At 36.9% G+C, this 144,179-nt stretch overlaps 1 protein-coding gene across 3 annotated transcripts; it reads right to left on the minus strand.

Annotated features, from left to right (window-relative positions):
* Positions 1-34,972: 34,972 nt before the first annotated feature.
* Positions 34,973-90,872, minus strand: LOC110453963 (fibroblast growth factor 18-like). Of its 3 annotated transcripts, none has more exons than XM_021503222.1 (5): positions 90,141-90,872; positions 55,668-55,725; positions 45,602-45,782; positions 42,904-43,010; positions 34,973-38,226 (listed from the first exon to the last, which is right to left on the minus strand). In XM_021503222.1, the coding sequence occupies exons 1-5, from the start codon at positions 90,164-90,166 to the stop codon at positions 37,822-37,824; spliced, it is 777 nt and encodes a 258-aa protein (XP_021358897.1). In that variant the 5' UTR covers positions 90,167-90,872; the 3' UTR covers positions 34,973-37,821. The 3 variants fall into 3 exon arrangements, with proteins under 3 accessions (XP_021358897.1, XP_021358898.1, XP_021358896.1); XM_021503223.1 differs by lacking the exon at positions 90,141-90,872 and adding an exon at positions 74,277-75,667; XM_021503221.1 differs by lacking the exon at positions 90,141-90,872 and adding an exon at positions 74,288-75,664.
* Positions 90,873-144,179: the final 53,307 nt, after the last annotated feature.

The following is a 144,179-nucleotide window of genomic DNA, read 5'->3' on the forward strand; positions in this document are numbered from 1 at the left end:
GTTTTTAGAGTAAGTAAGAATAGTTTGGTGACGTTTGTATTTAGAGTAAATACGAATAGTTTGGTGACGTTTGTATTAAGAACATAAATGATATATATATATTTGGTATCGTTATTTAAGATGATAAAGACTAATTTGTTGAGGTTTTCATTTTGAATATTAAAGATTCGCTTGTAACGTTTGTATTTGGAATATAAAAACATCGTTTGGTGACATTATCATTTGATATATCAAAACATCGTTTGATGACGTTTGTATTCAGAATATTAAAGCTTCGTTTAGTTAAGTTTGTATTCAGAATATAAGCTTTGTTTGGGGACGTTTGTATGCAGTATATAAAAGCACCGTTTTGTGAAGTATGGAAATATAAAGCTTCGTTTGGTAATGTTTGTATTTAGAATATAAAAGCACCGTTTTGTGAAGTTTGTTAATGGAAATATAACTTTGGAATATGAAAGCATCGTTTGGTGACGTTTGTATTTGGGAATATTAAAGCACCGTTTGTTGAAGTTTGTGTTCCGGATACTAAAGCATCGTTTTGTGAAGTTTGTATTTGGAATATAAAAGCATCGTTTTGTGACGTTTGTATTTGGAATATAAAAGCGTCGTTTTGTGACATTTGTGTTCGGGGTATAAAGCATCGTTTTGTGGCCTTTGTGTTCGGGACATAAAAGCATCGTTTTGTGAAGTTTGTGTTCGGGATGTTAAGCTTCGTTTGGTGTCGTTTGTATTTGAAATGTAAAAGCATCGTTTGGTAAAGTTTGTGTTCAGACAATAAGCTTCGTTTAGTGAAGTTTGTATTCAGACAATAAGCTTTGTTTGGTGAAGTTTGTGTTCAGACAATAAGCTTCGTTTGGTGTCGTTTGTATTCAGTATATAAAAGCATCGTTTTGTGATGTTTGAATTTGGAACATAAAAGCATCGTTTTGTGAAGTTTGTATTTGGAAATATAAAAGCATCGTTTTGTAAAGTTTGTATTTGGAATATAAAAGCATCGTTTGTGATTTTTGTGTTTGGAATATTAAAACTTCGTTTTGGTGATGTTTATATTTGGAATAAAATAGCATCGTTTTGTGAAGTTTGTATTTGGAAATATAAAAGCATCGTTTGGTGATGTTTGTGTTAGGAATATAATACTTCATTTGGTGAAGTTTGTCTTTGGAATATCAAAGCTTCGTTTGGTGACGTTTGTATTTTGAATATCAAAGTGTCGTTTTTTGACGTTTGTATGAGGAATATAAAAGCTTCGTTTGGTAATATTTGTATTTGGAAAGCTTCGTTTGGTGGCGTTTAAATTAAGAATATATAAGATATATTTGGTACCGTTATTTAGGATGTTAAAGAATAATTTGGTGACGTTTTCTTTTTGGACATTTTAGCATCGTTTTGTGACATTTTTTTGAAATAGGCTTTGAGTTTTGATATTTTGGCATTTTTTGCAGACGTTTTGTTCGGATATTGAAGCATCGTTCTTTTATGTTTGCAGTTAATGATATCGAAATCGGATTTTGTCAGTCACACGTTGATGTGCTATATTTAAACATGCCTGGAGAAATCTTTGATGGGGTTAGTTTTATAAATATTTTTATAAAATAATAATGCTTTCCCTATAATCGAATATTTCATTTAAAAATATATATTCATGCGAACTAATATTACAGTATTTCTCAATTTGTATGTCTAAAATCATATAAAACATATAATACCTAATTATAATTTACTTCAAACGCTTTATGTAAATGTACAAATGTATATAGATTAGCATCTTTTAGCGTGTTAGTGTGACTGAGGTAATTGTTGCCCCCCTCATGGTCTATTTGCGTCATAACGGTCATATGTACACTTAGGTAACTACTCTGTTGTGCAATCAAAACCTTTGTTTACAATCTAACTTCAAACGAAGAATAAAAAAATATTTATACATCACTTACATGTAAGAGTTTACCGGAGTGAAGTTTTTATTTTCGAAAGGAGACAGAACAACGCTTGTGACTGCTAAAACCTATGTAAGCTAAATCAGCACACGTTATACTCGAATGTGAACAGCATATACATGTATATTACTTATGAAATTCCTTGGCCAATAATAGCCGGAGAACAAACACACACGTCACGTGGGTCCCCCGGAGCTCCTGGGAGGGGGTTATGTCCACATAATACCGTCTACCCGTGTTATTTTTACACCCTGCTCCAGAAAACCTGGAGTGTTTGCGTTTCCCGCAGAAAAGACTCGACTCGGTCAATTAAAGTCCTAGGTACATGTCTTATAGAGATGTATAATGTTCACGCTTGCTTTCTGAGGTGTTTATTTGACATACTTTCTACTTTAGTAATTACATAACACACACTTAATCAGTGTTCTAACGTGCCTCAATCAGTGGTGCACCAATTTAGCTATGGGTCAACGTCATCGCCGATCTTCTCATGTTGATAGTTTTGATGTGCCTGCAGTTTGACCATTAGAATAGTCAAATTTCCTTATGGTATACTTAAGCCGGCTTTTATGTTCCATAATGTCTTAAAATCGTACAACAGTAGTGATCTTCGATGTCCTTCCTGTGTAAGTCGGTGTTGACATTATGTACGCAAAAACAGCAGGTGTACAAGGAAAGACAGAGAAAGCAACGAACCCGAGGAAAATATCAGAATGAAAGCATAAAGGACTAAGTATTTCAGTGTGAGTAGCATAACACATCTTGTACATTCAGTGGGAACTATATCTTTCCTCGCTTCCTTACTTGTCCTTTCGGCGCTGTCTCCCACGACACCTGTCTGCAAACATCCTCAAACTTCCAGGGGTTACTCTCACTTACCTACTCTGCACCCCTGTAATATGTCATGACATAATCGAAGACTCTGTGCCTTTCACCGTGGCGTTGATACAAGAAGACTAGTTTGATATGTACATTAAAAATAATCGCGCGGTAGTGTAATTGTTAAATTGACCGAATTTGAAAACGAGTTTGGCTCCTCTGTAATATTCAAACGGCAGGTATCAGCAGAACGATAGGTCAATTTCTTTCTCCCCTGAAACCAATTGAATAGCTTACTAAGTGCCTTCGATTTTGTCGTGTTATATTCCAGGGGTAACTGAGCTCAACCTAAAACACAAAATAATCATTGCCAAACCTTTATATATGAAAGTTTTCATTTAGAGTAACAATACCCAGCTATATCCTCTTTATGAGGAGGTTCATTTATGAGAGCATAACTGCAACCGCTATTTTTATTTGCTTCACTTAGTTGGCTACTCGCGCGGAATATTGTTCTTCAAAATTATTATTTGACCTGACCTTGCCGATTACAACGGAGAAGGTGTGAATTAACACAACAGCATATGTGTGGCAGACCTTCCAGTGTTACTTCCACACGTGCCGCCATCACACACCATTCAGTTTGTCTGCGACACATGTGGCAGTTATACCAGTAGGTTTGCCACAACTATGCAGTTCATTGCTCAAATATACACCTTGTAGACAACATCAAAACGAACGAGAATATCACGACATCAACGTCTAGGGCATTGTAGGTCTCCTTCAACTTTGACCCAGAAACGTGTCTGCTTCACATAAGCAGAGTACGCATTTTAGTACTTGGTAACCTTTTAATAAAAAGTATATTTAAAATGAAACACGTGACCAGTATGTAAGTTAGTCGATATATGAACGAGAAAAAGTACCCTTGCATTTCAACTAAATATGCGGCTTTTTAAATTTCTTTATTGTTTGTTTTTTTGAAAACACAGGTTACATTTGTTACAAATGCACTAAAACCGCCGTCGCCGACAGCCACCGAGCTCGTGAAAACTCAAATCGTCTATTTACCTCAACTCTTTCTTGTCAAAATAATTAGCATAAAATGGATTTTTTTTCTCCAAATTTATGACTTTAAGTGCATGCGTTTAGAGGTCCCATTGTGATCGAGCATGCGCACATGGAGGGGTGAAGAGATTTTATTTCGTCTTGAAATTCTGTTTTGCAACTTTTTTTGACGTCTGTGTATGCGTTTTGCATGAATTTAAAGATTCAAATGTAACACATCAAAGTTAACAGCATTCTTTTCTTTTCCATGACATGTGTTCTTATGTAGCTTCAGGGAGCGGCAAAATGGCGACATGCATAGCTAACTAATAGCTTTTGCCCGGTAGTGTTAATTCTCTTTATTTAAGTTGTCAAGTCGCAAGGGAAACTGTAAGACGACGTTGTATACGTTAGAGGTATCAGGCTACATTGTGAATAAACACATATTTTGTAGCATACAAATTTGAATATATATAGTATTAAAATATCTCCCCGGTCATAAACATAGAAAAAAATCCAAGGAGGAAAGACAAGCGACCTAAACGGGTACAATTAACCACGAATCCGGACTGAGCGATATCTATTCAATCAAATGAAATATTATGCCACATAAAAGAGACATTAAGATTTATCTTTAATAGTAAATTGTAAGTAATGATGTAGCAGGGCTCAGCCAGAGCGTTAGATACCCTTTGTACTTAAGCTTGTTCCGACAAGGTCGTATACCTAGGCCCCGCATCGTCAACCCACACAGCTTAACCTATCTGTGCTGGCTAACATTCTTAAACTCCAACGCGGTTTTAATGATCTTGAAATGGTCGACACAAATTTACAGGAGTGTATTCGAAATGCACTGCAATTATCACATCCTACTATGCATTAAGTCTGGGAAACAATTTTGTTTAAAAATCTCTACAAATTTTTCCCCAGCTAACAAATCATTTTGTTGTATTTTTCAGCTCCATGAATGAATTGAGGGGGCCGGTTTATAATTACGACATTGTGAGGCGGGATTAATATTGAGAGCGTGCGTTCACGTACAATTTGTTGTCATTTCCAGATCTAACCCCATATTATGTTTGTTATATATAGGTAATTTCTACTTATACCGTGTAAGTAAGATACAATGTGTGTAATGGTATATGGGCCATTCTGAAGAAAGAGATCACTGTTTGTCGCTTCAACGACAGCATGTTTATATCTTAGGTTCTGCTAATGTCTTCTATATGTCCACTACAAATTACTGGGTATGACCGGAAGAATTAAGCACAAGATAATTAACAAGGTTATTCAAATATAAATATTTAAAACAAATGTGAATATTTTGTGAACCGCTGTAGATATACTCAGGTGAAGTCGGACCTGCTCGGGTGAAATCGGGATTACTTGTCTTGTATAATCGAGTGTGTTCATGCGTACTCGGGTAAAGTCGGGCCTGTCCGGATGTAGTCGGGATTACAAGTTTTGTATGCTCGAGTGTGTTCATGCTTACTCGGGTGTAGTTAGGCTTGCTTGGATGTAGTAGAAAGTGTATGTTTTATTTACTCGAGTCTAGTCGTATGTACTTGGGTGTAGTAGGACATGTCCGGGTTTTTTTCGGGAATACATACCTAGTTTGTACACTCGAGTGTGTTCGTACGTATTCGGATGTTGTTGAGCATTCCCGGTAGTAATCGGGAGTATATGCTTTGAGTACTCGAGTGTAGTCGTACATGTACGTACGTACTCGGGCGTGCCCGGGTTTTGTCGGGAGTACATATTTTGTATACTCGAATGAGTTCGTATGTACTCTGGTGTAGTCGAGCATTCCCAAAAGAAGTCAGGGGTACATGTTTTAAAAATCAGCAAAGGCCTTTAGATTAAATTCTCTTCGGTTTCGTCAGGGAAGGCCATGTAGGTTGATTGATTACTACAATGAATGTAACTTGTTTTTCAGTCTTGACACAATCATACAAATCTTTTGTTTGGCATCTGTTATGATGTCTTATTTCTCCACCTTGAAACAATTCCCAGCAAAAGCTTTGTCTGGTCGTTGTTTCCGGATTTTCTTCACATTGAAATAATACATGGTGTTTGGATCATAATTTGACCGGGCGGAATGCTGTGCTGGGTGCCTTCGGTATGGTATTTCAGTGAGATAGCACTATAAAGTCGGCATCAGATCCGCGCTATCACAAGGAGGCAAGCACACCAACATACCCTGTCTCCTGCATACACACACACAAGCACGCATACACTACACATATGGAGGCACGCCCTTAAATGACCTCAGTTGTTAACAGGACGTCAAACAAAATTAAACCAAACCAAACCAAATTGACCTCAAAACAATCCATGGAAATATTTGTTTTGTGGAATAATCCAAGCAATTCTTTATCCAGAAGGTCTGCGCTTGTTATGGTGTTTAGCTTCTCGGCCATGACATTATCCGTACACAACTTTTGTCTGCTGTTGTTATGGTATCCAGTTGTCAGCCTTGACATTATCCGTACAAATCTTTTGTCTGCTGTCGTTATAGTGTTTTGTATTTTGGCCTTGACATTATCCGTACACATATTTTGTCTGCTGTTGTTATGGTATCCAGTTGACAGCCTTGACCTAATCCGTACAAATCTTTTGTCTGCTGTTGTTATGGTATCAAGTTGTCGGCCTTGCCATAATCCGTACACATCTTTTGTCTGCGGTTGTTATGGTATCAAGTTGTCGGCCTTGACATAATCCGTACACATCTTTTGTCTGCGGTTGTTATGGTATCCAGTTGTCGGCCTTGACCTAATCCGTACAAATCTTTTGTCTGCTGTTGTTATGGTATCAAGTTGTCGGCCTTGCCATAATCCGTACACATCTTTTGTCTGCGGTTGTTATGGTATCCAGTTGTCGGCCTTGACCTAATCCGTACAAATCTTTTGTCTGCAGTTGTTATGGTATCCAGTTGTCGGCCTTGACATTATCCGTACAAATCATTTGTCTGCGATTGTTTATGGTATCCAGTTGTCGGCCTTGACATAATCCGTTCAAATCATTTGTCTGCTGTTGTTATGGTATCAAGTTGTCGGCCTTGACCTATCCGTACAAATCTTTTGTCTGCGGTTGTTTTGTTAATTAGATTTTCGGCCTAGCCAAAATCCATGCAAACAGTTGTCTGTTGGATATTACGATAGATTCTGGTTACAATATGGGTTTTCGACCTTGACACAATCCCTTCAATCTCCTTTTCATTGGTTCGCGATCAAATGCCTCACTAGTGGCTCTGAAATAGTTCCTTAGTCCTGACAACCGTTAGTAAAAATATGTTTTTTCATTAATAGTGAACAATTTCACGAGGCGATCTTCCTTAAAGAATTTTTTGAGCGTAACAAAATAAGAATGACACGTGGAATGTGTTGTCTTTCCATATAGTAATTCAGCCACTGATATTCGAATAAATACTCATTGTTCTCTGAAAAAAACACATTGTAACTTGCCGACTAAAATGTCAGAAGGATATAAAACATTGCTACATGAAATGATTTTGGTCGTAAAATGGAAACAAGATCCAAATGACAAGTGTTTCTGACACAGCAACTTCTAGCGTAATGGACACATGCTGGGAGCGCCGCAGTAATTTGATAATTTACGTAATATGTTTTACATATAAAGTCTTGTATTCCGTGTAAAGTGTTATAAAACATTACGGTGATGAGAATACTGAGCACGTGCGGACGTAGACGACATGAGACGGCGATATGGACACTGATCGCGAAAAAACGCACTTGAGGACACTGGGCTTGAATGACGTTCAGATAAAATCACATGGCGATGATGATACTGCTCGCGAATAAACGCACATGCAGACGCTTGTCTGGAATGATGACCCGATAAAATCACACGGCGATGATGACACTGATCGCAAGTAAACGCACGTGCGGACGCTTGTCTGGAATGATGACCCGATAAAATCACACGGCGATGATGACACTGATCGCAAGTAGACGCACGTGCGGACGCTACGCTGGAATGACGTTAAGATAAAATCACACGGAGATGATGTCACTGATTGCAAGTAAACGCACGTGCGGACGCTACGCTGGAATGATGACCAGATAAAATCACACGGCGATGATGACACTGATCGCAAGTAGACGCACGTGCGGACGCTACGCTGGAATGACGTTAAGATAAAATCACACGGCGATGATGACACCGATCACAAGTAAACGCACGTGCGGACGCTACGCTGGAATGACGTTAAGATAAAATCACACGGCGATGATGACACCGATCGCAAGTAAACGCACGTGCGGACGCTACGCTGGAATGATGACCAGATAAAAGCACACGACGATGATGACACTGATCGCAAGTAAACGCACATGCGGACGCTTCGCGAGAGTGATTGCCAAAAGATCCCCATTTCAGAGTACTGAGCCTTTATTACACTGTACATATAAATATAAATATATATATATCTAAATAATATAGTTTGTTGGGAACATTATAAATGCAAGAATGTGCAAATATAACATTATGATTACATGAATATGCAAATTTCATTTTACGATTCAACTGATAAGGAAGTAAAATGAATTTAATTTCAATCAAAATTGAATTCGACTGACACCTGCTGCTAGAATAAACTTATTTAATTATTTGATGGGCTTTGAGATTAACCGAGCTAATAATTTAATTTATAGTATTCTAGACAGTGTTGTAAATATTAGCAAGATACAAATCTTATTATACGGACAACACTCGCTGTCTTTGATGGTTAAAAGTTAAAATAAATATCATTACCAAATACGATTGCAAGATATTCACTATCAGAGACGTGTTATATAAGTCTACGTCAGAAATCTTTGTTGTGTGTTGACACTGTTGTCTTTATTTTGTTGTGTGTTGACACTGTTGTCTTTATTTTGTTCTGTGTTGACACTATTGTTTGTGTTTTGTTCTGTGTTGACACTAGTACTGTTGTCTTTATTTTGTCGTTGTATGTTGATAATGCTGTGTATATTTTGTCGTTGTGTGTTGAAACTGTGGTGTATATTTTGTCGTTGTGTGTTGAAACTGGTGTATATTTTGTCGTTGTATTTTGACACTGTTTTGTATATTTTGTCGTTATGTGTTGACAATATTTTGTATGTTTTGTCATAATCTTCCCCTACCTTTAGGGTGTGACAGAGAAATCTCCTACCCGAGTGTTTGTTGTTGTCTAACCCGAGGCTCTGCCGAGGGTTAGACAACCAACAAAGCTCACTACGAGGGTAAAATATTTCTCTGTTATACCATCAAGGTAGGGGATGATTCTTTTTATCACATCCTATTGTTTCAATCACCACTCCACCGACAATATTCTGCCATGTTTTTAAACAAAAACACATATGGGGTATGAATTTCGTCATTCACTTTTGTATACTGATTGTCGTTTTATATTGGAACTGTTGTGTATTATTTGTTAGCGTGTGTTGACACTGTTGTGTATATTTTGTCGTTGTGTGTTGACAATGTTGTGTATTATCTGTCGTTGTGTGTTGACAATGTTCTGTATGATTTGTCGTTGGATGTTGACACTGTTGTGTATTATTTGTCTTGGTGTGTTGACAATGTTGTGTATTATTTGTCGTGGTGTGTTGACACTGCTGTATTATTTGTCGTTGTGTGTTGACAATGACGTGTATTATTTGTCGTTGTGTGTTGACAATATTGTGCATTATTTGTCGTTGTGTGTTGACACCGTATTGTATATTTTGTCGTTGTGTGTTGACAATGTTGTATAAATTTATATATTTTGTCGTTGTGTGTTGACACTGTTGTGTATATTTTGTCTTGGTGTGATGACACCGTATTGTATATTTTGTCGTTGTGTGTTGACACTGTTGTGTATATTTAAATTTTGTCGTTTTGTGTTGACACTGTTGTGTATATTTTGTCGTGGTGTGTTGACACTGTTGTGCATTACTTGTCGTGGTGTGTTGACACTGTTGTGTATATTTTGTCTTGGTGTGATGACGCCGTATTGTATATTTTGTCGTTGTGTGTTGACAATGTTGTATAAATTTATATATTTTGTCGTTGTGTGTTGACACTGTTGTGTATTATTTGTCTTGGTGTGTTGACAATGTTGTGTATTATTTGTTGTGTGTATTGACAATGTTGTGTATTACTTGTCGTGGGTGTTTACAATGTTGTGTAATATTTGTCATGTGTATTGACAATGTTTTGTATTACTTGTCGTGTGTGTTGACAATGTTGTGTATTATTTGTCGTTGTGTGTTGACACCGTATTGTATATTTTGTCGTTCTGTGTTGACGCTGTTGTTTATTATTTGTCGTTGTGTGTTGACTATGTTGTGTATTATTTGTCGTTGTGTGTTGACACCGTATTATATATTTTATCGTTGTGTGCTGACACTGTTGTGTATATTTATATTTTGTCGTTGTGTGCTGACACTGTTGTGTAGATTTATATTTTGTCGTTGTGTGTTGACGCTGTTGTGCATTATTTGTCGTTGTGTGTTGACTGTGTTGTGTATTATTTGTCGTTGTGTGTTAACACCGTATTATATATTTTATCGTTGTGTGCTTACACTGTTGTGTATATTTATATTTTGTCGTTCTGTGTTGACACTGTTGTGTATATTTTGTCGTTGTGTGCTGACACTGTTGTGTATTATTTATTAGCGTGTGTTGACACTGTTATGTATATTTTATCGTTGTGTGCTGACACTGTTGTGTATATTTATATGTTGTCGTTGTGTGTTGACGCTGTTGTTGATTATTTGTCGTTGTGTGTTGACAACGTGTGCATTATTTGTCGTTGTGTGTTGACACCGTATTGTATATTTTGTCGTTGTGAGTTGACACTGTTGTGTAAATTTATATTTTGTCGTTGTGTGTTGACACTGTTGTGTATATTTTGTCTTGGTGTGATGACACCGTATTGTATATTTTGTCGTTGTGTGTTGACACTGTTGTGTATATTTAAATTTTGTCGTTTTGTGTTGACACTGTTGTGTATATTTTGTCGTGGTGTGTTGACACTGTTGTGTATATTCATATTTTGTCGTTTTGTGTTGACACTGTTGTGTATATTTTGTCGTGGTGTGTTGACACTGTTGTGTATTATTTGTCTTGGTGTGTTCACAATGTTCTGTATTATTTGTCGTTGGATGTTGACACTGTTGTGTATTATTTGTCTTGGTGTGTTGACAATGTTGTGTATTTTTTGTCGTGGTGTGTTGACACTGCTGCATTATTTGTCGTTGTGTGTTGACAATGATGTGTTTTATTTGTCGTTGTGTGTTGACAATGTTGTGCATTATTTGTCGTTGTGTGTTGACACTGTAATGTATATTTTGTCGTTGTGTGTTGACACTGTTGTGTATATTTTGTCTTGGTGTGTTGACAATGTTGTGTATTATTTGTCGTGGTGTGTTGATAATGTTTTGTATTATTTGTCGTGGTGTATTGACAATGTTTTGTATTATTTGTTAGCGTGTGTTGACACTGTTGTGTATATTTTGTCGTGGTGTGTTGACACTGTTGTGCATTACTTGTCGTGGTGTGTTGACAATTTTGTCTATATTTTGTCTTTGTGTGTTGACAATATTCTGTATTATTTATCGTGTGTATTGACACTGTTGTGTATTATTTGTCGTGATATGTTGCCAGTGTTGTGTATTATTTGTCATGTGTGTTGACACTGTTGTGTATTATTTGTAGTGTGAATTGACAATGTTGTTTATATTTTACCGTTGTGTGTCTACAATGTTGTCTATATTTTGTCTTTTTGTGTTGACAATGTTGTGTATTATTTGTCGTTGTGTGTTGACACTTTTGTGTTTAATTTGTCGTTGTGTGTTGACACTTTTGTGTATTATTTCTCGTTGTGTGTTGACAGTGTTGTGTTTAATTTGTCGTTGTGTGTTGACACTGTTGTGTTTAATTTGTCGTTGTGTGTTGACACTGTTGTGTTTAATTTGTCGTTGTGTGTTGACACTGTTGTGTTTAATTTGTCGTTGTGTGTTGACACTTTTGTGTTTAATTTGTCGTTGTGTGTTGACACTGTTGTGTATATTTATATTTTGTCGTTGTGTGTTGACGCTGTTGTTTATTATTTGTAGTTGTGTGTTGACAATGTTGTGCATTATTTGTCGTTGTGTGTTGACACCGTATTGTATATTTTGTCGTTGTGAGTTGACACTGTTGTGTAAATTTATATTTTGTCGTTGTGTGTTGACACTGTTGTGTATATTTATATTTTGTCGTTGTGTGTTGACGCTGTTGTTTATTATTTGTCGTTGTGTGTTGACTATGTTGTGTATTATTTGTCGTTGTGTGTTGACAGTGTTGTGTTTAATTTGTCGTTGTGTGTTGACACTGTTGTGTTTAATTTGTCGTTGTGTGTTGACACTGTTGTGTTTAATTTGTCGTTGTGTGTTGACACTTTTGTGTTTAATTTGTCGTTGTTTGTTGACATAGTTGTGTATTATTTGTCGTTGTGTGTTGACACCGTGTGTATTATTTGTCATGGTGTGTTGACACTGTAGTGTATTATTTGTCATGGTATGTTGACATTGTTGTGTATTATTTGTCGTTGTGTGTTGACATTGTTGTGTATTATTTGTCATGGTTTTTATTATTATTATTGTAGTAAATACATTTTTCCCCGATTTTACATTTTTTATCTGACGGTAAATAATTATTTGATATATTGTGTTATAAACTGCAGTTCAACCTGAACAGTCCCAATCTTAAATGTGCTTGCTATTAGTGAGAGTAGGCATATATTACATGGATGTTATTACAGATTACATTAAAAATCACATTTCAGGATTTTCTTTCACTGTTTGAAAGTGATTACACATGCATATTTCACGTTATAATCTTACATGCTTGAACGTATTCTAATTGTAGATGAAATAATGTGCTCGTATCAACAGTATTTTAATTTAAAATAAAGATTTGAAAAGTAGAAAAAAAAGTAAAGCGTGGTACCTCATACCTTCCACGATACACCTCCAATACATGTTAATACATAAAACTACATTTGACCTCTGTATTCCTTCTATTACGTCTACATACAGATAAGAATTTATCATAAATTTTGCAGTTTAATCTCAGATACTTATATATGTGAATTGAAATAAATCTCGATTTATACACCGAGCGAAAAGCCGACATTGCACTTCTGTAGTTGTTCGCTGCTCCTTGATCGAGTTCGCCGATAACTCCGTGTTCTAGTCGGTAACAAAAATCTATAAACTAATAACTTAGCCTTTTTAAGTATCGGGTGAATCTACAACCCTTTTTCAAAGACGTCGTGTGGATATAAAAATGTTAAATGTAGAATAAAACTTTTTTAGTGCTACGTAATGTAAAATCTTTTAGATATAAAGTTTGTTCAGTGAATTATATCACCTGTGTTGTAAAGGCAATGAACTGTGTTTGCTGGCCTTTAGGGACCATGTATGATAACGAACTGTCAACTTGAGCAGACAGCTCCCACATTTCAAATAAAATACATAAATATGAATATCAACATATTCCTCTGTTTTCATATTTGTTTTATTTATTTGATCTAAAACTAGGTCATCGAATTGATGGAAAATGAATTCAATATTCTTTTAACAATCATTTAATGAATGTTTTACCTGTGTTGTCAGTAAGCTTGTTTTGAGCGATGAGTCTGGCCCAGACATATAAATTATAAACGATGATAACGAGAACTTCAGTTCTGTTTCTTAACACTGAGAACAACCTCTCTAATAATTTTCCAAGTGAAACAGCCTTTAAGTTAAATCTGCGGCAATTCTATTTACATTTTTCAGCGCGTAATGCATAATGGTATCTTAATACATCTATTATAGAAAAATAAATAAAAATGATTTATTTTGATGACAGTGACTTGTACGAGTAGATGGACCGATCATTTTGCTGATATATATATGTTACAAAATCGAGCTTACTTCACCAGGTGTTGTCATTTACGTGTATTTATCAGTGACGATATTGGAAGATTCGGGATCCGTTTAAATTCCCATTTAAGTATAAGGATATATATATACAGTATAAACTGTGAAATCACACAATTTCGTGGGGGTTTCATTTTCGCTGGTTTCGTTACTACTCTTCATCCACGTATTCATAGGTCCATGAAGTAATTATAGGTTGACACAGAGCTGTACCTCGTGTGAATGGGGATTTGTAATTCACAAATCCCTGTACCCAAAAAAACAACAAATTATTATGTGGTGAAATCACGAAATTTGGACCCCATGAAAATATCTAATTTCACAGTTGTCGAAGGGATTATTAAATTAAGATATCCGTTTATTTAATAATATTTATTTTGAGATATTTTGATATAAATGTAACTGTTTCGTGTTTTCAGGTTGATATATCCTGATGCAGTAGCAGTTGGCTCTGAGAAACGTTACAACATTGTATTGTGTACACTGTTGCAATGACTTCCTTGTCCCCGATTTATTGAACTTGTCGCTTTACAAACACGACAAATGAGTCCTGATGACGAAATAGAGTGGTTTAAAGATAGCAGATGAGGTGGGTTTTCAAGTGAACCGATGGTTTAAAGCAGGATACTGTGTAATCAGATTTTCGTGGGGCAAAAAGTTCGTGGTTTCCCGACAAAACTACATTTCGTTTGTACATAAATTCGTGGATGACGAGTACCAACATTGTTTTAGATCCATCTTGTAAATACTTCCTGGACCTATGAATTCACAGATGAAGATTACCAACGAAATCAAAGAGATTTCACGGTATGTAGGTTCATGAGAGACAGAGGGAGGAAAGGACACAGATAAACAAAGACAGAGGGAGGAGAGGACACAGATAAACAAAGACAGAGGGAGGAAAGGACACAGATAAACAAAGACAGGGGGAGTAAGGGAAACAGATAAACAAAGACAGAGGGAGGAGAGGACACAGATAAACAAAGACAGAGGGAGGAAAGGACACAGATACACAAAGACAGAGGGAGTAAGGGAAACAGATAAACAAAGACAGAGGGAGGAAAGGACACAGATACACAAAGACAGAGGGAGTAAGCGAAACAGATAAACAAAGACAGAGGGAGGAAAGGACACAGATGAACAAAGACAGAGGGAGTAAGGGAAACAGATAAACAAAGACAGAGGGAGGAAAGGACACAGATAAACAAAGACAGGGGGAGTAAGGGAAACAGATAAACAAAGACAGAGGGAGGAAAGGACACAGATGAACAAAGACAGAGGGAGTAAGGGAAACAGATAAACAAAGACAGAGGGAGGAGAGGACACAGATAAACAAAGACAGAGGGAGGAAAGGACACAGATAAACAAAGACAGAAGGAGGAAAGGACACAGATAAACAAAGACAGAGGGAGTAAGGGAAACAGATAAACAAAGACAGAGGGAGGAGAGGACACAGATAAACAAAGACAGAGGGAGGAAAGGACACAGATAAACAAAGACAGGGGGAGTAAGGGAAACAGATAAACAAAGACAGAGGGAGGAAAGGACACAGATGAACAAAGACAGAGGGAGTAAGGGAAACAGATAAACAAAGACAGAGGGAGGAAAGGACACAGATGAACAAAGACAGAGGGAGTAAGGGAAACAGATAAACAAAGACAGAGGGAGGAAAGGACACAGATAAACAAAGACAGAAGGAGGAAAGGACACAGATAAACAAAACCAGACGGAGTAAGGGTATAACAGTAAAAGGAAGACAAACGTAGTAAAGGAACTCAAAAAGAAAAGAAATAAAAAGGAAACACAAAAAACGGTTCGGTAGAAAATTAGACTAAGTGTGAAGGAACAAAGTCATTGAAGGAAAGATTTAAATAAATATATACGGCTAACAAAGACATACAGTGTTATATTGGTATGGAGCTAGTTTGGCATGCTATCCTCACAGAGTGATAGATGTAAAATGGGATGGGACAGACAAATCAACGGGGCACATACAGGAATGGAATCATGACAGTATTCAGCCTTTGGCGATGTGCTGTTTTTTGTTTAACGAGACTAGTTTTCTTAATGTAATAATGGGCAAAGTTGTATGCCAGGTTATTTTACGCAGCAACAGTAATGTAAGAAAAACTAACCAAATTCAAAGGAAAAGCATGTAAATTAGTTTATTTTTACCAGCTAACAAAGAAATCGTCGAAAAAAGAGGATGCATGTGCACCAGTATAGACCTCTTGACTTGGAAGCCAGACAATAGTTTGAGTGACAGGTTGATTCTTTTAGGAGGTGTTCATAAACAACAATGAACCGCTGCTGGCGGCGTGGAGGAGAATGGCAGTGAGCAGGCGTGGGTGGGACACTCGCGGGGTACCAGCGATGTGAAGGAGGGAAAACAATTAACGCGGCCGCGCTCATCATTAACCAACACTCTTTTGGGAAACTCTTCTTTATGTAAAATATACGAATTTCACGTTAGCTGTATATATTGCCATACTCATTAGTTTTTCACAGTTATTTAATTGTGTCAAATATTACCTAAAACAAAAGCATAAACATTGCTTTTAAAATCCATCGTTGCTATTTCAAATTCAAAACAAAGGAATCTTCACATTTAAAACACACTTTTAAGAAGCATACTTAACGGAGATCATTTCATATCTTACTTAGAAGGACTCGATTTTGTTTTAGTTCTTGCAATTTAATTTATGGCTGATACCTTTTCACCTCCAGCTTGAAAAAAATGATAGTGTTGTTTGATTTATTATTCGTTTACGAGCAAAATGTCACACAGGGCAGCAGAGTATAAACAAACACATATGTGGAGTGTGTGCTCTACACAACAGACGCTTACAATGCCATAGTACATGTATACCTAGCTTTGCCTCCATGTTTTTCTTTGGTCCATTTGTCTTCCCTTTCGTTTTTATGTTAACTAAGTTCCTATTGTGGTCTTTTCTGGGTAATTGCGAGTTTTGGGAGCTTGTTTTTGTTTATTAATGATATTTTTTTGTTTAGTTTTATTTAACATATTCTGGACAGCACAAAAATGTACGACAAAAGGTCAAATTAAACTAGACACAAGCAAAAAAACACATAACCTCTGAAATTATTTTTGCAACCGTGGCGCTATTCTGAAATATTTTCTTTGATAGCGTAATTACTTCCAATTCAAATGTTCAATTTATCATTTGAACTAATCAGAAAAATGTAGCATCAACATACAAAACAGACCGGAAGACTTGATATAGCTATGAAAAGATTAAGAGGAAGCATTGCCTTCACCACATGATTTTTCCGTCAAATGTAGAAAAGTACTGTAAAAGTGGAAATTTTGGTGGTGTGGAAATTTTCGCGTTTTTCGTGTTGTGTGTATCAGCGAAAATATAGTCGCACGCGAATATTTTTTAATAAATCGATTACAAAGAGTAAAGAAAAATAGGATACATATAGTTCAGAACTATTACCAATACGAAAATAATAACACCGCGATTAGTTATAGGGTCAAAGCATGAACATTTCAGCACACACGAAAATTTCCAGTTTTAAAGTATGGCGTTATATATACAATTATATCACGGAAGATATACCGCCATCAGCGATCTTAAATCGCTATAAAGTATTTTATAGATGGTCTCCTCTCGTTTATATTACATGCAGTATAAAGACTGTGCAGAGGTTCCTTCCGTTCCTCGTTGTTTCTATGTGGTCTAGCGCTACGACCCGATCACACTTTATACGCAACGTGGGGTACATAATGTTATCTATATACCATCAGCGATATGGCGTATACATAGTGCATGTAGCATGCATGAGAGACAGGTCATTCCATGTGCCATTATACATATACATTTTCATAGATATTCAATACACACCGGCACTTTCGAAAAAAAGTAAAATTCATAATAACATTTCGCGATATTCATCTATTTGAATTTTACCTTCATATAAGTGATATGACCTTTTAAAGAAAGTTTAAATTCTTAAAATATATTTCTCGGCTGACTGATATGTGTATAGGCTATTCGCGATGATCGATTGTATGGAGTTGTTGTATAAGATAAAATTCCTCTCGGCTTCCTGTGACTACGTGGTTTAAATAAGTTATAAAATCTCCGCGGGGATCTCTCAACGAGATAAGTGTTTTGTCAGCCACACGTCATAGCGATGACAGTTACCGTAGTTGTAGTCATGATTCCATGCCATCGATCAAACATGGTATTTCAAAGATTATTCCTTAAACAACTTATTTTACACGCATTGTTTTTTTTCTCGCCGCCACAAACTAGCGGAAGCGACACTAAGGTGTTGCTTTTCCGGCGGCGACGGCGTCAACATTCAGTTTTTCGTTTAAGTTACCTTCACTAAAAGTATAAGTGCTAGACCAACAAAACTTGGACCATAGATGCATCTTTGGTAGTACATCTGAACCCATGCATTAAATGCTGGATGCGGCCTACCTTTCATGGTCCATTGACTTTTTCAGCATCTACATCAGCATTCAAGCACTAGACCAACCAAACTTGACATGTGCATTGATGGTCAAAGCGGGGCACAGGCGACACATATCAATCCGAATGGCTTGTTTCTTCAATGTGTGTCGGAAATAATTTAACGTAGTTTAACGTCCGTCGTGTTTGCCCGCTATACTTGGGGAGAATTTATCATGACAGCGAGAATTAGAAAACCGAACAGCAACTATAGTAAAAGTCATTTCTGAAATAACATGCCGGAGTTTCACTTAAGCCATTTCCGTAATGATGGAGAATCTTTTCAGGACAGCGAGAATAAGTAAACGGTGCATCATCTTTATAAAAATAAGCATTTTAAGGGTCAAATTAGTACTCGGTAAATATGGATGGATTTAACGGCAATAGGCGAATACCGCAAAGCTAATAATTTTCGCGCGATGAAATTGTTGCGTTGTGACTTTTTAAACTTATAACAATATGGATTTTTTTCGCGTTGGCAATGATTGTGAAAAATATATATTTTATGTATCTCCAATCGGTTTAATCTATAGATACATGTGATTCACGCGTGGATATTTTCGTTCTTATTTATTAAACGCGAAAAAAGGACGAGAATTTCTTCACCACGATAATTGTTACATTTACATAGTACTTGATAGGCGAACGTTTCACGGTTCACAGAGCTTTACAACAGTTTATAGGGAACTTGCGAAACATATTTGACCAAATTGCAAATTTCTTAGTTTAATATAAAAAAAAATAACAAAACAATGTTATATATTTATGAATATCTGCACCTAGATGGATAAGCTGACGACATAACTAAGTGGTCAACTTACAAAAATGTCTCATATGTGAGGAAATGAGATCTCTAAAAAAATACTTACCACAAGCGTAGAAGAAAACCATTATATTAGGTGGAGATAGTCTAGAATTACACGTGTTCTTTTCTTCCATACACATACAAAATAACTGGCATTTCAATAATCGTGTTAAAAAACAGGAAATCAAATAAACGTGCAAAAACAATGAATACCATTTGTCATCATTAAACAGATGAGGGGTAGATCGTATGGACTTTAATTATCTTTTAGATGTTATAGTTTTGCAGTCAACTGTCAAGACGTATATTACATGTAATAGACACTATGTGTAGCTTTCACAGATATATTTCCACGATAACCTCTCCATACAATAATGTATATTAGGGAATTACACAGCCGTCTATAGCGACACTGCATGTAAAGTTCGTAATGTTTGCGGGGGATTTGATTTCACTACATTCGTCGTCTCCATAGATAGCGCAAAATTAAATCTCCTACGAACATACAGAAATAAAAGAAAAGTTTTTTTCTTTTTCCCTTTTTCTGTCGAATAATGAAGATACAACACCAATTCTATACGTACTTAACGTGATTTTGATAAAACACTTGTTAAATAAATCCCATCACCGACTACCCTCGTAGGCGCAATATTTTAACATAGCAATGTTGCATGAAATTTATTCCCCGCAAAATTGTTCTGATCGGGAATATCCAAGAAATTTTAGCCCCGCTAAATCTAACAGCTATACAGTATACTTTTTATGACTGCCTTTCGTTGGACGCTATCAATACATCATTAAGAATATTAAGGGTATGTTATTATAGTACGTTTTCTGCTTGTTTCTTCTTTGATCCATTCCAATGATTGGTTTCTTCAGATGCATTATAAGTTTTTTGAAATAATACCTTTTCTGTTTCATTTTAACAGCACTGTCAAACAGTCTTTGCAGGAAACAATTTTATCAGACAGGCTGAAAGTCCAAAAAAGATCATTATCAATACATGATGAAGAGCAACCAATAGGATCAAAAGTAACAAAAAATGTTACATGTATGAATACAAACTATTAAACGACATACCGTATATCAGTATATATTAGCGTAACTCAAATTAAGAAAATTTTAAATATTCGCTTTTAAAAATATACACATTTCCGTTCTAATGCTACATTGTATCACGTTAAGTGCGTAGTATTTTCTGGAATGTGATTAAAAGTTCGTTTTCTATTTTTCGCAATTTAATAATTTAGCAAAGAAAGCGAAAATAAGATACTCGCGAAAAATACCTGATATATGGTACTATATAAGTAAAACGAAACCCGTTTTGATACAACAGAGGGCTGGCGTACACTTTAGGTTAAATGTGGTGTGTTCTGACGGACATGTTATATAAATAGACACACAACACTCCATGAGGTTCGTTGAATTTCCATTTTAGTAGGTATACTCTGTACGCCATGTCTGAGATCAGATGACACAATCCTGGTGTAGTCTCAAATAACATGTTTTCAAAACAGTAGGAACGAGACCCATTTCGAAATATGATGTGAAAGTTCTTATCTCCATAGCATGGCTTCGATGATCAAGACTATCTCGTTTAATAAATTATATGTTTCAGTTAGAACTGTTAAATCACCAACTATCTCGTTTCTCGTCCCTGTAGGGGTGATAAAACTTTACATACTAAAGGCGAAGAACTATATTAAAACAAAAAATCACTCAAATAACAAAACACTTGAATAATGTTAGACTAAATACGTCGTATCCTGACTTTCTAGTTTCACTACTTTTACAGCGTCATTCCTATTGTTTCTATGCCTCATCTATTCCGTTTGATATTCTTTCGTTATTTGTCTTCTTTGGTTTGTACACATACCGTAACGTCTCTTGGCGTTATATCATAACATTTCCCGTTTCATAAAAAAAACCTTCCATAGTTGAGAAAGTAAAAACAAAAAAATTCTTTACACATATGGACAAATCTAGAATTCAAGACTACATTGTATATGAAGGTAAAATGAAATACTGTTAAATCAGATTTTTTCGTGGGTTTCAAATTTCGTGGTTTCACAAAAAATACACATTTGTTGTGGGAACATGAGTTCCTGTATACCAAGTACCCCTTCATACGTCGATAAGCATTATGCCAAACCTGTAATTACTTTGTGGACCTTTGAATTCGTGGATGAAGATTGCCCGCGGGATCAACGAAATTAATATCCCCATATCCCCACGAAAATAAGTGATTTCACAGTACATAATGATGCCCTACCAAAATCATGGTGGTGAGAGGGGGAACATGTCCAGCGTTACATGCGACATGGTTAAAATCGTGCTAAGTCTAGGATAGAATGCCGTTCAGTAATGACCACAAGACATTTTTCGTCCAAATCTCTTACCACATGACATTCTTGAAATTTTCTCCGATCCTAAGAAATTCTCATAGAAATCTCTTATGAAAGGAAATTCCAGTGTATAATTCCGATCTCAACACATTCTGTTATATATCTACGATCACAAGACATGTTTTTTTTTTACAAATATATGATCTTAAGACATAATTTTACATATCTTTGATCATAAGACATTCCTATTTTTACATCCGAATTGACACATTATGCACAAAACCTTCTATTATAGATCTTTGATTATAAGACATTCCTGTATATACCTCCGACCCCGAAACATTCTTGTATAAAAAAAATCATATCTGATCGCAAGAAATTCTACATATCACAGTTCAAGATATTTCATTGCACATACATTTGATTACAATATGTTCTTGTACAGAGCTGTACATACCACTAAATGCAAAATACTCCCGTGACACCCCTGTACACAAATACTCCTAATTGCATTGTGGTCATGGTACGAGGCTATCACTTAATAGGTCAGATGTGTAAGTTCCCCTTGAGGAAAGGGTACGTATCCCGGCTGTCATTGTGATACGGCATCCGCTCGCCACACCCCTTTTAATGAACACACATATATCTGCAGCATTCCAGTCCCTCTTTTGTTTACCATCACTGCCACACACACATACGTAATTAGTCCATTGATGTTTCTGTGGGGGAAAATGTAAAAGAGATTGTGTATGATAATTGATAAATATACGTCGAATGAGTGTTTATTGAAAGGGCAAGTACCAGGCCGATCTATCGAGACAAAGGCTGTATGTAACGTAACAGGACAAATAGAATCTTTCACCCCCTTGGGGGTGAGACAGGGTCATTTCAACCCGAGGGGTAAGATTCTTAAGTTGTCAAACACGAGGCTTGCCGAATGTTTGATAGCTTAAGAATCTTACCCGAGGGTTGAGATCACCCTGTCTCACTCCCAAGGGGGTGAATGATTATTTTTCTCTTACCCTCTTTACCCTCTTATGTATTTTATATAGACGTTACATCAATGCAAGAAAATGTTGATGTGATGCGGCTGAATTGGCGACGTGACGTCATTGTATTGTTGCCGTGACGTCATGGTATTGTTGCTATGACGTCATACAATTGTTGAGAACGTGCAAAGAACACGTGTTGCTTGTCTCAACCCTAGGGTGAGATAAGAAAATCTCACACCGGTAAAATGGTGGATATCCCTGTCCAGGGTAAGAGAAATGTGTTTCTCTCCTACAGAAAATATGATTCGCTCGATCATTTCCTAACACACCACTGTTGAATGATATAACAAAAACACTGACTTATTTGAGGGTTTGTACAAAAGCAAAAACATATTGTTTAAATAAATTTTATTAAACTCACATCGAAATACGGCAAGTAGAAGTGTAAGTTGTGAATTTGCCAAAAAGTGTTTATCTGCTGTATCTTACCGTAGAAACGTCTGAAGAAACACATTTATCCCTGTATATTTAGGAGGGAAATTCCTCAATGTCCTCCATTTATTAGACACTAAATGGACCGACATTGATCTACTACAGTACCAAGTTGCAGATAAGTTGTTGTTCGCACAGTTAAACATTTTGTGCGAAACATCATGTAACAAAATTAATATACACATTTGTAGTTAAGCGCTAGAGAAGTCAGCTCCTGCGTATTCCTCAACATATGTATTGCTTAATGTTATGTTAATTGTATTAATTGTATATCTATGTACTGTGAAGTGCTTAAGAGTGGCTTATGTTAGCTAGATAGGACGCTATATCAAATGTTGTATATTAAATTATATTTGTTCAAACATACTACGAAAAGATTGGCTGTCACCGGTGTGATGCATATATCAAAACGTAAATGTTTGCAAAAAGCAAACGATTATCTGAATATCTTAACTCATCCTCAATTAAATGTTATTCTGTTAAAGTAACTGTTATTTCTAAGACAAAACATTATTATCTGTGTAGGTAAGAGAATTGTTTTGGTATTGTCAGCTCTGATACAAGGGGATACAATACATTGCGTTGCTGATTCAAGACACCGGGATTGATAAACAAATATACTGAACGACCCATGGATACCAACGTCTTTGCAGGGTGCCACGAACGGCGTTAATCTTTATATATAAAATGCATCTTCCGTTACCAACTACATGTACATGTACCGTAGGAGGCAACTATGTGGGACCCCTGCAGAATTGGGGATTTGCTTTTGTGTCCTCTATTTGGGGACATAAAAGCGACTAAAATAAATCTGCTGCATCAATTGCAATGGTTAGGATCTTTATCTTTATATTTCTCTTTAACTCTAAATGCCTCTATTTTCTAGCGCCTTGCTTGGCAATACCTCACTATTGGCTTTAATGTTGAGTATAGGCCCAGGTGAGGAAGGCAATAGGCTCTGTCCCCTTGCCGGGGCATACCAAAGTCCTTAAAAATGGTAGTTCTTATCGCTTGCCTAACGTTCAGCATTTGGGGGTTATGGCAACAACTGGTTCACCCGTTGTTAGTATAATGTGACCGGGCGGAATGCTGTGCTGGGTGCCTTTGGCATGGTATTTCAGTGAGGTAGCACTATAAAGTCGGCAACAGATCATATAATAAGGAGACAAGTACACCAACATACCCTGTCTCCGGCATTCACAAACACACACACACACACACACACACACACACACACATGGAGGCACTCCCTTACATTACCTTAGCTGTTAATAGGACGTTAAACAATATAAAACCAAACCAAACCAAACCGAACCGTTAACCTTTTAAGAACAGTTTAACATTGTATGGGTATTTCGTGTAATTCGTTTGCCTTAAAATGTAAGGGGATGGTTTTTATTTGTTATATCCTCATCTGCCCGCCAACACAATAATTTCACACGTGACGTCATGATAGAAGATTATATAGATGGAAGATAGTTGTCACCTTGGTACAAATGAAAAAACATTTTGTCCAAAGTACATTGAAGTGCAATGCATTGAGTACAATATATCATTTTCGTTCTGTCGATTTCCTCTAACTAGGTCACTGAAGAAATCCTTTTACTACATTGCAATAAACAAACACAAAGTACCTAATCTGTTATAATGTGATAAAAGTTAAAACTTTGAAACTAATATGTCACGACAGCTTGTTTAGTGGCAGTTATTGAAATGGTAATTTACTTAAAAAAACCTTCCACTTGATGCTAACAAGCGGAATGTGTGTTCACTACCTTTCAATACAATTAAAATAGTCTTGTCTAGAAATGGAAAACCCAAAATGTAATATTAGTAATAAAAAACAACAACATATAAACAGGTAGTTGACAGGAGAAGAGCGATCCTATAATGTTATATTATAAAGATATATTGTTGTCATGTTATTTTTTTTGAATGTATACCAATTGGCCACCATCTATTGGTAGATAGCTTATAGGAATGTTTAAAGCCTGTGTAAGCAATAGACTGAATAGACCTACCATACTAAGGGCAACCAAGAGCATATTAATCATTTTGCACTTCAATTAACCTGTAATGCGGGCACACAATGCCACCTATCGGAGACGCTGCACAGTTTCCGCTGAATTAAGTCTCCAACAAAAACACATTGTATGATCAGTTTGTCACCTACATTGATATGCTGTTAAGATGTACGTTTCTAACTTTATATTTTAGAACTAAAGCATTTTGATGGATGAATGACCAGGAAATTCCTGTAATGTATGTATGTAAAATCCTGTGAGCTGAACCTCTTCGCGTTTTTACCCAACTTGTCACAACTGTTATATTTTATGTTAGTTTAACACGTCAGTCAAAGTAAGCGTAGTGCCGTACACGGGACACCCACCACACAGACACACACCGCGCAGGTATGTCCACGTAGTCAGTACTCCCTCCTTGAGTCCAGATCTCTATTATTCTCCCCAATACAACACCTGACAGACAATACATATATATATAAACAACAAAAGACTTAGCTATTTAGATTTATGTTGCCCGGTGGTCACTTTTACAAGCTGAAAAAAACTTAACTGTCATATCATGGCCTGTGTGTTTTGTCCCGAATTTCCACATAAATCACAAATTGTACCTGAATTATATCTCTTCCCTCACTACAGTACACACGAATCTGCCGAGACCAATCCATCAACAGTATAATCGTGTAATCTTTCCCAATAAGCATATTTCTTCCAAGGTCAGACAAACGAATCCTAATTGTAAGGCATTTAATCACCTTTCTTTATCGATGGAAACATTTGGTAGGCCTACCATTAGCCTGCCCGTTACTCCACCTGCGAACGCCGACCCATTGTCGGGTGGTTATTGAGGGTGGACCACCTTTGAAATGTATTGATAGGGCCATTGAAACTATGACAATTTACTCTCAGTTCAAAGGACGCAGACGTGTACTACAGGGAAATCAGAACATTTGTAACCTATGATTAAAATCATAAATTAAAACAAACAAATTGAGCAACCCATGATGAAAGGAATTTGATCAAATTAAAGATTTGAATGATATTTAAATTAAATGTAGTATAAGAAACGACCCGATTGTGAAACCTTTTGAAAAGTAAGCTTGCTCTAAATATTTTAAATCTGTCTATCAAAGACCTCTCATATGTAATTGGTAAAGGGTTTTCTATGAGATGTTTAATTGTAGCTTCCAGACTAGTTTTGCACTTGAATTAGGAACCTTTGTCAGTCAAATAATAATAATAAACTAGTTTTTTCCCCTTTTAATCTACCCGTCCTTAATTGTAGAGGTACATTTAATTCTGTACATGGAATTAATAATCATGTAATGGCTGTTTTATCCCTTCTGATTTTAGGGGGAAAGAATAAGCTGTCTGAATCTACATTATGTTACTGCATTGACTTGTATGGGGCCCCTTAATAATTTTGGACGGGAAGGGTGTCCTCTTTAAGAAACCGAAATCCATCTGCAGCAATTAATTGCTATACTATTATAGCTTTATTTGACGTGTTGTATCTCTCGTCCTTATATAACAGCAATCTTCAAAATGAGCAAACATTTCACACATTTCTCTACGTCTTCCTGCAGTATTAGATTTCATCGTTTGTAGTTTTTTTTATTTTAAATAAAAAAACAAGAGAACACCAGCAAAACAATAACTGGAGATCAAAATCGATAAAACTTATGCAAAATATGAACAAATGAAAGATTTACATAAAGATTCTTAAAAACTACAACGAAAAAAGACCAGGTCTTCCGGAAGAGTAAGCGTTATTAAGACAACGTGACCAGTGAGCACATTCATGGATGTACTTCGTCATCTTGATCCATCCTGTCAGATCGTAGATAAAGAAGCACACACTTCTATCTAAAACATAACACTGTCACCGTGTGGTGTCGGTTAACAACTGAAACTCCTTGTTAGACGTCATTATAAACGTTTAACACTTCTATGACGTCTCATATAATGAGTCATGTCATGTGGGTGTTGTATGCCAATATTCTTTCCTCTGAAAGTCCGTCATTGTATTTCACCCAGAGATTGTTTATTCAATTTTTTTTCTTCAAATTTTGTGGTTATCCTATTGCTTAAAATTTTACTCACTCTAAGGAATTTATTTTATTAATTAAACGGACACTCAATGACGTCATGTATACTATAATATAATGTAGAGCTGTCTGCTACATGTGTATATATTTGGCGACCTACATGTATTTGTACTTAATTTGAAATACTGTAATATTTACAAAGTAATAGGACTTACTCCGTGATAATAAAAAATGAGGTAATAAAGGAATGTATAGATCAATAATGCTTTCATTCATGTGTATTACCAGTGTCTTTAAGAGAAAATATATAAGGAAACATGTCATTCCATTTTGAGGATTACTGCAAGAAGATAACTATCATGTTTACCTTCTATTGGATATGTTAATTTCGTTCTGATAAGGTTTACATATTGCCATAATTATGAAGAAACAACATTCTGTGGTATTATGTATTTAGGCCAACAACCCCTGCCACGCATTCCTTTATTTATTGGTGTACCAACATAATAGGTAGGTAATCGGCTTATTTTTTATGTCCATGATTTTACCTTATATCGTTCTATACACACGTGTACATGATGATGCATTTTATTTTGTAGTTTATTGAAATAAAAGAATATAAACGAAAACAGTTTACGGCATGAAATGTGATAGTTTTTGACACTGTTAGTTTTACAGAATTTGTTCCATTAAAATCATTCTATATGTTTGTATGTAACACAAAGAATTGTCATTTTTTAAGATACTTATTGAGTATAGACATCATATGAATAATTGCTGACTTATTCGCAAGCTTTGGCTGTTAAAATTCAAATTTACAAAGATCTATAACTTACTGCCTTTCTATGTACCAAGTAATGTTATACTCGGACCAATACAAAAACACTAAGTCGGGTAGATTTCAATATTTTGGAATAATAAAGCAAAAACTATCAAAAGAAATCTAAAAATAATCAAGAAAATAATCAAAATAATCAAAAGAAATATATTAAACACAGAACTGAAACCAGTTCTTCAGAAAGCATTAGCGTTTTTGATCACCACATGTGGTACCCGTCATATCGTCTCCAATTGTAAATTCTGATTAGTGTCTCCATAAAAGCAATAGAATCCATGAAGTTTTATTGAAGAAATCGATATTATTTTAAAATAAAGCAGATGGAAAAGAGTTGTTATCATCACGTGAAGCTGACAAGGCTTTTGAGTTACTGACCGTATTAATTAGCTCGTAAACATCCACGTGACGTATCAACATGATTAGCATGATTTGGGGAATCTTCCTGTTGTTTACCTTCCTAACGTGTTGCAAAATACGACATGATATATTTTTGTATTCTCATTCATTTATTCACAAAGGTCTGTTTTCCACCTTGTTAACAATCCCGCCAGTAGTTCTGACTCGTTACTATGAACTCATTAACAGTTTACAGATTACATTTTGTACATATAAAAATAGAGAATCCTAGAGATTCCCAATAAACACCTTTGTCAGTTATTTGCTTTGATATGGAAGTTACAATGCCGTTCAATTAGTATATCTATATTTAGAAGAAGAAACAATCGCTTTCAGTCATTTAATTGAACCAATACATGTATATTAATAATGAATATATTGTGTATGATCCTTAGAGGCCGGATTATATATACGCATATATTCATGTCTGCCATATGTATAGTAAGCAGAATTTTATAAGTGCAAAACAATACCATAGCACTACCATAAAAGAACAATTGTAGTCAATAAAAACGGAGGAAAAAAAGAACAAATTCAGGAAAAAGAAAACAGTAATAAACCAATCTTTTGTTTTCTTTTTTCCACTGAGTGACTAACGGAGTCTATGATATATAGAGGAATAAGGGTATGAAAATTTAGCCTCGGTTTGATCAAAATGCTACACTTCCAGGACGACATTCCCTTTCCTCTCATTGTATAAATCGAAATGGTTGCGGTATATACTGTTAAATCACTGATTTTCGTGGGGTTTTTAATTTCGTTGATTGTTCGGTAATCCTCATCCACGAATTCATAGGTTCACGAAATAACTACAAGTTTGATATAAAGCTTTTCTCCGTTTGAGTGGGTACTCGTAATCCACGAATTCATGAGCCCACGAAATTATGTTTTGTCAGAGAAAACACGAAGTTTTGGCCGCACGAAAATATCTGATTTCACAGTAAATATTTTCACCACACAAATGACATTTAGGAAACAAATAACTGGAAATGGAATTCGACGTCTGTCATGTATAGACACACGTTAAGTGCCAATTGCTAACGAGTCATTGCAATGCTGGAGACGTGACCATTTAAAGAGTCTGTACCAATTTAGAATTGTCTGGTCAATCATTGCCAAGCAACGTTGTTTGTCATACCCATTTCTATAACTGGATCTTCACACGACAACGGAAGTCATTTAATAAATTGACTAATTCCAAAATGAACATTATCTTGCACTTCATTGCCCGGACGATACGCTGTTGCATTTGTATTTTGACTCGACTACAGCCCTGAAGGGAATATACTGTATGTCTTTAAATGAGGTTTAATATAAGAAGTCTTGTAGTCTGTGCCTTTCTGTGGAATCAGTTATCGAAAGGCTACCTAGTATATGGGCTTCTTTCTATTACATTTGAAAGTAAATCCAGTAATTGCTAACGACAATAGACTAATGGTTCAAGCAAATATAACGGAAATTGCATGTTTCCGCTGCAAACAAAAAACTTCAAAGTTGGTCCATCAACGCATTTGTCTCATTCCGAGCACAAAATGAGTTATTCTGGGAGAATTTGGCAGGTAATTTCTCGATTTTCGTTTTGTTAAGGGCTGTGTTCCAAAACAAGAAAGGTATTATAACGATCGGCAACAGAACTACGTAGAGTAATTAATGCCATTTTTTGTGTTAGGAGCTGAAAGAACAGTTTGCTATGAGCCATGAGGTCGACAAAGACGTTATTGAGTTAAAAATAGTATTTTTATTGCTCTTCATAGACAAAAGATATATATATTTTAATGACAGAGTGATGCTTGGCTAGAACATATCATTCCAAAGTAAAACGGAAACTGAAGGGGAGGGAAGGTCGGTTCTTATTGTACGTAATGCCAAAACACCCGTTACTACGGGGGCAGGTATGACAAGGGCAGGGGGAGCACTAATAAGCCTGAGAATAGCCTAGATTCCATTCATTTACCAAAACACGTTAACTTCGTCATTAGGGCACTTTGGTGTTATGCACATGCATGAATGCGAGATCCTACAAACATCTCTTTACGCATGCGTAGAAAAACAACAGTCAAAAGGATGAATAGGACGAGCGATAAAAGGCTTTTATATATCAATTATAAATGCACACAACTTCAAATGTATTTAATTAGTTACAAGTATAAAGACCGGACAACTACAGCTCGGAATACACTGGTAGATCCCAATTAAGGTACTACTGCAGCGTACATGTTGTGGGGAACGCTGGGAGTATCATTGCTCCGTAATTGTTTGTTTACATGTTCATTCATGTAAGTTACATGTATCAATCAAAACTACAATCATGCCAAGCTTATAATAAATCAGTCATGTTTCAAAGGATAACTACAGAATCAAAAGGATTTGGATATGTATAGTATACACGTAATGGAGTAAATAGTCAATTACAGATCTCCTCGACATTAAAACAACGTAAAGTCTTTGAACAAGACCTGTAAACCTGTAGCTACTGATACATTTATCTGTGATTTATGTTCGTCAAGACATATTTACACGGACACATTCATATTTACTCTGTAATTTTCAATTACACAATACATCTCCAGCAAACAGGCAGACATACACACATAGGGAGATATTAGCCAGGTGGCGTAGGACTAGTAGTAAGCGTCTAACAAGGCAGATCCTGCGAATCCCTCAAAATTGTATTTATTAATGTAGGTGCTAATTGTATTGATTGTATAAACTGTTTATCCATGAACTGTGAAGTGATTTAGAGTGGCTGACTATAGCTAGATAGGGCGTTATTTCAATTGTAGTACGTTATTGATTCATAATAGGTTCGATCTGATAGAAGAAAATAGATAAATAGACAATAGATAAATATAGCAACGCTTAAGCATACAACTGTATAATTGATTTTAACCGATTTCTGTAAAGTACAAACTATCTTTATTCTAATAACATGGTTTTATAGTATTTTTGCATTATTTATATCCTGTGATAATTAAACATTTCTTTTTAAATTGTTGTAAAACTTCGCTATACTGCCATCATTTATCCAGAAAGATTTTGACGGTAAAGGTGGCGAAAACCTAAGGAAATGTGGAAACGAGGCAAAAGAGAAAAAAGGACCGTAAAATTATTGACGGTAAGCGAGGTGGCAAATGAATCGAGGCCATTTTATCGTGTTTTACTGTAATTAGAACCATATACATGTAGTAATGCTTATTGTATTTGAATGTGGAATAAGGTGGATGAGGAAACGAAAACGAAACAACATACAACAAGGTATAACAGAAACCGTCATTCGAATTAATAATCAATGAAACTGCAAGGAGTACAGGGCATTACCGTGCTGGATTTAATTTTGGAATATGAAATTTTCAGCAAAATATCCATAACCTCACCCAATGATGGTAGGGAAAGAACATTTATTTCTTGCAATTAAATATACATTTAAATATAACAAGATATTATTGGTGATGTTAAGAACATTTTGTAGCTGATTGTCGGTGCAAGTCAATAATACAATTATTGCAATGAGTATCTGTTTTTTTTTAAAATAAATCTTTAGCTGTACAGTTAAGTTTTATATATATGTTTTTGATATGTTGCTGCTTAGAAAATGATGCTTTTTATAGTAAATAAACGTATATTAACATCACTTAAACAGACGAGAATCTGAAGTGTGTAATTGTACATGTTTGTTAGTATACATACCTAATTAAGTGTGTAATGTTACATGTTTATTTGTATACATACCTAATTAAGTGTCTCCGTTGACCTTCACTTGATTAAGGTATTTACTGATATCTGAATATGGATTAAGATACATCTCCATAGCGTGCACATGTTGTGAGGCAACTTTGTCATCTAAAATCGTATAAAATATTTACATTGCTATATCACAGTCAGAACGAACTAGGACATGCGACCATTTACCTGCCTATCGGTGAATGCGGGTTGTTTGTCCTAGCGGCTGAAGTCTAAAGGCTGTGAAATTGACATAGATTCTACTGTGTGCTAGGTTTTATTATGATAAATGCTAGGTTTGAAATATACATGTGGTACATCTTAAAGTGATTCACTGACTCTCTCACCAAAATATTACGACACTAGTCTACAGTTTTATGCTCTTATTTACATTATATAATCTCCAGCTTTGTCACAGCGTGTTTGTAGGTGTAGTGTTGAAGCAACGCATTGTCATTTATTTTAACATTATGCTGTACGCTTTAAAATAGAAACGTCGCAATATGCTATATTGGACAGTAAGAGTTTACTCATACATGTACCTTAACTGCGATATTTCATAATAAGTTATTACCATTTTATAGCGGTATTTGTTGAGGTAGAAGGCATATTGGGCTATTATGTTTGACACGTAGGTTATCCTCCTTTGATTTTTGTGTGAGTTTTGGTGGTGGAGGAAAACCGGAGTTCCCGGAGGAAACACACCGACCTACGGAAAGTACCTAGCGATTTCACCACGTAGGTCTCGAACCCGCAACCCAGCGGTGGAGGGCTAGCGGTAGCAGAATGTCAGATGCCTTAACTACTTATATTAGCCACTGTGGCCCCAGTCATCATTTTCTCATGTATTTCGTGTCTACCTTAGGTGAACAGGCTGCTACTTGATTTCCCGTAACATTTTCCCTGTATCTATCGCTTTTCTCTTGGTGACTCCTTAACTCCTGTTGTAAGCATTGTTCCGATGATGTTATGGTATATTTTTTTTTTTATCTTTTTACTTAATAAAATTTAATACCTCAGCACACTGAAATACCTAACGTATTTCATCAGATACACTAGGTTTGATGGGATGAAAATGTCTGTCTATCATTGTGTGTGACATTGTTACGGCGACGTGCATTGCACACACACAGTTTAGTATAATAGCTAGATAATTTGAACGTCTTGTCCGTTAGATTAGGCTTACCCTTAGCTTCCCTTATTTTTTGTTGCTTTGTCCTCTTCATATCTCCATGGGTTTTTTTGGGTTGTCTTCTTGTCCAAGTAGTTGTGGCTTTGTCTTATGTATATTATGTTTTGGTGTCAACTTTTAAACCATTAGCTCGATTAGCGAGAATTGTGTGTAGGGTATCTCTATGAAATACCGCCCGGAAACAGCAGTATAACGGTATTCCTCATTCAAATACTATTGTAAGTTGACGATAAAACTTTGAACTACTAAAAGAAATACACCTTAATATATTCTTTTCGTTTTTTATTTATTTGTTTAAATAATTCCTTTCTTGATGTTTTTCCCTAGTCTCGTCGATTTTGAGTTTAAATAACACGCTGGTATTCTCTTATAATACATGAATGACGTCAAGATCACGTGATGATAGGAAAAAATGTTCAGTGGTGTATGGTTACCTGAAATCGGCTGATTTTCTTTTGTTTATATAAAACCAATATCACCCATCGCTGTTATTATCAATTTATCTCAAAAAGTGTAAACAAAATAGGGATTGTGTTTTGTTTATATACAGTATATAAAATTGTCATCCCTTGCTGTTTTTTGTCGTCGAACAGCAGTACGGTTTCTCAAATCTTCATCGAACCATAAGATGAATGATTCTGTCTTCAAGCCTCTCCAAAATTCGAATATCTCAAAAGTGTAGAGGGTATAATCAGTGACATTATTAGTACAGCTTTCTTTATGCTATGTTAGTTTAAACCATTTGGATTTCCAACTGTTTTGCCCTTAGTATCATCGAGGAGTCCTAGAAGGACGAAACAGCTGCGTAATGCTGTGTTACTTAATTCTTTACATGTGTAGTCACCTGTGTGTGTTAAGTTTATATTACGGGGTTGCTCATGGATGTTATATGTATAAAATATACATGTGCGTTAACATTTTGACTCCAGCAAATATACTCTTTTTGTATAATCAATCATTTTCTTTCTTCCCTTAAAACGTTAGGTAGCAGGATATACAGTTGTGTGTATTGGCCATGCATTTTTAATCTAGCATAATACTATTGTGCACTTAATTCACAGAAAACACCGAAAACAGCATGGAATAATTAAAAGAATGCATTTAAGCGATATTGATAAAATTAATGTCAGACTTCAAAACAGTAATTAACGGGAAAATTGAGTCGTTATTTTGGCATTAGCTGATAAAATTTAGATTTCACACTTCTGTCCATGTTTCAAATTTCAAGGAGCAAAAGTGAACGTCATTTCCTAGTTCCTTTTTGTTCTCATGTATTCTAATGGTTCGCTGATAGTTAGTTAGAATGATACCATCTGATTCACTTAAATACTTCACGTAACATATCAGTCAGATTACGTATGTCAAACGCTCAAATGAGCTAGATCAAATAAACCTTATTGAGAGCAGTAATATTTTAATTGTCAGTTCAACAAAAGTTGTCGTCAATCAGTGCCGAACTGTTACAGCATGTGATTAACACTGCCGAACTGTAACAGCATGTTATTAGCACTGCCGAACTGTTACAGCATGTAATTAATACTGCCGAACTGTAACAGGATGTTATTAACACTGCCGAACTGTTACAGCATTTTATTAACACTACCGAACTGTTACAGCATGTAATTAATACTGCCGAACTGTAACAGCATGTTATTAACACAGCCGAACTGTTACAGGAGGTGATTAACACTGCCGAACTGTTACACCATAGTATTAACACTGCCGAACTGTTTCACAATGTGATTAACTGCCAATCTGTGACAGCATGTGAATAACACTGCCAAACTGTTACAACATGTGATTAACACTGCCGAACTGTTACAACATGTGATTAACATTTACATGTATAACAACATAAAATCAACACAGAAAACAGACAAAGTGTGTGATATTGTTTCTATTGGCTTTAATGCGTTCCTCTTGTGTACCGAACTGATGTCAATACACAATACTCGACGGGACATGGTAACGTTATGTACATAAACAGATATTTTCGTATGTACACGATTTCTTTAATAAATATGTCTTTGGCGTATGTAACAGTTACGATACAATTGATATTTACATTAAACAAAAGGTTTGTTGGGCCTGTAAAAGGGATGCCCTTTACAGTAGGATATCTAACTAGGAAATCCCTTACAACGAAAAGCATATATATATAGATTACTATAGACATTCGAATTTCACCTCAGTGAATCAATAATGGACCAACAGATATTTACTATACATTCAGCTTAAACAGTAAGTAACGTACAACACTCATACTTCATATAATAAAAAAAAATTGTTTACAACTTGACCCGAAAGGTCTGATTTCAATTTGAAGTGAAACATCGGTATTTCATAGCTATTTCATCCAAAATGCATCAAATATTTTGTTTTAACTTCCAACAAAGACCCCCTCTTTAATGATTAAAATATTATGACAGAAACAGACTTTAATTGCATTCGTCATTGATGACCGTCATTAATGACGTAACTACCACTATTATACAATGTTAAATATAGATACTGGCCGGAGTGTGTTTCTCTCGCTCAGACAAAAGTAATCGATAAAAATAACTAACCGATAACTTAAAAAAAGGAAGAAGAAAGAGATTTTTCCTCATTTGATCCAATAAAATCAACACTTAATTCCAAATTAAAATTACAATGATCGATTATTCTAATATTGGTTTGATTATGTATAATTTAAATTACAAAAATACAATAAATAAGTACATTTTTAAGTATTTTACAACTTAAACAATTCATTGCATTAACTAGGAAACAATCAATATTGTTTGAACTTTTCAGAGAAGTAGTTTTTTCTATATATGTATATATACCGTCTCCACTACTATTGTTTGTTGACAGTGGCAGTGAAGCGGCCATTAGGTAACGGTAGACTTGGTATAGTTAGAACATGACGATGGCTGCATGGGGGTATCCCTGAACAATCAAGTAATTAAATATAGACAGGTTCTAATGCTTATAAAGGATGTTATTGAATTAGGGCTACTTTCATTTAAGCCTAAATACAGACTAGACGATAAATTACTCGATAAGATGACCAATTATTCACACATGCATACACCATCCAATCATATCTCTCGTAGTCGTCCATGCAAAATGACTTTGACATATTAGTAAACTTCATATTATTTCCTGATAATTTGTTGCCTTTTTATGTGATATTCATACTATGAGCTTTCGTAAAAGATAGAAATCCATCAAGACAGCAGATTTTTTTTTTATCAAAAATCATGAATTGTTATGCAGATACGAAGAAAAAGTGTCTTGGTATAAACTGCTCGTGTTTCATTGGTATATCAAAGTTAGGTTCAAACATTTCATTTACTGTTAAGATTTATACCAATATGTAAACAACACTTTGTTTTTATAGAGTTTGGCGTTTCGTAAGTCACCATTGAAAGGACAAGCGTACAGTGTTCGGAAGTTGATAAGAGCACAACTTCTTAATAATTCAGTTAATTCTAGTTCGTTATGTTTTTACGAGGTATCCTATTATATGAACTGATCGGATAAGTAATGAAGTAGCTTTGGTTACAATGTATACTGGCATTTTGCATGGTTTTTTTTCTGTTTACTAGTAACTAGTAATAAACATTAACCTTAACTGTCAATGTTGACAAAACTGCAGTTCGAGGATGGAAACAGAAACCCCTATACTGGAAAAATGAAACAGATGTACGATTGCATACGGAAATGCATTTAAATACCCGTTTTACCGACCTTTTTATCAATATTGAAGATAACTAAAAAAGCCAGTGTTCTGCCGTCGGTGATCACACGACCCTCGGGCAGATGACACTGTTGACGCCTGTTCACCCTTCAATGTGCTAGTACAAGAGACACATACCAGTTTGGTAAATGTTGCTAGTCTGAAATAGGATCAAAACGTTCAATGGTTATTCAGACATTTAGCCCAACTTTAATCCATGTTTTTTTTTCTTCCATGGTGGTTATTTTCTCAATGACGTCATCATCACCGGCACCCGAGGTAGCATTGACTTGAGCGTCTCAAGGATTTGCATTTTCAAAAATGAAGTTTTCTATTGTCACCGATACGTGGGTCTATCCAGTACTGACAATGACCGGACGATATATATAGATATATATATATATGTATAGCATTTATGTGAATGGGAGATGAATACGTTTTACTGGCATGAATGAAAATGGTATAAAATATCCAATACGAATTGCCATTCACAATATACAGTGTAGATCCAGTCCTATCTGGCGTGTGGCCGGTACAGCCCCACCATATCACATGGGTGTTTATCCACCCCAACACGTCTGTTTTTTTCGAAAGACAATACTTTTGTCGCACTGAACTGCTCACTGCTCATTTTACGGACCTCTTTCGGTCTATTGATGGCGCACTTTTGTTGAGATTTTTATTTCCCGATCACATGATCAATAGCATAGCCTGATGTCATGGTTTGGAACACATTCTTCCACACAATGGGACCACGTAACCAGTCGTAGGAGTCCAAACGATGCAAAACTCTGCACTTTGTTTGCGTATTATCGCAACGAAACGATAAAATGTTATGCGATATTGCCGAAAGGTTCCTTTTTCTGTACTGGCCATGCCGCTTGGGCTTCGAATTGCTAGGAATAAAGCATACAAAAACAGCGCATGGGCATGCGGAATGTTTTCAGCTTTGGTCTAGCCTGCAGTAAATTACTGGTAATTGATTAAATCCTAGGGAGAAATAAATAAATTTCATCTTTTCACTTTATTTCGATTTTTTCGTCGTCCATTCTTTTTCGTACCATGACCATGCCGATGTTTATGCGATTTTTGAATTCTAGGCTTGTGCCGCCTTGTCCATCTTATATACGGCCCTTCTGGGTCGTAATTAATTAAAGCGTCATCGGTCCAATCGATCGGAGGCCTAGGCTGTTGGGGCCGGGCATCTAGTGGCGTTACAAGGAATTGAAAACACTTCTTCATTTTGGGGGTTTTGTAGAGGTATCCAGGTAGGGGTTTGCCGAAACCCTTTCGTGATTTTCTTCTCCTCTTCCTAAATCCGATGTACCAATTGCTGTTCAAATTCAGTCTGAATTCGTCATGTTTATTGTTGTCGTTTACGACCCAGTTGAAGGTACAGTATTCCGAATGCCTTTCCTAAAAATAAAAGAAAGAAATGAAGTAAAAATGCGTGTTCGGACATTTTTAATGATTTCAAATACGGGAAGAACCATATCTATGCTGAACTGAAAGTGAGTTTCCATTCCATTTATAGAATTTATGCTTCGATCAATAAATGATAATGAATTATCATTTATTGATCGAAGCATAAATTCTATAAATGGAATGGAAACTCACTTTCAGTTGAGAACTATTTCTCAAGTGTATGGCTAACCCTATTTTCGTTATGAAACAACCACCGTACGCCGCTATAAGGCTTGGCTAACGTCGATACTCAATTGTGTCGTTTAAAACCAGGTCAAAACTCCTTTTCTAGTTCTCTTTTCTCCCAAGATGATTATCATGTTCCAAAAGATAATAACTTTACACACTTGTCAAGTCCGTCCTGGTCTGTCTCACTGTGTAACTGATCAGGGATTCGATAGTGCTTATATACAGTTACATGACTAAGTCACACCTGCATAGGAGCATGTTCAATGAAACGTTTGCACCTATTGTAGTCAGAGTGACCTAGACGCTTATCGCGTTTCGGGTTCGACCATGATTCCACACTTTGCTATCCGGAATGCATTGAGAACCGTCCAACGTTCCATAAATCGGTAATTGACAAGGACATATTGAATTGTGCTTAAAATATCCTTGATTTATCTTGATTTATTACTACAAATATGATCCTAAAATGTACGAGACTGCTAACAAAAAAGGTATTAGACCTATTCATGCGCTTTTAAAATGTCCAACAAGCGAGCATGCTTTGGTTTGCTGCTTAATACCTTCAAGCGATAAAAACATAAAATCAGCGATTGGTCATGAAACGAGAGCTTATCCGGAACAGCCCCCCAGAAAGGGATGATAGGGGATTTAGTGCAATATGTATGGGTCCTCACTATAAAAAGAAGGGTTATTCTATATTCTGTCCCAGGACCACGGTCTACCGGCTCGGCTACTCGAGTGACACATATGGGTCGAGATCACTTTAGAGGCAGGCATATCTGCGATCCGGTCTATCATTATAACATGTACACAACACTATAATTAGCCCGGGCGACACAGGCGTACAGACTTAATTTAGCACTCAAAAACCACAAAACATGCGGCAATGTCGGGGAAATAAAGGTTCCCAATGACTACCAGCCATTACATAACATACAAGGCTTTTTATAATAATGGCGGCTAAGCGATCACTTCTTAATGTAATATCAACTCAACATTATTGAAAATGCTTTTAAAATGTACATTGAAGGACAGCGCCTTATTCTTAAAGCTACCGTGCGGGTTCCGGTTCTGTTATATACGTACAACCTCATGTTGACACTGTTTGCTTTCCTATAATTCTTATACTTTCAATTCATAAAGAAGTTGAAATTTCGCCTGACCAAAAAAATGGCAAACGTTGCTGAGGTGCTGCGAAGAGCTTCTAGAGTATGTCAAACTTAAATTGGTTTCGCAAATTTTGAGAACGAAATTGTCAACTGATTTTCACAAATCTTAAATAATGTATTACACCTGCCGAAGGCAAGCAGACGACAAGATAACAACATACAAAAACAAGTTGTCATACAGGACATATTCATAAGATTTTGACGTCATGATTAATATGCAATTTATATTGGCACAAATAAGGTATATCAGTCACATGGGGAACTCCCTTGAATAAGTACCGTTCTTTCTCTGAAGGACAAGTTAAAGTCGAGTCATTTATAAATTTTGAGATTTCTTGTCGTTTCTTTATTTAAGTTATGACAGCTCGGTCGGTGGAGGACTGTTCAGACGAGAACAAAAACTGCCGGAGTAAGAGGTGTATATGGGTGATCGTTCTTTTTTCTTTACTCCTTATTCCACGACGATTCGAGTGACACATGTTTTTGCTTCGACGAGCAATGGTACAATTCACACACACCATTCCATGCCAAAATCGGGTTTGACAGGCAATGTCTATTTTATCACATCTATGTATACCCCGAAATCACGGACAAAACCTCCTATCTCTTGAGTAATTCTGAATGGCTATTGGGTCTGAACTGATCGACACTGTATAAGAAAGGGTCGATCAACCTCGGTTCTATGGTATCATCACCGTTATTGTTGACAGTGACACCCATATCAGGATATCGCCCGCAATGTTTTGACACACTTGTAGCCAAACGCTTGAATGTCCCACAAGAAGGACTAACATTCCTATCGCTATGCATATGAGATTTAAATAACACGACACTGTTGAAAATACATCCCCGATTTTTTTTTTATAAATATTTGAAGCGGCTTATAAGTTTAGTGTAAACAATTGTCTGCCTTTCAAATGGTATGATCGGTTATTGAAGTGATTTTATATTCACTACATGCAGTGATGATGTTAATGTATTTGTCGCATGAATACAATGTCTGTCTGTCTCTCTTCCTTTTTCTCTCGATCTGTCTTTGTCTCTCTCTCTGCCTGTCTCTTGTCTGTCTTTCTGTCTGTCTATTCATTCCTCTGTCTGTCTTTCTATCTGTCTGTCTCTTTAATTTCTGTGGTTTGTCTGTCTGTATCTCTCTCTCTCTCTCTCTCTCTCACGGGCACGAATTTTCATTTAATTATTCTTTATCTCAAATTGTCGGTACAGTAAATTTGGCAAAGAAAAGCCAGAACGAGCACTTATAATTGGTAGTTGGCACATAAGCGATGCACGTTTTTGTTTCATATTTGACCTAAGCGACCTTGCGATTGCACTCTTAAGATAACCGAAAGCGCGTGCTGTCGGCACCCTGAGAATGTTGGCAGGTCGTGTGGGGGGCGGTGTGGTCCTCATCAACCATACCTAGTCCAATATGGCGGTGTATAGCATGCAGAGCAGACTAATTTTTTTAAACGTTTACTTAATCATTTACATCAACGCTTTAACAAAAATAATTGCCGTATCGGACACTATTCTCAACATAAACATAGGAATTAAATGTCTGTTTACCACCGCGGACTCACTCAGTCAATTCAATTTAAAATTATGCTCTAGTCTTACTCTAAAGAATCTCGTAACTGCGGTTTTAACTGTTTGAGTCATTTCTATTTTGTTTCCCATTTTGTTTTAAGCCTGCCGAGTTTCGTGGTGTTCAGAAGATATTATAGTGTATAACGACTTGACGTCTTACTATTTTTACACGTTTAATGTGTGTTCCGGTTGATTCTGGTATTAGCGAGAAGACGTAGCGGTTTCTATGTTGTTTTAATTGCCCGAGGTGTTACACTGTAAAATATCGGTGTTGGATAAGTCTTGCCAGGCTATGATGATATAAGCAAAAAAGGTGCATGTTCGTTTCAAAAACTATAAATCAACTTGAAAATTCAACATATATAATTTTTGTAAATACATTTCTTCCTTTTTGCCGTCATCAGTCAGACAACACAGGTGTTCGCGGTTAACATAAACTAGCCCAGGTGTAATGACTGTCTTCCAAAGGAAACAAATATATGAATCCTAAGTAAGACAGAACTCCTATCTACTATCGTACTGCTGTGACGACAGCCGCGCCTGGTGAGGAATCCTATGGCAGGAGGAATAGAGATTTATTACGTAGGCCGGTCAGCCTTCATGTTTCCGAAATTCTTTAGGACATATCAAAGCAAACTGTCACACTGGTGATTTTTATTACATTTTTGATCATAACTGTCCCCGGTGTTGAAATAAGGACTTGGGCCCTGGAGTGACTTACGTGTTACCTTTTATAAATATACCTGGAGGTTTCAGTCCATGAAACGAAGAAACCGCACGGACCCATTCATTCAAAAAATTAAAAATGTTAATGTTCCAGGTATGTGTTCTGATTATGTATTTTGAATAAAATTAGAATTTAATCAGGTACAATTATCTGTATCTTAGTATGGGAGTAAGTATGTTTTAAGTGATATCCGCATAGTAACGCTAGAATATTTAATTAAATTTTATACTAGCACGAACTTGACAAGCATGAAATAAAATTCACAAATATTTAATGTGATGATGTCCTCTTCATGATTTCAAATTCATTGTTCTTCATTAATAATATTTACTTATTAAAGTATCGTAATGTTGATGGATGGGACATAAAAATATCAACACCGATTTCAAGGGGATGGGAAATAGTAACGGTCAGAACTCAGCTTACAGGTCAAACACCTCCTACTTGTCATTTGTTTTAAGGAAATAAAAAAGTCAAGTCTTAATGTTTATCACTTCTTTCTTATAACAAACAAACGCAAATAATCCGATATTTGCCCAACAGTTAATAAGCATGGACATTAGTACTATACGAAATTCAAAATTCAGATTCGATCCTTTCAGAACACATTCATCAAAGATATTGCATAAGGTTATGTTGTATTGAGTTTTATAAGGCAATATGCTAAGCAACATTTCAATTGCATTTTTTTGGATAATAAGGCGAAGAAGAACTATAAAAAAATTCCACTAATGACAAAAATATTCTTAATTAGCAACCATACCGAAGGCTCGGGCTAAATAAGAGTATCTGTAATCAATTCCTTTCATTAACGCCGAATCTAGTCAGTTATATCATTCTCATACAAAACATAGATATCTTTTGTCTGATGAATTGATTAAAAACATACATTCAAACGCTTTTGAGATGTTTTCCGTATCATTTGCAGTATATGATGTTCTGGTGTAACTTTTTACTTACTTTGGCACGGAGCTTGCCCCGCCTGGAATAACACAAGTACAATCCACTTGTCTCCCCCTTTATCCTCACAAGACCTTTCTGCCCTATCGATTCGATGATAATTGAGGCTGGAAAAGAAAAACATTTTGGTAACGTCTTCTGTGAAACATGTTTGCATATGTTCTCCTTTATCAGAAGGGAGGAAAGTTAAACATGCAAAACGAAAACATTATGTAGTACAATGGTTGTACAAGGAAAGGAACAAAAACTCAAAAGGTACTGACAAGAAGACATCCAAACAGAAGGAAATACAACATGAGTTTAGTATTGTGCATGGTCGAGTTGTACAGCTGCCCGTTCTTCGGGGCCTGTATTCATGGAACCGTACTCGTGCTCATTTTGTCCAGGTTTTGGAAGATTGTTTCGAGAGACTTCAAACCAAACACTGTTTTCAATGCTTACAATTGACTTTTGACCGGATCACATGATTTAAGCGCGAGGTACAAGAAATATGATGTGTCCACATCATCCATGCTGGAGCAGAAAGAACAACTTCGCGAATACAGGCTCAGATCATGCAACAAGAAAGTTCCATGCTATGAATAGCATTTGAACTTGATGACTAGACAGATTTTGGATGACTTAACATCTCTTTTTTTGAAGGACCATGACGCCTATATTATCTAGCATCTTAATTGATGTAACCACATTCGCTCATGCTTCTTACGTCCCTGAAACATGCCCAATTACCTGGGAAACTCTGTGTCAGACTAGTATGAAATTAAGTCATAAATGTATGATGGAAATGACAACAGCAGAAATGATCCCTAGGACAAAACCTGTAAACTAATACGCTTTTTACGAGATTTACGAACTTGGCCAATTTAATTGTAGGTAGGTGTATAGACTGGTTGCATCGCGTGATATTCCTTAGCAAGTATTATCATTTCTGGAATCCCTGCTATGCTTGCTAGCCGTATACGTATCAAATAATGTATTTCTGACCTATCAAACAGATGCTCTGTGTTTAATTTCAAAGTATAATATCAAAACAGTGCAGGGGGTTTGTGTCTTCTTGACGTGGACATTTCCAACCTTTCCCTAATATAATATTATGACACTTTACGTAGTCTTGTCACGTGTAACAATGAAAGAGAAATAGGAGAGGTTTGTCGGAAACAGCGACAGGACTACATGTATGAATACGTCCAAAGGTTTCATATGTATTTTTATATCATATTTTGTTTAAACGGTCACAAAAAATAGAGATTCTCCCGTCCTATAGGTTGTTTGTAAAAGTGTTTAAGTCTCACCAATCGTAAAAAAAAGTATTATCATTATATTTGAAATATGTGTTATGTCCTACATACATTACAAGAATAGTTATGTGAGGAAATTTACATTGCTTAATTCTCCATTAAATTAATTTTGACTCCATTAGATTAATTTTGACAAAGAATCTGATTTTTTTCTTCCTCCCTCTCTATTGTCTCCATTAAATGTTATTCCTTTGGAAGGGGTAGAGTAAATATTGGGTCAGAAGTTGAAAATATATGTAATATTTAATCTTCTTAAAGGCATCACCAATACAGTGATGCCGTTATGTGTCTCTAATCTTCGCATTTGAATTTAAATACACGGCCTGTTGTCTGCCACAAAAGCGAAATATTTTGGGAGATCTTATTTAATCCCCCATGATTATACACTGTATGACTGAATATCTCCTGATGAAATAAAATTCCATTTAGTTCAAAATCAAATTTAATTGACAATAGCTTAAAATGGGATGAACGTTTAGGGCTGTGTAAACCTATCATCAGCGTTGTAGAGGAACTTCGATAAGAATACCAGCTTTGCATTGTTGAGACCCTGTCTACCACTGATACTGTAGTCCAGAATTCGGTGCTTAATATAGTTAGACCTTGAATGAATAAAATACCTTTAACTGGCAAAGTCTTTTTTATTATGCAAGTCGGCACAATTCGTATGGCTCATCTTGAGATAAATACCTCTATTATTTAGAGTTTTTTTGTATTTTCTCCTACCAATCCGAATAATAACTGTCACCAAAAGTGACATATATTCTCGCTTCAAATCGAGGTCGAGCATGGGGTGCATGTTTGTAAACAGTGCTGGGATGATTTAGGGAACATTTTATACGTAATTGTCGATTACGCAAACAAATGTCGGGAACGATTGTATTCAATCCGTCTGCTAAAATTGTTTGAACAAATAAGAAAGTTTATTTTACAATTTTCACATTCTTGCATCTGCCTTCTAATAGAAAACTGCACCCATTTCACAGGGAGGAATTTTAGCAAGAGTAACACTGTACTGCTGAATAAACAGACAGTGGTCTAATGTTTATTTCGTTGTTTATCATTACCTTATATGTGATCGAGTAGGAAAAAATGCTCTGCCACTTTATACAAACAATGACACTAAGGGCGTACAATGTGGATGTTGACAATTAATCTTCATTTAAAAACAAAAAATGTTGTTATGTTTTACTTTTCCGTTCTTTATGAATGGTCCAAAATGATCCTGAAAATGGATCTAATATGATCATTTTTTTCCATATACAATAAAAGTAATATTTTCAAATAAGTATTTAGTAAGTTAGTTAGAATTAAAGGATAATTAATCTAAACGAGCCATGTTGCCTTGAAATACATCTAACTTCAACAATAACTATTATGATGAAGGTATATAATCTTACTGTAATTGGCGTGTTTGTCTCCTTTAGCGTCGACACCGTTCCTGCCCGGTTTACGAATGCGGAGGAAGCGTCCCGTGCACCGATTCCAAACACTGTAGCGGTATGAAAGTGAAGATATGACGTCACCAGGATTTGTTTCTTCGGTATCTGGCACACTTTCAAAATCCTTAATTTGAAAAACCTGCAAAATAAAACAAGGAAAATATTTAACTTTCAGTGTACTCATTGACATTTATTGGAAATAATATGTGAAGTAGAGTAAAAACTACAACTACCATACAACTGGAGCATAAAGCAGCTGAACTGGTAACAACTGATACCGAGGTAGCAAATGTAAAACAGCATCAATGTTTAAACAAAAACCGAAAGACTGACCTATACAAAAATGGGTCTCATTTATCAGGGTAGTGACAAGGAACGAGTAAACTAGCTTCATATAAGTATCTCTTTTCATAGTTATTCAACAGCGGGTTTTTTTTTAAGAGGACTTTCGGCACGAGAAATGTCGCATGTCCAGAAGAATGTGTTCACCGAGGTGGAATGACTGACGTGTTATGATTAGAAATGATGGATGGTATTTGGACACGGGTCGGACTTCAACTCTTCGCCTGCTCGGGTCATCTGGTTGTTTCGAATCGCGATAAAAACGCCAGTAAAGAAGAGTCAGTGAACTGGTACGGGTACTAGCCTGGGTAGAACTCTCTCCTAGCGGCAAATAGGCACAAGGAATGCCACTATCGCCAAGATCACACAATTTCTTAACCACTAAATGGGCTAGAATGACCCTTTGTTGGCAATGAACTTATTGGTGAAACCAGGAAATCGACACATCTTATTCAAAGCTTAATATTGTAAAGTTCAAATCGGTGTCATACTGGTCCTACGGGTATTTCGTTTAATACATTTAATACATTTAGTACATTTAATACATTTAATACATTTAACTACCATAGTTTGTGGTGAAGATGATCAACAAATCCAGATAAACCGATCGTCAACGAAATGGTTACCCCATTAAATTCTACCAAACCAAGTCTAATAGACATGTTTAAAGCCACTTAACTATGTCACAAAATTCATTAGAAGTGATAGGAATCATATTTTTGTGTTTTTATTTTTTTATTTTGTTAGTTTTTATTTTGTACCATATCCTATAATTTACTCTTTATGAAATAAAACACCTAAACCAAACTAGTGGCAGTATACAAAATATGTGATAATGCTGGACATACATTAATTCTAAATTACAGCTCTGAACGCTGTAAAGAAATAAACGACATTTATATACCGGCAAGATAAACGTGTTGTTATAATATGCAAAATTCCAGCTTTTCCATCATTAAGGTGGTCGGTAACAATATGGCGTTTTATGCCCCTCTGTTACCGGCATGTACTGATAAACCGAAATGTACATGCACGCTGATACGTTTAAAATATGCAAGAATGTGGCATGAAAAATGACATATAATGTTATGCTTGTAAGCTCCCGACGCACGAAGGAGTTTTTGTGTGAGAATATCCTCAATTATAAGCGGTGACTACGCTCAGATACACTTATACAGACATATCTTAACTTACCCTCTTTAAAGGATGATACAGTTGATAATGAAGTATTATTGGAGAAGACAAATAAAAACTTATCAACGTAAACATTAAACAACAAAAAAGAACGATGCGTGTTTTCCACACAAAGCGCGGGAAACCCATTGACAGGTGCACTTGGTGACCACGGTACATTGTCATTAGCGCTGAAAACTTAACAATATAAAAACTGAACCGCTAATATCGCCAATATTTTTGTAAATGTTGGCAACCACGAAACCAAACTGTGGAGTTTGATATTCAAATTTATCTAAATTGAACAAAAGAGATGATGTCACCTGATATATTGTTAGACTCAGCCACAAAAATGTTCGGTTCAAAATGTTAAAGATATGAAACTAACAAATGCTTGAACACTACGGATCAGATCAACAGGTGTCAGATTGAGTTCTGGTGTTACCTTGTGTATTATTTGTTTTCCTATTTCTCTTTAGAATGAATATGGATATATAACAGTGAGATAAGTAAAACCATGAATAACGTAGTTATCTATCAAGTTGTACTTTATGTCACTGTCTAGTACCGATATTTGTTATACCATATTACACTGTCCCATATTGAAATTATTAAACACTTTTACACTGTCTCGTTTTATACATAATATTACACCTACGCGTTTAATACTTATTACATTATGTAACACCTACCCACTTGATATATATATTACATTATTACACTGACTCGTTTGATACTTATATCATTATAGTACACCTACCCGTTTGATACTTATTACATTCTATTACACTGACTCGTTTGATACTTATATCATTATAGGACACCTACCCGTTTGATACTTATTACATTATATTACACTGACTCGTTTGATATATATATTACATTATTACACTGACTCGTTTGATACTTATTAACCACCATTACAGTCTCGAATAATACTTGTTACACTGTGTTACACTGTGTTACACGGTGTTACACTGTCTCCTATGAGGCTGTATATACTGTATAACACTGTCTCATTTGATACTTGATAAATAGGCGTAAGCTCGCTTTACAGTTGCTAAAGTCAGCACTGGTTAAGTTATTTCGGGATAATGAAATTCGAGAGAGTAATTAACTCAAATTGTTCATGTAATCGTTTTAAAGAAGCGTAGACATTAATTTACATAAAACAAAAAACAAGCGTCCAATGGCTACATTGTTCCCCACAGGTTAAGGTGCATTAGACAAGATTTCCAGATTAGGAGCTAAAAAGAGTTTCCACAATATCATCGACGACCTTAATATAATAAATCTGACAAAACATTGAAAGCCTAATTTCCGTGTAATTGATAGCCTCCATCTTGTACTTTCCTATCTGAAAAACATTAATTACCTGTACTTAAGATTAAACTTCACAGGTAAATCACATTACAATAGGTTTCTTTGTCTTGCTCTGGTATTTGTATTCTCAATGACCATCAGCAGCATGTAACAACGTGATGGAGAAAGAAAAAAACCTGTCATCTAAGGATGGTACTTATTTAAAACACAGTTGCCACCAAACGTTAGCCCTCTGACCCTCGTAGTGACAGTTATAACCACAAGCCTTACTTCGCTGACCCGGCACCGGCCGAACAACGACATTTGCCCAAATTCATGACCCTTACTACGTCAGTTGTGTACAGTCGAATTATCTCAGATTATGTAGGCATTAAATGTCACTACTTTCGGCTTTTCATCTTAGTATGTTGTTACTTTCATTTTCAACCAGAATGCTTTGATCAATATCTCGTCCACAGGTGGCGCGCTGCGAGATTTTTATCACACAGAAACGAGGTATTGTGAGAGGTTTTGGGAGGTGTTGTATTTTCTATAACAAACACATTCGACAAGAGCCATACTTTAGGACTCCATGGACATAGCTGGCACGCCTAGCATTATGGTCTATTGTAGATACATTTCACTGTCCGCCATCTTCCTTGCCTTGTGTAACTACAAATACGGTCACGAGCGAAGAAACCCATCCTTGTAATACTTGATAACCTTACACTGTCTTGGGTAAGCCTTTCTTTGCATATGATACTAAAGATAGGCGTAGAACGGAGGCGTAGTAAAGCATATTAAAGACTATGGGTAAGTTACTTGTTGTGAAAGCAATATCAGCGAAACAATAAAACAATAAGATAAAACCGAAATTTGGACAAACCCGGAATTTGAACTCAAACCTGATGAAAGTACGAAAACATTTGAACGAACAAAAGATCTTTTAAAATAGCACTGAAAAACGAAAATAGATATGAGGACAAGGAGTTCCGGAAAGGTAAGCGTCTTTGCTTTTTATCGATGCAACCCATTTTTGAATCTAGGTCAAATCGAAGTACTGTCAAGCTAGTAATGCGAATCATGACAACGAAACCACATTACATACATTATTGGAGAAAACATCGATTTTTTAGACTGCACATATCACGAAGTATAACGTCCATAAAATATTAAGAAATTTTATTAAGTACCATAGAAGTACGATAGTATCAGAATTCGTTTTAAGGCAGGATAATGCTACCCTGGATTGAAATTTATAGAATTCAATTCCACATTACCCTAGATTTTATTTCCTATCATGGCAGACATTCTGATTGATACCGCTCATGGTATTTTTTTTTCTATATGAGCATTAATAATTTTCCTTTCAAAACATTTTTGTTCATTCTGGACATAGTTTAAAGTTCTCTGCTTGAATGTATATAACGATATAATGATTTTCTTGGGAAACAACCTATAAAAATCATAATAAATTCCAACCCCGGTTTTTAATCGGTGATTATGACATATGTACATAATTTCATTCAAAAGCGACAGGGTAGGGATTCCCTGGTTGTAATCTAGCTGCTTTGAAGAAGACATTATCAATTTCCTGAGACATTAAAAGCCACGTCACCGGCTCCAGTGCGTCCAAGATTGTTCATGCATCAGAATGTGTTCGCCACAATTCAGAAAGTTTACAGAGGTCGTAAATAAAAAAAATATATAATTATATGAAATATCGTTATTGTCAGTAGTACAGTACCGATGAATTATGTATTTAATGAAATTCCGTTCCAAATTTTGTATTATGAAATAAGTCAAAATATATTTCACAAACGGGTATGTTGCAGTTTCGTCAGAAATTACATGAAACTTATTATTTTAACATTATGAAATGTGACAGATGTTTGACTAACATAATTGTATTATTTCCTCTACTAGGGAAAGTGAAAAATCTACCATCACATATAAAACAGTCACTTGAACTAAGAAGTTTGTGCCTGGCTTCTGTGTAAGTTTATATATTGTTCACTATTGCAGTTTCTTTGTATATTTGTTGTTTTGTTATTTGCTATGTAGCTATAAATGAGCAATAAAATAATTGAATTGAATTGAATGTTATAGCGTATAACATTACATAATGTATAACAACATTATTTTCTCTATTAGGGAAAGTAACAATAATTATTATACATTCACATTAGATAATGTATAAATCTCGTGTTTCATATGTTTAAGGATAAATTACAATTGAGAAACCGTTACCAAGAAATGTACTGTTGTTTTGATAGTTCCACAAGGATGGTATCTATATTGGATTGATTAATACTCTATGACAGGCAAAACGCTTCTGTGGATGTGGACCCGTCTTATGTTCCAAAATTTGAATAATTTATACCATGTGCTGACATACGGGGTCACCGGGGTCAACTCTACCTTGTCCTTAATACAATATTTGCATTGAAATTTATTACCGTTGACAAACAAACCTCTTGATGGCTATACGATCAGAAAGGGCTGAATAATTTATTGGTGTTTTAAAAAGTAAACTCCTTACATGGACGAATATCATTAGAAAATTATATATACAAATAATTTGGAAATTACAAGGATGAGAACTCACCAATCTGGATCGCTTTCAAATGTATCTTACTTTCAGAGTTTGCTTTTTATATAAAGACCCCTTTCTTTCTTATTGTTGTGGGGTATCCTCTCACAGTGTTTAAACTGAATTCGATTCGCTAGTCCAGAATACACCAATATTTCGGTGGGCGCTCATCACATATAATGCATACAGTATGGGAATTGATTCACTTAAACAGTGTTTTCAAAATATTCTATGCATGTTCGACCGTCAGATCATTACGGTTGAAAAAATGCATCTTTCAAAATATAAAACGTGTTTATGAACCTGTACCTGTAGTCAATGAATTTTAAGAGGTCAAACGGTTTAAAAACGCAACACATCCTATTGAAATGCAGAGCATGTTCCCGTCAGAAAACATTACGCCCCGAATATTCCCCATATAGGGATACAAGCCGCACCGTTCTGCATGACTACCCCATAGAAGAAGTATGAATATCATATCTATGATGAAATTTGTGTATGGCTCTGTCATATCACCTATTTATATGTACACATATCGCTCACAAAAAGAAATTAATACATGATTAAATTCAGATCTGATGAAAAAAAATGCCGACGTATTTGTTTGGCTGACAACACACATAATTGCGGTCGATTTGAAGCTTGAATAGATAGGGAATCGTAGTAAACCAAGTACATAATGTATTTTACTAAAATATCCTCTTGACACTTGCATCCATAAGTAATACAACGTATGAAAACAAACGGAGGACTAGGTTGAACCCATAATAATGTTTTGAAGTGTAACAACTTGAAAGTATTAATGCTCAAACTGAATTATAAACCTATTTTATACTAGAAGATACGTTTTTGGAAATGATACTAATGATGGTTTTGCCTCTTGTCAGATCCTTTCGTTCACATTGACAAAATATTTTCAACTGAATTTATAGAGGACATGTAATTCGGACTTACTATTTCATAAAGGAGGTATTTTTTCTGGCATATCATATTTATTCCGGAATATACGTTACCTATTCTGAGTCTAATTAGTATGTGTTTACAAAATTACCTAAACTGTTTCAAAATATGCAACGATTTAATAAATTAAAGTTGTTTGTGGTCTAATGTCAAGGTCAGCTACAGATGTATTATTATATGTGTCGGTCAGTTTCGGTCAAAATGTGGTCAATTCTCTCCATATCATATACATTTTAATATAATATTTACAATACAATTCAGTTGTAATCGACGGACTACACACTATAAACACTGTTTGTTTACTTAGGACAAATAAAATACTACGATGAAGGGGATCGGACTGACCGCTCGCTGGACAATCAAAGCATGCACAGCTTCGTTATATGATCATATGAACTACATTTCAAATCAAGGTCATGTTGGGGAAAAAATGCATAGAAGGAAAAATACAGTAACTATCTGTTAACATTTATGGCATAATCACTTAAAAAAATAAATCTTTATGTAATTGTATAAAATATGGATTAAAAGTGTGAAATATTTAGTGTAGGTAACTATAACAGACAGGCTGGCGGTGTTTGTGTTAGCCTCTGAAAAGACTTGCGGTCTCGGTAAGGGTCAGATTGACTGTTGCCATTTTTGCTGAGCTTTTCTCAAGCTCGGATGTATTGACATTACTTTTTCGTACCACACGGTTCGAGTTTACCTGTTATGACTAAAATCAAAGACTTGGGATTATACTTTGTTTGTATAAATATATTATTATGTCCACGTGTGAAATGGAAAATCAATTGTCCACATTCAACAACAATCAGAGGTTGTTGACTAACTTCAATTTACTTGGGTTATGATTTTAGCACCACCGAATCATTATTTAATTCGTAAATACACTTTAATCCATTTAATGTATGATTTCCAAAATTAGTTATGTACTACAGGTATGATGATTGACTGCGCGCTGTATCGAATACCTTTTTGTCACATCTTTATTCATGGGTTTGTGGTGGAACAGATTGATAATAAATTACAATAAGTTTACAATAATTATATAGCCTGATTTAGCGACATAAATAACTGATTATTAATGATTTATAGCTTGCATATAAGATCTCCTATGTAGGTAAATTTATATATATATATAAATCAATATTTAACAGAACCCATATAAAGCAAATAACTGTCAATGCAAAACACATGTATTGATTTAATTGTTCACGTCGGAATTCGGATTCTTTTTATTCCACATTTGATTTGACAGGTTTCTACATTCAATAATTAATTATAATCTATTGATAATTATGCTTTGATGAAATTTAATTCTAACATCGCCTATGAATCCATCAATATTTCAATGACACACCGTCACTTAACATGTCAAATTTCGATGGGAGGGCTTTTTTATCCACTGGTAGATAGGTTCATAAAAAAGCAAATTAATTGTTCGATGATCATTATAGACTTTTAATCTTTCTCTGTGATGGATCGCATTTTAATTAGTCTTCGTCACCTTCTAAGCTCCAACGGCCATTAGTGGCGTCAGGGGTTTTACTCCGTGGACTGTTCAGTATACTGAAAGATGGATGCGTAGTCTAAGTTCTTGAAATTACGATCACAAAGCTCGTCTGTTATTCATCGTTTACGTAACAACAAGTTATTACGATGTTGAGCTAGAATGAGGTAAGCCTAGTTAGGATGCTATTAGACAGGAGCAAGATTTCTAAGTTAAAGATAGGTTTTCCTTTTACATAATTATAAGAGAAATTATTCAAAAAAATGAGAATGCAAACTAACCGAACTGCTTCAAAAAAGATTGATAAGTTTAATTCATTTTATGTGGGGCTATTTTTAATCGACATACCACAAGATTTTAGAAGGGGCCCCAGAAGTGTACCTGTAATACGGGCATGGGGAGAGGGATTATAATTTAAATAACATCAATTTCGAATGAAAGCTCATTTAAGGAGTTTTATTTAAATCTTTTCCAATGGTCCACATTTCTATAGAATGCATATCGTGCATTCTGCAATAAAGCATGTTTCATTTCCTTATTTTACCCAAAAGGTGGGGTTTTTTTTAAGACAAAATCGATTCATCATTTCAATGTTACTTTCTGCATAAAATGTTAAACTGAAAACAAACCTGTCGTATTCCGCTGTACTGACAGAAACATGTTATTGATGACACAGGTGTTTAGCATTGTGTTCCACTGTACGTAAATCTTGTTTACCAGTTCAAACAAACTTGTGAATCTGTTATTTTTTTTCTATTGACTAGTTAAATTGTTTATTGTATACCTGTTCCCCTGATAGCAAATCTCGTATGGCGAAATTGTTTCTTTATTCCCATTGTGGTATCAAATCAATTTCGTATTCGGTATTTCTAAGCACATGATGATACTTTACAGACACTCTTTCCCACGTAATGTGGCATGGGATATAGAAGCATGGTATACCGCAAGTTCGGCCCGACATACTTTATTTACAGATAAAGTCACTTTTCTTTATTGCCATTTACACAAATTATGATGAATATGAACATCACTGAGACGACAACTAATTATGCAAGACATTAAAAAAATATTAGAAGGAATTTATCATTTTTGTCCGCTTGAAAAATGACACTTAATTTTATTTCCTGTACTGAGATATCACTTTATCCCCGACTGATATAGCCTTGTGAGCGGAGGTGGTTTTACGCTCCGAGCATACCTCGTAGGGCAACTTAATATGAAATCTAGATGTTTACCTGAATAAATAGCAAACAAGCACATCTACAATGAATATGAAAACGCTCTGTCATCCTGCACAATAAACTCCCAATTTGAATGAATATAAACCGATTAAAATACACTTTGTAATAATAATCCTCACACGTACTAGCTAAATACTCTTTGAACGTAACAAATGTGAAATTCTGAATTATATTATGAAATATTAAGCATTCAAGTAGAAAGAGCCATAGATCTGTTCCTTATCACGTTAGCAAAAATTCATCTTCACTAATATGATAGAAAGTATCAAGTGTAAAAGGATACCCACTGAAGGACTCGACAAGTCAGTGGAAGCTTTGTTTTCTCTTCGACACGTTTTGAACACATTCTTAAATTACCAGATAGCGAAGGTAATTCCTTTCAATGTCAATTTACAACCTTGAATCGAAATAAACATCTCGGTTTTACGACTTGGGCTACAATACCATGCGTTTTACCTCCTCTCGTGGCTGTGTGCCCCCCGACCCGGGGTGTTCGCTGGCGGGTACCATTGTAGAGCGTTTCAGGCGAGGTATAAATACGATCCGAGTTCTAATTAAAGGCTAACGTCTCGGTAATTTGTACCCATGTTACTTTATACAGAGCATCAATCTACATATTACCTATATTAACCCCATTATCCTGGAATGATATATCAGAATATTTATTTTCCTTCAACAATAAGCCCTGTTGAAGTAACATCTGTTTCATCAGTAACACAACACAACACTATTCTATTTCAATGAATATATCTTGCAAATGTCTCGCTTGACGCAACAATTCAAATCGTATAACCGTCGAGTGACACAAATACCTTTCTGAAACACTAATTACTTTTACAGCATTATATGCATACCATATGACGTCAGCAAACATGTGTATTTCGTCATCAATTCTAAACCTACCTGGTTTCCTGAAGCGTTCACAACACACCAATGTAAAATGAGCAGCAGCGTCAACAACCTATAAAATAAACAAAAATACACATCAATCAGCGAACTCCTCACATATTGTGTATTTTCAAGATTTTGATAAGGAATTACTTTTAAATAGGGATGTACATGTATATTTATCTATGTTTTTTTATTTTAGTCTTAATGGGCTAGAATAAATTTATGAAGAATATGTTTAAAGGAGTAAGTAATATCGAAGATCAAAATAGCATACACATAAGACTTATTTTATAGAATTTGTTTGACCAATTTTCATTCTAATTGACGAGGATTTAGCTCACACGTTCGGAATATTACCGACTCTGCACTGATTAGGAGTTTTAAACGTAGATAAAGTTTACGACAGTCAGGGATGAAAACTGGTGAAAGAAAGAACGAAAGTCAGTATTGAAAAATGGGAGGATATCGGGGATGTACAACGTGACCCTGTTGCATACCATACTAGGGCCTCGTCTGTTTTGACTAAATAGACTATTTTGCTTTAGCATTTTACTATAATGGAGGAGTCAGATATATCACATGTATTTATTAGAAACATTTACGACAAATGGCTTCCGCCTTTAAGCTGTTAAAATGGTATGAATCTTGCTCATAAACATACAACGTCGGTCCTATCAAATTTTAAAGGTTCTGCAAGGATTTTCCTATGAATTCTATTACAATGTTTTAAGATTGTGTTCTGACCAGACTCTCGCAGGTGTTCTGTGGGAACAGATTAGAGCCGTATTACCTAGGATAACGACACTTGTAGTCTATATAACTACACAATCCACGGAAAGGAAAACAACCGCTGGCATCAATGTAACTAAACGCCCATGAAAACACCACTGTCTCTGACTCTCCAAGGTCATATATATATATGTGTGTGCTTATACTAAACTGCCATTTATGTAAAACATTTCTCAATCTGGGAACACAAAACCTATTATACTCTCTTGAACACTAAGTATAGCTTTATGTCCAGTACGTGGTTTCGGTACATGTACTTAGGCTCGACATTTTTCCATATTTGTATATTTTTGACATACTTGTCAACGTTCTAGACACAATAACACCATAAATTAATGTGTTATTCTTCAATTACTCAGCAGAATAGACGATTAAGAGCTTGGACGGTGAACAGGTGTTAGACCTCGTTCAAATCACTGTAGTTTCCTTCTTTTATCTACATTTTGTACGACACAATTACCTTCCTTTCCATCCGCTAGTCCTTTCCTGATACTGTGAAATCAGATATATTTTCGTGGGACCCAAATTTCATGGTTTCCCGACAAAACACCATTTCGTGGTTACATAAATTCGTGGATTACGAGTACCCACTCAAACGGAAAATTACTTTATATCAATCTTGTATTTACTTCGTGGGCGTATGAGTTCGTGGATGAAAGTTACCCAAAAAATCAACGAAATTGAAAAAACCCACGAAAAATAGTGATTTCACAGTATATTTTTGTACAAGCTGTACTGAACGTTTGTAAATCTTCCAAAAAAGTTGTTTTGACCTGACTTATTCACTTTTGCTCTATTAAACACATGCTTGTAGTGAATTAATTGACTTTGTTTTCTAAATTATTTATTGAAACAATGTGGGACGAATTTATTTAAAGTTCCCCCATGGTCCGTTCCTATCTTATCAGTATTGGATTCAAGCGAACATTTTGTTTTCAGCTCATGGTATTTAGATTTTGTGTTATGTTTATGTGTAAGACACCTGTAACGTTTACACAGGTGGCGTATTACACAGTTCTGATACTACATCTGTGTAGAAATACTCATACAATTATCCCATCAACACGGTTTATCTAATACCTATGTGGTGTCTCGTTTTCAAGCCAACTTCTCGTAAAACATCTACATAATGTGTATCCAAATACTATTTTTATGTTTAGTTTATTAAACATTATGCACATGCTGATGTTTTCTTTCCACAAATGAATGATATTTACTGGGAAACAATTTACGCGCAGTAACAGCGCACAAAAGGCTTCTGCTTTTTGATGCATTGCAAACGTGCGAATAATATCTAAGTTAAGTGAGCGTTTGAATTAAACGCTTTCAAGCTGATTGATTTAAAAGTTAAAAATGTCTGGTAAATATGTTTGGAATGCTCCCGATACACGTTCTTATGTGGCGCTCACACAGGTGGTGACGTTACTCGTAGTGTTTGTTATAAGGTCTAGTATCAACACATGTTAATCCTCACAAAAGAATGAGAAACAGTGATACTAAAATGTCCACTGAGTACAGGCAGTTAGATCAATATTACTCTACTTTATTACATGTACACATAAGCATTATCATTAGCTTAAAAATCTGATTTACTTCGATAAAAGGCCCCAAGTTCAAGTGAAGGATACTGGCTTGTTCAACCCGTTGATTCGTTTTTAAGACACTAGCACGTATCTCGTTGAACTTGAAAGCTTACATTTTACTATTTTGTATTCTTTCGAAAGCGATTAAGTGTCATAACGAAATGATATATTACATGAGGCGACGTATACCTTAATACTGCAGACACACACTCACAATGAAATTGTTTTACCCAGCTGTGCTTAATACATAACAAACCTTATCACTAGAAATATGAAGTAAGAAAGCACCTATTTGTAGCATAAGTAACTTAACGCAGAAAGCCAAACAAAGAAACCATTTTACTTTAACATATAATAATAATAATTGATAATTCGAGGTTCTTATATACCGCTTTATCCCATCCTAGTTCGTAGGTCGTCTGAAAGCGCTTCACTTATTATTATCCGTGGTTATAGGACCTTTGCAACCAGCCAATATCTTTCTCAACTCCCAAGGGAGCATACAGCCGATGCTGCCATTTCGGCGCTCACATCTAGCATTTAACAATTCTAGCACTGCCCAACCACGTACTCATTTACAGCTAAGTAGATTGGAACAAGCGGAATAAGGTATCTTGTTAAAAGATACAACACGGTGCCTTGACTCAAAGCCCCAATCCTTGGATCACGAGCCGACGTCCTACCACGAGACTACCATGCCTCCAATACATATGGCTATTTCTTCCATATAGGACTCATCAAAATGACAATTGAATTAAGGAAGAAGATTTTTTTTTTTTTATTAAATCCTATTTATTTGTAGCCAAATCTGTGAACATCTTCGGAAGATTTATAAAGATAAAAAAAACTATTGTTCTGTTACCATTGAAACCCACAAGGATACTGCTCCTTATTTTCTGCCAGAAACTCGAGTAGTTTATACTTGTAAAAATATCTTAAGATTCAATATGCTGTTAAAAAGATAATACCTTTTAGTAACACGTTGAATCTTTAAATCTTGAAGACAGGTAAATTGGAAACAATTTAGTTACGTATAATTTTTTTCAACTAGTAATTCACACCTGTAATACTTAAATCAAAAGGTATATGCCCATCCTAATCAATCATCTGTTAAACTGAGTAGCATCAAATATGGGTTACACATATGGGAAGCGATTGTATATACACAATTTATGTTTAACGTATACGATGACGTCATAACCCCAAATAAAGGACATTTATATCAAGTAAAGCAAGAAATAAAACATACATCTTATGTGGAATTTCATTTTAAAATGTAACTGTTACATATAAAATTTATTGTTTTTTCTTGGTTCTTCTGGTTAGTTAGGAGTCATAAATTAACGTTTAGCCTCGGTCTGGAGATACATTGCACGGCGTCTGATCAAAGTGGATTTGCTGGCATTCGCCACCGAGTAACCGATTACGTACATGCACGCTGCTGCACCTGTATGCCTCGCTCTGACCATGGAGGCGTGACCTGTTACCTGACGTAAGAATGTGAAAGTGATTAGCTGACCTCATACTAAAGCAAGGTTAGAGGTCAAAAGAACAAGCTCTCTGAGGTCAAGGAGATACCGTTTGATCCTGTCTACCTTGGTAGAGTGTAACGACATTAAACAAATTCTGAGATTGGATAATAACATGTGTTTGCATCACGCAACGCTAGTGGCCCTCTTTGTAGAGGTAATTATCTTTAACTACAGTAAAAAAAAAAAACTCGCAATCCATGCTGCCACCCAGAATCAGGTACCCTGTTACCTGAGTCCTACCAACAAATGTCTACATATCTAGGATACACTTTGTCAAAACCGAGTGATTGAAATAATTCAGAATTGTATCTCTTTAAGTGTCTATTTTCTGCTCGCATCAACAACCTAAAGAGGAATTAATATGTCAGAATGAACGGTCTAGGACGGACTGTTAAGATCGGGTTAAGAGCTAGAAACAAATTAGTTAACACATAACGCCTACGTTTAACCTGTCATTTACAAGACAACAAAATAACACAATCAACTTCATAGGTTACATCAACTGGCTCAGGTGTGTTAGACAAGGAACCCTAAAACACGTGATTCATGTCACCCTGAAAGTACTAATACAGGCTTTGAAAAGTACATTAGTACTATACTATTGCATTGTCATGCTATTCCTACCTTATAACAATAACGAATTAACGAAATTAACAAACAAACAAAATGGTCAAATATATGTACATTGCGTAACATATGTAGCCACACCCACCCACAAAAAAGCATAATTTATTTAGACGGGGGCAGTGTTTAAATATGATACAGATATTTATGGAATATACAATGTACCTTCAATACTAAATGTCATTTGTGACAGATTTGGATTAACTGCACAAACAGTAAATTTCAAATGATGAATATTTGGAGCATATTTGAATTTCTTAAAGCACACTAGAAGACTGGTAATCTAAATACACCACATCGTCATCACACATTGACAAAATATACAACAGCTTCACCATACAAGGAGAAAATACACCACAACGCCACTAAACAAGACTGACTATTCCACAGCTTCAACATACACCACAACGCCACTACACAAGACTGACTATTTCACAGCTTCAACATACACCACAACGACACTACACAGGACTGAATATTCCACAGCTTCAACATACACCACAACGTCACTACACAATACTGACTATTCCACAGCTTCAACATACACCACAACGCCACTACACAAGACTGAATATTCCACAGCTTCAACATACACTACAACGCCACTACACAAGACTGAATATTCCACAGCTTCAACGCCACTACACAAGACGGAATATTCCACAGCTTCAGCATAAGACACAGTGCTCAAGTCTTTAATTATCGAAGACATTTAATATCATATAGGAAATCAAATTATAATGACGTCCGTAACATGTCCTTATCGTAGATTTAAAAAATTCTGGTTGGAAACCATGGTTAAGTGGTTCGAAAATTCCATGCAAGAAGTTCTGAAATCCATAATAGACTCGTGAGTACCCAGGTAAACTTCAAAAGCAGGCTCGGCTTGATTGCTACTACAGGGGAGGAAAGCTAATTAAGATTAATTGTGCAAATGTCATACACATATTGAAGTACCTCACTAGAGAACTCTTGATAAGAAGTTTATTGGTAAACAGAACACACGAGTTGTCTATAAAATGCATTAAATCCTTATAGGTTCGTTCCATAAAATGTCCAGAATCGCTTTAGATCTCTTACGAATATTTCTGACTACGTTAAGAATCCTTGTGGTTGGGTCAATCCTGATGGGATCTACCTTGGAGTAGGACAATTGCGTAGATCCCCTACGTTGCAGGAAAATGTGGAGCTAGTCAAATAGTGAATAACGAGCGAGGACACACTCTCACTGGGGGATACACTGGTCCTTGGGTGAATAAGGGTGATTAAGTCCAATGAAAATATTCTGTTTTCATATTTAGAAATATTGTGCAAAAGTGTTAAAATAGACACTACGTATTTATTTCATTTCCTTCCTACGACTCCTTTGTGCTGTGTCATTCATAACTACAAATCAGAAAAAGGGGAAGGTGGCTATCAAATAAAAAAACACTTTGCTATCTGGTGTCACGATAAGGTCGGGCTGTATTCATGAACGACATAAAAAAATCAATTAAATTTAAATGAATTTAGTTTTGTGTATTGAACAAAAGTTGAATTGATCAAAAAGAGCAAGTAGTGCGAGAAACAACTTCCAAAACAAACGTATTTTCATCATAAATGTATGATCACAAGAACAGTAGTAGCTCATAAACATGAACCATTATCCTTGTATTGCAAACAGAAAAGTAGTCGACAACCCACACGATGAGTTGACAGTATTTGGCGACATGCTCGGGTACGGTAGAGATATTACTGATCATAGTTTCGTGGCTATCATTTGTTATAACCTGCTCATCCTCAACATTTGTCGCATCATCTAACAACTGAGCGATTCATTTAATTGAAACCCGTTCAGGTAAGACCGTATAAGACACACTAATACAAGACTTCGGGAGTATTTTGGCCTCGTCAATGAGAGAAAAGATATCGAGATTAGAACGTGCTGTTTCGTTGCTACCTAAATACTTGAGAAATCTATGCACATTAGATGACATTATGAAGCATTGGTATGGATCAATGGTAACAAGGATAAAAAAAATGATAGCAAGTTATAATGATACAAATATATGCTAACTATGTCATAAATTGTTTCTGTGGTTTGGAACTAATCGTGGAGAATTGTTATGGACCGATACCTGGGTGGGGTAACGTTGAAATTTTGAGGGATATATGCATTGTTAACACTTTTCGACAGATTAACAAAATAATTCCAGTAATATATTAAATGAGCGATAAAATATTGAATGAAATTGAATTGAATATAATACAAAATAGTTTGTGTACGTGTGGTCCATTCACACACGTAATGACATGTCATAATTCTTAAAAGAAACGTTATACAAATCATTTAAAATGACAAAGCAAGTATTAAAAAATAGGTAATAAAAAAATCCGACATATTTCTTAAACCTTGAAATGATGACGTTACAATTCGGTTTCGTATTGTACACTCATTGGTATGCATTTTCCCCATTTACTATTGAAAGGGATAACATTACACAAGGAAAACACATTGACTCGTTTATAACCATTTAGATATTTAGATAGAAATGCATGACGAGTATTTAAATTGAATTTTCCCACAGGTTGAGTCAGGTGGACTTTCTTGTGTCCCTCTCGCATCCAAACACGATACAAACAGTTAACTGTCTGTTGGTTTTAATTCGTTTTCAAAAACAAATTTGTCACTCATTTGACAGGGTTACAAGCATCAAGAATGACAAGGTATTATTCGGAGGAAGTGGAAGTGTCCGATTCCGACAGGTTGTTATCAATGGCGGAATGACAAGGGTGGGTTTGTTATCGACAACTTGATGGAAACGTGGAACATGTCCATTCTGGAAATAAGCATGTATCACCGATTATCTTCAAGTTTTTTTCTATGCCCAGTTATGCTTGGGTATTGTCCAGGTGTATCGTCAAACAAATATACCCCGACAGGTGTAATTAACAAATCACAGCATACATATCGGATGGCAGGTGAAAATAACGAGAGGTGAAAAATACCTAACCATAAAATACGGAGTGTATAGAGGGCTGGACACCGAACACCAGGGAAGTTGCTTCCCCAAAAAACTCGTGTGTTTCTGTCTCCCGACTGAGAGCTAGCTCGCACATTCAGTGACAGGGCCTGCATTTTTTCCTGATTTTCTTTTACAGGTTTTACGCATTTAATACAGACGATTTTGTTACAAAGTCATTAAATCATGGCCACACAGTATGAGACCGAATACTTTTCAACCATAATTAAGTCCTCACCCCTAGATGTGACCTCGGTTAAAAGTACACGGTACCGTTTTTATGTATAATCTTGCTAATACAGATGACAAGCTGGCACAATAACGATCATAGTTGCCATCACATTTTTCAAAATCTTCACGACTCGGTTAGATTTTTTTCCATCCATAAACATATATATATAAATACATGTTTGTAATACGATGTTGAGGAATGGTGTAACCCTATACAGCGCGGGACATGTTCTATTTTCACTGGACTTACATTCTACAGCGGTGCGTTTTTCTTATGACAGCAGATATAAGTGCTAGGACAAGTGGTTGATATCCCTCCTAACACATGTAAGGATATCAATGTACTTTATGAGGCTATTAATCTCACTGTAGTATTATAACACGATTAATCTTAATACCATGGGCAGTGCAACATCTTACATATAACAGACAGGAAATGCTAATTAACAGAAATATTTACATATTGCCATGAATTATTAATTCAACAAAATTTAGCATGAGACAACAAAACATTAATAGACAGCTTGTTTAAAAAGAATGTCAGTTAGGTTGTTAAAAATTAAATTTGACCGCTTTACTTACCATTATCATTAAAATCACAATTACTGTTCTAAATAATAGAAACATGACATCAAAACCAAGCATATATGCAACTGCATGTTGATAATATAAGACACCTACAGTATATATAAAAAATGTATAATTGGTTCAATATTTAATGGTAGTTATAATTATTGAATGGGTCATTATTTCAGATCATTTAATGGTGGTCATTAGTATTTAATTAGTCATGATTTCATATCATTTACTGGTAGTCATATTATTTAATGGGTCATTATTTTAGATCATTTAATGGTGGTCATTATTATTTAATGGGTCATTTTTTTTAAATCGATCCGTTGTTGGATTTTTGATGAGCTGAATTAATTTCACATTCTGAAATGCCGTTGAATGTCTTTAAATACGAGAATTTCGAGAATGACTTGCATCTCAATCAACCAGAAGACGACATTAAAGATGCAACATAATCAACTAACTATCAAAACATTTATCTCTAGTATGAATAGTGCAAGGTTGTTGATTTGCCTGTCCCTTGTAGCAACAAACAAGCATCTCTTTCTTATAGATATGTCACAGTCGATGGTCTGCCTTCAATATCAAGACTTTAAACATTTAAGCATGGGGTTCCTACTGGGATAGCTTCAATCTACGCTGTAGAATACCTACAAATGTCGTCATGACCAAAAATTATTTTGCATTAGATTGTTTGTGATCTTCATACTCTTCTAGATTTGACGGAAGTCATCATGGCGTCTGCGCACATGTAGTGCAGGCAACTTTGTGGTTTCACTTCCGGCGTGTCCGGGGTTCATAATGCCATTTCTTTTGTGTTGGTGTTACGTCAAATCTTGTTTTTCGTTTAATAGTATGCAAAATATGTCAGTTCGTATACAAATAATATTTTTTAAAAGAACTGTTTTGAACTTAACACTTTCAGTAAAATATGCAATCTTGCTAAATCTACACTCTGCTTTAGTAGTAAAGGCACGTTCCTAACACTCCACGATAATCGCAGCAATGAGACAAGGTACAGGTAGGCCTACAAATTGCAATTATAGGGTTTTGTTATTCGTAACATGTCCGCGCCTATGTAGAAACCAGTGTTTCGTTAAACAAGACACACGTAGCGATAGAGCCGGCGATCGGTGACTCTGCCTAATCATCGTATATATATGTGACCTCGTCCAAGCTGACATACCAATAGCGGCACTACAAACTTAACAGGAATGTCCTATTGGTATTTGATACCAAGATCAACAAACATTACAAAAGGCGTGCATCGGCGTGAGACAGAAGTGAGCGTAACTGTGCACGGATATATGCATTCCTGTCGCCCTACATGCTATTACTATGTCCCTAAATTAATCCGGAATCACACTGAATACTTACATGTGACACTCGGCACATTCTATCGAGCCTTTTAAAACATGCTTATATCAATAATCACTACATTGAAACGAAGTAGTTCTACCAGCTGTGCCGACAAAGAAAGGAAAGAAGACATGTTCTAGAGTGTATCTATACAGCCCTTGACCAAACAGTCCTCTTAAATACAAACCAAATCAAAACACGAGTGCTTGTTCGAATAATGAAGACACCTGTCAGTTTTTTTCCGATATTTACCTGGCATTATAGTGTCATGATATTTGTATGAATACACCACATATATATGTGATAATAAGATAACAGAATCTCTTGTTTTAACCTCGGTGGGACTTGTTACAGTAATTCCGCTCTTGCAAGAGTGACAAATACTTTGAATTTAGGCCTACATGTCACCGGTACCATGACGGCATCAGGTGCATAGTTTCAGATCTAACATAGATAGCATGACAGTATGTTAATGCTAACACCATAGTCACAGCGTACAGGACATCCCACAACCCTGGCACGACAATTAAAAACTGTTAATGTAACATGGGAAGAGTTGTTTTGGTATTTGTTCTTGCTGTACGAAGCGGTTCGAGGCTTCCTGGGGTCATACTGTCAAATCATGACAGGAGGCTGCCTAGATAGTGAAGGTGAATCTCCCTAACTGCTATTGTAGTGTGACTTATATCAAGGTCAATGTTCTTCTAGAACGGCACTATCAATTTCAATATCAGGAAGATTAAAATCAAATCTTCATATAAGGGGTAATGTTGGTTCTGAAGTTTGTTCTATCTGTATAAGAAGGTTCAAGGCTGTTCAAGAAGAGCATATCAGGACGGACATTCTTGTGGATTAGAAGTCGGGTACTCTTGATTTCATCCCCGCTGTGGTTCCTATAGTCAATAAGTCTACGTGTCCTTGACTGGGGCACGACTCCCAAGCCACAGGTACGGAATGGTATGCAAACAAGTTTGAAGTGCCAGACAAACCTAACGGGACAGGACACTTCTATCATAACGGTACGTCACCGATCGAATCGCGATCACACAGCTAGATACCTTACACATAGGAAGCTTTCTTTGTCATGATACCCGTATCTTGTATTAATCCCGACTCGAACCCTATCCCCTGTACGTGGTCATTACGGACAAGCCACGCACCGGCGGGGCCAGGGCATCTGTCATTCCACGCCTCACGTTCCGCATGGTCACGTGTTAGCAGGTCATTTTCGACATGCATAGGGGCATTAACTGGCATCTTGAACCGAAATCCGTTGGGACAGGCGTATATTTCTAGAATAAGGGTTAACGGGGACTTTGAGACTGAAAAGACAACTGCTAACTGACGTCTGTGCTAAAAACTGACACAAAGAATGTCCGAATGTGAATGTCACAGACTTGTACGATCGTAGAACAAGAAGAGATATACACACGTCTTTGTTTAAAACAAGAGCCTGACCTCACAGCACATTGCCTCATGTATTCTTGTATTCGACCGCCCAGAATGAAGTGCATTCGTCAAATTCATCATCTGTTGAATATGGTTGCAATGCTATTTGTTAGTTTTAACTTTTGCTTAATCGGCTTTTCAACAAAAAAAAATTATTATGACAAGTACTTGAAGAAGATTACGATGTATTTTAACGGTGACACATGGAGATTTGGAACAAGCATATAAGTAAAAACTGCCACTGTCGCATCTTCAAGACTTGGGGAGACATTCCTCCACGAAGGCCGATCCCAGCATTCCCATGGAGCGTATTTCCTGTGGCCATGAGAGTACTATAGGAGCTTTAGATGAATTGTGTTTTGGGTAATGTTATGGGTATTATGTAACACACCCTACCACAGTGAAGCCCCGAGATCAGGTCAGGTGATGGGACACATATCGTGGAGGATGGCAGACAAGGGGTTCGTGTTGATTGATCGCACAGCATTGACATACCTGATTGGGGCAGGGGAGCACATTTTATCTGGGTTTTTTCTGTGATATGGCATTAATCCCTTTAGCTTCACACCGTGGCCTTATACAGCACCAGCTAGCTTCTCAAATTGTTAGCTTCATAAAGTTTCTGCTCAATGTTTTTTAAATACATAATTTACAAAATGTTTCGTAATATGCATAGCTTTATGTCATACGTGCATGTATCCACTTTTCATTGATAAGTGTATTTATCTGCCGTATCAGAAGTATTACATTAGTTAAGCGTTTATTAGTTTTTAAATTCAGATAACAAAAGTACGACGGTATCGTTCACAAGGCTTTGTGTCACAAAGCTAGAGGGGTTGCATACCCAAGCAATTCCGGTATTTTACATTACAAAGACACGTTTGCTATGAAGATTGTACCGCCGGGCCAGACCTTTGTCGGATTGAGGATATTTAATAAATCATATGCATATCTTCGTATAATGCAGCTTGACTTATTTCAATAGAACCTTTCAGTTTTTCATATTTTAAATGAAAATTTCATCCTAACCTAGATTGTGGCGTCTTATTTATACATCATCATAATGAGTTGCACACCTTTTTGACATAAATCTACGAACATACAAAAGATACCAGACAGTCATTCAGCGAGTATCACAAGAACACTCCTACATCAGGTGACTTGACCAACGAACTGACGTTTCTACACGGTGTCCCACTTTTAAATTCGCATGAATAGACTCGATAATGATAGAATCATCAAAGTACACATAGCCCTACTTGTCTTTTCAAAATAGAAAACCTCTATTATTAGATACCTGCATAGCCGCAGTCAAACGAAGTCGTAAGTTCTTTGTGACAATGCATGATCAGTGTGGGATTCAATTCGCCAATTTTAATCCATCTTTACCGAGTTCCCATGAGCTTGTGAATGGTGCATTCTGTGTGTCCTTAATCACAAGAAGTCTTGAGAAAAATGGAAACGCTCAAGAAAAAGTTGTATTCTATTCGTCTTAATTTATCGCCGTATCTCGCCATTATCTTTTGTTTTCAAAAAGGTGAATGAACTTTCTAAAATGCTATCGATCGGCATGAACACGTTATATGCAAAAAGCTAAGTTTTGTTAACTATCAGACTTTGGAGGGTAGGATGTTTATGGAAAGTTCAATACTTAAAGGAAATTACGTTAAGTGCCTAGAGACTTTACATTAAACCGTCTGGACGGATGGGGTCTGATGGGAACGTATATGACCCTGTTTCAGCTCGGACTGACGGATTTGGGACATTCTCTGTTCATCTGGTCCGTAGACGACTGGCGTTCCAACTGTCAACAACAAACGACCTGAAGAGTGCCTTCATAGCGGCAAAACGATCTTTCTTTAGTAGTAAATATTGAAGAACAAAAAGAATGATTATTTAGCATTCTGAATGAATCGAAACCAGACAGAGCACACAATGCACTCTTTCTCAAATGAAATAAAATGTTCCGGTGTCTGCGATACAGGAATTGAATTCTTATCAGTTTTTAATGGTTAAGGTTGTGAAATGTATGACAAATACTCCGGAACCAATAAGGATATTGATAAAAATCTTCATGTCTTCTCCTGTTTTGTGGTGTCATGAAACAAATGTCCACTACACCAGACTAATGTCCATTGTGACAGATGACCGCTCTGTGGAATTGCCTAGAAGCTAGTCCATTACGGAGGCGAGAGGTCAATTAGTCAGGCCATTACGAGGACAGATTATGTGTTTAGAGCCACGGTCAGTCTAAAGACTGATGGTGTCACCTGGTTATGCAACGGACAAGAACAGAAGAGGGAAGCGTTTCTGTCTGTAGACATAGCGGTCATACCTGAGCGTTTTACACCTTACTTGTTAGCACACTGACGAGGAGTCGTTAAGGTGTAACACCTTGCTAATACTACCCAGTACCCTTTACTTAACACCTGTGTGGCGACGTCTTTGTATTTGCACTGCTATGACGTTCTAACGACACTGAGGTACAAATGCAGAGAATGTAAGATAGGCATTATCAGAAGATGTATCTTAAGTATAACACGTGTACGTATAGAAAGTGCCCTGGGGCAGGATTCACCGGTTACAATGCTAAATCTCTACGGTAGATGCTCTCATACTCTTTCCAAATCAGTAAATGGTCACTGAAATGCGCCCCTCTACGTTGGTCAGTCAAGGTAGGACCGCACATAATCGGTCAATCTTATTCGTGAGCACAATATACGGTCTTCTGTACGTATTTTTTTTATATATAGCCTCAGTGGGGAGTTTACACAAAACCACTAAATTGAAGTCTAGAATGACACGGGGAGCCCTTTAAATAAGTCAGCCACGTAAATGCGCTCCACTGCTAGGTTCGTCAGTTACTATCTACAGGTAGGACTCCGACGTGTTGGAAAAGCGCCTCTATCGCGATAAGACCGAGGTTATAGTCAGAGCCAGCACGACCAATACAAAGTTATACTAGTTGAGGCTTTGACTGACAGATAGCTTTAGCCAAAATATAAACCAATGCATGGACCCCGCACACCTTTAATCATGCTTTGTTAGACACTCAAGCCACCTGTGTTAATTTCAGGTGTCATACGACTAAAAAAAAAACTACCTTTTCAAACGAATAACACACGCGGACTGACCCACCGCATACAAAATGTACTGGACTCATTAAACAAAAAATATGTCGATGAAAAGAAATAATTTGAACTGAACTATTTAAATTATTCCGGTTTTTACACAGGGACGGCAATTCAATACACATATAGAATAGAATGCAAGTACAGTCACCACAAGAAAACTCAGCATTGCAACTGACGCTTTTTAAAGAAACATGAAAAGATAGGGATCTCTGTTCGAAAAACCTCGAAACAACACGATTTCGCAGAAGAACGTCGAACAATCCGCGACGTTTGGTGTGTTATTGCCGTGTTCACTCCCAAGTCTCGTCTGCATTTAAACTGCACTATATATCTTATATGAATAGAGGTTCACCAGCTAGTGTTAAGCTCCAATGATTTGAAATTGAAAATTAAAATAAAACGAAAAATGAAACGATAGTCGTCATTTGTATAGCATCCATTTGGTTAACAGAGCAAAGATTTGGCGCGCCGGACCCTTCCCATTGACATAAATCCATGTATATCCTAGCTGTGTCTACTATCCGCGAATAAATCTTTGGAGTAAAGTTTGCGTGTCACTATTTAGTTCTTACATCAAAGTTTTCGTCTCATTATCAATCGGTCATATATGCCAATATCGTGGCTGTAGATGACTTGAATAAGGTATTAAACCCGTACTAATGTCGACAACCAAATCACCTTATAACAGGAAGTTACATACTCGCTTATAATATTACAATGCATCTCTCTGTGAATACTACTTTCGGGACCACCTCTTCGTTCTATATGATCAGTCGGTGTATTTTCACAGACCTTGAATGATGTGGTAAAAACGTAAACATGTTTTGAACATTTAAGCAAAGTGTCAAATGGGAGCTAAAAATATATAAATATTCTCATTTCAAACGTGACAACCCGACAAAATGTGCCAAAATCAGGGTTAAATAATGAGAATGGCATGGTTTAAGGGTTGCTACAAAGGTGTGCGTTCGCCTTGACGGGTATACTCAATTATGTAATCCCTGTTAGGAGGAGTGGAAGAAATCTAATGGGTATAAATTACAGCGAGGTCACAGGAAGGCAAACACAGACATAGACAAGAAGATACGTACACTATGTTATCTGGCACTGCAAAGGTGTAAAATAGTGTAAGGACACATTGACTGTATGGCGCTACACGCAAGTAAATATAAGGACACCTTGACATCTATCTGGTGCTGAACATGTGTAATATAATGTGAGAACACATTGCAGTACACACGTGTAAATATGAGAACTCGATGTCTGAAAACTGACACCATACCAATGTAATATAGAGTATTATTTTGCACTACACAGGTATAAATATAAGGACATGTTGGTCTATCTGGCACTTCTCACTTCACACTTCAAATTGTTGTAATGACACGTAAACTACTTTCTGGCACAACACACATGTGAAATAATCAGGACATATCGATCAAAAACATTTCACACTTTTGATACTTCTATTTCTGTAATAATATGAAACGTGGGAAACTAGATCATAAACTCAAATATTTCATAGACATTAAATACATATAAAAATCGATATGTAGTAAACTTGTCATCGTAAAATAAAATTGATACGATCGTTAAAAATCCGTCACCTGTTTCGGTTATTAAAATCGGGGTGGGGTTATGGTATACTGAATTCAACACTTGCACTCCCGAGTCTACTATACATGAGCCTTACGTAATGATGGCATGCAGATAGGGAATATGTATATACAAAATAAAAACATCCAGACAGGTATTCCTAAAGAAATACAATCTATTTTTGTCATAGGTTTGAAAAGCATGTATCGAAAACGCACAAGGGTGTGAAGACCTATTTGATAAATTGGTATACCTGTACGTTATATTGAAACGCATAAATACATTTCATCGGGGATTGTTTGTTTGTACATGTTTGTATCAACAAAAAAATATAATGACATAGTTTTCCTATCCCGGATATTCCGTACTGAAGATAATCTTACTGTTATTATCATCAAGAGGTCAATTAAAACTCGATGAAAACCTGGGCTAACGTCCAGGTATTCTCAAAGGTAAATATATGTACTAGATAGCAAAGATTTTAATTTTTAATTTTTTGACGAGGTCAATTTCCCGGTTATAGACCCAGGGTGCTGATAGGAACGTTTAGTGTTTGTGATGGAGACTATAAACTCCGAGGTCTCCCGAGGGCAATACCGGGAGACCGGGGACATGTTTACGTAAGCCGTGTTGTTGCATCTGTACCTTTGATCCGTTTGCCAGCCTGCCTGTTCATCTGAAGGATCCGACATTTGACTGATAAGATAAATGAACCTCTCAGATTGCGGTAATGATAATACAAACTAGCGTGGATTTATCAGTAACAGGGCCACTTTAACGCTAACATATCACATTCAGAATTTATACATATTTATTGGACCTGCAATTTATTTAATTTCAACTTATGTTTTTTCCCTAAATTTGCAGACATTTTGAGATATGTTGTAATACAGATGTAGTATATTTTTTATGCCATATTTTTTTCTGTACACATTTTTTTTTACAATATTGATATAATTCCGGAGGAGTTATCTTTAGATGTCCATTTTATATAAATACTTATATTTAACTCTTAACATCAAAAAAACCATCAATGATATAAAGCTAACAATCCATACGAATCCGGTATAAAAATAGAAACCCGTGTCAATATTTGTTTAATTTCAAATTTAGCCATATGAAAATTTATGACCAGATTTCGCAACAGCGTTGAACTTATACAGAATTATAAACATGTTGATAAATCTGTGTAGACAAAATACAAACACGTGTACAGGTATATTAGCCAAGTCTAAAGTCTGTTTTACAGGGTCTCCCACTTTTTAAACTGTACATGTCACTTCATCTTATGCGAGAATGTATTTTGTTTGGGGTGTAGACGTTAAATTTGAAGGAAATTACACAAAACACCTGAGGGACTTTCGCGAGTTCAAAAGCCCTATCTTGTACTTGAGTTCTGGGGCAGGACACTCGGGCAGTGTACAGCGAAAGTAAAGCAGTATCAGCGTTTACCGTGCACAAGTGCTCAGATAAAAATCCTTGCTGTTAAATTATAAATCCACGTGTTTTATCAGGAGATAGACCAGGACAGTAAAAGGCGTTCTCGGTTGCAGAGTAAGTTGAGATACCTTAAACAGTGTTTTCGCCATGCTGTGTAAGTTTTAAAGCTTACCTGTACACCCTAGCAGAGGGAAGTTTTTTTGTATACCGTATATATATATATCTTATATATCATTGCTGAGATTCCTACAAACACGGCTAACATATCAACGTACATCATACTAAAGTCAAGAGATATCAGAAGGAAATTAAACTTTTATTAAAAAGTTCAAAGATTCATAAATCTGTGTTTTATGATTAAATTTTTTTTTGATGACAGAAGGTTTCACATAAGTTTCAGTCGGCTTGTCAAGCAGTACACGGTCGGTCCCTGAGATCGGGCGTTATAGTTAAATGGATCATGTGCTTATACACTGCATCTATGCAGCCATTAATGCTAAATTAAACAACATATTTCAAATTTACAAGGTATGGCTGCATTTTTAGATTTCTATGGCGACGATACCTAGGATAAACCAGCACAACTATAGGGATGAGTTATAGCTCTATGTATATATATATATATATATATGCGTGTGTGTAGTCAATGTGAATATATTTAAAACCCAGCTAAATAAAGACGTATTTTTTTCTAGTGTCTGGTTTTACATGATAAACAACAAGATATTAACATACATACTGTATAGTTCAATAAGTGGTCCTTGAATTACACACAGAATTCAATATTGAATCAAAATAATTAGCAATTTTTCGAAGGTACGATTTCATCATATTTGCTTAATTAATTTCGATGGGACGAGTGGTGAGCCTAATAAAACACTGTATGATGTGTTTATTGATAAGATTAACCAGACACATCAAGACCGATCTTTGTAAACTTATACATCTACTAATTAAAATCGGGCACAATACGTCCTCAGATATACATATAAACGGCGTCAATAAACAATAGTTAAATACACTTGTATCATAAACGTATACACATACTTCAATTTTATTTTTTTACCGCCGTACGTCCAGTACGTTATGCAAATACATATTAATTAATGGTTTTATATTCACAACGCTTAATTGGTATTAAAATTCCGAAGTACCAAAGTGAATTCCGGACTGCACATGTGACATAGTAAAGCTGTTTCCCCGTGTTGGACGCCAGAGAGACGATCATCCCATTTACCTAGATAATGTGATACACACAAAAAACTGACTGATCGATCTACAGGAAAAAATAGGTTTCCTGTGATATTACCTGCGTCTTACCTGCATATAGGATTAATGGGCGACAACCTCCTCCTCATAATGGGCTAAGTTTCCGAGTCCTCCCGCTAGTGGCCATGTTCGATACACTAGCGTCTCATCTGGCCGTCGGAGGTCTGGCGTTCGGGCTATCATGAGATCCCCAGTTTATTGGGTAAAATATTGGGGAAAATATATATATTCCAGATCCGGAAGATTCGTGATTTGTGAAGGAACTATTCCCTTCGGTACTTCACACGTATACACTAAGGTAGCGCCCACAACATCGCTTGCTATTCCTCACAAACACACACCCGGTAAAAAGGAGGCATCAATTTTAAATAAAACCGGGATTAGAATTAACATTTATTTATATAGATATAGATATACGTTACGAACAACGATCAATTCCCGGTTTTAAATCCACTTGACGGTAAGTATTCCACAGTCCGACTTAAGGATCATCCCTTTGTCAGCTACATCCCAAAGATTGTACCGTGGACTGGACATAAAGACGATGTTTTTGTACCACCATGCATCGTAATATAACTTTTCATAACACTGTACAGCATTTTGTATTTCGATAACTCTGTGTTTTGACTTAATATCTGCCGGAATTATGGCGAGGCTTACACTCTCCGTATGTTGTAGCACCATGTACCTCTAGACAGGTGCAAATACACAGACCACGTGAGTGTCTCGACATGCTTACTATGCATATCGCGGTGGTAGTTGAATTTTCATCATTCGAAAACATTCCAAACTTTTTTTAGTTGAAAACCACTGCATTAAAACCGAAACATCAGCTTTCCTATTCCATCCTGGTTTTTAATGTACCTGGTTTGAGAATGTATAATATTATTCCAATTTTTTTGGGAAAAGGTATCACTAAGGTATTTCCGTGAAAAAAACACACACCTGTATGATTAAAACACGGGCCCTGGTTTGTAGCGTCCTCCGGTTAGACCGGCATGTTTTCAACTGATAGCTATATAGCTATACACACACTAGTCTCACTCGCCAAAATACACATTATGACAGCGACCGAACGTCGAGTGTGACCAGCCCTGTGATTGGCTGATAGAAAACAATAGGCACATGAATACACAGACAGGGGTCAGTGAAGGGAGACAGACAAGCCCCTTTAAAGGGTCGGACGGGACAGAGGGAGCAGATATCTCTCAGCTGGGGGCACGGAGTGGACTTATAAAGTATACAGAACACTTCTTCGCAAACCAATCAGGAATTAGGTCCGTCTAGAAAACCATTTTGGCGATTAAGGAGAGGGTTAAATACTACCACTAGAGGAAGTCATCCCGGGGACGGGGAGCGGGTTTGTATTGATTTATACAGGTAAAAGGGCCAGGTATAAATGTTAATAAACGATATTAATCAGCTTTCAAAAACTCAGTGCCGCATAAAGTTTGTAAAAAGTCAATAAAGGCTGATTATAAAATGTAAAATCGAGGCCGTGAAATGTCAAATGGCGGTGAAGAGCCGTGGCACAGGTACCTGACAGAACAGGCATACTTAGGGACTTCAAAGGATCGGAGCAGGCAGGACGAGCCATGGACTGACATGGGAGACGGAAGGGATCAAAATGTCACCATTTCGGGGCCTGCAGTATTGATCCCGATTAGGAAATAGTGTGAGCAGACGATTAGCGACATTGGAGATGTATATATGTAACAGAAATACATGCAACATCTTTGTATAATCGACACAATGCACATATATAGGTGTACAGTTGATTTAAATGGCATTTACCTGTAGAACACCAAACGTAATATATATGATAAAAATGCGTATATTTCAAATACTTTAAATTGTAAATTAGGCAAAATATAAAAAAAAAAGTATATTTGTATATAAATTTACATATGTGATATATATTTATAAATACAGCAAGTATGTTCTGATTGTTCCTGTCATTATCATCCCCATTCAGTCCCGTACTGGCATTACGCTATACTCGACAGCATGAATGGAGCTAGCACTCAAGGAAAATCAATAGGATTAAAAGACGTTACCCCGCGCACCAGAGTATCATCCTTCCAAGTTCGACTGACGGACTTATTCCCCTTGCATCGCATGATAAGTAACATCTCAAGAGTCAAACGTAGGAGTGCGTAGGTGGACAGGGATATCCTTCCGCTAAGAAAACATAATACCACAGGATGGTTACCATTAGTTCGTAATGATTTATTAAACCCTTATATTTCACCGTATTGTTTGGATGTTTTGTATTTAGAAGTGTGAATACATCTTGGCTCGTAAACAATCCTATTTAAGGAATCAACGTGCTCGAATATCAATCCGCTTACGGGGGAGTGAGAAACAAATAGTATACAATCTGATTGGAGTGCAGTTTTATATGTTATCCTTGCTACTAAATTAATCCCAGAGATATATCCTATATCAGAAAAAACTAATAGGAGGGATGTAGATAGAGGGTGGTGTACTTGTAACCCGATGTTTGGATAGGATTGGTGCGCATTACAAAATGACTTCGGTTAATTGAGGACTCTCACATATGTCGAAGTGGACAAAAATATTCAGGGATGGAATCTGGTCACATATTCCCTCCGACAAAATTACAATTACATGTAACGAGACAAAGATAATATTTGAAGAAGTTTCAGGAAAACCTAGAACGGAAATAAAACAAAGTCTCAAACATGTTGTTATAAACCTCGAAAAACGATAAATTTGAAAAAAAAAAAGTCGAGTAACATATAGCTTTACCTCATTTAATAACGAACAACGATTTTTTTTTATGATTTGACGCTCATCATGATTAAGTTAATATTTATTCGTCAGCAAATAATCTAAACACGTTTATAAGAAATTTCATCAGTGGACCAAAACTGTTTTTCAAGCGATTTCCTGAATCTTTGACTAACAAATTGTCGATACCACAATGTACGAATTTCCAGATACCTGGTGTTTTTAATATAGCGAAGTTTGTATGCTTACTTTAGTTACCAATTCGTTAATTAACTTAAATTCTTCTGAGCGATTAAAACGAAAACGGATGCAAAATTATTCTTGAATATCATTCCGGAGAATTCAACACAAATTGCTGACCTTATTTATTAAAGAAAACCTTTTTTTGGTTTTAATTTTCTTTTAAGGAACGAACAGTATAACGCTATGATAGGCTGCTGAAACGATTGATCATTTCGCGATGAACGAGTGAGATTATCTGGGATAATGTAACGATCAACAGTGCGGTTTAAAAGGTATTACTATTTATTTGACCATAGTACGTTTTGCTTGATTTTATATTAGCTGACTACATGCCAGAATGTTCCTTTTGTTTTAAATTGGCATCATCGCACGATATCTTGCAACGCGCTCAATGTAATCAAACTGACAATTTATATGCAGACATAAACACGACATTCCTTGTTTTAAACAACTTTTTACACGTTCGCAAATATATATTTTAGTAATAAAAAAAAAAAATCATGTACGCTATCTTTGGAACATGTATATGTAAATACTGCTCACAGCCGTTAAAAAAAAGTACAATACTTCGGCACACATCTAAATCAAATTATCCCCAAAATTTCGGTTCAATTATGTCTTAAAACACCTGTGTAATACATGTCCGTCCACACATGTGTAATACATGTCTGTCCACACGTGTGTAAGACATGTCCGTCCACATCTGTGTAATACATATCTGTTCACACATGTGTAATACATGTCCGTCCACACCTGTGTAATACATGTCCGTCCACACCTGTATAATACATGTCTGTCCACACCTGTGTAATACATGTCTGTCCACACGTGTGTAATACATATCTGTGCGCACCTGTGTAATACATGTCTGTCCACACCTGTGTAATACATGTCTGTCCACACCTGTGTAATACATGTCTGCCCACACTTGTGTATAGATGTCCGTCCACACGTGTGTAATACATGTCTGTCCACACATGTGTAATACATGTCCGTCCAAACGTGTGTAATGAATGTCTGTCTACACCTGTGTAATACATGTCCGTCCATACCTTGGTAATACATGTATGTCCACACCCGTGTTATTCATGCCGGCCCTCACGTGTGTAATATATGTCTGTCCACATATGTGTTATTCATGTCTGCCGACACCTGTGTAATTCATGTCCGTCCACACGTGTATAATACATGTCTGTCCGCATTTGTGTAATACATGTCTGTCTACATCTGTGTTATTCATGTCTGTACACTCCTGTGTAATACATGTCCGTCCACACGTGTATAATACATGTCTGTCCGCATCTGGGTAACACATGTCTGTCCGCATCTGTGTAATACAAGTCTGTCCGCATCTGTGTAATACCTGTATGTCCACACCCGTGTTATACATGTCTGTCCGCATCTGTGTAACACATGTCTGTCCACATCTGTGTAATACATATCTGTTCACACATGTGTAATACATGTCCGTCCAAACGTGTGTAATGAATGTCTGTCTCCACCTGTGTAATACATGTCCGTCCATACCTTGGTAATACATGTATGTCCACATCTGTGTTATACATGTCTGTCCGCATCTGTGTAATACATGTTTGTCCGCATCTGTGTAAAACATGTCTGTGAACATCCGTGTAATACATATCCGTCCACACGTGTGTAATACATGTCTGTCCGCATCTGTGTAATACATATCTGTCCACACCTGGGTAGTACATGTCCGTCCACACCTGTGTTATACATGTCCGTCCACACCTGTATTATACATGTCTGTCTGTCCACACGTGTGTGATACATGTCTGTCCGCACGTGTGTAATACATGTCTGTCCACACCTGTGTAATACATGTCCGTCCATACCTTGGTAATACATGTATGTCCCCATCTGTGTTATACATGTCTGTCCGCATCTGTGTAATGCAAGTCTGTCCGCATCTGTGTAATACATGTCTGTCCACATCTGTGTTATTCATGTCTGTACACACCTGTGTATTACATGTCCGTCCACCTGTGTGAAATACATGTCCGTCCACACGTGTGTAATACATGTCCGTCAACACGTGTGTAATACATGTCTGTCCGCATTTGTGTAATACATGTCTGTCCACATCTGTGTTATTCATGTCTGTACACACCTGTGTAATACATGTCCGTCCACACGTGTGAAATAATGTCCGTCCACACGTGTGAAATACAAGTCCGTCAATACCTTGGTAATACTTGTTTGTCCACATCTGTGTTATACATGTCTGTCCGCACCTGTGTCATGCATGTAAGTCCGCATCTGTGTAATACATGTCTGTCCGCATCTGTTTAATACATGTCTGTCCACATCTATGTAATACATGTCTGACCGCATCTGTGTAAAACATGTCTGTCAACACCCGTGTAATACATATCCGTCCACACGTGTGTAATACATGTCTGTCCACACGTGTGTAATACATGTCCGCCCACCACGTGTGTAATACATGTCTGTCCGCATCTGTGTAATACATGTCTGACCGCATCTGTGTAAAACATGTCTGTCCACACCCGTGTAATACATATCCGTCCACACGTGTGTAATACATGTCCGTCCACACGTGTGTAATACATGTCTGTCCACATCTGTGTAATACATGTCTGTCCACATCTGTGTAAAACATGTCTGTCCATACCCGTGTAATGCATGTGTGTACACACCTGTAAAATACATGTCCGTTCACTCCCGTGAAATAATTGTCCGTTCACAGCTGTGTTATACATGTCCGTCCACTGATATGTCATTTCTGTCCATCCACCTGTGTTATACATCCATCAACACCTTAGTAATATATGTCCGTCCACACCTGTGTTATAGATGTCCGTCCACACGTGTGTAATACATGTCCGTCCACACGTGTGTAATACATGTCCGTCGACACCTGTGTTATACATGTCTGTTCACATGTGTGTTATACATATTTTTCCACATGTGTGCAATACATGTCCGTCCACACTTGTGAAATACATGTTCCTTTATCTCCTTTGTAAAACATGTCCGTCAACACATGTGTTATACATGTCTGTCCACACCTGTGTAATACATGTGTGTACACACTTGTGATATATATGTCCGTTAACTCCTATATAATGCATGTCTGTCCACACCTTTGTAATACATGTCCGTTCACACCTGTGAAATACATGTCCGTTCACTCCTGTGAAATACATGTCCGTTCACAGCTGTGTCCGTCCACTGATATGTAATTTCTGTCCATCCACCTGTGTTATACATCCGTCAACACCTTAGTAATATATGTCCGTCCACACCTGTGTTATAGATGTCCGTCCACACGTGTGTAATACATATCCGTCCACACGTGTGTAATACATGTCCGTCCACACATATGTAATTTCTGTCCATCCACACTTGTGTAATACATGTCCGTCTACACCTGTGTTATACATGTCTGTCCACACCTGTGTTATACATGTCCGTCCACACCTGTATTATACATGTCTGTCCACACCTGTGAAATACATATCCGTCTACACCTGTGTTATACATGTCCGCCCACACCTGTGTATTGCATTTCTGTCCACACCTGTGTTATACATGTCCGTCCACACCTGTGTCATACATACCCGTCCACACCTGTGTAGTACATGTCCATCCACACCTGTGTAGTACATGTCCGTCCTTACCTGTGTTATACATGTCCGTCCATACCTGTAATATACACGGCCGTCCATACCTGTGTTATACATGTCCGTCCATACCTGTAATATACATGTCCGTCCACATCTGTGTAATACATGTCCGTCCACACCTGTGTTATACATGTCCGTCCACACCTGTGTAGTACATGTCCGTCCTCACCTGTGTAGTACATGTAATCGATTATAGAAGAACTTGCAGTGGAACTGTAAATATTATGGCATAAAGCCATTGCATTAAGCTTTTTGGTTTTCAGAGAAACAATCCTCTGATGAAAATGTACAAGATAATGCGCTCCCGCCGATTAACTACAGAGCATTTTTAATTTTCACAGTAAACCGGAAGTAACAGGGTTTTTTTCCAATTTTATTTTTGGAACTCACGTCACTGATGTGATTTAGATTCAATATAATAAGCAACCACGATTATTTCTTTTTTTTTAAATCTTAATTATTATACAGTACATGATTAAAGTGGCAAACAGAATCACACGGCCATTAAAGGTCAAGGGCGTCTTGACAGAGTTTGATCCTCCGTTACCTGGTAGACGCAGGCTCGACTCCCGGCGTCGAGAACAATGTATGTCTGACCTCTAAACAAGGGTCTTGAAATAGATGTTTTGATATTGCTTACGTCAGCACAGCTATTGTTGAAAGGGAACGATTGTCCTCGTCAAAGAATAAAATAAAATAAAAAGAGCTGCTGGAGAGATATATTAGGGAACATACCACTGTTCTTAAAAAATAAATATTCAAATAATGAAACTTTAACTCCACTTGGATAAACCCATTGACAGGTTTACGATGCACATTTTGTGTTGCGCTATAAGACGTTGCAGCACTGTGCATGTATACCTGTTGTGTTTTGACATGCTGTATTTAGAAATTTAACCCTGATACGATTTAAGGCCGTCGTCGTGCCCTAGAAAAGTCAAACACACAAAAAACACCACTTGGCATTTGATTTGCTTTGGCAACTTTTAATTGATTACGAATTAATTGCTGCTTTTATCAATAAATGATGTAATTTCTGACATTTCATAAATAAGATATTTTTTTTAATATACAACACCTCTTGAGTACGATATTAATATGTTTAGTGACAAGTATAGAAACAGGTAATCCCTACCTGTTTACAACTGTTTGTCTAGGCATTATGGGCCTTCGTAAGAAGAATAGACGTTAAAGCGTTAAAACATGATTGAGCGCTATTCGTCCGTCACTACGGACCAACTCGAAGTGTCACCCACCAGCGACAGTGTTTATAGGTCAATTAATGGTCTATCTGTATTGCTGCGATCTCGAGCAATCATCTTTTTACCTCCAGCTTCTCCACGTTCCCACCAAGATTATCCTCTCCTTCGTGCCCTCACACGTACATCTACGTTGTCCCGTCGGCTATTGGAAATAACGTATGATGTCATGCTCATTGTCCTAGGATACCCAGCTTTTACCTATATCTTTTTCACAGTACGCACATTTCTCGACAGTACACAGTAAAATATCGTTAAACTGCCGCTAGTAAAAACACAATGGCGTTATAAAGAGGTTTGGTGAAATATCGAGGGATTTTTTTTTAATTTTTATATAGGGCATATGGAAAAAGGGCGTTTACTACAAAAGTGTGATTTCGTTCTAAATTTTCCTCCATTCCCTATGTGTTCAGCTCACAAGTCTGTCTTCCAGTTTGTTATCAGTATCCCTCAATCTTCACCAAGTATCTCTCCAACTACATCAATCATCTCTCATCCCACAACTACTATTCATCATTCCACACCTAGTTTCCCTCAATGCATACCAATTATCCCTAAATTCACACCCTGTATCCCCAAATCACCCAGTATTTGTCTTTCCGACCAATTGTCCCCAAATTCATAACCAGCACCATCAATCTACGTCCAGCTTCCCTCATTCCACACCCAGTCCCCTCAATCCACAGCCACCATTCCCTAATCCACAACTAGTATCCCTCAATCCACACACACCATTTCTTAATCCACAACTAGCATTACTTAATCCACACCCACCATTCCTTAATCCACATCCAGTATTCCTCCATCTACATCAAGTATCACTCAATCTACACCCACCATTCCTTAATCCACAATTAGTATTATTCAATCCACAACCATCATTTCTTAATCCACATTCAGTATCCCTCTAAATACACCAAGTATCCCTCATTCCACACCCACCATTCCTTAATCGACATTCAGTATCCCTCAATCTACACCAAGTATCCCTCAATCAACACCCAGTATCCCTCAATCTACACCAAGTATCCCTCAATCCACACTCACTTTTTTTTACTCCACACTTAGTATCCCTCCATCTACACCCACTATCTCGGAATTCAACCTTCATCTTCAACCTATTCAACTTCTACTCATTATTATTCCATTATTCCATCCCAGCTACAGTATACCTCGTTCACAACCTATCTATCACTTCCGATCCGCTATCCCAAACTAATCGCTTTTCTCGCAAATTTGACTGACAATTCAATATTCCACACAATACTCAATTATCTACTGATATCCGATAGAAACCTGTTGTTCCATCTCCTCATTGTATCCCCGTGTCCAACACTGGCCAGCATCGATATCCTCATAAAACCTGTACTACCCCGGGGGTCGGGCAGCTGTACCAGCAGATTGGCAATATCGATAAGCACGTGGTCGGAGGCAGTGTCTTTTTATAAATCTGACGGGTCTTTATGTCACAACCACGCCTTTCTCCTATGATAGTGGTGTTACGATGGTTTAATAGTATTTTCTTTAAAACTTTTGTTTCGATATCTTTATCAGCCGACCAAACTGCACGGTTCAGTACTGACGTATGTATGCGCGTGTTACGGGTTGAACCCTGTCTTTACTTTTAAATGCGTATGTAAAATGTATCGGTTTCTCTTATCGATGATAAGACTATAGACGTCAAATAAAATATGGACGTCATAAAACGTGAACTCAAGAGGAGATAGACCCGCTCTAACAACGATGTGGAAAACCCACTCGACACACATACACTATACAGCATCAAACAGGTGTTCATTCATTAGACAAGAATACAAATCTGGGTTTCTTTGGTTTGACATTTGGTGAAAAGGAACTTAAGAAAATACAGTGTCTTTAATGGTTGTTAGTTAAATTATGGATTTTCATCAGAGTCAATGTTTATGAAGTATATGATAATCACGAGGCCACAAGCTAACAAAGGTCAATGTTGATGGTAATCACGAGGTCAAACGTCAATTAGAGTCAATGTACATGGTAATCACAAGGTCAAAAGTTAATTAGGGTCAAAGAGGTCACAAGCTAATTAAGGTCAATGTGTATGCTAATCACGAGGTCACAAGTTAATCTAGGTCGATGAAAATTTACAAATCATAGTCCGTATCGATATTTAAATGATATACATTAACACTCTCTTTCTCGATCGATCGCCGTTTTGTACTGATCTTTATACACGTAGTCATATATCTATATACTTATATTGTACGGCCCTGTACTAGGACCTTTATGAAATGTTATAGTTGACACATATATAAACACAGATATATATCCCTTTACAAACAGTCACCTTTTCTATATTACTAGATTTACCAATACCCACCTGTTCAAATTACAACTCAATAGAAACATTAATCTCTAGACTAAAATAATTGCCTTCGGGCATTTCCGGATAGTTTCGCTAATCTTCGTTATTATTCGTAGCGATTAACGATCATAGTATGTTCCGATTGTAAACGACACCCATCAGACTAGACAATTAATATATAACCGACCGCTGATAACAGTACGCAGTGTTCTCGGGTCATTTCACATGACATTTTCCCTCGGGCTTCTGTCGGTGATCGGTAGATTCGACTGGCTATGCGTTAATTAGGATATAGCAGATATCGGCGATGTTGACGTTACGGCTCCCCTTATCAAAGTCATCATTCGGTCACATCTCCCTAAATGTATTGAATTCAATTGTATCAGTTCCGCGGTAATAGTGTTTTCATAAGCTCTGGTCTTGTACCCGATTCGCTTTGTGTTAAAGTTTACATAAATATCTACGACTACACAATTGGATCGCATTGGCGAATCCAGAGGAAAGGGTATCTAAATTTTTACTTGGTGGATCCGGTTTGGGGGAAATATATGGCATTTAAACAGTGGTGGATCCAGAGGTTTTTTTAGGGCTTCAGGATCCTCCACCCCCACCATGAGAATTTTCTTTAAAAATCATGTATTTTCACCATTTTCCTCAATTTTTCCTCACATGGACGCCACCCTGGAAATTTGAAAAAAACCACTAGATAGGTCTCTAGATCCGCCACTGTAAAGACAATTTCAATGCTGATCGGGGGTAGGGGATGTCCTGAAACCCACCCATCACCACCAGACCCGCCTCTTGATCAAGTAATCGGAATAACTTGGCTAACTGGAGCTAAAACAGCATCGCTTTTGCCGTTGCTAAATATATGTACACCTCATAATATTCAGCTTCTACTGACGTTTAGTATCTACTCAAGCTTGGAAATCATATAATCAGAATAAATTAGGCATAAGCAATTCACATTTCTCGATAGAAATTGGAATTAATTTATATCTTTGACATATGATACATAGCAAAATATTATTGTGGTTTTTTTTCTTGGCAAGTGTTTTCAGCTTTTTGATAACGTATATTATGTTTTATATTCATTTAATCTCCGTGATTCCACTCACGGAAGTAATCCCCGGAAATTATTTGCAGGTTAATTCTGTGAGGACTAAATCAGAATACTTAAATGCCATCTTTACGGCAATTTTAATCACTAGAATTTGCTGTCAAGGTCAATGAGACTTGAATAGGCCGCGTTTGTTGGCAAGGTAAATGTGACTTCAACCAGTCAGGGTGCAGGGGAGATTTGTGAATCGAAAGCAGAATTCTTGGAAGCTTGACAGTAACTTAGAGTAACTTGACTAAACTGATAAGAATAAATGCGACTTGAATAAAATAGGTTTGTTGATAAAGTCAGTGTGATCTGGCTCTAAGGCATTGAGAGGCTTTCACAGGCAGCGGACTGTTTTGCTCACATATATGTCAAGGTCTTTATAATAAACGTTCATGTTAACTGTCTACGTTGCCGGCGAGGTCAAGGTTAGGCCTTACTCTATTATCAAGCTTTGGTTTGCTTTGTTTGTGCCTAACGTCCTATTGTCTCATTTCAGGTCGAGTTAGGTTTTGGTGGTGGAGGAAAGCCGGAGTGCCCGGAGAAAAACCAACGACCTGCGGCCAGTACCTGGCGATTGCGCCGGCCACGTGTACGTAGGCCTCGAACCCGCGACACAGTGGTGGAGGGCAAGTGATCGTAGACGGTAAGACGCCTCAACCACTCGGCCCCCTTATGAATTCTAATAATGCCAACATATGATTATATTAACCAAAATGTAAGATTATGAATTCAATTGTAATTTATTGAACTGATATTTTTATTAAACATTTAAATGATTTCATTCAAATATGAATTATTTTAATTCAATGTATACATTTACTATTTTGCAACTTTTGACATGATATTGATTACAAATAATCACCATTGAAATTGGGAGTATCCATGATCTTACAATCTGGGGGGAAATAAAACAGTTTTTCTAGCGTTGTTTTATTGACGATACGATGTTTGTTAAAAATACCTCGTTACCACAAAGTACATGTATACAGGTTTGCTTTCGGGATAGATAAAGGCCATATGACTGTTCTACATACTCGAGTTTTGTAAATAAATTGTGATAACATTTTATTTTTATTTTATACGCTTGTGTCTTAGAAGCACTGTCACCGCACGTGGTATAATGTTTGTAAGCTGTGGCAAAGTTGACGTTTGTATCAATGTCACTCCAGTCAAAGTAAAAATCAAAGGTAGAGATAAAGACTGCTATCTTCGGGACAGAGCTCGAGAGATTACAACTCCCGGCAAGCTCCACCAAAACAGGATATTTAACACGTACAATAATAATCGGAGCAACAGCGATGTCCGTAACCGAGATAACGCTATCATTTATGTGAATTCCCCTTTCTTTCCCGTGCGGTTACATCACAAATAAGGATGGGTTCCTAATGCACGGAAATGGTCAGTATTAATTACGGTGAGTTTCAATTGGTCAACTATATTTCTGTATATTTCAAAACAGCACACACCCACTGTTTATATTTCTAGGGAAGTCCAACAAAACTTCACTATAGCTAAATGCGTGAAACGTCGAAACCTGTGTTTGTTTATGTTTCAGTTTAACGGAAAATATCATGCTGGAACCGTCGTAGATGATTTACCGGATGTTGTGACGTAATACAGAGACTTCCTATATACGAGTACATCACCATATCTAAACCACAAACGGGAAGAAGATATACAGGTGTAACCCATATTTTGCTCCTGTCCATACCTCACCACTGTTACATGTGCTGTGGCTACAATCCAAAATCTACAAACAGTATGCAAATGAGCAGACGTAGTGATTTAGAGAACTTTGTGGTGTGATATTGTATCTCGAGCCTATGACGGAGAAAAAGCAAAACGTGCTACAGGGAGAGATAACCTGGTAGGAAAACCCGTGAAAACGTGACGATTGCGCGTGCTTTTGTTCACAGGGTTTGAGCTACGTAAAATGGGTAAAAATTAGTCGATGAACTCATATCATATATATATATATTTTAAATGGTGGCACTTCCGGTGACTGGCATCCCTTCGGTAACTCACAATATGTGATATGTACGCTACACCGAAGTAAATGGTATTACATGTAGCGACCAGGCCAATCTTAGTGCATATGATTGTACATGTACCTCAACGCAAACTAATAGTGCATCATATTGTACATGTACCTGTACGCATTATCTTAGTGCATCTGATTGTACCTGTACATGTACGCTACATCTTAGTGCATCAGATTGTACCTGTACCTGTACGCTACATCTTAGTGCATCATATTGTACCTGTACATGCACGCAATATCTTAGTGCATCTGATTGTACCTGTACATGTACGCTATATCTTAGTGCATCAGATTGTACCTGTACATGTACGCTACATCTTAGTGCATCATATTGTACATGTACCTGTACGCTACATCTTAGTGCATCAGAATTGTACCTGTACCTGTACGCTACATCTTAATACATCAGAATTGTACCTGTACATGTACGATACATCTTAGTGCATCAGATTGTACCTGTACATGTACGCTACATCTTAGTGCATCAGATTGTACATGTACCTGTACACGAGACGATTTTCAATAATAGGATATAGTTTTTAAACAAGTACATTCGTACACATTAAAAATAACGGAGGCACAGAGCAAGTACTTCATATAGCTAATGTGTTTGAGAATGCAATATTCGTGAAATAACAGTCACAATGCTTTAAGCGTTGCATGCAATCTTTATCTGTGAGACCTTCGATTTTTTTTTTTTTTTTAAATTGAATTAGAAATCATAAGAATTGAATTAAAATGAACTATTTCCGGACAAGTAAAAAGGCGTAGAAAGCGTTTGAAGTTACGTTTAATACAGAGAAGCGTTTTACTGACAGAGATACCAGCAGGGGATGGTTAAACCGAAGTTCTGATAGAATTTCTAATCTTTTAAATCTTTTAAAATCATCAGGATGAAAAGTTTAATCTACAAGAAAAAAGGTATCATGTTTCATTTTATTAAATACAAGGCACATTACTTATCGATGATGCTTTCTTGCTCGATAATTAGTGTTGGTTAGATAGTTAGAATGTAGATCCTCAATTTCATGGCTTTTCTCGAGTTTTGTAGATTAGAGATGCTTGATAACATTCAGTCAAGAAAAGAAAAAAACTTTATGTCTTTTATATCTCAGAATTTGTAAAGTATATTTCGTTTTTTCCACATTTGATTCAGATCGTTTCCTGTGTGAGTAAATATCTCGAGAGTTTTGCGCACACATTCGTTCACAAGCTCTTGACACCCTAAGTGGCTATAGAGGACGGTGTTTTGTAGGGTTGTCCTAGTTATACGAGGAGTTACTATCGACTGTACTGTACCTATATACTCCAGCGTGTAAATAGCGTCAGACACGTAGACACGTACTAGCCCAAGTTTTATCAAGAATCATTAGGGTACTGAAACATATACGTACATTTGAGAGTACTGTATTGAAACTGAAACTAAAACAGGCATGTCTTTCTTAGAAATCAAATTGACCACATCCAAAAAATTGTACACATATACTTTAAAATTTATGCACAAATTTTTCAAACAAAAACAGTTTGAAACATGGCTTAAAGTTGTAGAAACAAACATCTTCTTGCAACTGTTTTCTGGTCTTGACTACGTCACAAATGTACATTTGTAATTCTACTGCATAGAAAATAAATTTAACAATCATAGACTTTTGTTGAAGTGAGCAGGTGGTCTTATAGACCTGAGAGATATATTAACCGAGATGAAGTCGTGGTCAATATCACTTGTCTTTGGCAAAACACCTGCCAATATTTTCTGTACGTTGACCCTAAATGTAACACTCATGCCGAGAACTGATATACTTATTCCCTATAGTTACATCGTGTGACATCTCGCGGAGCGAGATTCACGTGTATTCTCTGTACTCTGGCGCCAGAGTAGGTTCCACGAGTACGTACGAAGGTGACAACCTTAGATGAACCTTGTGGAGATCACACCACTATAACATTACAGCTAAATAATTTATCATGATGATTTTAAAATGATCAAACAAACGGTCCCTGTTTATTTATAAATAGTCTAATCTTATCATGTTTTGCATACCTGAGTATTATGACCTACTTCTCAATACAGATATGTATGTATATGTACGTGTATATATAGCAGTGTCCCTATCATTGTATTAAGCCCATAACACTCCAATACCGGTCAACTCACACAAACACTTCCGTTTATATCAGCTTCAATTAAATATTATTTTAAGTGCATGGATAACTGATTTTACTCCCTGAGTGACTATTGTGTACACGAATTATTTTTTCGTCTTGATTTTTTTTTTTATAATATTATGAAATATATTTATTGATAAAAAGAGTGCGCTTTCCGCTTTGGTTTAACGATCTAACTTTCGAAGTATTTAAACAGTGCACGCGGTACAAACAGGTATGATACTATCTACACTCCACAGATAGGTGAGTTGATTGACAAGATAAAGTCATTAGTTTTAGATAGAAATGATTGACATGTCAATATATATGTAGACTTACCTTGAGTACAAAGTGACCATGGACATTCAGAGATGGACACAGCGAAATGATTGACATGTAGCATCAATCATCGGAATTAGCAGTTTCCCTGTGGTCAATGTTCTTGAATTACTCCAATGTAGCACAAACTACAAACACCTGTTAATTTCGGAACTTTAAAAAATATGTTGGTTCGCATTTATCGAACAGCAGCGACGCTCTGTCAGAGTTCAAACAACGAGAAAGAATAAACAAGTCATTGTTTAAAACGTCCACGAGTAAATAAACTTAAGGATGAGGAAAACATCTTGTTCGTTGCTACACACTGCTTGTATATAATTATAACCAAATCTTTCACTGAGCGAGTTGTGCTGTGACGATCAACAACGTCTTATCGTAGTGTCCGCGCTCGTAGATACACTAAATTTAGTCAATGAATGAAATACACCTTCTTGATATAGACAACTAACGTGGTATGTGACGTCATAGGAAATACACTTTCGTGAATGGAAATACTCGACTAATTCCGACACTTCAAATATTACATAGTTCACATTCCTAGCACGCGAGGAAACAAATATTAGCTTCTCCAGTTTACATAGCTTTCTTTTTTTTGAAGTCTAATAAATCTCTCGTCTGCTTCGATAACACATCGACAATCTATTTCAAATAATTTCAAGAATTCAAATTTGAACAATATTGTTTTGAAACCTGAGCGGAGTTTTATATGCCATAAACCTACCCGTGTAATCTGTGTTTAAGACACGTGTTCACACACATCCAATCTTATTCTAATATCTTATCTCCCCCACTCCTTCCTGTACCAGGAATGACAATTATTATTATAAAAAAAAACAAATTTCATAATCTGCGGAATACTTGTTCAATCCTTGTATTGATTTTGTGCGATCTTAGAGGTGACCAGCTTCTGGCAGTACACGTGAACTGGTGCCAAACTGAACCATCCCCACAGTCTAGTTAGTGTACGAACAGAGATGGGTTAAGGTGTGTTATGTAAATAAGTAATGGAACGGTTGGCATTCCTCGAGGGTTGGCCACCCCCCATCCGAGCATACAACAGGCACGTGCTTATGCATGACGCCATAAATGCAGCACACAGTATATATATATATCAAGGAGTCAATTAAGCATCAAAGTCAACAAGGCAGAACATCCCTGCAGGTCGGGGATCAAGAAAAGAAATTACGTGCTGTTACCCACTGCAAGTATCGAAAGAGGCGACTGATGTGGGAATTCCCTGTAGAATCGGGGGCCCTCCACTTTGGGACACAAAAGCGACCAAAATAAATCTGCTGCACCCTTCGTGGTATTTGGGATCGTTATGTTTCCCTCTGCTCCGAAGTACCTTGTATTTTTTAGCGCATTTCTTGGCAATGGCTCACGTTTGGCCTTAATGTTGAACGATCGCCCAGGTGAGGAAGGTAATTGGTTCTGTCCTTGGCCCGGTCCTTAAAATTGTAATTGTTATTCCCTGCTTAACTTTCAGCTATTTAGGGAAATTACAACAACTGGTTCACCCGTTGTCAGTATAATGTGACCCGGCGGAATGCTGTGCTGGGTGCCTTCGGCATGGTATTTCAGTTGGATACAAAATGCAGTAAGTCGGCATCAGATCCGCGCTATCACAAGGAGGCAAGTACATAAACACATGCACGCTTACACAACACACATGGATGCACGTCCTTAAATGATCTTGACTGTTTATAGGACGTTAAAAAAATAAAATCAAACCAAACTACTGGCTCTCGGGGTATATAAGTCAAATAAAATGGGTATGCCGGATGCCGGGTTCCGGAAAGTTTTCAGGCGGCTATAATAATTGTGTGCGGACAGTTGTGCTTATCCGGATAGGGTCAAGAGCGAAAAATTTAATGTTCACTCATTAGCACTGGCGTGGCACAATAACGACGGCCATAAAAAATAGGAACATCGAAATTGTTCAGAAAGTACATTTCTCGCACAGAATTTTGACGTACAGTACTAAAAATAACCCGACAAGGAAGTAACTGCATTAATATGAATCCCCCAGGACAGATCTGGAGAGTACCAGTCTAATCAACGCTGTGTTTGTTCCTCCTTTTAGCCCTAAACATGTTATTTATGTGTGTATTTTATCAGTCAGTCTTATATTAGATGACACCGCTGTAAAGCCAGTTATCGCGATCAAGTCTCGCAGGTTATCGCGGACCCTCGGCGAGAGTAGACCCACAGGGAGATGCCCGTCTTGATTCTGTCAAACAGGGTTCATGTCGCCATGTTATGATTTGGCACGACGTCAAACATTTTGCTATCTACCCGAGTATAGAGATCCCAGCGGGACTGTCATGTAGCGGAGCGTGGGTCATACAGATACCCTAACATCTGTCGGTATCACGCTAAGCAAACACTTCACTGTAGGGGACATGACATCCGATTGCCTCGCTGTCAATTATATCCTAATACACACATATTTTCATATTTATAACGTTTATTTATTACGTCACTTATATATTTTTCAAAGTCATGGTGTCTAGAAATAGAAGCACAATGATACATCTTTATCTGACACGCATTCCTGTCCAATCGAATGTTGACATAAATAAATATTATTATTCAGCAGGTGTTTTTTTTTAATACAATATGAATATGCTGAAATACGGACAATGTATTAGATTGTTAAAGAGCATAGAGATCAAATTTGTATATCAAATCTATAAAATCATCACGAATTATCAATGCATTGATGAGACTGATTGACAACGAATGACATTTTTATCAGTTTTGATGAAAATTAACAATACCCTGTCAATCATGTTGTCTCATATGATTGACAGTGGCAGATAATAAATGGGACGTAACTCTCTGGACCAATAAGTCCCCCTAGATCAACCTACCCCCATCCAGAGTTCCCCAACTTAAGGATCCCCGTACCACTGCCAAACCATGTAACTCCACTTTGGGGACTGACTTCTCAGACAATTTTACTACGTAAAACTTAGATAAATCCTTTCAGAAAAGAAAACCATACATTGCGGGACTTTTATGGAAAATAATTAAGATGAAATAAACAAAATATAATTTACAACAATGTTAAGAGTGTAAAAATTCAAAGAGGCTAGACTGGATTCTAACCCTGGACTCTAGATTGTAAAACTGTTGCTCTAACCGACAGAGCAAAAAGTCTTTTGGCCACTGACACTTGTTGAAGTAATATTCAAAACGAAATTAAGAGCGGTAACTGTATAAATATTAAAAACCACGGTGTAGTGGGACATTGATCCTTAAGGAAATTTCTTAGCTTCAGGTTTTGCCACGACTCAACAATGCTTTTCAACGGAAAATCTGAAGTTAAGGAATTTCCAAGAATGTTTGTCAAACTTGGACTTTGGTGCTCCACATTCGAAATCTGCCTTTGATCGTCGAGGTGGTACTCCCCGACACATCACAATGAAAAGAATCTTCGGCCGTCGTGGACAGATGTAGTCATATCGAACTCTACTCGATCAGAATCAGATTATGTCCAATGTCGCCAAAGAATGAAACTTCCATCGGGACTGAATCTGGTTGATCAAATTTCTAATACCTCTTCGTCCAGAATTTCAATGTACTAGATTCCTTTTGAATACCCTCTTTGAGCAGAACCAGGACGTACCAAATTTCTTCCGAACACCCTCTCGGGCAGAACCTGGATGTACCAGATTTCTTCCGAACACCCTCTGGGCTAGAACCTGGATGTACCAGTTTTCTTCCGAATATCCTCTGGGATAGAACCTGGATGTACCAGATTTCTTACGAATATCCTCTGGGATAAACCAGGACGTACCAGATTTCTTCCAAACATCCTCTGGGATAGAACATGGATGTACCAGATTTCTTACGAATATCCTCTGGGATAAACCAGGACGTACCAGATTTCTTCTAAATATCCTCTGGGATAGAAACTGGATGTACCAGATTTCTTCCGAATATTCTCTGCGCCAGAACTTGGATGTAACATATTTCTTCCGAATACCATATGGGACAGAACCTTGATGTACCAGATTACTTCTGAATATCCTCCTGCGCCAGAACCTTGATGTACCAGACCCTTTCTGAATCCCATGGACCAAAATTAGTGGATATCGTTATACTGATGTTTAATGAAAGTGCTTTACTGCTCTCCTTCAATCCAATTTTCTACGGTGTCTTGACACTATGAAAATTCAATCTGACGCTATGCAATACTATTGGATTAGATTTGACACTTTGAAATTTTGATCGGACACTACTACACTACATTACTTCTCTTCGGTTTTGATCTGACACTGGGACTTCAACCTACTATGTACAAGTCAAAAGAGAGCTTTACATCCGCTGGAGACTATGGAATTTCAATATGACGCTATGGAATTTCAGTCTAACGTTAAGGATTTTGGATCCTACCCTATGGAAAATTTTAGTCTGTCACTACGGAATTTCGATCCGACGCTATGGAAATCCAATCTAAAGCTATGAAGTTTCGATATAACATTATGGAATTTAGATCATGTACTTCAGGATTTCGATTTAACATTATAAAATTGAAATCTAATCCGATTGGATTCGATTTGACATTTTGAAAATGGAATCGGACACTATTTGATTTCGATACGACACTTCAACCTGACATGCACAAGCCAGAAGACAATACCATATCGCCGGTGACTGATACAAATACTATATTTGACAAAGGACATTATCGTGGAGACTGACCATATGAGATATATTTCCAAAACATTTGGCGTTCCTTCTTTTTTTTGGCCTATTCGGGTTATTGTGTATGTGTTTGGGGTGTGGGTTAAATGCTTAGCGTGCTTTCGCTTTGTTCCCCTCAGTTCAGTTTTAGATCTTCCGTACCTTTCGCCATTTGAAGTCAGAATTCGTACTGACATGGTGTCGTTATGTAAAATAGTTCATATAGCCATACCGTCATTTTGTCTTTTCGCTTGTTCAAATCGCTGAAACTCTTTACTTCCATAGATACCAACACAAGGTGTATTAGTTGCATTATTGTATGTGTTTCTATTTTCTAGTGCAAAGATTATTGAAGCGACACATCTCTGGAACCCGGGACTATTTCAAGTCAATAAACTTAGCTGGATATGTATGTATGGTAGACGTTTCCCAGCAGAATTACATTGCCAAACATCAATTCGTAATTTCTTCACATTTTGCACACATCTGGATACCTTACTGCCGGCAGAGCATTCGGAAGTTTGTATAAGCCAACCCTTATGTTAGTGTCATCCTTGATGATCCGGAAAAAAACCTCGGCTTACATTCGGGTACAACTATACTACATCCGGTTCTAGTACATACAATTTATTTGAACTGGGGTGTAGATCGGAATTACAGTTACAGCAAAGTGTTTTCCTATAAGATAAGTGATGTTGGTATGTATATTAATCTTGACGTGAAAAAGGTGACCAGGTACCATAGTCTAGAACTACATTGGCCGTAGACGTGACGAAGCCAAAATGTACACACATGCCACAGGTGACAGCTAACATGTCAAGTTGATGCATTAGTATACCATTTGATTCAAAATAAAATATCAAAGGAATTTTTCGAATTGTAGTGCTAGAATTCGGTTTGAATTGTGTTTGATTTCCCCACAGCTGTGTCAAGAAAAAAACGAAAATGTATGCAGGCCTGTTACATTTGTGAGGCTTTTTGTTTGTTAGTTCTGAATTATGCCTCGATTATCTCTTGATCTTTGACCCTTAATAAATTGTATAGGCTTATGCAGTTATTTATATTATTTGAGTAAGACCTATGTCCAATAATAAATCATGGTGTTCAGGTAAAATTAAATAAAGAACAACCATGCACACCTCAAAATGCAAGATTGTAAATATCAAACAGCCGGTGAACTCCATTGTCTTACACAGTTACTTCGTGCAAACAAACCCCCACCTGATACTTATTACTTATTTCATGTACTTGTAATACATAATTAGATGTGTCTTACTCTTTGGTTATCGAGATGATATTCGGAATATTTTGGTCAAATTATATCTTCTCGTCGTACCAGAGCGTAAGGGGCAGTCGGAATTAATTCCAAAATGATACTGATGTGTTTGTATTTGATTCCTTTCAGATTCATAAAATGCTGCCATCGTATACTTTGTGTGAGGCATTCGAGATACGAAGGTAAATATGTGGAGTAACAATAAGTTAAGTTCAGTATATTAACATTGACTAAACATGTTCTTAATTTGAACTTAAAAAATACATGTGTCTGTCATAGCGCTATGAAAACTCAAACTGTCACGTGAGTGTGATACTATCTTATATTATTCAACATATTTATCAATGTGACGCTTGACACTCGGCATCAAAATTAATAAGTTTGTGTCTGGAATTAAATCAATATCTCGAATGACTACGATTTTTGAACGACTGTTTCGTTAGTATAGGTTTATTCGCCACACAATAACATGTACATACATACACAAACACTAACATAGCTTTTATCATGTTGTTTCAGTGTGCTTTGGCGTCTTTGCCAATACCAATGGTAGAGGTCAAACGCCATTTTAAAGTGCTAGCATACTGAAATATCATGGCCGCATTACTTAAACTTAAACACATTGCATTCTGACAGTGGGCTACACAGGGTTGCATAGAGGGACACCTACGAACGAAAAGATGGGTTGTCACGGGGACAGCAAATCTTCCGTATCCATATAACAAGGACACCGTAGGAAAGAAACGCAATTTTACAGGGAGTGCTTTTATCAATCACACCCTATACTCATGTAGTTTGGCTAGTGTCCTCGAACATGTACTGACAATATTGCTATGACGAATTTTACAGATTTTCAAACGCCAGCATGATTTGTCATGACTGCCAATGTTCAATTCCTATACACTACATGTAACACCATCACAACAAACGGACATGTAATGAATACAATTGGTTGCAGACTGAAGAATGTCAACGTGGGAATCAGGATTGATCCACGGCCGACGCTAATGAGTATAAACGGCGTTTTACCAACCGTAGCCAAAATATATAAGACTGACGCTAAAAATAGTAAGAGTCAGACGTGGAAAATATGATCAACCAGTGCCAAAAGGCATTGGATAATAACGGAAACAAGGTAACACACAGGCAACAAAATTGACTGTATGACGCTTGATTCGGGTAGCGATCTAGCTACCTGCAGACATATTGTCGCCGTCAACAGTGACTGGTTCCATTGGACGCTTTGTACATATATATCTAACTATTGCACAACTAGGTGTATTACCACATCTTTGGCATAACTTTGTAAACAAAAAGGTATTAACGTAAGCAATACCTGTGTCGCATTCTTTAACTGCTCTTGGCCAGTAAGTAACAGGTAAACGTCATTTAAGCTTAATTACCCTTGCATGTTGTTTGCTTTCTGTGTAATCTCTCACCAAATTTCTTCTTACAGATGTAGAATTTACATATATATTTGTGTGCGCGAATACACGTGTAAGAATGTCAGCCAACCCACGTGACGTAAGTATGGAGCACAACAACGGATCGCTTATCGGACAATAATGACGGTGCAAACCAGAAAAAGCATGTTTTGGGCGCATTCCAGGACGTCAGATGACAATGCATCCGATCGCGATGCATGTGAATCAAATAGACTCACTAATTTGCGATAAAGAAGGGAGAGGCGCCGTATCTTACGGAAATACTGCCCAACCTGACGCTGTGTTACTAGGTCCCGAGGACGAGACCCATAAACAACTGCCTCGTTCCTCCCTAACCGGCTACACGCCTCCACAGACATTTGGACCTACACAATGGTCAAGTATTGACAAAAACGCTGGTAATACACGCGAACAAATAGACAAGCCATTCTACCCGGCTCTAGCTTCTATAACAACACGAGATCCTAGTCGCCAGAGCGCTTGAAATGTTTGTTTCCGTCTGACGGAAGTCTATGTGGAGTTTCACTAGAACGATGTGCCCAGCAAGTTTCTTTTCATTAACTCACGGTCTGTTTATTGACGGGTATCGACGAGGGTATCGTTATGTACTTTATCGCACTTCCTGTGTGGTCATTCACTCAAAGACGAAATTCATTGAAAATTAAACTTATAAACAACCTATATATACTCTTATCGGACCGTTGTTAGTTGTGAACACAAACTGTAAAAGGTGGAGATATATGACATTCCGATTTACCCAGCTTGGTTTTTAATCTGCCCTCGAGAATTTTAATGAATGCTAACTAAGTCGTTATCAAGGAAAACTGTAGCTATAAAAACTGTTATAGAGGGACAGACGGGAGGTTCTCCGGCACGAGCCTAGGCGAGCCCTGTCAATCCCTAGTGTCGTTGGTGTGCAGTTTGCGCACCCGATAGTGTAACGGCTTGATTGCATTTCAGATTCTTTCGTACACATGTCAATCAACTTTTGTCACCACTACGTTAATCGAGAATTGAAGAAAATAAAACTGATGTAATAAACATAGTATATGCACTCTGCGTATTTAATAATAATAATAATTCGAGGTTCTTCTATACAGCTTTATCACAATCAAGGTCGTTGGTCGTCTCAAATCGGTTTGTAAATTATTAACCGTGGTTATACATGTAACACATATATTTACATGGCATGAAATATCCGGTATGACGTTTTTCCTGTATATACGAGATATATACCCGGTATGACGAGAGATATACCCGATTTGACGAGATATATACCCGGTATGACGAGATATGTACCCGGTATGACGAGATATATACCCGGTATGACGAAATATATACACGGTATGACGAGATATGTACCCGGTATGACGAGATATGTACCCGGTATGACGAGATATATACACGGTATGACGAGATATGTACCCGGTATGACGAGATATATACCTGATTTGACGAGATATATACCCGTTATGACGAGATATATACACGGTATGACGAGATATGTGCCCGGTATGACGAGATATATACCCGGTATGACGAGATATATACTCGATTTGACGAGATATTTACCCGGTATGACGAGATATATACCCGGTATGACGAGATATATACCCGATTTGACGAGATATATACCCGGTATGACGAGATATATACCCGGTATGACTAGATATATACCCGGTATGACGAGATTTATACCTGATTTGACGAGATATATACCCGTTATGACGAGATATATACACGGTATGACGAGATATATACCCGGTATGACGAGATATTTACCCGGTAAGACGAAATATGTACCCGGTATGACGAGATATATAGATCTACCCGGTATGACGAGATATATACACGGTATGACAAGATATGTACCCGATTTGACGAGATATATACCCGGTACGACGAGATATATACCCGATTTGACGAGATATATACCCGGTATGACGAAATATATACCCGGTATGACGAGATATAAACCCGGTATGACAAGATATGACCCGATTTGACGAGATATATACCCGGTACGACGAGATATATACCCGATTTGACGAGATATATACCCGGTATGACGAGATATATAGATCTACCCGGTATGACGAGATATATAAATCTACCCGGTATGACGAGATATATACACGGTATGACGAGATATATACCCGGTATGACGAGATATGTACCCGATTTGATGAGATATATACCCGATATGACGAGATATATACCCGATTTGACGAGATATATACCCGATATGACGAGATATATACCCGGTATGACGAGATATGTACCCGGTATGACGAGATATATAGATCTACACGGTACGACGAGATATATACCCGATATGACGAGATGTATACCCGGTATGGCGAGATATATACCCGGTATGACGAGATTTATAACCGGTATGACTTGATATATACCAGGTTTGACGAGACGCCTATGTTTATTGCGATTGCAATGCAAACACGTGTTGTAAATAACGTTTGAAATACAACCACGTGAAGTGTCAACAATCTTCAAATATCTTGAGCACACTCCCATATGAAAGATACACCTTGTGGTCAAAATATATGGCCAAAACAATACTTGGTACCTGCATACAATAGGCGCTCATGCACACTTATCACTCGGTAATCGGAGTATGATAAATTGATTACGACAAAAAAATGCAAGGCTTTTCATCATAAACATAGCTCTATATGAATAATTGCACCAGAATAACTTTGCACCTCTATTTAAACATCCCTCCAAAAAATAAAAACCAAAACGAAAGCTACAGGATTCTTTTCTTTCGTTTTTAAAACATGTCAGATTTTCATGGCAAACCGGTCTGACCGATTTATGAACTGACTATTATCATGTAGCGTCGTTATAAAAATATTGCACTCCACCACGTATAGAATACGTGATAACCCGGGAACAGATTTAAAAACTTTGTTTTGTTATTATGGTTGTTTAATGTATTTGTCTATGCCACACGAAAACGCTTATTGAGTTTATAAATATTACACAAGTACTTTAGTTGTAAACTTCCGTATTCTGAAGTAGCCTGTATGTGTGTGGGGTGTGACGACGTCGATACATTGACACTTGTCGGGGTCGTGTCAGTCCGGAGATCGTCGGGCAGACGTGATGATGGTCTCCGGTCCGTATCCGGTTCTAATCTTATTATTTTTTTCAAGATTGGGCGAATGTTTTACCACGCCCGCTCCCCAATCTAAACGCCATATAGACCTATGTGTATTATGCTCCTTCAACACATAATTAATCATGACAGACTATAAATGGGAAGTCAAGTGGATTTTTGGTTCTTACGTAGGGGTTTTCTAATCAAATTACAAACACGTTATTATTCGAAGGTATATTTGTGCCTATATTTGTCCTTTTTGTTAATTTCGTTGACAATAACATGGGTTGATACTTATTTGAATTCATTGTAAATTCGCACAAACATATTTGTTTCCTACTTGAAACAGATTTTAATTTCTTTCATTATCATTAGACAGCGGTATTCTGCTTCGACACTCTGTACACACACCCAAACGTAGGGTTTTGTTTTAGTTTTAATAATGTTTAACCTAGATAAACTCGATTGAGTTTAATATATAGTGATTAAATAACTATAATGATAGTTTGTTTGTTTGTTTGCTTGTGTTTTACGTCCTAATTACAGCTATGGTCATTCAAGGACGTGACAGGTTTTGGTGGTGCAGGAAAGCCGGAGTGCCCGGAGAAAAAACATCGACCTTCGGTTAATACCTGGCGACTTCCCCACGTGGTCCTGGAACCCGCGACCCAGTTAAATAATTGTTGAATACTAGTATAGATCAATGATCGCCGATCATCCTTATATACTGTACACTTGTATCTTCTGCTGCCTTTTACAATACTCTATTTTTAAGAATGTCTCATTTATTGTTAACATCATGTATTACCATGAAATATATTACGTGCTGCATTCATAAATATCGATTGGTTTTAATTATTTGAGAAATACTTTAAAACCGTATTTTTTAAAAGTACAATAAAATGCTACCGAGCAGATCGTTGTTCTAAATATTCATTTTTTTCCCATTTCGTTCAGCTTCACAGCTCGTTCGTGCACAAATTCACTTGCATTATATAAACATTCGAACCATGACCCTCCAAACTCACGACGGACCCCCTATTCTACCAGCACAGTTGTCGGCAGTCGCCCCAATCAAGATTGTGTAATTAAGATGTACAACTTCAACTGTGTAAATATTTGCGAATTCGCCTTTATCACAATTCAGTGCAAAAAAAGCCAAACCGATTATCAATGACCTACAATTTAATTACTTTGTCCCATTTGTCCCCATGTCCTCGACTGACAGCGACCGTAAACATTACGATTTCTCCGTCCTTCGTGCTGGTATTGACTCCCGTTATCGGAGCCATTTGTGTCGTTCCGGGCGATCAAGACCTCAGGTACCGCTTCTGATACAGAGGTATTGGATGCAGCGGCTGGACAAGGCGCTCAAAGCATTGTTAGCTTGACCTCAGACTGTTACTATTGTATCTCAATTTTATTATTTAATAACAATCAAAAATTAATTCCGGTAGAAATTCATAATACAATCTTAACTTTTATAAAATATATATGAAATATGCAATTTTAAATTGTGTCATCAGCGTTTAAAAGAAATTATACTGTAAATCTAATTTATTTTTTTACAAATTATTGAAGACGACTAGACTTTGATATAAAACAAAGATATATGGCAGAAAAAAATGGAGAGTCGTTGCCTTTGGCAGTAAACTACGCGGGAGGTTGGTAACATTTAACAATCGTAACTATTAATCTGTTTATTGGATTCACAGCAATTATTGCGTACGCTAGAATTTACAATAGCATTTATCAGAAACTACATCGTAGAAATTAAAGTTACACATGTACAAGGGTTTTCTGATTTATTTTTTAAAAATTACGTCCAAGGTATTTTGTAATAAAACAGTGTTTGGAAATATATGGATGAGAAAATGGTCAAATACATTTAAAAAAAAAAAATACATAAATTGTGAACGTACTTATTTTAGTGCATTCGAATTTAAGCGCATTACCGAATTTGAACAGATCTTCAATTGGCGCCTTTATAATTGAGCGCAAAATTTTAAACGCGAAAAACGGTATTATACTTCTTTATCGTCGTTTGAACAGAATCTCAGATTCTAAATAAGATCATATTACGCAAAAGAGTCAATGGTGCACATACCTTCTAGACGTTTCAAAAAACTTTAAATGTCACAGATTACGTTAAGAAAATAGAAACTTACAAACACAATATGCAGATACTGTGATACCGTCGCTGCAGATCGGTTATCCAAATTGAGGGTCATTTAGTGGATACGTGAAGTACGTCGTTTTGTATATGTACTGGTGATAATAACAAGAAAGTTTTGTTTTTAAATCGTGACTGAAAGAAAACTTAAATACACAAATATCAAATATATGTGGGAACATAAGTTATCAAACGTGTGTCTGTATGTAACGTTATCAAACGTGTGTCTGTATGTAACGTTATTAAACGTGTGTCTGTATGTAACATTATCAAACGTGTGTCTGTATGTAACGTTATCAAACGTGTGTCTGTATGTAACATTATCAAACGTGTGTCTGTATGTAACATTATCAAACGTGTGTCTGTATGTAACATTATCAAACGTGTGTCTGTATGTAACATTATCAAACGTGTGTCTGTATGTAACATTATCAAACGTGTGTCTGTATGTAACATTATCAAACGTGTGTCTGTATGTAACATTATCAAACGTGTGTCTGTATGTAACATTATCAAACGTGTGTCTGTATGTAACATTATCAAACGTGTGTCTGTATGTAACATTATCAAACGTGTGTCTGTATGTAACATTATCAAACGTGTGTCTGTATGTAACATTATCAAACGTGTGTCTGTATGTAACATTATCAAACGTGTGTCTGTATGTAACATTATCAAACGTGTGTCTGTATGTAACGTTATCAAACGTGTGTCTGTATGTAACATTATCAAACGTGTGTCTGTATGTAACATTATCAAACGTGTGTCTGTATGTAACATTATCAAACGTGTGTCTGTATGTAACATTATCAAACGTGTGTCTGTATGTAACATTATCAAACGTGTGTCTGTATGTAACATTATCAAACGTGTGTCTGTATGTAACATTATCAAACGTGTGTCTGTATGTAACATTATCAAACGTGTGTCTGTATGTAACATTATCAAACGTGTGTCTGTATGTAACATTATCAAACGTGTGTCTGTATGTAACATTATCAAACGTGTGTCTGTATGTAACATTATCAAACGTGTGTCTGTATGTAACATTATCAAACGTGTGTCTGTATGTAACATTATCAAACGTGTGTCTGTATGTAACATTATCAAACGTGTGTCTGTATGTAACATTATCAAACGTGTGTCTGTATGTAACATTATCAAACGTGTGTCTGTATGTAACATTATCAAACGTGTGTCTGTATGTAACATTATCAAACGTGTGTCTGTATGTAACATTATCAAACGTGTGTCTGTATGTAACATTATCAAACGTGTGTCTGTATGTAACATTATCAAACGTGTGTCTGTATGTAACATTATCAAACGTGTGTCTGTATGTAACATTATCAAACGTGTGTCTGTATGTAACATTATCAAACGTGTGTCTGTATGTAACGTTATCAAACGTGTGTCTGTATGTAACATTATCAAACGTGTGTCTGTATGTAACATTATCAAACGTGTGTCTGTATGTAACATTATCAAACGTGTGTCTGTATGTAACATTATCAAACGTGTGTCTGTATGTAACATTATCAAACGTGTGTCTGTATGTAACATTATCAAACGTGTGTCTGTATGTAACATTATCAAACGTGTGTCTGTATGTAACATTATCAAACGTGTGTCAGTATGTAACGTTATCAAACGTGTGTCAGTATGTAACATTATCAAACGTGTGTCAGTATGTAACGTTATCAAACGTGTGTCAGTATGTAACGTTATCAAATGTTTGTCAGTAAGTAACATTATAAAACGTGTGTCAGTATGTAACGCTATCAAACGTGTGTCAGTATGTAACATTATCAAACGTGTGTCTGTATGTAACATTATCAAACGTGTGTCTGTATGTAACATTATCAAACATGTGTCTGTATGTAACGTTATCAAACGTGTGTCTGTATGTAACGTTATCAAACGTGTGTCAGTATGTAACATTATCAAACGTGTGTCTGTATACAACATTATCAAACGTTTGTCTGTATGTAACATTATCAAAACGTGTGTCTGTCTGTAACGTTATAAAACGTGTGTCTGTATGTAACATTATCAAACGTTTGTCAGTATGTAACATTATCAAACGTGTGTCTGTATGTAACATTATCAAACGTGTGTCAGTAAGTAACATCATCAAACGTGTGTCTGTATGTAACGTTATCGAACGTGTGTCAGTAAGTAACATTATCAAACGTGTGTCAGTATGTAACGCTATCAAACGTGTGTCTGTATGTAACGTTATCAAACGTGTGTCAGTATGTAACATTATCAAACGTGTGTCAGTAAGTAACATTATCAAACGTGTGTCTGTATGTAACGTTATAAAACGTGTGTCTGTATGTAACATTATAAAACGTGTGTCTGTATGTAACGTTATCAAACATGTGTTTGTAAGTAACTTTATCAAACGTGTGTCAGTATGTAACATTATCAAACGTGTGTCTGTATACAACATTATCAAACGTTTGTCTGTATGTAACATTATCAAAACGTGTGTCTGTCTGTAACGTTATAAAACGTGTGTCTGTATGTAACATTATCAAACGTTTGTCTGTATGTAACGTTATCAAATGCGTTTCAGTAATTAACGTTATCAAACGTGTGTCAGTAAGTAACGTTATCAAATGTATGTCAGTATGTAACGTTATCAAATGATTGTCAGTAAGTAACGTTATCAAACGTGTGTCTGTATGTAACGTTATCAAACGTGTGTCAGTATGTAACATTATCAAACGTGTGTCTGTATACAACATTATCAAACGTTTGTCTGTATGTAACATTATCAAAACGTGTGTCTGTCTGTAACGTTATAAAACGTGTGTCTGTATGTAACATTATCAAACGTTTGTCTGTATGTAACGTTATCAAATGCGTTTCAGTAATTAACGTTATCAAACGTGTGTCAGTAAGTAACGTTATCAAATGTATGTCAGTATGTAACGTTATCAAATGATTGTCAGTAAGTAACGTTATCAAACGTGTGTCTGTATGTAACGCTATCAAACGTGTGTCAGTATGTAACATTATCAAACGTGTGTCTGTATACAACATTATCAAACGTTTGTCTGTATGTAACATTATCAAAACGTGTGTCTGTCTGTAACGTTATAAAACGTGTGTCTGTATGTAACATTATCAAACGTTTGTCTGTATGTAACGTTATCAAATGTTTGTCAGTAATTAACGTTATCAAACGTGTGTCAGCAAGTAACGTTATCAAACAGATGTCATTATGTAACCTTATCAAATGATTGTCAGTAAGTAACGTTATCAAACGTGTGTCTGTATGTAACATTATCAAACGTTTGTCTGTATGTAATTTTATCAAACGTTTGTCTGTATGTAACGTTATCAAACGTGTGTCAGTAAGTAACGTTATCAAACGTGTGTCAGTATGTAACGTTATCAAATATTTGTCAGTAAGTAACGTTATCAAACGTGTGTATTTATGTAACATTATCAAACGTGTGTCTGTATGTAACGTTATCAAACGTGTGTCTATAAGTAACGTTATAAACGTGTGTCTGTATGTAACATTATCAAACGTTTGTCTGTATGTAACGTTATCAAATGCGTTTCAGTAATTAACGTTATCAAACGTGTGTCAGTAAGTAACGTTATCAAACGTATGTCAGTATGTAACGTTATCAAATGATTGTCAGTAAGTAACGTTATCAAACGTGTGTCTGTATGTAACGCTATCAAACGTGTGTCAGTATGTAACATTATCAAACGTGTGTCTGTATACAACATTATCAAACGTTTGTCTGTATGTAACATTATCAAAACGTGTGTCTGTCTGTAACGTAATAAAACGTGTGTCTGTATATAACATTATCAAACGTTTGTCTGTATGTAACGTTATCAAATGTGTGTCAGTAATTAACGTTATCAAACGTGTGTCAGTAAGTAACGTTATCAAACGTATGTCATTATGTAACGTTATCAAATGATTGTCAGTAAGTAACGTTATCAAATGTTTGTCAGTAAGTAACGCTATCAAATGTTTGTCAGTAAGTAACGTTATCAAACGTGTGTCTGTATGTAACATTATCAAACGTGTGTCAGTAAGTAACGTTATCAAATGTTTGTCAGTAAATAACGTTATCAAACGTGTGTATTTATGTAACATTATCAAACGTGTGTCAGTATGTAACGTTATCAAAGGTGTGTCTGTAAGTAACGGTATGAAACGTGTGTCAGTAAGTAACGTTATCAGACGTTTGTCACTAAGTAATGTTATCGAACGTGTGTCAGTAAGTAACGTTATCAAACGTGTCTCAGTATGTAACGTTATCAAACGTGTGTCATTAAGTAACGTTATCAAACGTGTGTCAGTATGTAACATTATCAAACGTGTGTCTGTAGGTAACATTATCAAACGTGTGTCTGTATGTAACAATATCAAACGTGTGTCAGTATGTAACATTATCAAACGTGTGTCTGTATGTAACAATATCAAACGTGTGTCAGTATGTAACATGTTCAAACGTGTGTCTGTATGTAACGTTATCAAAAGTGTGTCAGTATGTAACATTATCAAACGTGTGTCTGTGTGTAACGTTATCAAACGTGTGTCAGTATGTAACGCTATCAAATGTTTGTCAGTAAGTAACGTTATCAAACTTGTGTCAGTAAGTAACATTATCAAACGTTTGTCTGTATGTAACATTATTAAAACGTGTGTCTGTCTGTAACGTTATAAAACGTGTGTCTGTATGTAACATTATCAAACATGTGTCTGTATGTAACATTATCAAACGTGTGTGTCAGTATGAAACATTATCAAACGTGTGTCTGTGTGTAACGTTATCAAACGTGTGTCAGTAAGTAACGTTATCAAACGTGTCTCAGTATGTAACATTATCAAACGTGTGTCTGTATGTAACATAATCAAGCGTGTGTCTGTATGTAACATTATCAAACGTGTGTCAGTATGTAACGTTATCAAAGGTTTGTCAGTAAGTAACGTTATCAAACGTGTGTATTTATGTAACATTATCAAACGTGTGTCTGTATGTAACATTATCAAACGTGTGTCTGTATGTAACATAATCAAGCGTGTGTCTGTATGTAACATTATCAAACGTGTGTCTGTAGGTAACAATATCAAACGTGTGTCAGTATGTAACATTTTCAAACGTGTGTCTGTATGTAACGTTATCAAACGTGTGTCTGTAGGTAACATTATCAAACGTGTGTCTGTATGTAATGTTATCAAACGTGTGTCAGTATGTAATATTATCAAACGTGTGTCTGTATGTAACATTATCAAACGTGTCAGTATGTAACATTTTCAAACGTGTGTCAGTAATTAACATTATCAAACGTGTGTCTGTAAGTAAGGTTATCAAACGTGTGTCAATAAGTAACGTTATCAAACGTGTGTCAGTATGTAACGTTATCAAACGTGTGTCTGTATGTAACATTATCAAACGTGTGTCTGTATGTAACATTATCAAACGTGTGTGTCAGTATGTAACATTATCAAATGTGTGTCTGTATGTAACATTATCAAACGTGTGTGTCTGTATGTAACATTATCAAACGTGTGTTTATATGTAACGTTATCAAACGTGTGTCAGTCTGTAACGTTATCAAACGTGTGTCAGTATGTAACGTTATCAAATGTTTGTCAGTAAGTAACGTTATCAAACCTGTGTCTGTATGTAACGCTATCAAATGTTTGTCAGTAAGTAACGTTATCAAACGTGTGTCTGTATGTAACATTATCAAACGTGTGTCTGTTTGTAACATAATCAAACGTGTGTCTGTATGTAACATTATCAAACGTGTGTCTGTATACAACATTATCAAACGTTTGTCTGTATGTAACATTATAAAAACGTGTGTCTGTCTGTAACGTTATAAAACGTGTGTCTGTATGTAACATTATCAAACGTGTGTCTGTATGTAACGCTATCAAGTGTTTGTCAGTACGTAACGTTATCAAACGTGTGTCTGTATGTAACGTTATCAAACGTGTCTCAGTAAATAACATTATCAAACGTGTGTCTGTATGTAAAGGTATCAAACGTGTGTCTGTATGTCACGTTATCAAATGTGTGTCAGTATGAAACGTTTTCAAACGTGTGTCAGTATGTAACATTATAAAACGTGTGTCTGTATGTAACATTATCAAACGTGTGTCAGTAAGTAACATTATCAAACGTGTGTGTCAGTAAGTAACATTATCAAACGTGTGTCAGTAAGTAACGTTTCAAACGTGTGTTGTATGTAACGTTATCAAACGTTTGTCTGTATGTTATTTTATCAAACGTGTGTCTGTATGTCACGTTATCAAATGTGTGTCATTATGAAACGTTTTCAAACGTGTGTCAGTATGTAAAATTATCAAACGTGTGTCTGTATACAACATTATCAAACGTTTGTCTGGATGAAATATTATCAAACGTGTGTCAGTAAATAACATTATCAAACGTGTGTCTATATGTAACGCTATCAAATATTTGTCAGTAAGTAACGTTATCAGACGTTTGTCACTAAGTAATGTTATCGAACGTGTGTCAGTAAGTAACGTTATCAAACGTGTGTCTGTATGTAACGTTATCAAACGTGTGTCTGTATGTAACGCTTTCAAACGTGTGTCAGTATGTAACATTATCAAACGTGTGTCTGTATGTAACGTTATAAAACGTGTGTCAGTATGTAACGTTATCGAACGTGTGTCTGTATGTAACGTTATTGAACGTGTGTCAGTAAGTAACGTTATCAAACGTGTGTCAGTATGTAACATTATCAAATGTGTGTCTGTATGTAACGTTACCAAACGTGTGTTTGTAAGTAACTGTATCAAACGTGTTTTTGTAAGTAACTTTATCAAACGTGTGTCAATATGTAACATTATCAAACGTTTGTCTGTATACAACATTATCAAACGTGTGTCTGTATGTAACATTATGAAAACATGTGTCTGTAAGTAACGTTATCAAACGTGTGTCTGTAAGTAACGTTTTAAAACGTGTGTCTGTATGTAACATTATCAAACGTTTGTCTGTATGTAACGTTATCAAACGTGTGTCAGTATGTAACGTTATCAAATGTTTGTTAGTAAGTAACGTTATCAAACGTGTGTCTGTATGTAACGCTATCAAATATTTGTCAGTAAGTAACGTTAACAAACGTGTGTCTGTATGTAACATTATCAAACGTGTGTCAGTAAGTAACATTATCAAACGTGTGTCTATATGTAACGTTATCAAACGTGTGTCAGTAAGTAACATTATCAAACTGGTGTCAGTATGTAACGTTATCAAATGTTTGTCAGTAAGTAACGTTATCGAACGTGTGTCTGTATGTAACGTTACCAATCGTGTGTCTGTATGTAACATTATTAAACGTGTGTCTGTATGTAACGCGATCAAACGTGTGTCTGTAAGTAACATTATCAAACGTGCGTCAGTATGTAATATTATCAAACGTGTGTCTGTATGGAGCGTTACCAAACGTGTGTCTGTATGTAAAGTTACCAATCGTGTGTCTGTATGTAACATTATTAAACGTGTGTCTGTATGTAACATGATCAAACGTGTGTCAGTAAGTAATGTTATCAAACGTGTGTCAGTAAGGAACGTTATCAAACGTGTGTCAGTAAGTAATGTTATCAAACGTGTGTCAGTAAGTAACATTATCAAACTGGTGTCAGTATGTAACGTTATCAAATGTGTGTCTGTATGTAAGTAAGTAACATTATCAAACGTGTGTCAGTATATAACATTATCAAACGTGTGTCTGTATGGAGCGTTACCAAACGTGTGTCTGTATGTAAAGTTACCAATCGTGTGTCTGTATGTAACATTATTAAACGTGTGTCTGTATGTAACGCTCTCAACCGTGTGTCTGTAAGTAACGTTATCAAACATGTGTATTTATGTAATATTATCAAACGTGTGTCTGTATGTACCGCTATCAAACGTGTGTCTGTAAGGAACGTTATCAAACGTGAGTCTGTACAGAACGTTATCAAACGTGTGTCTGTAAGTAACGTTATCAAACATGTGTATTTATGTAATATTATCAAACGTGTGTCTGTATGAAACATTATCAAACGTGAGTCAGTAAGTAACATTATCAAACTGGTGTCAGTATGTAATGTTATCAAATGTTTGTCAGTAAGTCACGTTATCAAACATGTGTATTTATGTAATATTATCAAACGTGTGTCTGTATGTGACATTATCAAACGTTATTTTGTATATAACATAATAAAACGTGTGTCAGTATGTAACGTTATCAAATGTGTGTCTGTATGTAACGTTATCAAACGTTTATCTGTAAGTAACATTATGAAACGTGTGTCAGTATGTAACGTTATTAAATGTATATAACATTATCAAACGTTTGTCTGTATGTAACATTATCAAATGTGTGTCTGTATGTAACGTTATCGAACGTGTGTCAATAAGTAACATTATCAAACGTGTGTCTATATGTAACGTTATCAAACGTGTGTCTGTATGGAACGTTACCAAACGTGTTTCTGTATGTAACGCTATCAAACATGTGTCTGTATGTAACGTTATGCATGTACATATCTATGTAACATAATCAAGCGTGTGTCTGTATGTAACATTATTAAACGTGTGTCTGTATGTAACGCTATCAAGCGTGTGTCTGTATGGAACGTTACCAAACGAGTGTCTGTATGTAACGCTATCAAATATTTGTCAGTAAGTAACGTTAACAAACGTGTGTCTGTGTGTAACATTATCAAACGTGTGTCGGTATGTAACGCTATCAAACGTCTGTCTGTATGTAACATTATCAAATGTTTGTCAGTAAGTCACGTTATCAAACGTGTATCAGTATGTAACGTTATCAAACTTGTGTCTGTATGTAACATTATCAAACGTGTCAGTATGTAACGTTATCAAATTTTTGTCAGTAAGTAACGTCATCAAACGTGTGTGTTTATGTAACATTATCAAACGTGTGACTGTATGTAACGCTATCAAACGTGAGTCTGTACAGAACGTTATCAAACGTGTGTATGTATGTAACGCTATCAAACGTGAGTCTGTACAGAACGATATCAAACGTGTGTCTGTATGTATCGTTATCAAACGTGTGTCAGTATTTAACGTTATCAAGCGTGTGTCAGTATGTAACGTTATCAAACGGGTGTCAGTATGTAACATTATCAAACGAGTGTCTGTATGTAACATTATCAAATGTTTGTCAGTAAGTAGCCTTATCAAACGTGTGTATTTATGTAACATTATCAAACGTGTGTGAGTATATAACATTATCAAACGTGTGTCTGTAAGTAACGTTATCAAACATGTGTCAGTATGTAACGTTATCAAACGGGTGTCAGTAAGTAACATTATCAAACGTGTGTCAGTATGTAACATTATCAAATGTGTGTCTGTATGTAACATTATCAAACGTGGGTCTGTATGTAACATTATCAAACGTTATTTTGTATATAACATAATCAAACGTGTGTCAGTAAGCAACGTTTCAAACGTGTGTTAGTAAGTAACGTTATCAAACGTGGTCAGTAAGTAACATTATCAAACGCGTGTCTATATGTAACGTTATCAAACGTGTGTCACTATGTAACGTTATCAAATGTTTGTTAGTAAGTAACGTTATCAAACGTGGTCAGTAAGTAACATTATCAAACGCGTGTCTATATGTAACGTTATCAAACGTGTGTCAGTAAGTAATGTTATCAAACGTGTGTCAGTAAGTAACATTATCAAACTGGTGTCAGTATGTAACGTTATCAAATGTGTGTCTGTATGTAAGTAAGTAACATTATCAAACGTGAGTCTATATGTAACGTTATCAAACGTGTGTCAGTCTGTAACGTTATCAAACGTGTGTCTGTATGGAGCGTTACCAAACGTGTGTCTGTATGTAAAGTTACCAATCGTGTGTCTGTATGTAACATTATCAATCGTGTGTCTGTATGTAACATTATTAAACGTGTGTCTGTATGTAACGCTACCAAACGTGTGTCTGTATGTAAAGTTACCAATCGTGTGTCTGTATGTAACATTATCAATCGTGTGTCTGTATGTAACATTATCAATCGTGTGTCTGTATGTAACATTATTAAACGTGTGTCTGTATGTAACATTATTAAACGTGTGTCTGTATGTAACGCTATCAAACGTGTGTCTGTAAGTAACGTTATCAAACGTGAGTCTGTACAGAACGTTATCAAACGTGTGTCTGTATGTAACGCTATCAAACGTGTGTCTGTATGTAACGCTATCAAACGTGTGTCTGTATGGAACGTTACCAAACGTGTGTCTGTATGTAACGCTATCAAACGTGTGTCTGTATGTAACGCTATCAAACGTGTGTCTGTATGTAACGTTACCAATCGTGTGTCTGTATGTAACATTATCAAACGTGTGTCTTTATGTAACGTTATCAAACATGTGTCTGTATGTAACGTTATGCATGTACATATCTAACGTTTTACAAACATTTGAATTTTAATATTCGACATCATCCCTGACCCCTAATGTAACGTAAGATCAGTTTTTACTCACAAATGTCTTTCTTTGGCGACCAAAAAGCACAATAAACCTGATATTCTTAAACAAAGAAATTGTCCCAATGCCTATTACTCCAGACATGACTGCGCGCCTGAATGGTGCTTCCTCTATAGGAAAACTGGACGATTCGGCGTGATATCATGACTGTAATCGTAACGACACCTATCCAGAACGGTACACATTCTTCTCATTCCGAATGACAAATACTTGGACGTCGTAGGGAAAATGAAAGGTATGACTTGTATATAGGAACCACAAAAGTTCTATATATAAACTTTCCTTTGATTGTAGCTTTATTTGCATACACTAATTATTTCCCGAACCATTTGAACTAATGACCTCGTGACATCAGTTGACAGTGAAACGCCAATCAAAAGTTGAATTAGAATAGAAGAATACGTGCATCAGTAGCGCCAATTAAAACTGATATTCAATTATCGTGATTTACTTTTAAATAGATGTACATTTCATCAACACATCGGACTTAGTGATAAGCGAAAAATTCACATTTAATTATATGCAAACAAACGGTGGCTATGTGATCCCATTCTATACTTCACAGTGCTTAGCTTCATATGTGTTATGTACGTCAATTAATAATTAAATGAATTTCTACCCCGTCATGAGAACGCATATTTAATTTCTGTTTACGTATGTAAAGTAAAGCTTTTAACAGGCTAAGCGTTTAGATTCTCTTTAAGCATAGCGCCCTGATTAACGGCGAAATGTAAGCAATGTCGATTTCACATCAAACTTATGCGTGTGTGGGGGGATACGTAAAAACAGATACCGACGCATTATCTACCCCACACCTCGAGCAATAACTCAAGGTTATCGGCAAACAGGCAGATAAGTAAATTTATATTGGACAAGATATTTCCTTATGGCTCAGGCCGATGACTTGCATCCAATATGCTTCGCCAGCGAGAATATCTCACACATTCATTCACGCGCATTCGCGCGGTTACTTTCTGCTCCTCATTCGAAAGTTTTAATAAAAAAAAAAATCTATGTTCAAAGAATTACTAATTGCTTTCGAACAGTTAATGTCTATGTTTAAGCAAAATAATGTTATCAAATTGAGTAATATCTAGGAAACAACAAATGCAAAGGAATTGTGCAGAAATTTGGAATTCCAGACCACGATTTGTAATATTTTCAATGTTAATAGTTATGTCTGTTACAGATCTATTTAACTCAGTTCATGGAAAGAATTCATCACATCTTTAATAAAATTAACTTATAACAGAATTTTCTCTAGAGTACAGGTTTGTGAGAAAGGTTTTGCATCAGATTCCGTGGTGCCTTCTAATTCATCAAAATTTGTATGCGAGAAACGGAAATAAATTTCTGTCCCTTTTTCATAGTTGATATAAACATTAATAATATATGTTTTTTAAATTTCTTTTTTTGTTTTGTTAGATATTTCGAAAAGAAGAAGGTTTTTTTAGCTTCTGAAGCTAATTAATATTATCATATCAAACCTTTAAATAATTAAGGTCACTTAAATGTTTAATGTTAAGAAACCGTTGATAAACAAATAACCAACTACATGTAAATTGCCCAATTAAATTTTAAAAAACCCGTTACTGCTATTTTGGTTTGAACTGTTAACATTACAATCAAAATGTAAAATGATATGTTCAATTGAAATAACAAAAAAATAATGACCCGGAAAACATGTGTCTGAATAGTTTCTACCATTGCGATGCACGAATTATGTCAATTTAAAACTTTCCAATATTATTGACTCTAGTTATATAATAAGACTTACCTGTCGACTATCATCGTTCTAACACACTGGGCGCGGAGAGCCATACCGGACACTGATAGACACATGTATTGGGTGCACAAGGTACTCTGAAGACGTTTGGTTACTGTTGCGGCCCATCAAATGATACCTGCAGAACACTGCATGTGTTAACACCTGTGGGTCAGGTACAACGCAGAAAGGTGTCGATTTGTTTGGAGTCTGCATCTCAGACCCAGGTAGAAAGCTAATCACTGGCTATTGATCTAAAACAATAAATATCAGTTTTGATATGATAAAGTGTTTACACTGTCACGTTAGGGTAACCATCTGGAATCCTTCGAGTACCTGCGGAAAACTCAAAGGTCAGTTGTGCAACTTACACCAAGGTAACCGAAAGGATCAGAAAAATCGTAAATATTAAATACCCATTCTTCGATAGAAATAAAAATCATTAGATTTTTATGAATCTCACGTAAAATTTGCAGTTTTGCGCTCAAAATTATGTTTTCATTACAATAACTAATTTAAATGATGTTTTCGCGGCGGATGACCCTACCAGGAAATGCTGCGTCAAACCTTAGTGAGCCTCCTGACCTGCATAGGTGTGATTGCGTAGATTTATTTCGTCACATCATTCATTTCTGGTCTGGTTGTTTCTGCAGTATGGCATCGACTGTCCCGGCTCTCTTGCGATAACTTTACTTTTTATGTCAGACAATCTAAGTCACTGTGTCATCTCGTGGTGCCGACAAGTGATAGGATCAAACCCGGATTTCGTCGTCGTCGTCGTCTTCCTGTTCCTGCTCTTCCTCCTCCTCCTGCTCCTCCTCCTCCCCCTGCTCCTCCTCCTCCTGCTGCTGCTTCCGTTCCTCCTCCTCCTCCTCCTCCCTCCTCCTCCTCCTCCTCCTCCTCCTCCTCAACATCATCAGTTGTCATTGTCATCGTTATCGTTCATCATCATCATCGTCGTCGTCGTCATCATCATCATCGCCATTGTCATCGTTATCATCGTATCATGCTCTCAGCTTCATCAGCATACGTTAGTTTACTTATAATGTTGTGTTTGTTCGGGTATCTAAATGGGTTTTATTACATAACAAATATGGTATTACTGTTCTGTTGACACTTTGGGGCAAAAATCAATTCGACTAAACGTTTAGCTAGATGTCATCACATAGAAGCTTGATACTGGGTCACCGTCCGTCCGTACAGGTACGCAGGGGCAGCTATATAGGACATACCAATTAGGTACAGTATCACACTCGTGGAGAATTATTCCTTATCATTCGCATTGGGATGATCATTTACGCAATTACGTTTGGTTACAGGCAATTGGAAAGCAAACTATCGCATAATATAATGTTTAATTTGTTTTTTCGAGCGTGTTGTTTCCCTTGTTTGAACTCATTCGGATAAACACCTCATTTGGGTCCATATCATGTGATTAAATGCACGTAGACCAAATTAAAACCCTTTTGTTTGTTATATATTATACCTGTATAATATTCTAAGCAAGCTCTTATTTTTTTAAAGCCTTGTAAACTATGATAGTTTGATACATTTTTTTTGATTGCCAAAGAGATGGATAAAAGTGTTGTTTTTTGAGCGTATTTCGTTACTCACATGACTTGATAAAAGGAAATGACCCTCGTGTGATTTAAGTGAACTGTGAATCATTATCTATTTATCTATTATCGAAACTCGCTCCCAATGTATCAAGTCATGAAGAAAAACATACAAACAAACACATGTTGTTTATAACTCTTTTATTTCAGAGCTGACTGTCAAAGGTTTGTAAAATCCTAATTTTGTCAGAATAAAATGTATGTGTCTATGCATCTACGTTTTGAATCTTAACAAAACTTTAATAAAGTTTTGTATCATTATTTTCTTCCTTGTAGTCTACAGCATGATCTGATCAACATAATTAGTTGTGTTACCGAGTTGTGAAACCTAATAAGTGGAACAGCCCTTCCCATGGAATCTATAACATCACTAGGGAAATGATGTCACAACCAGGAACACGCGAACCACTTACTGCATTTTTGTTGAAAGAAACTTTATGGACTTTTGAGACATCAGGAAGTGTTGATAACTCTCAGAGATGGCATGACAGAAAAGTATAAAACCAGCTCTCTTACTCTTGTTTTTCCGTTTCATTTTCATCTTGAGAAATGTGACCTATATTTATTTCACCTTTGAGACCTTTAAATGAATGAGCAATCCTAGTTGAAGCCAGACCCATTCTTGACAGTTTAACAGTCACTGCAATACAGTACTGGGGTACAGGCATTGTAAAATAGAACGTCATCTAAATTATAGTGATGAAAATGAAAACTTTACATGATCCTTCCGGATTTTTTTCATTCCGTAATATTGATCAACCATTTGTACCAAATAGCACATTTGTACGGAGAGTGTAGCACACTACGGGGTGAACGATTGTTCAATCGCACAGTTGTGCGCACCATGTCTGGACGGTGTGCACACGGTGCGCGCGCTATTTTTGGTGCGTTGTGCGGTCACACCATCCCTCCGTAATAACTGTTACATTGTATTTGAACGTGTAAAGTGCCATGACGCCCTTTCACTGATGACTGCATGATCAGAGATAAAATAGATAAAAGAATATATTCAGAACATCACATGATCATTGCATTGAAAGTGACTGGTAAACTATCCTGATTTTTTTTCTCTCATTTTGGTATACATTGTAGTTCGCCGTCTTCATTAACGATGGGATACTTTGTACTTGGTAACAGGCATATTTTGTTTGGCCCGCGAGAAAAGTACATGTATGCATCCCTTGTCATTAGGTGTGACCTTTATTTCATTTTCATTACTTTTGCCGGTCGTGCTGTCAACGACCAGCTTCGGAATGAAAAATCCGCTTCGTCTGCAGTGGTACAACAAAGGGCAAAGACGAGAAAGGCAAAAAAAAAAAAAAAAATCGCAAAAAATGTATACAGAGAGTTCATGCGCGAAAGGAGTTTAGAAATTGACAATCTAGTCATGATACAAACTACTGAATTGAACAGTTTGTTTGTTGATTTCTAACGTTATGCAGATGGTGGGAACAAATGAAGGGATATATACTTTTGGAATTCACTGCCCTGATTTACAATATCAACAGCCATCTGATGTACTAAACATATTATTGCATTTCCTGTCGGAACAGTTATCTTTATATTGCCAGGGAAGGAATAGTGACCTCGCCTGATGGCTCGGGCGCTATACCTCCCCAGACAACACTAAAAGACAACAGTACCCTCAGGAAAGGACCATAATAGATTAACAGAAACGTTTGTAAGAACATATTCGGCGTAATGTGTTGTACAGACTACTTGGGAAAGGTGTGTGTTTACAGGGGAGGAGGTACGATATCTAATGATTTCCTGTCCAACAGGTCAAAGATTGCTGTGTACGTTAAAAGTTCCTTGTAGCACGGAAAGACCCGGTAGACAAACACAAGATCTGCCTCAGAGTGACAAATTGTAAGCTACACAAGCATTTCTAAGTTACTCCTGCTGACATGAGACGTGCACTTCAATGTCAGCGCGACGCTTGCTCCTGTGCCTCGGAGGTGCATGCGGGACAAGCGGACACTCGTCGTCTCTTGTGTAGTCATTAATCATGGTCCCCTGGCTGATTGAATACCGAATAGGATGTTTCGTCGGCACGTGAAAACTATGTGAAGGACGGAATCCCACAAGACTGAGAATTACTGTGGGTCCGGGGTCCATCATGGGCGCGTGCACGTCTTTATCTCCCGTCATAGACACCACATTCGCCACACGACTGCACCATGTGATGAACATCCGTGTAGGTGGCGCTTAATGTCCTAATGTTAATGGTGGGCCATCATCTGCGGCGCCGTGCTGTTTGTTCATTTTTTTACGTATGTTAATTAATATGAATGTGTTTGTTCTTTACAAATAGCGGTTTCTTCATATATGTGTTACGGGTAGGTAGTAAATGATACCAAGGTTCGAAAGTATCAAATAATGACAATATACATGTTAAAATGTTAAGCGCCGACATTGTCAACCGTCATCGCAGCTGTCACATGTGTATAATAAACAATACTGAATGTATACTGCTATCAATTGTATACAGTCACAAATATACTGACAGATATATATATAATAAAAAAGGATTAAATGTCCATGTGAAGTAAGTAAATATAGAAAAAAATAAGATTTAACAACCGACTAATAAACTACCTGCTTTCACATTCACATGGCTCTTCAGGTTTATTTCAAAAGAACTTTTTTTTATTTGTAATAAACATGAAGAGCCATGTGAAGGGTGAAAGCAGCTAGTTTTTTAGTCGGTCGCTATATCTTATTTTTTCGGTATATACATGTTAACAATTCAAAGAGCACACTTCAAAATCACAATGCCGAAGGTTTCTGTTAAAAACAATTTCTTCGAACGGTCAATTTCAGAAGTATAGAAAGAAGTATTTCATCTAAAATTACGGCAAACATTGTTTTGCTGATCATTACCATATATGGTCAGCAGACCCCACGCATATCTTATCGTATTTAACCGGAAGCGGAAATCGGTTACATAACAAAATACCGATTACAATAAAACAATGTAGCAACATGCTTTGTCATTTCGTCACGAGTAGTTGACCTTTTAACTCCCCACAATCAGTCAAAATATTGCCTATGTATAAACCAACGTGGAGCTAAATACAACTTGCCGTGAGTGTAGCAGTGTTATGTTAGCCCCCCTGTCAGGCGTACTTCTCGGAAAAAAACACAGGATGGGACAGGTCAGGCGTCAAAATAAAGTCAGGTTATTAGCTATAGTACTCACGAATTTGGTATGTGAAACAGGAATATTTAACGATTATCAGCCGCATGATGATGTCATTCTCTTTATTTCAAGTTCTTACGTTTCAATTGTACATTTGAACTGATTTAACGAGTTTAAACCGTCTAGTTTATATCACATTTGTTTGTGTGTTGACGTAAAAGCGCGACAAAACAACGCAAAAATAGCTATGAACATATCTTCTAATTGCCTACTTAAATATTAAATATTAGTTGGAAGACGTGTTCATTGTATGATATTGTGCATGCAGTATTATATAATATATACATATATATTATTATAACATTTAGGCAAACATTTGAAAGCTATGAAGCATACATATAGTATGACCTGAGAAGCCGTAGACTATCTTGGGTCACACGAGGCCCCGATCATCATCAGACTTAACCTCAAGTGATCCTATCCGGGAGGTACACTTCTATCCCGCAGGAATTCGCTTTCCAAACACGGATATCATACGATAGAGTTATCTCCCCGTAGTTAAGATTACTGAACACACGTTATGAAAAGACTTAATCTCACTATCTACCTCAATGGTCATATTAAGACGCCCGAGTGGGATAATGACGGCTGGCTAGGGGACGACACTAGATAGGGCCGAGCTACCTAGGGTCGACATACACTCGACCGACAGACATCACGTTATGAATGCAGGTTGAAGATAATACGTGGTCTGCTATGCTTACGGAATGTCAGAGCGGGTACATCCAAAAACGTGTTTCTCTCGTTCCAAGTGAGCTTACCGAGGACATTTGTAATACCTCATGTCTGTCAACGAGACGCATGGAGGATCTCAACATAGCTCCCATTGAACCGCTTTCAGTTGACAACCTTTAACTCTCTTTAAATTGATGCCCTTGCACATTAGTAACGGGAAACCCAAAAATGCGCATGTCGATAAGACTGACGTCATATTTTGGGATGACGTCAAAGGTATTGTCATTTCGATAAATTTGCTAGTCGAAATGACGTCATCGCATCCGCCTGCGCATTGGTAACTTCGCTCAGTTAGTAATATGATATACATGTATATTTTAAGTCAACATTTGACATTCCATACTAACTAATAATGCTAATTAAATGGGGTTTTTTTAACTAGTTTTTTTACATTTCATACTATATTGCCTAATAATATTACTATGTCACAATACAACACTAAACGATATGATAAACAGGCAATATCACAAACATGTGCTCATCCGACGCCTTAGATTGTACAAGTGCATTGAGCATATAGATAGATTTCCCGAGGGCTTTAGCACGAGTGAAAGACGTCTGGGGAACACATATGTGGTTTCTTTATTTATTACTTATAGTGTACCTGTATATCTTTAAATGCATTTTCTGCAAAGCATTATTCATCTCTGCCCGGTATTATAACCTTTCAATTTTCCTTCTTTGCTCCCCGAAAACTGTGGCGGACAAAACGACGTTGAGGACGGAATAAATAGAGGAAATCTAACAGTGTCTTTAGTAATATCGAATATATTTCACGAGTGTGGCTAATATTTTGATATCTTTCATGCCATTTTTACAGAATGAAAATTTTTCAATATTTCACTGGTAAAAATGTTATAACGACGTCTTATTTACGTAAAATCGTTGATTCGAACAGTGGATAGCAATCTATGAGTTCACGCATACTGGAGTAATACAATACCTTGTATTATGAGCGTGGACTATTGCTAGGCTTCAAAAGTGACTGTGTCACTAACGTCATATTCTTCAGGTATGTAACGGAATGAAACGACGTCATTACATCGACAGTGTATCCTCGTCGTCGTCAAAAAAACTTTCGATGTGGCATCGTTTGATTTTATTAATGTCTTAATTATCTCATTAGTTTTTGGTGTTATTACGAAAACATCATTCCAATGAGAACATTTACATGTATGTATACAACACTGTTCCAGTTATTTCGTGTAACATGTTCACCTCACAAACATCCCCTTTAAGTTTACTTTGTAATTAAAATGTTATAGATCGACCTTCCAGTGATACTGACCGAGAGTGATTATCTTTTACCGCATTCCACGTACTGATTGGATTCATCGGTCAAAACATACATCAACCATTTGAATGGACGAAGTCTCAAGGTTGTATTGGTCAGCTACTTTTTCCAGTAATACGTTTCATAAATTTTAGACTTCAAAAGACTACGGTGCCCTATCTGGAGAAGGTCAGATTACGCTACCATACTAGGCCAAGAATCGCTGTTACAAAAGAGTTTCGCTCATAGAAAGATATGAATGATCAAGGCTATTTAGTGGTTTAATTATTGATACATTTGAAAAGTAAACACATTTGGAAGGAACTCAATAGTTGATGACAAATTCGGAAGGAACACAATAACTGATGACACATTCGAAAGATACACAATAATTGAAGCCACATTCGAAAGGAACACAAAATGATATGGATCCCTCATTGGTTTGGTTTGGTTTGGTTTAATTTTGTTTAACGTCCTATTTTACAGCCAACGTAATTTAATGACGTGCCTCCATGTGTGTAGTGTATGCATGTTTGCGTGTGTATATGCAGGAGAAATATTTTCTTGGTGTGCTTTCCTCCTTGTGATAGCGCGGATCTGATGCCGACTTTATAGTGTTATCTCACTGAACTACCATGCCGAAGGCACCCAGCACTGCATTCCGCCCGGTCACATTATACTGACAACGGGTGAACTAGTCGTTGCCATTCCCCTTAATGCTTAACGTTAAGCAGGGAATAACAACTACCATTTTGAAGGACTTTGGCATGTTCCGTCCTGGGGACAGAACTCATTGCCTTCCTCACCTGGGCGAACGCTCAACATTAAGGCCAAAAGTGAAGTATTGCCAAACATCAAGTATGGCCCTAGGAAATAAAAGGTAGTTAGAAGTAGAAAGAAAGATAAAAATCCAAAATATTGCAGATTTATTTTGGTCGCTTTTGTTTTCCGAAATAGAGGACACCTAAGCAAATCCTCAATTCTGCAGGAGGTTCAAACATTAGTAGCCTCCTACGATACATGCAGTGGGTAACAGCATGTGTATTCTTTTTCCCGATCTCCCACCTGCAGGGGTGTGGATCCCTCATACCCACGAGTTAGCATTAGATAATGCTTTAAATACTATCAAATAAAAGGGTGATAAATATGGCACAAATCATAGATTTTATATGTAAAGTAACACAAATCATTAGGAGCGAAGACCACTAATTTGACACTACAGAAATTTTGTAACGTATGAGGTAGTTCGTATTGTATAGAAAATTCACGTTTTGTTTTATTCAAACACCACATACTCTCGTTTGATGGTGTAGGTACGTATACAAGTGTGAATGTATATTGATTTATAAAGGGAATAGAAAAGAGTTATACATTTATTCATTTGAATCCTTATTTCCAACACGTGCAGGATTTGGTAGATGAATTGTAGTGACTATAGATTGTCGTGTATCAAAGTAGATGGACAAGAAATCTAGACAGGGGAAATGTTTAACCGGAATTTATTTTCCAAAATTCAGATTCCGTTAAGGATACCTGCCCCACTGCACTGCTGTTTTCCAATACACAGTAACCTCCCCTTAACTTTCGTTTGGATAGAACTGTAGCACATTTGGGCTCGTGCACTTCCGTTGTCCAGGTAGCTCAATCGGGTTAGCATTGGCATCACAATATGAAGTCCAGAGTTCGAATCCCGGTCTGACCCGCAAAGTATTATATAATTATAACACGTTTGTTGATCTTATTTTGTTCATTTCATCTCCATTATGTTTTCATTAAAGTTCTGAAAAGCATACTTGTCTTTCCAAAAGTTATTTATCAAAGTTTAGCCATGCCGGAAAGATAAGTTTCGAATGCATAGTTTTCCTTTTTTGGCAGCGGTACGGGGATCTTAATGGGAATGCTGATTTTCAAAAGTACCTAGAAGTTGCATGGGCATGAAGTTCTTGGAAAACTGATTGTTTGTTGTAATAAAATAACCATGAGTTGTACAGTGTAAGACATAATAATAAACGTTACATGTAAAACCATCTAAATACTCCGAACTTGTTCTGTATAGTTCTACAACATAGGTATGTAATTTGGGTGTACTTAGTGTAACCTATGTTTTCTAGGTAATTAGTTAATTAATTAAACTCAACGTGCACTTCAGTTTTAAGTTTGCCTTTCTTTACACTACGTGATTGGAGAACCCTCCCCGACTCGTGTCTTTTACAATTTAGAAATAAACTAATTCGAGTTATATAAACAAGATAACTAATCACCTCTCGCTGGGGGGAAACCTTTACATCGCGGAATAACTCATTGTGATAAAGTCACTTAAGTGTAATTCCCATATCTAATTGTTTTACAATAAAAAAATAACAATATTTAAAAGGAATTTCTAGTGCAAGTTAAACAATGTTGGCCGGCGTAGAGTACGGCTGACCTAACAGGTTTGGGTGGGGGCATTATTGGAAAACGATTTGGCCATCAGACGATTTTACAGACGGCCAGCGAGGGCCTACGACGGACACAGCTGTTCGGGAGCTGTGCTGCCCCTCAACGTGTATTTGTCAACAAATTTCACACACATTGACAACCTAACGACAAATACATTAAATTAAAACTTGTTTAACAAATAGAGATCAATGGCTTGTAATGAAGCAGAAACCTACTACGTCCCAAGCTTCTAACGTCAATACACTGATATTGTATTTAAAAATCGTTCAATATGTTAGCGGATTAAAGTATGGGTTTAATTAAACGAACAACGTGTGTGGTCGTCTGGTTCAATAACAGTGAGGAACCTCAGGCTTGTCATCCGAACAAGTGCCGAGGCTCCACAGGCGAGCTAAAGGTCAATAATGGTAGCCATTTCTCTCTGGATTTATTCTACTATTCCCAATAAAACCCTGTCATTGATGGACTGCATTGTAAATGATATAATTTAGGCGGAAGATTACATATTTACCAAGTGAGGTATTCTATTTTGGACATACAAGGTAGGCTACATACTGCGACACACAGGGACACGTTCGTTTTAAGGGGAAAGGTAAAACATAAATAAGTATAATATTAAGAAGAATGAAATATTCCTTAACTGCTTAGCTAATTTTTATTTAATTTGATAAGGTAATATATCGTACAGTTAATAAGTAGAATAGATATATACATGGTCTCAAAAAAATCATTGGAACACACGGTAGTCCTAACGACAAATCAAACGAAATAAGGTCATAGAGCGCCACATTGTAGTCATAACGTCAAATCAAACAAATATGGTCATAGAGCCCTGACGTCAAATCAGCGAAATAAGGTCATAGAGCGCCACATTGTAGTGCTAACGCCAAATCAACGAAATAAAGTCATAGAGAGTCATATTGTTGTCCTAATCTCAAATCATCGAAACAAAGTCATAGAGAGCCATATTGTAGTCCTAACGTAAAATAAACGAAATAAGGTCATAGTGACAACACGGTATCCGATTTTCCGATAAACTAATTTAGAAACCAAATGCCGGGATAAACAAGATTCCACTGTATGTGCTGTAACAGCCTAAAACTACCAAGACATCTTCTCATAGTCAACAGAATGTTAACGTACTGGAACCTCCACTGAAGCCCCGCAAAGCAAACCACCACTGTGCCACACTTGGACCTATATTACAGGAACGTCTACAAGTGCACCACATGCGGAACCAATTGAATCCATTGGCACCTCCATCGGAACCTCACTTTAGGAGCTTTTATATTATCGGGGGACATTTTTATCTATCACCCTAAAGTGCCTCCGAGTCTAGGAGCTTTGTACATTGGAGCCTTGCCGTGTTACGTGAGGTAAATTGGAAGATCTTAAGAAGGTGCTGGGCAACCATCACTGAAAAGGAACTCTCTCGAACGGAGCAATCAATGATGGTGATTTGTAGTGTCCTTGGTTATAATAAGTTTTTTGTTGTATAAGGTTTACATTTACATTTGACTCGGGCAGAAAACAAACTGTTTTACTGTAAAAGTGTATGGTATTTGCCAAAAGGACAATTTGATAACGTTCTTTCAAATATATGTTTGTCAACAATGAAACAAATACAGTATTTGATTCTGTTTTGTGTTATCGTGTTTTTAAATACACAACGTTCGAACACAAGATATTTGCAGCACTTTTTAAAAAACGATTTGTTCCGTGTTAAGATTGTTGATCATCTGGCATATGTTTGTGGACATTCCTGTGAGGATGTTCGCCATTTCTTTTAGAATGTAAGCTTTTTAACACAGCACGAAATACGCTATTTCAAAACATAGGCTAATTGAATATAAATCCAGTTAATTTATAGTTATTATTATTTGGTAATGAAAATCTGTCCGTAGATATTCAGACACGTGCAACTTTTCATCAAATCAAGCAACAGGTTTTTAAGTAAAATATAATAATTGTAAAACATAGTATGTATGCCTTGTTAACTGCTATCTTGTAAATATCAATATGTACTGTATAAGAGGAAAAGGCGTTGATTAGTTGATATGACTTGTGCCTAATCCTCTGCTCAAATTTGGGGCAATAAATATATTTAAATCAAAAACACAGAACTTCGTAAAACTGAAAAGCGCACATTTTGCCGATACCAGGAAGCGCTGAAATCGTCTACAGCTATGTCAGAATCTTCCATAATCCTTGTCGCCAAGTTCCTGCGTTGTGCCAGCTCCTTTGTCGTTTATTTACTCTTGTAATGAATTATAAAGTCGGCAGCAATTGTCAGTACAGTTGTTGGGATTCATATTAATCCCGCTAAGCTCACGCATCCCGCATGATCGACCCCACATTTCAGGGGACGAGTTGGCCCCAATCTTACGAAACGACGGCTGCTGTGTCAGACATCTCCGGTCACGTGACATCTCAATGTGTTTTTACAGCGATCCGAGGTAGCTAGTTTTTCTATGTCCGCTAGGAATTTAACTCTAACTCGTATGACAATTTAAAATGTTTGGGATTAAAAGAGAAAGATGAATTGTATAAGAAACACATTTATTACAGGCAAGTTGATAGAGAATTAGCGAGGCCGAATCTTGTATACTTAGAGCTAGATTGTACATATCACTTCATAAAACAAATAACGAAATGTACATTCCTTGTCAATTTTTGAATTGGTCTGGAATGTCTACTTAAAGATTGATAGCGGGCACGGACTACCGATTAACGGTCGATGACAAAAAAATCCTTGATTTGTGCTGTCAAAATAGGCAGGAATACATGTATTATAAAGGGAAAAAATGAACTATGAATTACTGATACTTGCGTAACAATTAAACAGTGTACTAGTTTAAAGTTTGTTTTGTTATGTACGTCGCGAAAATGTCAAACTAATATTTGATAACAGAAAAAAACACGATTTAGCAAAGTGAAGAAAACAAAATAGTGATTGCAAATTGGCACAGCTTAATACAAGATTTTTTAATCTATATTGAACATCTGCCGTCACGTTAATGGTAAGCTATTTGCTACCTTAAGCGATCTATAATGGGATCTAAAACTGTATCTTATATGAATAGAACAAACACTGAAGATACCTACAAGTTGTAAATTTCCTTAATAAACCCTTCTTGTTTGTAACAAATTAAGTAAAAATGATCGTCCTTAACTCTAAAAAATCTACCCGAAATTAATTTTCACTTCACGTACGTTTCTCTTATTTTGACCTAGCACCACTTACCCATGTTAATGCTGAGTTAACATTTTATTTAATAGTAAAAAGCAAATCTAGATGAATGTTTCTGACGATTTTTTAATTTATTTCTTTACGTTTACCAGGACCCCATGCTCATGCCTATGACGTCAGTTGTTGTGTTGATTAAATTATTTAGCAAAATGCAATGTATATGTGATACAAATTATCATGTGTATTTCAATACCGGCGACCTGGATTGTGACGTCACGGTGTAAGGTGAGCTAGGTGGAGAACACATGCTGAAGCAGGTGCCCGATACCACGTGACCTCTCGTGACCTTAAATGGTGCTGATGCGTTTTCGTCTTTGAATCAAGGTCATTCTGATGATCTTTTAATTGAGAAAACAAAATCCCGAGATTTTCTCCGACTTTAAGAATCAGCTGACATCGTTAATCCTTTAAAAGCGTAAATTTGCAGATTAGGCGTTCTTCACACTCCAGAGAGTGTACTCCCGGCGATCAAGCTTCTTGTTACTTAACCAACACCAGGAACGAGATAAAGAAATTACCAGCCAATCTGAGATAATAGCAGACTTGTAACACCTTATCCAGCATAAGTCGGACGGATTAACACCACAGAAACTCTCAACACGAGTACAATATAATAAACAAGTACACTTTCATATTCTTTCGCACAATCCCAATTCTGGATAACGTCAGCATGCAATACGGTAGGCACAACATCCTTCTATTCGAAATTAAGAGAATACAATCATGTTTCTTTATAATAATTCGACGTTCACATATACCACTTTATCACAACCTAGTTCGTAGGTCGTCTAAAAGCGGTCCACAAATTAGTATCCGTGGTTGTAGGGCCTTTGCACCCAGCCAATATCCTTCTCAACTGCCTGGGGAGCATACAGCCGGTACTGCCATTTCGGCGGTCACAGCTAGCATTCAACAATCCTAGCACTGCCCAACCACGTAGTCATTTACAGCTGAGTCGACTGGAACAAGCGGCCATAAGATTCTTGCCGAAAGGTACAACGCAGTGCCGTGCCGTGACCAAAACCTGCATCCCTTCGGTCACGAGCCTGGCATTTTCCGTTGTTGTAGGACGTTTGCAACCAGCCAATATCTTTCTCAATTCACTTGGGAGCATACAGACGGTACTGCCATTTCGGGGCTCACAGTTAGCATTCAACAATTCTAGCACTGCCCAACCACGTAGTCATTTACAGCTGAGTCGACTGGAACAAGCGGCCATAAGATTCTTGCCGAAAGGTACAACGCAGTGCCGTGCCGTGACTCGAACCTGCAACCCTTCGATCACGAGTCAGGCATCCTGCACAGTACCACTTGACTACCATGCCTCCTCTTTCTGCAATTAAAAATGAAAATAAAACAGTTTCATTATTTGGATATCATAACTTCATCTGTCTTCAATGTGTGGTCTTTCCCATGAGTTTTTGTTATATTATTTTATATTTTTTTTATTGCACTGTAACTATCTAATCTGAAAGTGTGATTAATTTTAATACAGAAAGTACGTATGTCCGTCAAATCTAGATCACCTGTACACAACAGCTATTTGATGACGTAATCTGACTTCCGGTGTAATTGAATTGCACTTTTTTGTCAAAGAAATAATTGAGTACATTAGCTCGGGTTTATGAATGGAGAATTCTGACGGGTGATATCTTCAAAGTGTTGACTTTTTAAACTCGAGTAACTCGTTAAAAGATCATTCCTAAATGTCAAGTCTCGAAGGTATCAAATTTAACAATTTGTCGGTATTATTACTGAAAAAATAACATTTGAAACCGACAAAAATGCCCATTGTCGGAGCAGAAAAATACCTGTATTTAGCAAATACAAGGGCGAATCGACTACAATTGCTATCAGCTGCGAGAAATGATATATATCTGTCAAAAAGGGCCTAGAAACAGGTGTTCGAGCCTTACTCTTTACATACAAAGGGCAGATTGTCAGCTGATAAGCACGTCAGCGTACTTTGGCAAATTGTTACTGGTGTATTATAAACCATTGATCGGTGATAAAGACACAAAGACCGTACGAGAAATAACGAGAACTCAAGTTAACAAGTCGTACTAGTTTGTAAGAGTAATGGGTAACACGTGTACTATTGGACTGGGGACAACATGACAACAGACACGCCAACTCCACACGTGTTTAAACCTCTTCTGATACTGACGAAACTGAATTATTTATAGTGTTGACAAACCAAATTAGGCCGAAAACGCGTCAATATTTTTTTTGCCAAGAAAATTAGAAAACATCTGTACCTACACATTATTGTACTCTTAGAGCTATTGGCAGCTTTGTGTTGCTCTTATGTACACGCGGAGTACTATTTGAAACTTTCAATCATGGTATTGTGGGGATAATTTGGGAAAGTCGTATATGTAGGTCGTAGTTTATTAAACAACTTTCTAATAATGCATATTGTGATTATATTATATGTAAACAAAGGCAATGTCGCACATGTGTGACCTTCAAAAAGACGGTATTTGAATCTCTATGGTTCCTTTTTAATTAGTTTTCGATAGTGTTTTCATTTTTCTTTATCGAATACCTATTGCTACATGTAATTGTTTGCCATGTTCGAACAACCTTGCTTGTGTTTAATTCACATTCTTGCTTGTGTTTTCGGTCATTTTTTTCAGTCATCTATTCGACCAGCTAAGGTTGCATTCTGCATTCGACCAGCCTCGTTTATCTTTCTTGTCCGCCAGCCTTGCTAGTGTTCTGCTTTCGATCCACTTTAGTGACGTTCTGCGTTCGACCCAAATTGATAGTGTTCTGTATATTTGCTCCACTTTGGTGACGTTCTGCGTTCGACCCAAATTTCTGGGGTTCTGCTTTCGATCCACTTTGGTGACGTTCTGCGTTCCACCAAAATTGCTAGTGATCTGTATTTGATCCACTTTGATGACGTTCTGCGTTCGGCCCAAATTGCTAGTGTTCTGTATTTTTGATCCACTTTGGTGACGTTCTGCGTTCGGCCCAAATTGCTTGTGTTCTGTATTTGATCCACTTTGGTGACGTTCTGCGTTCGACCCAAATTGCTAGTGTTCTGTATTCGATCCACCTTTGTGACGTTCTATGGCTAATGTTCTGTTTTTTACTCAGTTGGTTGATGCTCTATGCTCGCATGCGCATTTTCTTTATCACTTAAGCATGACGGCATGTCCAAATTGCCAACATTAAAAACATCAAACGATATAAATCATTTATAAACGACAATAACAGCATGTTTAACGACTGACAATATTACACGTGTCGAATTATACACCATATTTAAGGAGTCTCGAACCACTGTCAACAACTGTTACCACGCAGTGAAAGCTTTAACCCCGGCATGGCTGTAGCTTCTATAAATAATTTCTGACAAGATAGCCACACCTTGTGGAACTTTTCGCGAAAAAATGGATAAATAAATGAATAAGATGAAACGAATAAAATAAAGCCAACAACAGTTTTCTGTGTGTAAAATTCAGCCGGGCCAGAGCAGGATTCGAACCATTGTTATACTGTCTCTCTCACCATCCAATCCCTCTACGGAGGTGCCCTGGCCCAACAAACGAAATGAAGGGGAGGTTACTCGAAATACGAAAAACTATTGTGGAGTTCTGTAGTGTTTAATCTGCGGTGTGATAGGGATCCCTAACAAATAGTGTATTGACATTATACATTTATTTAGTAAATATGATCTATGTATGTAACATATCAGAAAATCTCAATAAAACGTGATCTGACGAACTTCAATTCGTGATCGCCCGGACGCTTGATAACTACAGGTGCTGCCTTACAGGCATCTATGTGTACATACAGCTTTCGATACGGAACCGACAGTCACGCCTCAGAATAAAGGATGCGTTTTTTTTTATTGATGACCTCTAATCACGACCTTGAGGAGTCACGTGCGTTTTTATCCTCTTCCCATGAACTTAAGTTTTTCTCCACTTTCTGTTTCCACAGGCTGGGTTCCCCAACCTACAACCCTCAACCGACAGAGTAGTATAAGACGTATTATGTGATCTATCATAACAACGGATCACACGGGAATTTAGGTTGTGATTGTATTCGTACACATAAGTCCAATGTCAGAACGGCCTACAATATACAATATACGTGTGTGTGTTTCTAGAACGGATCGAAATCCGTCAAGCAATGTCGAGAATTTACTCACATATTTAAAACATCCATAACGTTTTGCAGTATCATGGTATCTCAATAAAGCATTGAAAACAAGTTGAAGGTTGGGTTGTGTAACTTTCATCGGCGAACAATACCGGAAGGAAAACGTCATTAACATATGTAAATGAGGGACAAAACACTAACACAGGTTTATGTATTCTTAAAACCCTGGTCGGTTGATCAGTGTATTTATTCTCCTTGCGGTTTTTTTGCTGTCTTTTCAACTTTTGTCCGACATGATGTATTATTTTCTTTGGGTTTAGTTACATGAAAGAAGAACATTTAAATTAAGCTTTGAGCTCGCCATCATCCCATCAGATGTGTATCGGCCCAATACAAAACGTTGACGTTTCAGCGACGCCAACAAAGATCGCCATCTTGTCAAATTTCACGTAAGGTTAAGGGCCTTTTTCAGATCACTATATCTGACGGCTTCCGTCGGCCCAAGGTAAATACACCCTCAATGTAGTTAGCTATCTGTCTTCAACAATAACGGGGTAGCGGTCTTTTCCCCTCCGACACATTTTAATGTCACTGATAAAGTGAGGTACGACGATTTATCTTGTTTCCGAGCTGTCAGTAGGTACTGTGTTGGACACATCATCAGCATTGCAATACAGATATCGTGTCCGAAATGTGCCGTGTCATGTCATATCATAGCAAGGGAGGTAATCACGTGATCTGGTCCGACTTCACTTCAAAGTATGTATTCAATATAGTGTGATAAATGCTGATATGGAATTGTCCTTCGCCATCTTGAACATTGCAATATGTATATTGCATTATGTATACATTTAACCTATAAGCGGTATTGCATTCAGAACTGAAAAAAAAAGTTGAAAATTTAAACTAAAATAAATGTAAAAGTAGTCGGATGGCGCTGTGGATAGCGCACTTGCTTTTCACGCAGGCGGCCGGGGTTCCATTCCCCGATTGGACGTGAAAAGGTATGTAGTCACCTGCCCGGACACGTGGGTTTTCTCCGAGTACTCCGGTTTCCTCTAACATTATAACCCCCGCGCGCTAACATCCATGCCAACAAGAGTGATTGAAGTAAAGTAGTTTATATATAAATGTAAAGCGTCAAAAAAAATTCATCGGATGGGTCTCTACTGTTGCTGTCAACGGCGTTTGCCATCTTCTACTGGGGAAGCACGACAAAAATACTTCCGGCAAAATTCACAGGTCAGTTGCTTTGTGATACGGCACATATATCGTCTGTGTAAACATACGCAATATACAATGTAGTGTATCTGTAGCAAAAATAGGTTCTTTTTTTAAATCGACATTTTCTTATATCAATGGACATCATAACAGCCACGTTAAGTGTACTTTCAAACTTTTGACATGGAAATTGCTAATAGAATCATTTATAATTCGTTTCTATAAAAAACCGAACCGTAAACCCTATACCATTTGGTGTTCACTATCAGCCGTTGCTTAACTACCGATGAACTTCACTTTGGCTTCAAGTTTCACGTAAAAAATCCACTGAATATTGGAGAACAGTGCTATATATTTACAATCGTAAATATTACATCACGAAAGGTTATAGGTACAGCTTAGAGCTACTGTACTAGGAAGACGCACGACCCAGATAATGTGTTCAATACCTGTGTGACCCTGACACAAATAAAACTGTGTACTACGTATTACGCATGTTCGCGTTAAGCATGCGCATATACTAGTTTAACAATTTCGACTCACGCAAAAAGGTTTTCATTTCCACTATTGTGTATGGAAACTCGGGCGGCAAACTGAAAATATGTGTATCTATATCTTTTTATAGCCTTTACAGATTGTCCTTGAAAAATAAGATAATGTTAGCGACATATTGTGATCATTAAAGAAAAAAACTTTTTTTTTATATTGTACGTAAAATTGAATATTCGCGTCGTTGTGCATGCAAATAACAACTTTATAGCAGCTTATATCTGTTTCTCATCGCATTGACGTGTGGTCCAGCAAAACGTCCATAACATGTTCAGGTACAGGTGAATCTCAGGTATCAGGTTATCGTACGCTAATAAACGTTAAAACAACGAGCGTATACATCAAACGTGATTCTATCGTTTGTGGCGGTTAATGGGTGTTATTACACAAGACCGTGGTGGAGTTGTGATGTAGTTCGCGCGCCATTAACTATACACACTATCAGGAAGGGCGGTCAGACACACAACAGATATGCCGGCCGATCAACTTTAATGCCTTGACGTTTTCCCTTTTTTAACCAATTAAGAGACAGCCTTGCCGCTGACCTAATTGGTAATTAAAGAGAAAATTATGTACAAAGTGACAAAGAATTCAAAGCACGTAAAACGAACAAGCTTATAGAGAATATTTGACACAACAGAATTATCATTTCTACCTGTCCGTCCGCACTGAGTCGACAATTTGAACCTGACAAAATGTCGTTGTTCATTGGGAGAAGGGGTATCTGTTGCTCTTCGCTTGTGCTTTCATACGGTGCTCTGTTTAGTTACTTTGTCTACATCCGGGTTCCGCCTATGGGAATGTATGCGTTTCTATGATGAAGATCGCCGCCATTGTTGATCAATAGTGTCACATGATGATAAATGATCGTCGCTACTACAAGTTTTGCACTGATTGGATGCCCCGACTGATGACACGTCCGGGTGCGACGATACACGACAATCCAGGTCAGCAGACGGCGGAAAAATGGAAAATCGGTCAAAGCGTAAAATCTGAACATCGGAGTTAAGTTGTTTCTGTTTCTGTAAGATATGTCATGTTTTTGTTTTTACTCCAGTGAATGGATCCCGTTTAACCTTTCCCCCTTGTTATGTCGAGGCGGACGATACAGCTTGGGTTCCCCTCACTAGGTCATGGATACTAACGTAACTTTATACACCAGCTACCCAGGTGTGTTTACTATCAAATTAAAAACAATTGATAGTAAAATAAGGAACAACTCTTACAAAGCCAGCCGACTGTTCGCCTCATTAGTTTCGTACTGTAGCGATAAGCCTGTTAACATGCTGGCAGGCTACACAATGATACACGTATCGTATAGGAATGCGGAATGACCCTAGCCGTCCTCCAGATAGGCAAATACATGGTCTTGGTCTACTTCCGGTAGTGTAACCCGGAACCGCTTTGTTTGTTTTTGCACACATGTAAGCTGTTATCTGGTCATTTTTTGAAAAGTGTCCGCCTTAAACCGCGAATGGTGAAAATGACCGTTCCAGTACAGGGAGCATATCTCAAGGTTTATATAAACAGCCTGTTTGTCATAATATTGCCAGGTTTCTTTGAATGTGTTAAGGTGTGTGTGTTTGATACATGTGATGCCGACTTTATAGTGCTATCTCACTGAAATACCATGCCGAAGGCAACCAGCACAGCATTCCGCTGGGTCACATTAAACTGGCAAAGGGTGAGCCAGTTGTTTCCATTACCCCAAATGCTGAATGTTAAGCAGGGATACCCTTTGATAATGTAAATAAACTTTGAAATAAATGTAGGATAATCAGAAATAGTTCATCACCAACAACATCACTATACATGTATTGATACCGGACAGATGATAAACACAAATACATCAGAAATCGTCCTCAGCAGATAGATGTCCAGTAAAACCTTTGAATACATTGACATGTACTGAAATGTTTACACATTTTACATGTAAGTCTTGAATACTACATGTACAAATAACACAATAAAAGCTCGTGAAAAACAAAAGACTACGCTGGTAGAACAAAATATAAGGCATGCGTTTCATGGTGACGGTGCTTGGCCATAAATTACCCTTATTTAGTGTGGTCACTGAACACGTCACTGGTCTGAGTTTGGTGTGGTCACTCAGCACGTCGTCATTGGTCTGAGTTTGGTGTGGTCACTCAACACGTCACTGGTCTGAGTTCGGTGTGGTCACCCAGCACGTCGTCATTGGGCTGAGTTTGATGTGGGCACTCAACACGTCACTGGTCTGAGTTCGGTGTGGTCACTGAACACGTCATTGGTCTGACTTCGGTTTGGTCACTGAACACGTCACTGGTCTGAGTTTGGTGTGGGCACTCAACACGTCATTGGTCTGAGTTTGGTGTGGGCACTCAACACGTCACTGGTCTGAGTTCGGTGTGGTCACTGAACACGTCACTGGTCTGACTTTGGTGTGGTGACTCAGTAAGTCACTGGTTTGAGTTCGGTGTGGTCACTGAACACGTCAATGGTCTGAGTTCAGTGTGGTCACTGAACACGTCACTGGTCTGAGTTCGGTGTGGTCACGGAACACGTCACTGGTCTGACTTCGGTGTGGTCACTGAACACGTCACTGGTCTGAGTTCGGTGTGGAAACTCAGCACGTCAATGGTCTGAGTTCGGTGTTGTGACTCAGTACGTCATTGGTCTGAGTTCGGTATGGTCACGGAACACGTCACTGGTCTCAGTTTGGTGTGGTCACTGAACACGTCACTGGTCTGAGTTTGGTGTGGTCACTGAACACGTCACTGGTCTGACTTTGGTGTTGTCACTGAACACTTCACTGGTCTGAGTTTGGTCTTTTTACTTCAGACAAAACTAGTTTGAGTTATTTTATTCACTTATTACATGTCTAATGCGATTTTGATTTTGGTCAGTTAACACATAACTCATGTAGTTGAAGTTTCTGTGTTTGATTTGGTCATTTAACATGTGACTGGTCAGAGTTTGATGTGGTCGTTTAACATGTGACTGGTCAGTGTTTGATGCAGTCACTTATAACATGTGACTGGTCAGTGTAAAATTTTAATGGCGTTGTCTACATACGATTTGAAAGTGTTACGTAAAATGTAGTTGCTAAGTACAGTAGCTACTAACTGGCCAAACGATACATACACTGTACCTAGCAGTTCATTTATATGTAGATACATTGTATAGTGGCACAGTGATTCAAAATCATTTAAATCACACAAACCATTTTTTTATCTTTATTATTCTTATGTCAAATTGAAATTAAAGTTTATCTTTTGACACTTTGATAAACATGGCACACACTTTGACAAGTCGGTCTCAATAAATGGCCGTTAGACACATAGCAATGGTGTTATGCCCGTGTGTGCGAGTGATGAAGTGGCTAGTTTGTCACCCTATCCCTATTATACAGTACCTTGTCAGGTCAAAAATATCCACAACTCAACATTGAAAAAAATATTGATTTGATTTGATAAAGGGGGTGTATTTTTCTTAGTGTCAACCAAAAGCGTCAACAGGACCTGTGGAAATCGCGAGTGTAGGACACAAACTCCCAATTCATGGGCAACCCTAGTATTGTATTTCCCTGTTTTAAGTGTCATTGCGCTAATGTATCCTGGCGTATAGTAGAAAGTCAATGACTTGTTCCACGTTGTTTTCTTGTATACTCAGGCCACAGGACTGATAACGTTATCTCAGTTGGTATCACTACGCCACCCTCTCGCTTCACAGCCCTCACGTAAATTACGCTTCCGAGGCGCTACAAAAAATCGTTTGTTCTTGTGCTTTACATAATGTGTTTTCACTTCTAAAGAGAAATTTAAAGAATTCGATATCTCATTTTTTTCAACGGTTCCTTTGTATTTTATACACTTACAACACGGAACTACAGGACCGGGTTTACGAACCAAAACAAACTATTTCCGGAAAATAGTAGCACCTTTTCAAGTTCATGTACCGAAACAGATGGGTGGCTTTGTTTGTGTTAAACGTGTTTAGTTACAATCCCCGTAATGTACATATAAAACAACTCCGTAAACTGCGGTATAGCTTTGAAGTCCTCCACTGTAACCGACACCATGGGAGAAAAAAATGGCCACCGCATTTATAATGACGATTCATCTGATCCAGTAATGTCGCCAATATATGTATTCTGAAAAAAAACCTCATTCATGTTTTACAACTTGTATGAATAGACAGCACGTGCTGATAACTCGATGTAAATACATATCTACCTTGTATTAAAAAATACCTTATACAAACTGCAATATCGTCCGATATGAGGATCTGCCTGTAGATTATGTACACCGTTTTCAAACAATAATGATTCATCTATTTGTTATCGTACACAAATTGTCAAGAATCACAAGGGCGATCGTTAAGTCACTAATTTTACCGGAAGCGGAGGTGATGAGAGATTATCAAAATATGTACAATCGATAACAAAAATAGCAATGCGCTATCACAGTTGTATACAAACCCTATGCGTCACCCAAATGTTTAACCTGAAAATATTGTTCAATTAATTTGTATATATTAACGAAACTATTTAGACACTATAGGTTATACACCTAAGCCTTTCTGTACTTTCTGATACAATAGGTTGCATGATTGCGTTAAAAATAGTCCGATTAAGAATTTAAACAGTTCATAATTTTATGAAATAGCTGACAAAAAAGGAAGGGTACATCTGGAGAAATTTAGAAAGTTGAATGATTAGAAAACAAGAAAGACCGGAAAGAGATGAAAAAAAATAGTAAAATAACAGCGATTGAATGAAAGATAGAAACAAGCAAACAAACAAGCAAAGAGAGATAGAAAGAAAGAATTAATGTTGCGATACACAGACAATACAATGTGCATTGTAATCGCACACGGCAGCAAGTCACCTCGCGTTGCCTGTCCACGGGGGCAGTTTCCCGGAATATTACGGTAAGACTGGTTTCTACCGGTTCCTCCTAAATCCAAGGCACTACGTTGTAATCCCGCCTGGTCGAACACAACATGTAAGTAACCATTTATCTTAAGGTAATGACCATTCAACCTGTATATCCATACTTTCCGATACAGTGTATTGTATGATTGATTGAAATTTAATTACGAGTCAAAACGAATTCATACAATGTTCCTGGGAGAGGATGTGGGGTTTTTTGTTAGAACTATCTAAAACTTCATAATGTACGAGTTTATTGTTCGTTGCAAAACAAAAGACACAACACTAATTTAATCAATTAATTATATAATAAGTATGCATCCGCCCAGTACAGAGATAGGAAATATTTAATATGGTCTGTCAAGCTCCGGCCTCTGTATGCGAGGTAACATGGTCATACCGGCTTCCTGGTAACGCTCTCATGTAAAATACGCATGCCGAATGCAGGTAGAACGTATGAAGGTCATGGTCACATCAGGGTCAAATAAGGTCATGCAGTTTGACATGGAGAGGAGTGGCTCCATAGCATGTGTTCCGCCTTGTCACTCAAATATCATTACGCCTTGCCAAGTAGGTCAGATGGACGCCTAACATGGACTAAATCATGTTTAAATATCATAACTCTGATTACTTCAAGTAAACAACAACGTCGTCGATTTCTTGTTTATTAGCTGATATAACTGCCGAACGCCAGGTAAAGATCAAAGATATCTCCTGACACTACGGTTTAGTGTTAAAGTGTAATGGCAAGATTTATCTATAGCACAAACCCAGACTTTTCCCCCGAAACAATCAGATACTATATAATGTATTGACGTTCTTGACACTTATATAGCTTAATGAAATGTTTTATGCTTTACTTTGTTTTCTCAAACATTTGACTCATTCGTGACTGAAGTGCTAATTATTAATTGGTGTGACTTAATCAGTCAAGTTCATTTATAAATTTGGATTAATTTTTCACAATAATTTGAGTGAATGTTTTGTCAAATAAAAAAAAGAAGGCTAACAAAGCTATACCAACAAATGGACTATATTGTTTAAGCGTCGAAGGAAAAGAATTAAAACACATTATCTCCGTTTATGTTTTTTTCTTCTCTTTAGTCTTACGATGATCCATTTTCCTCCCCTGAAAGAACTCTTCATTTATGAATCGATTAGAAACAAAATTACACTGGAAATCGTTTTATTACATACTTTCACGGTCTATATATGTTTATTGATATCTGTGGTACTAAAGTTACTGATTTATCCTAGTCTCATTATAATTACCTTAGTATTCTATTAGTCTCGCTAATACGACCTTTAAAAACGTCTATGTGACGCTTGTTTTACCTTTGAAGTTTCTGTGATACAAACATATACATATACAGTGAGACAGGCTGGCCCCTAAAGGAGGCGTACACGGTTAAAGGAAGCCTTCGGGAGACAGTCCAAATTAAATTGTGAAAATAATTAAGAAATGATAGGTGTACGTGTTTGATCTGTGAGTTCTGCCTGATAGGCTTGGCTCTTTGATTTGAAAAAACTGCATATCATGGGCATTTGTGGTGAATTTTGTACCGCCATAATCTGTCATCAAAGGAACATACACTTTCATCGTGAAATTAAGTTTGTATTTATATAACAATTTAAACATTCACCGTCATTATAGAATTCCCTACATAATTGCCATGTGACAATTGGAAAGAACGTCACAAATAGTATTGTAAACTATACAACTATATCAATAAGACGTTTGACGGCAATGGATTCGTATCATTAGAACAAAACTTACATTAAAATTTCCGATTATGCTTTATTTTCAAGATTTTGAGTTAATGTGATTATCTCCTTGAGACAAGTAACATATGTCTCCTTCGGTGTCCGTCCAAGGAATAAGACGCTCCCTCCCTAAACTAGTTCAAATTAGACACTCGGAACTCCTCGGGTGACTCGTTCCTCGCAAACTGATCTCAGGCGTGATCGCTTTCAATGTTCCAGTTAGTAGAAGAAACCTCCCTATACTGGTTTGTCTTTTCTAAAGTATCCCGGGTAGTAGAGTCTACCACCCTATACTAGTTATTCTCTCCTTCAGTATTCCGGGTAGTAGAGTCTACCTCCTTATACTAGTTTGTCTCTCCTTCAGTGTCCCGGGTAGTAGAGTCTACCTCCTTATACTGTTTTGTCTCTCCTTCAGTATCCCGGGAAGAAGAGTCTACCTCCTTATACAAGTTTGTCTCTCCTTCAGTGTCCCGGGTAGTAGAGTCTACCTCCTTATACTGTTTTGTCTCTCCTTCAGTATCCCGGGTAGTAGAGTCTACCTCCTTATACTAGTTTGTCTCTCCTTCAGTGTCCCGGGTAGTAGAGTCTACCTCCTTATACTGTTTTGTCTCTCCTTCAGTATCCCGGGTAGTAGAGTGTACCTCCTTATACTAGTTTGCCTTTTTTCAGTATCCCGGGTAGTACAGTCTACCTCCTTATACTAGTTTGTCTCTCCTTCAGTAACCCGGGTAATACAGTCTGCCTCCTTATACTGTTTTGTCTCTCCTTCAGTATCCCGGGTAGTAGAGTGTACCTCCTTATACTAGTTTGCCTTTTTTCAGTATCCCGGGTAGTACAGTCTACCTCCTTATACTAATTTGTCTCTCCTTCGGTACCCCGGGAAGAAGAGTCTACCTCCTTATACTAGTTTGTCTCTCCTTCAGTAACCCGGGTAATACAGTCTACCTCCTTATACTGTTTTGTATCTCCTTCAGTATCCCGGGTAGTAGAGTCTACCTGCTTATACTAGTTTGTACCCCCTTCAGTATCCCGGGTAGGAGAGTCTACCTCCTTATGCTAGTTTGTTTCAGTTTCAGTATCCCGGGTAGTAGAGTCTACCTCCTTATACTAGTTTGTACCCCCTTCAGTATCCCGGGTAGTAGAGTCTACCTCCTTATGCTAGTTTGTTTCAGTTTCAGTATCCCGGGTAGTAGAGTCTACCTCCTTATACTAGTTTGTTTCACTTTCAGTATCCCGGGTAGTAGAGTCTACCTCCTTATACTAGTTTGTTTTACTTTCAGTATCCCGGGAAGTAGAGTCTACCTCACTTTACTGTTTTGTCTCTCCTTCAGTATCCCGGGTAATACAGTCTACCTCCTTATACTGTTTTGTCTCTCCTTCAGCATCCCGGGTAGTAGAGTCTACCTCCTTATGCTAGTTTGTTTCAGTTTCAGTATCCCGGGTAGTAGAGTCTACCTCCTTATACTACAAATTGTAGCTTGTCTCTCCTTCAGTATCCCGGGTAGTAGATTCTACCTCCCTAAACTGTTTTGTCTCCCCTTCAGTAGCCCGGGTAGAAGAGGGTACCTTCCTTTATTAGTATGTCTCTCCTTCAGTATCCCGGGTAGTAGATTATTCCTCCCTAAACTGTTTTGTCTCCCCTTCAGTATCCCGGGTAGTAGAGTCTACCTCCTTATATTAGTTTGTCTCTCCTTCAGTATCCCGAGTAGAAGAGGGTACCTCCCTATACTGTTTTGTCTCTCCTTCAGTATCCCGGGTAGTAGATTCTACCTCCTTATACTGTTTTGTCTCCCCTTCAGTATCCCGTGTAGTAGATTCTACCTCCCTAAACTGTTTTGTCTCCCCTTCAGTATCCCGTGTAGTAGAAGGTACCTCATTATACTGTTTTGTCTCCCCTTCAGTATCTCGGGTAGTAGAGTCTACCTCCTTATATTAGTTTGTCTCTCCTTCAGTATCCCGAGTAGAAGAGGGTACCTCCCTATACTGTTTTGTCTCCCCTTCAGTATCCCGTGTAGTAGAAGGTACCTCATTATACTGTTTTGTCTCTCCTTCAGTATCTCGGGTAGTAGAAGGTACCTCCCTATACTGTTTGTCTCCCCTTCAGTATCCCGTGTAGTAGAAGGTACCTCCCTATACTGTTTTGTCTCCCCTTCAGTTTTCCGGGTAGAAGTAGGTACCTTCCTTTATTAGTATGTCTCTCCTTCAGTATCCCGGGTAGTAGATTCTACCTCCCTAAACTGTTTTGTCTCCCCTTCAGTTTTCCGGGTAGAAGAGGGTACCTTCCTTTAATAGTATGTCTCTCCTTCAGTATCCCGAGTAGAAGAGGGTACCTCCCTATACTGTTTTGTCTCCACTTCAGTTTTCCGGGTAGAAGAGGGGACCTCCCTAAACTGTTTTGTCTCCCCTTCAGTATCCCGGGTAGTAGAGGGTACCCCCTTATACTGTTTTGTCTCCCCTTCAGTTTTCCGGGTAGAAGAGGGTACCTCCCTAAACTGTTTTTTCTCCCCTTCAGTTTTCCGGTTAGAAGAAGGTACCTTCCTTTATTAGTATGCCTCTCATTCAGTGTCCCGGGTAGTAGAGTCTACCTCCTTATACTAGTTTCTCTCTCCTTCAGTATCCCGGGTAGAAGAGGGTACCTCCCTATACTGTTTTGTCTCCCCTTCAGTATCCCGGGTAGTAGAGGGTACCCCCCTATACTGTTTTGTCTCCTCTTCAGTTTTCCGGGTAGAAGAGGGTACCTTCCTTTAATAGTATGTCTCTCCTTCAGTATCCCGGATAGAAGAGGGTAACTCCCTATACTGTTTTGTCTCCCCTTCAGTATCCCTGGTAGAAGAAGGTATCTTCCTTTATTAGTATGTCTCTCCTTCAGCGTCCCGTGTAGTAGAGGGTATCTCCCTATATTAGTATGTCTCTCATTAAGTGTCCCGGGTAGTAGAGGGTATACCTCCCGATACCAGTTTGTCTTTTTTTCAGTGTACCGGGTAGTAGATGGTAACACCCTAAACTAGTTTAGATCTCCTTCCGGTACCCGGGTAGTAGAGGGTACCTCCCAATTCTTGTCTGTCTCCCTTCCCCTTTCCAAGGAAGTAGAGGGAAATTATTGTTGCTAGTTTGTCACCCTTTTAGTGGCATGCCCCGATAGTACCTGTAAACTTACCCTCCCTTTACTTGATTAAGGACGCGCCAGCACCATCGAACAAAAAATCAAACTAGTTGACCCTTTGTCTGATAGTACAAATCCTACTATTGTATTTTAGATCATGGACTTGTATATTGAAACGTTAGCCGCTAGAGTCTGCGACGACGCAGGTCTATGCCGTGTTGTGACAGTGCTAGCGGCATGGTGATTTATCATGTAAGATACACATCTGTTATCATCGAATATCTAAATCAAATTCATGATTTATTAGTAATGATTGATAATGTGAAGTCAATGATTGTCCCTAATTAGTCGCTAATTAAACAAACCAGAATCTGTTCTAGAAAGCCTTTTTAGCTTTATAAACGTTTACTAAAATTGATTAATTTTAAAATACACGTTGGACATCCGTGTATTTTTGCGCATATTAAACAAAACACCATTTAAATAATTTTGAATCGGAGGATCAGATTATATTTTTTCATATTAATATTTATTATTTTAAAAAAACCCACAATGATTCAATGTTTATCTTACGTGTCAGGATACTAACGGGAACTTGACGCATTTGAGATGGGGTCAGACACGTTCTACATATTGGCCACATCACATGTATCCTACCACATGTTATGCGTAGTACCACATAATGTTGTACGCTACACATAGTTGATACATGACCACTCGTCCTTACTCTATATCTAAAATAATCCCCTAAGTTATGTTGATGTAGTATAAACAAAGAGCGACGATCGTACCAACACACCCGGGCCCACTGTCCAAATTTTCATAGAAATGTCAACAATGAATTTTTCGTTGAAT

This window comes from Mizuhopecten yessoensis, unplaced genomic scaffold (genome assembly GCF_002113885.1).
Source record: "Mizuhopecten yessoensis strain PY_sf001 unplaced genomic scaffold, ASM211388v2 scaffold7551, whole genome shotgun sequence".
Taxonomy (NCBI): Eukaryota; Metazoa; Mollusca; class Bivalvia; order Pectinida; family Pectinidae; genus Mizuhopecten; species Mizuhopecten yessoensis.

Bases quoted from the DNA above. Each gene is read 5' to 3' on its own strand.
- LOC110453963 (XM_021503221.1), bottom strand. From the start codon at position 74,325: ATGAGGAGGAGGTTGTCGCCCATTAATCCTATATGCAG. The intron at 43,011-45,601 runs GTAAGATTATAT...TTTCTTTTCCAG, and splicing joins AGACAAACACGCCAATTACA to CCTCAATTATCATCGAATCG. The intron at 38,227-42,903 runs GTAAGTAAAAAG...TTTTATTTTTAG, and splicing joins GGGGCAAGCTCCGTGCCAAA to GAAAGGCATTCGGAATACTG.